This window comes from Aquarana catesbeiana, linkage group LG07 (genome assembly GCF_042186555.1).
Source record: "Aquarana catesbeiana isolate 2022-GZ linkage group LG07, ASM4218655v1, whole genome shotgun sequence".
Taxonomy (NCBI): domain Eukaryota; kingdom Metazoa; phylum Chordata; class Amphibia; order Anura; family Ranidae; genus Aquarana; species Aquarana catesbeiana.
The window spans coordinates 268811993-268956171 of NC_133330.1; the positions used below are offsets into that span (position 1 = coordinate 268811993).

At 41.7% G+C, this 144179-nt stretch overlaps 1 protein-coding gene across 1 annotated transcript; it reads right to left on the reverse strand.

The window, feature by feature from the left end:
* Positions 1-267: 267 nt before the first annotated feature.
* LOC141103575 (ADAMTS-like protein 2) lies at positions 268-84994 on the reverse strand. Its single transcript, XM_073593317.1, has 17 exons — positions 84652-84994; positions 73044-73168; positions 66165-66240; positions 56116-56218; positions 50568-50713; positions 47589-47706; positions 36292-36372; positions 34319-34494; positions 30127-30397; positions 24887-25130; positions 22685-22776; positions 22115-22241; positions 17725-17938; positions 16378-16533; positions 14986-15130; positions 1529-2157; positions 268-1045 (listed from the first exon to the last, which is right to left on the reverse strand). Exons 1-16 carry the CDS (start codon positions 84739-84741, stop codon positions 2039-2041), a joined length of 2283 nt encoding a protein of 760 aa, XP_073449418.1. The 5' UTR covers positions 84742-84994; the 3' UTR covers positions 268-1045; positions 1529-2038.
* Positions 84995-144179: the final 59185 nt, after the last annotated feature.

Below are 144179 nucleotides of genomic sequence, written 5' to 3' on the forward strand. Positions count from 1 at the left end.
ACGCTGCAGAGAAAGGGACTGGGGAATCTCTATCCTCTGTCTCTTTCTGTGTCTCAAGGGGGAGATATCAGAGGTCTTTTAAGGCCCCTGATATCTCACCAAAGCCCCCCAAAAGGGCTGATTAAAAAAAAACAAAAAAAAAACAATAAAGAATAAAAAAATATTATTGTAAAAAATAAAAATTGTAAAAAAAAAACAAAAAAACACACACACATACAACGTTCACCCCCCCCCCCCAAAAAAAATAGCAAAAAAAAAACTGTCACGTGACATTAAAAAAAAAGTATCGGTAATCGGTATCGGCGAGTACTTGAAAAAAAGTATCTGTACTTTTACTCGGTCCTAAAAAAGTGGTATCGGGACAACCCTAGTTTAAACTTATCGAAATATGTCTCAATGTTATGCTGGGTACACGTGGCTCAAAATTTCAGGTGATTCCTGCTGAACTGGCCAAAAAACCAAGCCATGGGTGGCCCTGTTGGCACTACTCAGCTCAACAAATTCAACCTGAAAATTTAGTGAGTCCGGTAGAAAACTTTCAGACCAACAGTAACTGCAGCCAATCAGAAGAAAGTAGTGTGAATCCAATAACCAGCAAGGGAGATTTTTACTTCCAAGCTGTTTAGTGTGGATGTAGGAATCTACTGACTTCTCTCATTCAGTATACAGGTCTGAACAAGAAAAATCTTAAGGCTAGCCTTAATGGTCATATGACTTATAGTAGGTCTGTGTATGCCAAGCACCTTGATTGTGGTGTGTTAACAAATATTAAAAAATATTTGCAACCGAGAACTCCACTTTTATTTTAATGCCACCTAGTAGGCAGTATTTGGGTCCTGCGTGCTGCTTAGTAAAGTAATTCGCTAAAGCATTTGCGTGTAAATTACAGTTCAAAACCCGAGTGCCTAACAAATTGCATGTCTCTTCTTTCTTCCACAAACTAGCTTTTTTCCTTTCTTCCATCATGCATTGAAGTATGGGGGAAAAGGAGCTGCCAGACACAGGTGCTGTTTTGAATTGTTTAGGTCTCCTTCACACAGGCGTACTTAAAGCGGAGCGGCACCGAAAAAAATTTTTTTAAAAGTCAGCAGCTACAAATACTGCAGCTGCTGACTTTTAAAACATGGACACTTACCTGTCCAGGGCGCCCGCGATGTCGGCACCCGAGGTCGAAGCGTCTCTCCGTCCTCGGGTGCTGCCGCCTCCATCTTCGGTAAGGGAATCAGGAAGTGAAGCCGTGCGGCTTCACTTCCCGGTTCCCTACTGCGCATGCGCGAGTCGCGCAGCGCAATACGAATGGTCCCTGCTGCCTCTGGGACCCGTGTGTTTCCCAGCAGGCAGCGGGGGGGGTAACAGGATGTGGCGTAAATACCCGCAGATTCTGCGGCTATCTACGCCGGAAGTGGGTACAGATACCTGTAATATACAGGTATCTGTACCCCCCTCCCCCCTGAAAGGTGCCAACTGTGTCACCGGAGGGGGGGAGGAATCTAATGAGTGGAAGTTCCACTTTTGGGTGGAACTCCACTTTAAGCTTACATCTATGCGAAGGACTGTTTTTCCCCACATGGAATGCATGGATGTTTTATGCATCTGTATGCAGGCAGTGCCATTCATGTCTATGGAAATGGGCATCCTGTGTGGGTAAAAACGGCCCTTTGCTTGCATGTACACTTTAGTGCCCCCATATGAATGAAGCCTTACAAATACAGTTAGAGTTATGGACACCAAGTAAACAGGATAATTCTTTTTTCTGTATGAAGGGTTGTTTTGCATTGGGTTTATGTTGTGTGGTCAGTTTGGATGCAAACAAATGTCTTCTACAGGGCAGTTTCCAAAAATGAAGACTTACAACGAACAGCGAATTGATCACTAGGCACCAAAGGATTAAATCACAACGAAGAGGTAACAATTTGGTTTGCCAGACGCACATGTTCTACTACCAAAAAATTGAAGGCAGGGTTATTCGTGGAAGGAGCGTCAGGCACAATCTGAAATGTACACAATTCACAAATACAAGGGAGAGGGTATGTGGAAGTCAAGAAGCTTTTCCTCCACAGGCCCGACAGCAGGCCTTCCGGTAATACCAGTGTGAGCACAGCTTCACCTTCAGCACCAGCGAGCAGTTTGCAGTAGCCTTGTCTTCACAAGCCTCATCTAGATCAAAAGAAGAAAAGGATGCATATTATAAGGCCTTATTCTTGTACTGTTTTTCCTTAACTACTTAAGGATTTATCCCCTTAATGACCAGGCCATTTTTTGAGATACGGCACTGCGTCATTTTAACTGACAATTATGCAGTCGTACGACGCTGTACCCAAACAAAATTGATGTCCTTTTTTTCCCACAAATAGAGATTTCTTTTGGTGGTATTTGATTACCTCTGCGGTTTTTATTTTTTGTGCTATAAACAAAAAAAGCGACAATTTTGAAAAAAAAAAAAAACATTTTTTTTACTTTTTGCTATAATAAATATTCCCAAATTTAAAAAAAAAAAAAAAAAACACATTTTTTCATCAATTTAAGCCAATATATTCTTCTACATATTTTTGGTAAAAAAAAAAAAAAAAAAATCGCAATAAGCGTATATTGATTGGCTTGCGCAAAAGTTAGAGAAAAAGAAAAAAGTTTTGCCTATAATTCTACTTTAAAGCAGTATTATGTGCAGTATTGTATTTCGGTTATCATCCCTCAAATGCTTACTATAGCTCACTTCTATCAGAAAACCTCCCTGCTCAGCAATTCCTGGGATAAAATCTGTGAGGAAAGTACATTTTTTTCAATCAGTCAGACTTGACAAGTACTGGGAGAAAGAAATCATAAAACACAGCAACTGAACATCAGAAAGTAAAGCTGGCTATATGCTAGTAGAATTTCCTTTATAATTTTCTGTTTTAAGAACATTCATTCGGGCTCCCCCAGAGAACTATGTTCCCCCCTTCCTTACCAAATGGGAAAAGAATTCACAAGTCTTCTAAATCCAAGAGGTTGCAGGACAACGCATATTCTCTAATGTCAGTCCCAATTTCTGGAGATGTGGCTCGATCCTCCACATTTTCTGGTCACGTCTGCGACACCAACCTTTCTGGCAGGATGTACTGAACAGAACCCAGCAACATACCTCCTACACCCCAGCTCCTTGTCTAAACGAAAATACCAGCATTCTCTGGTGAGACATGCTATTAATGCGGCTAGAGCATGTATCCCAGTGCTTTGGAAGTCCCCTTTGCCTCCTACTATGCAACAGTGGATAAAAACAATGAATGACATAATACTATACATATAGAGGACCTCACTTCATCCCTGAGGAGACAGGAAGCTTGCTTCCATAAGACATGGTTCTACAGGACCCAGTTCAGCTTCACTAAGAGATACCATGAACTGCTTAAAACCAACTCATTGTGACCAGATCAGTGATGGGTCTAAGAAGGACTGTCTGTCCCTCCTATCCCACCACCCCCTTACCATACAAAAAACCCCAACCCTTCCTGTTTTCTCTCTGCACATCTCCCTGTTATCTTCTTTTTTTTTTCCCTCACTGCATTTTTTTCTTTCTCCCAATAACATCTATGAAATATACATTATATTATCAAAGTATTGGGACACCTGCCTTTACACGCACATGAACTTTAATGGCATCCTAGTCTTAGTCCATAGGGTTCAATATTAAGTTGGCCCAACCTTTGCAGCTATAACAGCTTCAACTCTTCTGGGAAGGCTGTCCAAAGGTTTAGGAGTGTGTCTATGGGAATGTTTGACCATTCTTCCAGAAGCGCATTTGTGAGGTCAGGCACTTATGTGGATGAGAAGACCTGGCTCACAGTCTCCGCTCTAATTCATCCCAAAGGTGTTCTGTCGGGTTGAAGTGCAGGCCAGCCAAGTTCCTCCACCCCAAACTCACTCACCCATGTCTTTATGGACCTTGCTTTGTGCACTGGTCCAAACCATTTGGTGGAGGGGAGATAATGGTGTGGGGTTGTTTTTCAGGGGTTGGGCTTGGCTTCTTAGTTCTAGTGAAGGGAACTCTTAAGGCATTGGCATACCAAGACATTTTGGACAATTTCATGCTCCCAACTCTGTGGGAACAGTTTGGGGATGGCCCCTTCATGTTCCAACATGACTGTGCACCGGTGCACAAAGCAAGGTTTTGCTTTTGGCAAAAGTCTTTTTTAAACCTCACCTACTATGTAACTATATATACCATAGTTTGTATATAGTTGGTATATATAGTTACATAGTAGGTGAGGTTTAAAAAAGACACAAGTCCATAACGTCCAACCTATATAAACTGGTTTAAAAAAAAAATGTATACTAGTAATGGCGGCGATCAGCGACTTATAGTAGGACTGCGATATTGCGCTGGACTATCTGACACTACCTGACACTTTGACACTTTGTGGGAACCAATGAAACTAATACAGTGCTCAATGATAAAAAATATGCACTGTCACTGTACTAATGACACTGACTGGGAAGGGGTTAAACATATAGGGCAATCAAAGGGTTAAATGTGTGCATGACCAGTGTTTTTGTGCTTCCTATGTGGTGTTTTTTACTAAGGGATGTGCTGGATTTTTTTCCATGCTCCACAGGGAGTAAAAATCCAGCACATGAAAGGACAGAGCTCTGCGTTGTTTACATAGGCAGAGCTCTGCCCTGGCATTCTCCTCGCTGTTCAGTGGGTGCCAATGGACATCCAGTGGCCGGCACCCGCTGACCGGCATCTGTTGTGATGCACCAGCGGCACGCTCGCACGCCCCCTACCTGGAAGTGCCGGCACAGAAGAGCCTCCTTGCCGTCGTATAATGGCGTTATGCGGTCAGCAATTTGTTAAAAGCAAACAACATTTTTAAGTACTTTGGAATTCGTCCAGTCATTGAATGTACAAAGAATTTTTGTAGGAATGTGAATGTTCATTCGAAAATTAACTAGCGTATAGCCAGCTTTTCAGATGCAGATCCAGATCAGGTCCTTCTGTGATCGCTGAGGTGTGCGAGCGGAGCACTCTGTGATCGCAGTATCCTCCAGACACTGCTGATCACAGATTGAGGTAAAGAGCCAATCAGCGACTCATTACCACATGATCAGCTGTGTCCAATCACAGCTGATCAGGATGCAAACAGAAGCCGGTTATTGGCACTCCTTTCCTCACGCTGACAGGGTGAGGAGAGGAGAGACGATAACTGGCTTGTGTAACAGGGCCATGTACACTGATAATCAGGGCATAGCTTAGCAGTATCCTGATTATCAGTTCAGTCCCAACAGTGCCCAGCAGTGCTGCCAATCAGTGCCCAGCAGTGCTGTCAATCAGTGCTCATCAGTGCCTCCTCATCAGTGTCACCTATCAGTGCCGCCTACCAGTGCCCATCAGTGCCACTCATCAGTGCCCAACAGTCCTGCCTATCAGTGCCTCCTCATCAGGGCCCACCAGTGCAGCCTATCAGTGCCACCTAAGCAGTGCAGCCTCATTAGTGTCACCTCATCCAGTCCCAACAGTGCAGCCTATCAGTGCCCATCAGTGCCATCTCATTAGTGCAGCCTGTCAGTGCCCATCAATGTCCATCAGTGCCCATCAGTGCAGCGTATCAGTGCCCATCAATGCCCATCAGTGCCACCTTATCAGTGCCCATCAGTGAAGGAAAAAAATTTTATAAGAAACTATGAAAAAGGCTTTTATTTTTTAAGATTTTCTGTCTTTTTTCATACATTTAGTTAAAAATAAAAAACTCAGTGTTGATTAAATAAAGCTCTATTTGTGTGAAAAATATTATAACAATTTTGTTTTGTTCAGTGTTGCATGACTGAACAATTGTCATTCAAAGTGTGACAACACTGAAAGCTGAAAATTGGCCTATGCAGGAAAAGGGTAAACGTGCCCAGTAGGCAAGTGGTTAAAGTGGACCTTCAGTCATTTTTTCAACTTTCCATCTATTAAATCTTCTGGCCTTGTTGTTTTAACTTTGGATAGTAAAACATCTTTTATTTCTGCCAGTAAATACCTTATACAGCCCACTTCCCGTTTCTTGTCTGGTAAAAAAAAAAAAAAAAAAAAAAACCTAGGCTTATGACATCATGCACAGCTCTCTCTCTCTCATGAGAGTTTGCCAGGAAGGGAGGGGGGGTGAGTCATAAGAGGACCAATGAGAGCTGCAGGGCTGGAGGTGTGCCTCTGTGTGTCTGTGTAAATCCAGGAAGTAAACAGGCAGCAGCTTCAGCTGCCCACAGTGAAAATGGTTGCAGCCAGACTCAGGAGGGAGATTTCTGCAGCATATTTGGCAAGTACAGAATCACAGTATGTATAAAATAATATGCAAAGTGGTTGGAGGGAAGCTTCAGAATGGCAAATATGTTTTTATTACAAATTATTTGAGCAGACTGCAGTTCCTCTTTAAGTACAATTTGGCACATAACATCTAGAACTCGGAAAAGCAATCAAAAGACTTTAAAAATGTGGGAAATTGTAATTAATTAGGTTATTGTCTTCTTTGGTAGGTTAAAATGAGGAGGCGAATTCTGGCAACCATTCAACTGTCTAGTTACAGGCTGAGTACAAAGAGGATGAGACAGCACAGATCAGTTGGGAAAGTATATGTCAGGGATGGATTAGGCGTATCATAGTGTACTCTCTTCTGATTTCAGACCTGTCCCTAATGGATCTGCATCCATACTGCAATCCTTGCGTGGGAGTAGAGCTACTCCAAGAGTAATTACACAAGGCTGGTGTTTTACTGTTTCTAAACATCCATTTACCTTTTACTGATTGCCTGCTTTCATAAAAGAAAACACAATCTAATGGATGATTCAACTTGTAGTATACAAAGATAATGTATGCACAATTGTTTCAGTATATTTCATATTGCAATTAAATTGTAGGAAAATGCCTCAACATCGCCATCTGCTGTGCAGGGCAGTGGAACTTCACTCTCTCAATCAAAATGGGCTATTTTTAATCCTTATGTTGCTAGCATTAGTAAATAGATAGGAAAGAGGATCATATTTATTTGTTTAAGACCGGTTGCATCGGTTGGAGTAAAAAATGTATGTGTTTTTTACTGATCTGAAAGGAAAAGCATTATTGTTTATGAGACATTGCACAAAGCTGAGTAAAGATCAGTCATACAGCATTGAGTACAGAGCAGTAAAACATAAATAGAAAATTTTACATTTAAGTGCAGTAATTAACTTGTGTGTTTAATGTAAAAGTAAAAGTAAGCATATTATAATACTGACAATGAAGAATTTTACTAGTCTATACTCTTCAGTGTTGGGACAAGGTAATTCGGCGTCCATGGCAAAGATGCCAAATAGCGACCCCCCCCCATAATGTGCAAGCTAAGGGGTTCCTACGCCCAGCAGTTACTTACTTGTCAAAATCATTGCCTCTGCCACTACTCCTGTCAGCCTTGCCACAGAAGAAAAGCGCCCCCATCCCTACAGTAAACCATTGTGCCCAGGGTGCCGTCCCTCCCACCCATCCCTTGTCCCGGCCCTGGTACGCTTGCACACCTTTACTCGTCTATACTCAACATTACTCAGGTCTTTACACAAAGTTTTTGGCCCCTTGCACGCGGGTGTCACAAGTTCCTGAGTAAGCATCAGTAAATGTCATTTTGATGCCCGTGTGCCAAGAGCCTTAAACTTTTCTTACATTTTATCAGTTACCTGCTGGTTTCCATGCCTAGGCAAATGATGTCCTACATCCCTGGAGGCTTCAGGAGGGGAGGAGGTTTTTTTTTTAGCTAAGCGCTCCCTCCTGCCTGCATGCCTGTGGTAGGGGCTGATGGATTCCAGGAAGTAAACGCTACATGAATCATCAACAAAATAAGACATGGATGGATGGGGGAGTTTGTTTTGAATAATAAAAATGACTAAATAGTGTTTGTAGATTGTGGTGTTCAGATGCAGTGTAGTTCCACTTTAGGACTAAACGAACACTGAATCAAAGGTATACAATAATCTTAAGGTGGACCTGCACTCACAGTTTTACCATTGCCTACTTTTAACATTCCTCCATGATCACCAACCCCCCCCCCCGCCTTCCCGGTCACACATTTGGTAACTGATTTTTTTTTGGGGGGGGGGGGGGAGTAAAATTTTCAGCATGTACTTGCTCCCACTATCTCATTCAAGATGTTGCACTCAATCCCCTCTGCCTGCAGTTTGCTGTGACCACATCACACATCCCAGCAGGCTACAGGTTCTCACAGCAGTCCATTGTCTTGTACAGGGGGTCCCCTAGTTACAAACATCCGACTTACAAACAACTCCTACTTACAAACGAAGGGAGACAACAGGAAGTGAGAGGAAATCTATGCCTAGGAAGGGAAATTCACTCCTGCAAGGGTTATTATGGGAAAAAGGTGCCTCCACTGAAGTTTTATTACTAATCCTTGTTTCCACAATAAGCCAAAATTTTCATAATCCAATTGTCACAGGGACAGAAAGTGAGGTGAAATCTTCTGAACAGGGACACAGACAGCAAAACAAACATTACAGGGGTGATAACCCTTCCCTATGCTATCCAAAAAGCTTAAAAATATTTTTTTTGGCTGGAGCTCCACTTAAAAAATGTACCTGTTCCAACTTACAAACAAATTCAACTTAAGAAGAAACCTACAGACCCGATCTTGTTTGTAACCCGGGGACCACCTGTACATGCGCAGTAGGGGACTGGCAGTGAGTCATCAGGAATCCAAGATGGCGGCCTGAATGCCTAACAAGCGGTGAAGACTTTAGGTGCTGGGAAGACAGCGCTGGACCTCATGAACTGGTAAGTATGTGTTTTTAAAAGTCAGAAACTCCTACATGGAAAACAAATGTATCAGAATTTTTCATTTAATGTATTCCATAAAGTAGAATAGATTAAGGGAGGGTTATAACCCCTATCATTTAAAAAAGAAAAAAATTGCCATCTGTGTCCCATTGTGGAGATTTACCTTCACTTTCTGTCTCATAACTAAAACAGGAAGCAAGAGAAAATCTCTGCAAATAACAGGAATTCTTTGGGCCTCCCATGCCATCAGAGCTAGTGTCCCTATTGGAAGATTTCCCCTTTATTACTTTTCTGGGGACAATCCAAAATATGGGATTTTCTTTTTACGTTTACTTTCACTGATAATAGTAAACAGAACAAATAGGCTGAACTCGAAGCTCTCTCTTCACTCTGTCTGAAAAAAATAAAAAAATAAAATTGCCTTTAGTGATACTTTAAATATCTAAAAGATATAGTAGGCTTAAAGAGGTAGTAAACTCTGTACTACCACTTGTACCTACAGGTAAGCCTATATTAAGGATTACCTGTAGGTACTGTGAATATTTCCTGCACAGGAGATATTCAGAGTGCATGCAGCTGCATACAGTCCCAGGCCTTTGAGCCCATGCCATAAACGGCAGCTCCAGCACGCATGCATGGGTATGCCATCATCGTGCCCCTGGCCACTCATATACCTGGAGGATGCGAACCCGGAAGTAAGACCGGGGGAAGACGTCAGCTCTCTCAGCGGTGATAGTGCGGTGCTGGAGGGGTTCGATTTTAAGGTAAGTCTCTCATAATGTGCTAGTAGGCAATGCCTACTAGCACATTATATGGCATCGCCTTGCAGGGAAATGTTTTCGTTTTTTTTTTCAACAACTGCGGTTTACTACCGCTTTAAAAAAAATCTTTAGTTTCAGCCTCACTATTGCAATTTTTAAATCTCACTGGATTTGAAAAAAGCTGCTTTTAAAACTGGGGATCTTAATCCTGGTGGATTAGCTTTGTAAATTGAATCTATTACTGTCTTTAAAATATTACATTAGACAGTCTAATCCAGTGACCAAAAAAAAAAAAAAACTAGCGACTTACAGCATCAACAAATTATTTCCCTCTATTATATGAAATGTAAGAATACATATGAGCCAAGGGGCAGTTTTTGTATTAGGGCTAATGTTAAGCCAAGGACTTTACTAATTTATAAAAAATATTAACTAAAATTGAGCTCCATTAAGACTGTTTTTTATTTTACTACTAGAAAAACAGATCTAAAATAGGTCCCTTTTTGCTAGCTGGCGAGACAAAATACCCTTTCCTTGTGTACATTTTTCTGGTTATAATATAAAATATGTGGCTGCATGCCTAATGTTTCTTATGCAGTTCACTGATTTTTTTTTTACTTTAAATAAATGAACAATGTTTGTTCTTTTTTTTTGAATAAAGGTAAGCGGTAAGTGTGTGGGTTTGGGTTATAGGTAAGGTTAGTGTTAGGCTCCTGCGCTTTCATGAGAAACATAAAGAATCTTTGGACCTGTTCATACAGCTATGATTCATTACAGATCTGTATGCATGGGACTACTATAATGGGAGAGAAGATGTACACAGAAACCATCGTCAGCTGTGACAAAAAGGCAGAAATATCATTGAGACGAGCAGCCAGTACCAACATGGGCTATCAGCATCAGGAGAAAAATAAATATAATTTATGAAAATGTTTTTAAATGAGTGCAGCAATAGGGAGCAACCAACCAGAAGTGCATTTTTTTTCTTTATGTCTGAATTAAGGGAAGCTTGAGCTATTAGGCTCCTTTCACACTGGGGCGGTGGGGGCGTCGGCGGTACAACAGCGCTATTTTTAGCGCTGCTGTACCGTCGTTCTTGTAGCTGTATTTGGCCGCTAGCGGTGCGGTTTTAACCCCCGCTGGCGGCCGAAAAAGGGTTAAAATCACTCGTACAGCGCGGCTATAGCCGCGGTATTGCCGCGGTATAGCCACACTGTTCCATTGATTTCAATGGGCAGGAGCGGTTTAGGAGCAGTGAATACACCGCTCCTTCACCGCCCCAAAGAAGCGGTTTGCAGGACTTTTTTCACCGTCCTGCCAGCGCACCGCTTCAGTGTGAAAGCCCTCGGGCTTTCACACTGAACAAACAGCGGAGGCTGTTTAGGGGCGGTTTGCAGGCGGTATTTTTAGCGCAATACCGCCTGCAAACCGCCTCAGCGTGAAAGGGGCCTTAGGGTAATTTTATGGACCAGATTACATTTTAGGGTTTAACTGTTAGGGTCAGTTATGCAGGTTGTTTTTTCTACAAACATGATTCATCTCACTAATTAGTGTATGTACTAAACCTAAATCATTACAATAGACAGTTCTGTTCAGAAGTCATGGAAAAGGCCATATTTATAAACCAAAAAGACAAAAAAGTATACATTTTGGTAACCAGACAACTGTACTAAATTCTCTCTTTCTGTACTCTAATCATAACTGCTCTGTAGCGCCCTCTTATGGCATAGGGGAAAACACTCAAGTATAAGTTATAAGAACTGAGTGCAGAAACTGCAGTGTTAAAGGATAGGTTCACTTTAAAAATGAATAAGTGCACATGTTTTTGCAGGTAAAAATGTGCATTTATTTATTTTTTCTTAGGAGCCTGCAGAGCATTGCACTCGCCAATCAGCAGATTGTGGATGTAATGCCAGGCTTCTGCAGAATCTCAGTAAAGCTATCTGCTTGTACCTCCTGTATGGACAGACAGTTATTGGAGAGTAGGAAGGATCAATGAACTACAAGAAGGCTCATCAGCTCCCTTGCAGTTAATCGAGAACTAAAAGCTGCCTGCTGCAATGGAAGACTGGACTTGGAGTCCATTCATTCACAGATCTGTGAACGAATGATGCCGCTGTGTGGGCAGAGCCCCGCATGGCTGTGCTGTTTTCAAATTGTGACAGCAGGTGCGGCGAGAGGATCTCTCAGGGGAGCGGGGGAAGGTTGCTGAACATGTTACATGTTACATCCTAAATACAGATGTAACATGTTCAGGAAAGTGAATTTATCCTTTAACTACTTTACCTAATGCCAATTAAAGGAACTATTAGGAAAGGAATATGCATAAATATGGGTGTAATTTTGGAGCCTCTCTCCAGGATAGAAGAGGCAATAAAGCTGTTTATACACGTAAAGTAAATATTTCTCTTGTTCAGCTCATGGACTGAGAAATCACTCGATTCACCCATCTACAATAAACAACGTAGAGGGATGAGTCTGCTGTTCCGGCTACTGTAGTCTGACAGCAGGCACCCGTGGCTGTCAGAATACCTTAATAGTGACTGCATCTGACTGGATGTAGGTGTTGTTCATCCGAGAATTTGCCACCTGCCCAAATTTTGGTCTATTCAGCGGGAATTAGCTGAAATTGATACATTTATGGCCAGTTTAAAAAAGACTGGACACACCAGGTGCTTTGTACTTCAAAATATTGTTCTTATACAAACCATGTACGCCTTTATCAGTGCAAAGCTATAAATATAGAGGTCCCAAAAACTCTGGAATCCAACACCACCCTCTTGGGCCCTTCCTATTGTGTTGTTCCTTTCTGGGCTCCATTACCATGCAGTGAGCATGTAATTACCAGTTTGCAAGTGGAGAGGTGCTTTGTGGCAGCACTACATGGGAACTTAATGCTTTCGAGGTGCAAGGTGAAATGATACTTCCTTGGCACTAGGTCATGTGCTATCAAATCACAGGATAAAGTGCAGGGGACATTCTTGAGAGCATCATGCTAGCCATCAGCAACTTTTATTCTTTCCTCTGCCATAGAGGATCCTCTAACACCAGTTGTCTGTCCATCTAATTCTGTATTTTTGTTTACTGTGTGGCAGGAAAGAGTCTACTGTGGTATAAGGACAAACCTGGTTTTCCAATGAGGCAGGAGCCCAGTCATAGTTCTGACTTCTCTAACCCTTGATTCCAACACGACTTACCATTACAATGATCCTGTTTACCCGAAACATGCCCCTATGTGGCTTACCTCTGACCCCACTTGACATGTACAGTATAGTTCAACATATAGCAGATCTATAGTATTATTTGATAAAGCAGCTCAAACATGTCAGGCTTTGGCAGTGGTTAAGCTAGTTGTGTTATAACAAGGGATGGGTGAACAGTTCGGCCGAGCATAAGTTCGGGCCGAACAACTTTGGTTGTTCGGATGTTCTGCGAACACCGAACAATATGCGGTGTTCGGGGCAAATTCAAAAGCTGTCAGAACACCATTAAAGTCTATGGGAAATTACAATGAAAAATCAAAAGTGTTCATTTTAAAGGCTTATATGCAAGTTATTGTCATAAAAAGTGTTTGGGGACCCGGGTCCTGCCCCAGGGGACATGTATCAATGAAAATGTTTTTCTTTAAAAACGGCCGTTTTTTCGGCAGCAGTGATTTTTTTTAATGCTTAAAGTGAAACAATAAAAATTAAATATTCCTTTAAATATCGTGCCTGGGGGGGGGGGGGGTGTCTATAGTATGCCTGTAAAGTGGTGCATTTTTACCGTGTTTAGAACAGTACCACAGCAAAATGACATTTCTAAAGGAAAAATTGTCATTTAAAACTGAACGCGGCTGTAATGAATTGTCAGGTCTCGGCAATATTGATAAAAATCATTGAAAAAAAGAGCATGGGACCCCCCCCCCTCAGTCCATTACGAGGCCCTTTGGGTCTGGTATGAATATTAAGGGGAACCCCAAACCAAAATTTTTTTAAAAATTGCGTGGGGGTCCCCCCTAAAATCCATACCAGGCCCTTTGGGTCTGATATGGAAATTAAGGGCAACCCTGTGCCAAAATTTTTAAAAAAATGGGGTAGGGGTCCCCCTCAAAATCCATACCAGACCCTTATTCGAGCACGCAACCTGGCAGGCTGCAGGAAAAGTGGGGGGACGAGAGAGTGCCCCCCCAAACCATACCAGGCAACATGCCCTCAACATGGGGAGGGTGCTTTGGGGTAGCCCCCCAAGGCACCTTGTCCCCATGTTGATGGGGAGAAGGGCCTCATCCCCACAACCCTTGCCCGGTGGTTGTGGGGTTATGCAGGCGGGGGGCTTATCGGAATCTGGAAGCCCCCTTTAACAAGGGGACCCCCAGATCACAGCCTCCCCCCCCGTGTGAAATGGTAATGGGGTCTGAATGTACCCCTACCATTTCACAAAAAAAGTGTCAAAATGGTAAAAAAGACAATAGCCGGTTTTTGACAATCCCTTTATTAATAATGTCTCCTTCTTCCCCCGCTTCTTCCTCCGGTCTTCTCCATCTTCCTCCGGCTTCTTCTTCCCCGCTTCGTCCTCCGGACGATGCACCTCAATGGGAGGCTCCGCAGTGTGACGCTTCTGTGCTTGTGACAGTTCTTATATAACTGAGGGTGGGGCTACCCGGTAACCCCGCCCCCTGACGCCACAGGGACTTCCCTATGGCTTTCCTGTGGCGTCAGAGGGGGGCAGGGTCACCCGTTTGGATAAGGGTCTGGTATGGATTTTGAGGGGGACCCCTACGCCATTTTTTAAAAAAATTTGCGCAGGGTTCCCCTTAATTTCCATATCAGAACCGAAGGGCCTGGTATGGATTTTAGGGGGACCCCCACGCAATTTTTTTTTAAATTTTGGTTTGGGGTTCCCCTTAATGTTCATACCAGACCCAAAGGGCTGGGGGGGTTCTATGCTCTTTGTTTCAATGATTTTTATCTAAATTGCCGAGACCTGACAATTCATTACAGCTGCGATCAGTTTTAAATGACAATTTTTCCTTTAGAAATGTCATTTTGCTGTGGTACTGTTCTAAACAGGGGAAAAATGAGCCACTTTATAGGCATATTATAGACACCCCCCAGGCATGATATTTAAAGGAATATTTAATTTTTATTGTTTCTTATAACTTGCATATAAGCCTTTAAAATGAGCACTTTTGATTATTCATGTTCATGTCCCATAGACTTTAACGGTGTTCGTGTGTTCTGCCAAATTTTTTGCCTGTTCGTTATGTTCTGGTGCGAACCGAACCGGGGGGTGTTCGGCCCATCCCTAGTTATAACAATAGAAATAATGACAAAACAATTTATGACACATGGTCATGTCAAGTTAATATCAGATATAGGAAGGGGCTACATAGATTGGCTTTTACTCTAATCTGATTCTCTAATTCCCATTCATTTTCTGAAGAGGCAGAATTAAACAATAACATCTTACCTGGAGCTTCAGTTGGGCAAGACTGAAGTTGACAAGTCTGGCTACTTTCTGGTTTTGTAGACAGATCACATCCTTGGCTCATCTCTTCTCCCTGATAGCACTTCACTTCTCTCAGCTGAAGTCCAGAGCCACAGGTCTTACTGCACTGTGTAAAAAAGATTCAGATCTCATTGGACTCAGCTGAAAATAACTGTTACCTTTTAAAAATAAATATACTGATCCTGGTGTTTTAGCTTTTGAAATTGAACTCTGTTGGATTCTTGTTTTTTTTTTTAATTACAGAGAATGCAGAAAGAGGACTTTTTGGTGGTTGGTGAAGAACTAAAAACTCCTCGGCCCCGGCCCCTCCGTCTCCTGATTGGCTCTTTGGCTTAAATGGCTTCCGCTGCTGACAAAAGCCAATCAGGAGTGCAAGGCTCTCGTGGACATCGATGGATCAAGAGGGGGCTCGGGTAAGTATTGGGGGGGCTGCTGCACACAGGTTTTTTACCCTCATGCATACAATGCATGAAGGTAAAAAAACCTTGTGCCTTTACAACCACTTTAACTGCTGAAAAAAGCTGCCTGTTTACAATTCTCAGTAGCTCAAGTTCAAATTACATACATAACTGAATGATTCATAGGAGTGTTTTATCTTCCTTCCATCTCTGCTCTGTAGGGCTCAGTACAGAGTTTTAATTGCAGAGAAACAATCTAAAAGCAAACAAATCTGCTATGCCTTTTTTGTTAAAGCTCCGTGAATCCAGTGTATGCGCTGTGTATTAAATCTTTATTTGAAGACTATAGATTGTATAGAAATAATGAAAAATATAGTTTCCGTTTATTGTATGCCCACCTGCTGCAACATAGCAGTGCTTCCAGTCCACTGCCAATATAGGAATTGTGCTGTTAAGAGAAGGAAAGAGGACTTAAGCTGGCCATACATTATACATTTTCTTATTCAATTTCCTTTTAGATTTACACTCAACTACGTAGTGGAAGGTCCTACCTGATTTCATACAAACTAAAAGTGTATAGGTTTGACCTCATAGTATATGGTTTTGGTAAATCTAAAAGAAAATTGTATAATGTATGGTGAATCACTGGGGGAGGGAGAGGCTGTTATAGTCACATGTAAAAACAGACTGAACTTTGTTTTTAGAGGCCTGAATATATTTATGTATACAAAAATGAGTAAACCAGCAAAACAAGCAGTTTTGATCAACCTACACCTACAAGAGAGACTAAACCTCCAAGATTTCAAATTCTAACATCACCTATAATATCTTGTTTTAACAAGTTAATAAACATAATTTAAATATGTTTAACATTAGGAAAATGTATAATGTCATCTTGAATGTACATGCTGTAATTTTTCAATTTTTAGCCATTGTTGTCCCTAATAAAACTCACTGGTTCCCATTCAGATGCTGTCCAGTGATGGTCACATGGAGGTCCCAGGCAGGGCTTCTCAGATGAAGGTTTTAGGCTCTCATCACATTGGCTGACTTCTGTTGAGCATTTGACCTCCCTCTTCACCACTCCCTCCAATCCACAGGAAGCTGAGCACTGCACAAAGGACATGAAAAATGAACTGCAGTTCTATAGCTAAAGCCAGTTATCATCTGTTGACATAAAGGTTATGAAAAAAATAGCAATGGTATTCTTGTAATAGAATACACGAGTACGTATATGAAGTAGTTTCTCTCCAGTAACCGAGAACATTTTCTGGTAACCAAATCCAAGGAAAGCTATCCGGTACCCAACACGTTTCAGGTTCAAAGTCCTTTCATCAGGGCTATTTGTATAGGAGATTTTAAATTCGAAATATGGTGAATGGCACCGCAATCAAACACAAGAGTATTCAGGCAAAACTGAATTTAACATTGTCAGTAGATGGCGTGTGTAGAGGTGTAAGTCAACCTATAGATTTGAATTGCGACGGCCCGTAAGGAAGGAACGTGCCAGTGGTTCCTCAAGCCAAGGGATGTGCAACTGAGAACTGTAACTTTTTAGCTTCTATAAAAGATCACACATTAGGGTTCAGAATAGGACATTGATCAAAGTCCTGCGTAAATATACGCGTGTTGAAATGCTGTGTATCGTTCCTTAAGCTGTGTGAATAGTATCCATAAGGCACGCCATCTGATCTGGCAACGTCTATTCCTTCCACTGACACCAATGATGGACCACTATGTCTCCCACTTGCACCAACATTGGGGCACTATTCCTTCCTCTGATATCAAAGATTGGGCACTGTTTACTCCCACTGATGCCAACACATTTTCCACTCCCACTGGCCACAGTTGTTTAGAAAGTTTGGAGACTCCCGGTTTAAGGCATTGCCTTCACTGGCCAATCACAGTTTGGGGTTTAGAGACAAGGCCAAGTTGGATTATTTAACTGCAGTAGACAAAAGTCAGGTCTCCAGGCTGGCTGTGCTGTCTAGGTCTATGTAGTTTTTAGGAATGAGCTTGCTGTGTTCTAATTGAGAAGGGGTTCTCCTTTGTGGTCAGCCAAACAAAGAAAACTCAGACAGTTGTATCAATGCACAATAAATCAGAAGCAATAATTTACTTCTAGAAGTTAATGGATAAATAAAGCAAGTAAGCATTACCTTTTCAGATATGACATAGGCCCCCTCTGCCCCTGCTTGCATAGCAGCTGCATGCAAATGTAGTGTTCACATTCACTAACAACTATCACAAACAAAATGTAAGATTTTTTAGAATGTACAGTATGTAGTAATTTTAAGCATACCTCTGCCCACTCTGAAGTTTCCCACTGTGGTCCACATGGTTTGTTCTTGCAGACCTTCTTCTGAGGTGGTCTTGGAAGCTGGGCACCTTCACACTGTTCATCATACACAGAACTGTCTAACCCTGGTGCCAACATCTTCCAGCACCGAACAGAGCGCACTTGAATTCCTTGCCCACAGCTCCTTGAACACTCGCTCCATCCACTGGACTCCCATCTCCAAAGAAAATTCAGAAACAACAGTAAGCATCAAATCATCCAGCTAACTCAAGTAAAAACTAAAATTAGGTAAAAGGGGTTGATTAACCTGAGTAAATTAGACCTTTACATGTTGCAGTGTACCCATGAAGATGTCCTGTGATATTGTGATGCACTGTCTCTCTGATCCACTCATGCAGAGATATAGCCCCGTATAGGTAAAGTGGATACCACTATCCATTCTCCAGTGGACATTGCAATATTACTTTATACCATGGCCCACATTTTAGGTGCTATTTATTTAATGTGGGGCCTGCAAGGAGTTCTCTTTCCTTAATGATGTAGAAAAAACTTTGCTGCTTGATAACAAGTATAAGGCCCACAGTCTGTAAAATTTCTGCCTTTAAAGTCAGCATTAGAGAATCTTTTCAAAGTCAGAAAAAAGCGGAACTTTAGTCCTGCTAGATCACTTTGGGCTGGCCCTTTTTGTAGGTATAGCTATATAAAAATTTAAAAATAAGTGCCTATACTGTTTAAAAACCAGTAATAAACCATCTTACCCTGACCTGCACATGCATAGTTGCACTCTATTTTTAGGCACTGTGCTGAATTTGTAGAGGCCGATCTGCTGACAGCCTAAAGATTTACTGCTGTTCAGGGGCTTGGAGCTTCAGCAAAATGGCAGCTTCCAGCGGGAAGAAACAGGAACAATTCTGAAGGCAATTTACAGCACACTCTAATTTTGGTAGCATAATTATTAATGTGGAATGTATGTTCCTTGCTAAAAAACATTACTTTTTATCAAGTTGCTATGGGTAATGTTACACTTTAAGAAAAGTAATTTGAAAAGACAGGTTGTCACAGGCAAAAATGTGTGCTATATCCGCGCTGAAGAGGATGTGATTCCTTAAAAGGGCCTAGGTGCAGAGTATAAGTATACACTGCCAGACCTTCACTTGAGCTCCCTTACTGGTGTGTGTACCAGGTTGTGGCCCCATATTTCTGCAGATGGCAGTAGATCAGAATAAAAATGAAAACTACCCAGCAGGTAGCATGTGTTCCCTAACTTGCAGAACTCCAATAGGTATACTTGGAAAGGGATGCTAGAGGTAAGTGTAATGTATTATGTATACGTATTTCAGTGGTGTCTTTTCTGAGATGCAGCATTCTCTGATGAACAGTAATACCATAGGCTGCCCTGCTACCCGAAGCCCAATGCAAAAATGCTAATCTCCTGAATGGCTCTAAAACTAATCCTGCAAAAAAAATCACATTATTGTCTTCACTGGTACAAACATCCCATTCTTTCTTAGGCCTCGTACACAAGGTTTGATTGTTGGACGACCGAGCGTCTGATTTTTGTCAAAAGCGCTTGTGCAGGATTTTGTCTAGCTTAGTAACTATACGCCAATTGTCGTTTGACAAACAGGAAAGTAGTGACGTACTATGAGAGTATAAAGAGGAAGTTAATTTCTCAAGCGCCGCCCTTTGGGCCCCTTATGCTAATTTCGCGTTAGTAGAAGTTAGCAGAATTTTGGTGAGCGTTGATTCGCGATTTCCAGATCGTACAAAACAAATGCCTTTTTAAAATATGTTTGGCATAACTGCATCAGTATCACCAGCAAAGCAGCTTCATTATTATCCCATTAAAGAAGAAGAGAATGTGCGCTGCATTTCGACATTTCATCAGCTGCCGCGTCACGAATGTTAATTCTAGATTACGAACGGTAACTCTTCCGGCTCGTTCCTTGATTCCAAGCATGCGTGTTTACACTTTTGACTTTTGTGTGAAGATTTCTGTACTGACCATCTGAAAATCAGATGTTAAGTTCACATCCAACGAAAATTTTATAGCCTGCACTTCCAGCTTTTGTCTGATGAAAAAGTCAAATCGGCTGTCGAAAAACACCGTTCTAACGATCCGAAAATCCGCAGACAGCTTATCTTAAGACTTTTCCCTTCTGATTTTCGTACTGTGTGTACGAGGCCATAGTCCACTGCAGTCATCTATACACAGTTGAAGTAGGTAGCATGCTTTAAAATAAAATGGCAAGAGGCTAAAACACTGCCTAAAAGCAATGGTGGCCCACTGTTATTCCCAGGGGGCTGCATGCAATATTCAATATATGCAGAGCAACAGAGGATTGCCCAAGACTACAGAGACATAATACTGGAGATGGCCAGAGACTAGTAAAATGCTAAATGTGTAGTTGAGGGCTGGAAATATGCCGAATGAGACTGTCAGAGACTGGGGTATGTTACAGGCAACTGCTAGAGATCACTGCCATCACAGCTCCTTTACAAATCAATGCTCCCACTACTGGCTGCTGGGGCCCAAGGGCCACACCACAAGTATCAAAGGGAGACAGGTTGGGCAACAGGGCAGAGAATCACAGAAAGAAACATAGAAAATATGTCCTTAATGGATTCCATAAAGCTTAGTAAACAAGTAAACTTAACAGACTCTGAAATGTTAACATTTTAAAAAACACACTTTAAAAAAACAACATGTGCAGTGCTAAAAAACCTATAAATGCAAAAATTATTAAACAAACAATCCGTGATACCATGATTAGTGTGTGCAGATTGTCATGCCCATAGTGATTATACGGACTAAAATATCAGTGCAAACAATAAAGTGACTACATATATAGCAATACATAAGCAGAAATCATATAATATGAATGTGGAAATAGAAAAAGATCTAAAGATAATCCTAAACCAATCACTGAAAATATTGGCTGTAATTTATATAATTGAAAAAAAATATGAAACCTTGTGAATAAAAAACAATCCAATCATATGAAGTGCCACAAGGTGCTAGTCCCAAATCCCACAGTAGAAATCAGTGCAAATACAGAGGTCTGCAGACCCAAAAGGACAGTTCATGAGATGGACAGTAGAGTGTCTTCACATCAGAAGTAGGAAGGATCCAGATTCCCAGGATAGAGGGATAGGGGTCACACCACCCAGGTGCGGTAAAAAGGAAGGCTTACCAGAAGGGTTTGGCCACAATGAAGCAGTCAGTGTACAGATAATCTGTAAGTGAACTACCTTTTAATAAATACTGGTTTATAAGCGGACCTTCACTATGGTTGGCCTTTTTTTCTATGTCCACTATCTATGTAATGGTGCACTTTTTGGATCCAACTTGCTGAGCTATTACCCTGTATCAGCTGGGTGACCGAGATTGGAGATGTATGTTAAACTAAGGTCCTTAGTGACCGGTTCATTGTGGTCAAACACTTCTGGTAAGCCTCCCTTTTTACCGTACCTGGGTGCGCTGACCCCTATCCCTCTATTCTGGGAATCTGGATCCTTCCCACTTCTGCTGTGAAGACACTCTACTGTCCATCTAATAAACTGTCCTTATGGGTTTGCAGACCTTTGTATTTGCACTGATTTGTACTTTGGAATTTGGGACTGGTATGTACTAGCACTTTATGTCACTTCATATGAATTGTTTTTTATTCATAAGGGGGGTTATTTACGAAAAGTCAAATCCACTTTGCACTACAAGTGCACTGCAAGTGCACTTGGAAGTGCACTGAAAGTGCACTTGGAAGTGCAGTCGCTGTAGATCTGAGGGGTAGATCTGAAATGAGGGGAAGCTCTGCTGATTTTATCATCCAATCATGTGCAAGTTAAAATGCTGGTTTTTTATTTTCCTTGCATGTCCCCCTCAGATCTACAGCGACTGCACTTCTAAGTGCACTTTTAGTGCAAAGTGGATTTCCTTTAGTAAATAACCCCCAAGGCTTCATATTTTATGAAATTATATGAATTACAGCCAACATTTTCAGTGATTGGTTTAGGATTATCTTTAGATCTTTTTCTATTTCCACATTCATATTATATGATTTCTGCTCATGTATTGCTAAATATGTACAGTCACTTTATTGTTTGCACTGATATTTTAGTCCGTATGATTACTATGGGCATGTCAATCTGCACACACTAATCGTGGTATCATGGATTGTTTGTTTAATTATTTTGCAATTATAGGTTTTTAGCACCGCATTTATTGCTGTCTTTTTTATATTGTGATACTCTGCTGGAGTATTGTGCTAGCAGCTTAGTCTACATACTGTGGTGACCTTGGCGCATAAGTTTTCCCTTTTTTAAAAGCACACTTACTAGATGCTTGCACTGGCTTTGCCAGCAAAATGGTATTTTCTCCTCATGTATTTCTCACCTGGGCATGCACTCTCTTCCAGAGCAGAATTCCTGAGTGGGCTCTGGTCTTGTCATTGGATCACAATGTGATTCATCTACTTCTCTACCATCATAGCGGATGCACAAAGCATAGGCAGAGCTGATTCCTGTAGACAGGACATTGACATTAAGTCAAGACAATATTCTGACAGCACATGATTATTAAAAATTTCTGAGTTTAAATTTTTGAAATGTTTAAAGGTAAACTATAATGGTTTTGAATCAGTTTGGGTTTTAAGTTAGCTAAAAAAAAAAGCACAGCAAAAGGCATGATGTAAAATTTTGCACACAGCTATCTCTATATAAAGTATCAGCTTTAGCTACTGTACTATGCAAACAGCAGGCATTTTCAACAAACCAGGAAAGCAGATGCAGGGAAAGGTCAAGAGCATCACCTGCTGGCTGACTTTAAATACAAAATAGTCACATTTAATACTTTATATTTACCTGACTACAAAAAAAAGTATGTTTTACTTCTATTAATGGTAAATAATAAATAAAATATGTATAATACAATTATCCAATCCCATTCAGAGTGTTTCTGCATTACCTGAGCTGCAGGTTGAGCTGCAAGGTGAATAGGCGGAGATCTTCCAGCGATACATGTCAGCCCTGCTGATGTCCTGACCTGATATTAAATCGCTGCATATAAAGAAGACAGAGCAAATCAGGAACACTAAATAAGATATGTTAATCTGCTGCTTGCGCATGGTATGTAGGAACACGATTTAGGGGTCTAAGCCTGGCACCCAACCTCTGCACCTAACACCTTACTTCCACCACCCTTTGAATGCTGCAAAAACTCACCCAGAGTAACAAGAGCAAGATTTACAAGTGTAAGTATTACTCAATTAACTTTTTCTTTGTTGGAGGCTGGTAAGAGGACCCGTAGAACAGGAGTCATTCACAAATGAACTTAAACTGGTAACCATGAAAAGTTTGTGCAGTGTGAAGAAATGAATTCACATCAATACAAACAATAGCTGCCAGTCATAGAGTGTGCTGGGCCCTGTTGTGGAATTTATTGGGTTGCACCACACTGCACCCAGCAGGTTTGGAATACACAGCAAGCTATGTGTGTGCCTATGAGCCCTCCACTACACCACGGTAAAAGACTGACATAGATGGATCAAAGTTCAGCCGGTTCAGCGAAGGCCAGCCGAATTCTGATCTGTGTGTGGCCATCCCCAATAGACCTCTGTTAAATGGACAAGCTGGAAAACTTTTGTTTATCAGCATCTGCAGATCCATGTGTGCTGACAGAAGAGAGTCCCGGTGTCAGAATACAATGTCCTGGCAGGGGGATTCTTCCATTTATTTCACTTGTGTGAATGAAGAAATCTGTTCATTTTTTTCATGCAGCTCACTGGCTGCATGAATAAAAAAAAACAGACCATCTATGACCAGCCTAATGCATGTAGCTCATAAAGGTTCACGGCAGAGATAGCTTCTGTTAAAGCCCAATTACAGCCAAATCATTCACACACCATCACCACTAATGGTTTTTGAGTACCATCTTTGGAATTTGGCGGATTTTAATACATCGGTCCAATGGAGCCATGAGGTGATCCCAGATTTAATTTATACCACGGAAAGGTTTGCCCTTAAAGGGACAGGCGCAATGTGACCTTTGTTGGTCAAGATATAAGGCGAGCTGCTAGTGGTGATGGTGTGTGAATCACAAGGTGGTATTTACAGACAAAAATTATAACTCTTGGATTTGGAGCCTTGGCCTGTCATGGCACATGGAACTCTTTATTTTGGGATTTTCTTTATTTATGTAATTTTGGTGTATACTACTGTAGACTCAAAGAAGACTGATCACTCTCTGTCTCCTAGTGATAACAGAGGAAGTGCCAAATTTCTTCAACAGGTATAGAGTTGACAATAAATACATGACAGAGGTTCTAAAGCCGGCCATACACGGTTCAAATATTGGCCAGTTCAGCGGAAAACAGATAAGAGTTAAACCATGTATGGGCAAGCTAAATGTACTCAAGTTGATGGACCAACTTGGGTACAACCAGCCTGCTGAATTTTACATGTGATTATTGCTAGCGGCAATGGAAGACAGGGGAATCCCTTCTGTAGAAGGGATTCCCCTGTCAACACTGTCTTTGTTGATGGGAGCACCAAGCAAATTTAATTTTTCCGTGGTTGCAGTAAAGAAATTCCCTCCATCTATGGCCGGCCTTATACCTTCCTATTGTACTTAAAGAAAATGACTTATTAGCATGTGTATCGCTGTTGGGGAGATTTTTCTCTCTTCCTGCTCAGTGACATTTTTAGTGGGGGAAGTCTGTTCAATATCTACAGAAACGGCAAACAAAAATTAAAGAGGTTCTAATCTCTCACCAAGCTATCCAGACTTTAAAAAAAAAGAAAACTGAGCTGCTGGGTTGAAAGTTGAGTTTATAGGTCATGGTTTCTGCGTTATTTATTTCCAGCATAAACTATGACATGCTAAGGAAGAAGAGTGAGCACACACAGTAAACGGAAAAATTACATTTCTACAGCTGTGTCTGGCAGTTTCGATAAAGGAAAGCAAAGTAATTTTTTACAGAAAGCGTTCTAGCTTTTTCGATTATATATGGTTCTTTTACTTGCAAATAGTGCATACTAAAAATCTACAAAACAACATAATCCTGTATTAAAACAATAGAAAATTAGACCTATAACACAAGCAACAGTAATGAGGGAAAAGAGGAAGAGCGCCAGCTTGCATTCAATTACACTGTGCACAGCTGCATACCTGCTGAAACCGGGTGCTTGTAATGGCTGTGTCCTGGGAATGGATCCAAGATGTTCATAAACAGCTGGCAGCATTAGACTGTCCCTGAATTGTTCTGATTCCTGTGTGGACTCTGCCAGGGTTAGACCCCCAGGACTGCCACCGAAGAGAGATTGGCAGAGCGCAGAGTGACTCTGTTGATCACACAACCTCCATAATTCACTCTGCAGTAATCCCTGAGGAGTGTCTGTGCTGGGCTGGAGGCCTGTAACAGGGAAAGCTAGTGATATTGACATTCACACAACATCTGACACACTAGATCGAATACATCTGGAGCTAGAGTGATTCATTTACCCAAAGACTTCTAAGAACTTGTCAGAAAAACCTTTAATAAAACATATGTACCTCGATGTGCATTATAACTCTTGCAGGGTCTGTGTGAACTTTCAGATACATATGTTGAGCAGCAGATGGACACGAGACTCTCAGCTGGTTCGGGAAACTATATCATGTCTATGTTGAGGGGTAATGTCTTCTGGCCAGCAGCTCTCAAGGACTTGGACAAAACCCGTCCCAATCAATTTTGCTCACTCCAAAATTGAGTCCAGGGCTGATCACATGTTCTAATACATTCCGCTATCGACGAACAGCTATGGCTCCTGTCAGCCTGTCATTTACAGGCTTTGTATATGCTTCCCGGCTGAAGCTGATTGCCTACGCCTGTGATCCTGCTGTTTGGCAATGTTGGCTTCTTGTAGTGGAAGTCGGTCATGCTGCTGGATGGCTCCCTTTCGTAGATTTGTGTTGAGGGCCCCTGAAATCTCTGCAGTCATATGCTGACCTTCCCTTTTTTCCCTCAGCTTATGGATCGCTGATGTTTTGGAGATGTGCGAGCAACAAAGGTACAGGAAATTTGGTCAAAATTGATGGCAAGATGAATGCAGTATATTATGAAAAAATACTGGCGGGACATTTGCATTCATCAGCCAGGAAGCTGTGCATGGGACGTACTTGGACATTCCAACATGACAATGATTGAAAACACAAGGCCAAGTCGACCTGTCATTGGCTACAGCAGAATAAAGTGAAGGTTCTGGAGTGGCCATCTCAGTCTCCTGACCTCAATATCATTAAACCACTCTGGGGAGACCTCAAACATGCAGTTCATGCAAGACAGCCCAAGAATTTACAGGAACTGGAGGCTTTTTGCCAAGAGGAATGGGCAGCTTTACCATCTGAGAAGATAAAAGGCCTCATCCACAAATACCACAAAAGACTTCAAGCTGTCATTGATGTTAAAGGGGGCAATACACGGTATTAAGAACTGGGGTATTTAAACTTTTGATCAGTGTCATTTGGGTAGTTTCTGTTGTGATTATGATTTAAAAAGAGTAAACACAGTTGATTGATAATAAATGGCTTCAGCCAAACACTAACCATGAGTGAAAGAAAAGTTTTTGTGTTATCATTTATATTCTCTGAAAAATGGCCAAGAAATTATGAATTCTGCCAGGGTATGTAAACTTATGAGCACAACTGTAGTTTTAGTCATAGTCTTTTAACTAAAATGCCATTTTAGTTTTAGTCGCATTGTAGTCATCTGAATGGTTTTAGTTTTAATTATATTTTAGTCGACTAAAATCTCCAGTACATTTTAGTTTACTAAAATCTCCTGTACCTTTTTATTAGACTAGACTCTAATGGGTTTTTTTAAATTGTAATGCATTATTTAAGCATTTATAATAACATGTTATTTTTTTATGGTTTTAATGTTTTTGTATATGCACTACGGACACACATTTTGATTTTTTTATATATAACGTCTTTATATATAACGTCTTTATAATATAAAACCAAGTTTTGTTACAAGAATATTGTTTTTTGACAAACAAAAGTGCCTCAGCTGATAAAGGAGGCATGGTTTTGCCTCTAAAACGGTTCCCGATTGGCTACTACACCCAGGCTTTAGTCAGCTCCATCTGACAGCTTTTCTAGGTTTTGCCACTGGCTTCTACTGCCTGTCCATGATCCCACCAGCTCCAGTTGGGACTATTACCACTACTGACGGCTTCATATTAAGCTAATTCTATTTCTGTTTCACACTGAAGCTTGTGAGTGCATTACCATTGTTTTTATACATTTTATATGAATAAAATCTTGCTGCACTATTTCCGGCCTGGCGCCTCTCTCACTTTACTGTAAAAGAAAAAAATCCCTCTCTTACATTTTAGTTCTGTTTTCATTTGTTGATGTTATAGTTTTCATCAATCAACGAAAATTCGAATTGATTTTCGTCTAGTTTTCATCATTGAAAACATGTCTCTGGCGAAAATTATGATGAAAATATTTTCATCAACAAAGTTAACACTGGCATTGTTTATCTACTACTCCACTTTGTCCATCAGATTGCCTCAGAGGAAGAGCAAGTCTTGAAACATATTGGGCATGTGGACATGGTACGGTCTTCGTTAGTAGTATTGGCACTATACTTATGTTTTGGATTTATTTGTTGTTTTTGGTGGCATATCTGTGGATATATAATATGATATACACTACCCAAACATGCGGTACAACAACTCATGCCCTGTGTAAATGTACAGTATCTCTTTGGAGTAAAAAAGTATTGTTTAAAAAAATGTATGGTGCCCTAAAAAGTCCCTGCCACCCACTATTTTATCTTTGTATACATAAAACTGTTTGGGATGGACACAGCAATATTCTAAAATCACCCCATTACAATTTTTGACAAATACAAAAATCTTTTTGACCAGTTTGCAATTTTACATCTTCTTTACTCTCGCCCAGTTGTCATCACTACTGGAATTGATGGAGTGTCAGAGGCACTTGGTGAAATAGAATTTGAATTCCGCCACAGGACATAGACTATATTCGTACGGTATCTTTAGAAGTCCAGCTGTCAATGCTAATACATACTGCCAGCGTGAAATGTGAGTGCACCATACTATTCCTAGAAACCATCAGATGGCACTTCCTGGACAGCTACAAAATAATACACTCCCGCTACTTTGTTGTTAAGCGTAAAAGCTGCAATAGTAGTAAATCCCAGCCTAATAGTGGCCAGTTTTCATTGCTAATACCATCTATTTTTATTATCATCTCTTCATATTCACTATACTGTTGTAACAGACTTTACTACAAAACATGATGCATCAGGACAAAGTCAAATCAATCAGGTTACTGATAAAATACTCCAACATGAAAGAAACCTGCATTGAGAGAGCTGACATCTTTTTCTGAAACATTAGATCCCTGGCTGTCATGTTGGTCTAGTGGAAAACATCTAAATTTCCATGTCATAGTGCCGTATGCAATGCTGGTAAGCCAAGGTCAGCACTGAGATGGCTACAGGATACAAATAGCTCATGATGAAAGTCCAGCTGTTGCTCTGAAATTGTAAGAAGCCAGTTGAAGTAGTATAGGTATGTTACAAGGACACAGCTGGGAGACTTCTACTAAAGCTGTTCCGGGTATTTCCAACTAGAATGTCCTGGGACAGGCACAGACAATGGAGGAACAAAAAACTGCTCATGAGTAAACGTAAGATAAGCATATTTTGATTTACCTGTATGTGTACATCCCCTGATCCTAAGAGCTAAAAGATAAAACCATCAAATAGAATTAACGTTTTGATGCTGCCACCCCCTCCATCAAATCCTCTGGCCTTTGTTGTTGGAGCCCATCACATTTCAATTTATTTGGGCCAAGCTGATCCAAACCAACTATTTAATTCACTGTATATAGCATTAGCTACATAAAGTATACAGTGCTATGTTCTGACAGTGAGATATAGGGGTTTATTTACTAAAGGCAAATCCACTTTGCACTTTAAGTGCACTGCAAGTGCACTTGGAAGTGCAGTCACTGTAGATTTGAGGGGATCTGTTGTGTTTGTGCATGATTGGATGATAGAAAACAGCAGAGATTCCCCTCATTTCAGATCTTCCCCTCAGATCTACAGCGACTGCACTTCGAAGTGCACTTGTAGTGCAAAGTGGATTTGCCTTTAGTAAATTAACCCCATAGACTTTGGCGCTGCTCAGCCATTTAGAGGAAGCTTTGTATTTTCTGAATAAATACAAGGCTTCCTCTGACTGGCTGAGGTGGAGGGGCGGGAAGATGATGTCACCCTCTCCACCTCAGCCAAAAAAGAAGCCTTGTAGGCATTCAGAAAATACAAAGCTTCCTCTAAATGGCTGAAAAGCACTCAGCCCATCTCAGTTTTGTGCCGGGAATGGGACGGGAAGTCTCCGCTCCACTGCAGGAACACAGCCCTGCATGTAGCTGATGCTGTTTGCAGTTTATATAGCGCTCACTGCTAATGCATCTGTTAGTGAGGGAATGATATGTTTGGATCAGCTTGGTTAAAACTATTTAAAGTAGAACTATAGGCAAAACTTTTGTTTTCAATTTCGGATAGAGTAAGGGTGGGTTATAACCCCTGTCAAATAAATTTTTGCCATCTGTGCCCCATTGCGGAGAATTCCCTTCACTTCCTGTCCCATAGCCAAACCGGAAGTGAGAGGAAATCTCTGCAAATTAAGGGAATTTCTTGGGGACCCCCAGGTCACCAGAATTAGTGTCCCCATCGGAAGATTTCCTCTCTATTACTTTTCAAGGACAACCCAAAATTAGAGTTTTTTTTACTTTCACTTTCAATGATAGTGGTAAAAAGGATAAGTAAAGAGGTTGACTCTTCTTAAAGCGGAAGTAAACCCATCCATAAAACAGTTTAATTTCCGGCACGTGCCGGAAATGTAACACGCCCATTGGTTGTGCTCTCAACCAAACGGTCAAACCATCCAATGGCTGGTGTCATAACTGATCACATGTGCAGCATCATGGCAGTTGTAGATTAAACAGAGACAAAGATGGCAGCTTCCTTGGCTGAAAATGATAGGGGGGTTTACCTACACTTTAATGGGGACACAGACGGCAATAAAAACTGACAGATGTTCTAATCCCTCTCCACTCTATCCAAAACTAAAAAAAAAGTTTTGCCTTTAGCTTTAAAGTTCAATCAAATCTGGGGTTAGGCTTTAAATAATTTAGCAATAGAAATTACTTTATTAGCTTTAGAAAACCTACCAATGCCAGAAGAGGTGATAAAGAACAGATATGCATGTGTAGCAAGGGATGGGCCAAATCATGGATCAAAACAATACAAAAAGGTCCACAGAATAACATACTATATATATATAACCAAGAAGATTTGAAACCATGACCACAGGTAATAAGGTTACCTTCTGTTTGGTCGTCTTCTACTATGCTTTGTTCTTTACTTGCCCGAGGTATGAATGAGCCCTCTGACTCTTGAGCGTTTCCCCAGTTCCATGTGTCAGGTGCATCCGGTAAACTTCTATCAGACCCTCTCTGGGTCGCACTTTGTACGTTGCTTGGAGGAAGAGGAGCCTGTTGTACTGGTTCAGAATGTAGAGGAAGAGGTACTTCTGACACATGAGGTACTGTGTATTCATACGTTATATGGGGAATCTTTCCATTAAAGTTGTAGTACTAAATACAGAAGAACACATTAAATAAGATACATATATGTTATAATGTAATATTTAATAAATTGCAAAATAATAAGAAAGCTCTGCAATAAATACATGGAACATCACCCATGTTGAGCACAGATTTTTTAACTAAATAGCCCAACTCCAACACAAATTAGTGTTTTCGTTTTGAATAGAGAGAGAAAGGGCCAGAACCTTTCCAGGTTTTAATTGCTGCCATCATGGCAGGTAACATTATATTTAAAGTATGTAAATATGAACAAGCAGTAAATTGATTTTCCAAGTTCACAACACAGGCGTTAAATATTTGCTTTTTTATCTGTGACGGGCAGATCTTGACACTTGCCAGCCCTCCAATGAAAACAACCAGCAGATGTTTTCATGTTTTTAGAAACAACTGATACCCAACTTTACGTTCCATTCACACTTCGCAATTTGGAATCACAGGCGGAATCTCCGAGATCCTGCTTGCAATTCCAAATCACGCGGCAATCGGTGCAAAACACGCAATGGGCATTTGGGTGGCATTCATTCTAAATGGCATCCCAAACATTGTGCAATTTTTCCCCGATAGTCGCGTGGCAGAAATTGTGCTGCAATTGCCGCAAAACGCAACTTTAACCAGTTGCCGACCACCCTATAGCACATTTACTGCTACAGGGTGGCCACACTGTGTAGAATTATGTATTTATACTTTATACATCTATATTATAAATAATATAATAAATATAATATTAATATAATTATATATTATATTTATTCTGAGTATCGGGCACAAGTAGGCGCTGCCAGAGGCAGAATGGCAATCTGTCTGAAAGGAAACCATGTCCTCCACTAGTAGGCACACAGTTAACTCTTTGATCGCCCCTGATGTTAACCCCTTTCCTGCCAGTGTCATTAGTACAGTGACAGTGCATATGTTTAGCACTGATCACTGTATTAGTGTCACTGGTCCCCAAAAATGTGTCAAAAGTGTCAGTTAGTGTCCAATTTGTCCGCGGCAATATCGCAGTCCTGCTATAAGTCGCTGATCGCTGCCATTAGTAGTAAAAAAAAAAAAAACAATTCCATAAATATATCCCATAGTTTGAAGATGCTATAACTTTTGTGCAAAGCAATCAATACTGTATACGCTTATTGAGATTTTTTTTACCAAAAACGTAGCAGAATACATATTGGCCTAAATTTATGAAGAAAACGCAGAGGTGATCAATTACCACCAAATGTCCATCAAGTTCAACCTTAAAGAGACCCCATCACCAACTTATAAAATTGTAGTTAAAAATCACAGAAAAATAAAGTATTTGAAATTCCTAAAAAATTAAATAACCACCAAAAGAAAGCTCTATTTGTGGGAAAAAAATGTCAAAATTTTTATTTGGGTAGTATTGCACAACCACGCAATTGTCAGTTAAAGTGTCTTTTTTTCAACCTCACCTACTATGTAACTATTTAGATAAGCACCTGAATGACCGCAACATACAGGGATATACAATGTAATACTGACATATAATCACACACACAGGTTGGACTTGATGGACTTGTGTCTTTTTTCAACCTCACCTACTATGTAACTATGTATGTAACTAAGAACCGTATCGCAAATAATGGCCTGGTCAGGAAGGGGGGGGGGGGGTAATTCTTCCGGAGCTGAAGTATTTAAAAATCACGTGACACGTGTCCTCCAAATAGGAGCAGGAGCTTCTTTTGTGTAACAGACACGCATAGGGCAGCTCATTGAAGTGAATGGGCTGCCCTATGCGTGACACCTGTAATTGCATGAAAATTGCCCACACAAAATTAGGAGCGGGAATTGGCGAGTGGGAGCAAGTTCCCACTACGCAAAGTGTGAATGGGGCCTTAGAGTCTATGTTGTGATCTTCGAGTATAGTAGGCTCATGTATATGGGTGTACTGCAGTATGTAACATAAAATACAGCCGTATTTCAATTCCAGGGAGTCACAAGTGTTGCATACAATCATCTGTACAGGGGAAATAGAGGATACAGCTGTGCACCTCTGTACGCGGATATGCGAAGTGTAAATGAGCATACCTGTATGGACACACACCCCTGGACATGGTCTGCGTCCAGGGGTGTATGCCATTATGCATAACCATGTTTACAGAGCTTACACCCACTTATAGTCATATTCTGCAGTTCATTTGTTCAGGCAGCCATACTTAACACCTGTGGCTCCCAGGTGCCGAAATACAGCTGTATTGTACATTATATGTTCTAATATGCCTGTGTGCATGAGCCCTAAAACTCTTTTACTGCTGTTAAGAACAGTAAAGTAGTGTATTGTCTATATGTTGGGCATAGGTGCACGTTGAATATGAATTTATTGAATCTGAATATATATAAAGAAAACGTGTTGAGCTGTCTAGTATAGGTGTGAAACTGACATACAATATATTAACATGTATGAAAACAATATTTAAAACACCAAAGTCCATATAATGATGTAGTACAAAGTCCTTAAATTCAGTGCAACACCCAGTGTTTAAACAGGTTTATGGCAAAAATATCTTCTTACCAGATCCAAAGACCTATCAAATTCTATATTCACATCTGTGAGCTTTGTTACCCCTCACTTTAGGTGCAGATAATCCATAGAGGATCACTGGTGAAAACAAGCCAGGGATAGAGCCACAAGGAAATGCCTTACAGAAAACGTCTATTCAGACAAAACGCGTACGTTGGCAGGGCAGGAATAGCGGTGACGTCATCACACTCGTAAGAGCATTAGGAGTTTTATTCCCTATGCCTGTGATTACAGATCAGTTGTAAGTCGTTTTTTTAATAAATTGCCCGTTTTTAACTTGGACGCTGCGCAATGAGTTTTCCCTTTTTTTGTATGATCAACGGTTGGATCGGCCTCTGTGGATACCTTGTGGCTCTATCCCTGCCTTGTTTTCACCGATGATCCTCTATGGACGATCTGCAACTATTGTAAGGGGTAACAAAGCTCAAAGATGCGAACATAGACCTTGATAGGTCTTTGGATCTGGTAAGAAGATATTTTTGCCACAAACCAGTTTAATAAACACCGGGTGTTGCACTGAATTTAAGGACTTTGCACTACATCACTATATGGACTTTGGTGTTTTAAATAATGTTTTTATACATGTTAATATATTGTATGTCAAATTCACATCTATACTAGACAGCGCAACATGTTTTCTTTATATTTATCTGGATTTTGTTGTGTACAATGTTGTGAGTGCTGCTGTCTTATCATTATCATAGCTCCTAACTGTCCCTGATTTCGAGGGGCTGTCCCTGATTTGGAGCAATGTCCCTCTGTCCCTCATTCCTCCCCATTTGTCCCTCAGTTTGGTCTGATCTATATAGATGTATATAAAATGCACTATTTATCTATCAAAAAATGTTTCCCAGTACTAAACCTTTCATCTGATTTCTAAATTTCTGCATTTGTAAATTCCAAAAGCCAATATAAAGGAATAGTAGTGGTAAAAAAGCACTTGTGGGTTTAATCAATCTTGTTTTTTTGTACAATTTTCCTTTAAGGGGGTGTGGCAAGGGGTGTGTCCTATGCCTGCATACTTTTGCAGATAGGTGTCCCTCATTCCCATCTCAAAAAGTTGGGAGGTATACATTATTTGAATGTATTCACACACACTGGGGGTTATTTACTAAAGCTGGAGAGTGCAAAATCTGGAGCAACTCTGAATAGAAACTAATCGGCTTCCAGGTTTAATTGCGAAAGCTCAATTGAACAAGTTGAGGTTAGAAGCTGATTGGCTACCATGAACAGCTGCACCAGAATCTGAGTGCTCCAGTTTTAGTAAATCTACCCCACTGAGCGCAATATACATTTTTTTCTATACCGAATCTGAATAGCAAGAGACAAGTTTCTTAAAGGTAAAGAGAAGGGCTGGGGTCTCACACACACACCATGACGCTGAGGGACTGGTTGGTTGGCCCTGGAGTAGTCAGATATTCCAGTCCCTCACTCTGTACATTTGATGGCCGCCTATATTTGACCAGCGTTCCAGCAACACGGAAATTTTGAGGGTTGTCCATCATCATATTCCCATTGATGTAAAAATTTCCTGCAGAGTCTGCCAGAGCTGAGAGGAAAAAAACAAAATAGGATAAAAGTAACAAGAAAGCATATAATACAGTATAACGACAGACTGAACATTCAGCGGTGTTACACCCAAAACCAAAAATGTAATATATTGCAGCTTACCAATTATTAGATGTGGTGGCTGCATTTGTTTTCTTTATTTATGCTTTTTTTCCCTCTGTTTTCACCTAATAATCTAACCAGTAACACTCCACTTGTATTAGGGTGCCCCCACTCTGAATGAGCACAGGGGGCACCTTTGGTTGGCAGCATTGTTAATCTGGGGTAAGGGGGGTGTTAGAAGGTCTAGCAGATTTCGATAAACTAACAAATTGAAGCCAAACTCCAGCTCACACTGCAGTTACAGCAAAGGTTTTTTTTCTTTTGAGTTAAAAGTTTTACATGAATAAATAACTGGTACAGCTGCAGGACAACTTGGTCTGTTGACAAAACAACAGACTTACTGGCTGGATTTCCAGATGAAAGTTAGGGAAAGAAAGTCTAAAAAAGAAGACTAATGCAGTCATCACATCTAAGAATAATAAGATGCAAAACCGTATATTAATTTATTGCTTTTAGGTTTACTATTGCTTTAAATTAGCTAAAAACATTTCAGGTGCATCCAAACAAAATATGTAAAACCTTATAGTTTGATTTTTGGTAGAAAAGCCTGTTCTATGCCAGCATGCCGCGGAATGGGATCCTTCCTCTCTGTGGGTAAACAGAGTTCTGACACCTACCCTGCTGAGTCAGAGCTAGCATGAGGAAGTGTAAGCTTTGATAATTGCAGAGAAATTAGTCTGACTCAACAGGAGGCATGTCGGACCTCTGCAAAGAGACCACTGCTTCCCCACGGGAAGCAAGGGTCACACTTTGCAGCTGCTGGCAGGGGACAGGCCCTGTTCTTGAGAAAACTGTTTAAAGGTGTTGTAAAGGCAGAAGGTTTTTTATCCTAATGCTTTCTATGCATTAAGCCCCCCTCAGCCCCCCTAATACTTACCTGGGGTCCCTTCAGATCCAGTGATGTTGCAGGAATGTCTTGGCTGCCCGGGACTCCTCTCCTCATTGGCTGAGACAGCAGCTTGGCACCATTGGCCGCCACTGCTGTCAATCAAAGTCAGTCAGCCAATGAGGAGTGAAAGGGGGTGGACCAGGCCACAGCTCCGTGCCTGAATGGACACAGGGAGCCGTGACTCGGCTCGGGTGCCCCTATAGCAAGCTGCTTGCTGTGGGGGTACTCAACAGGAGGGAGGGGCCGAGAGAGCCGAAGAGGAACCCAAGAAGAGGAGGATCAGGCCTAATCTGTGCAAATTCACTTCACAGAACAGGTAAGTATGCCATGTTTGTTATGTTTAACAAAACAATAAATAAACTTTACAATCACTTTAATGAAGTATTTATTTATTTTAGAGAGCGTTCCTATCACTTTCTGTTATGTTTACAGGGAAGGAACTGAAGGAGACTCTCCCCAGTGGGTGGCTTGCTATGGGGGCACTCAGCGGGGGGGGGGGAGCCAACAGTGCCACCAGAGAACCCGAGAAGAGGAGGATCAGGGCTGCTCTGTACGAAACCATTACACAGATCAAGTAAATATAAGATGTTTGTTATTTTATTTTTTTTCCTTTAGAATCACTTTAGCCATTCCCTACTCATTCCAGTTTGAAAAATATGCAACTTTAGATACAAGTTTACATTCATGGAATGCTTAGAGAACTATGCAAACAAACAGATACAGACCTGTAAAAAACAGATTACAATTACCTAAATTAATCCATAAATACCAACCATACTTTCTCACCTAGTATGTTTTCTGTGTTTCTTTTTTCTGTGATCAAGATGTCAAAAGCACTAGCTGGGATTGTTGTGATTAGAGCATAACCTGAAAAAGTAAATGTAATAGATAGATGTGACATAAGGCCGTATAAAATTGCATACAACAATTCAACATGGGGTTGTAAAGTTAAAAAAATCCATGTTTATATAGTATTTGATATATATAATACTGCATAAAATGTCTGTATTTAGAGCTAAGTTGGGTATACATGGGTGTAAGATGCAAAAAGCAAGCAAAGGGCAGCGCCAAGCTTCAAAATGTACAAATTGTTTTAACCTTTTTTTTTCACATTGTTTCCCTCTTTTGTCCACCTCTGGACATTTCTGGATAAATTCAGCAAATAGAGTAGTATCAATAATCTGCTGTATGTAAAGCTTTTGGTATTAGGTTGTCAGTCTTACTTTCTGCCCTTGTTTTTCACATGGTATTTCTATATCTATATAATATGTGATTATTTATTGCATTTTCCAGGATTGGAAGATTTTTTGTGATGTTTAAATTCAGCAAACAAATTACTGTATATGATGAAGGAGTTCTGGGATGTTGAGAGAAATCATTAGTTTTTTTAAAGTTTACAAGACATAAAAGACAGCTCCACGTTCTCTTGTTTGGTGGTCTGCGCAGTATAATAATAGCTCCGCGTTTACTAAACTATATTGCATGCTGCTAACAAAATCACATCATATTCCAGCATTATTTTTTACTAAAATAATCACAAGAGACGTCATCATGCAGGTATGTCCAGCTCCATGAAGGCTAAACACAGCCTTATGCCGTGTACACACTTTCGACGGACTGAACCCCGAAGGACTTTTTGACGGACTTTCAACGGAGTTCCGACACAACGGACTTGCCTACACACGATCACACCAAAGTCCGACTGATTCGAACGTGATGACGTACGACCGGACTAGAATAGGGAAGTTCATAGCCAGTAGCCAATAGCTGCCCTTGCGTCGTTGTTCGGCCATCGGACTAGCATACAGACAAACCAATTTTTCGACCGGACTCGAGTCCGTCGGAAAGATTTGAAAACATGTTCTATTTCTAAAGTCCGTCTGATTTTTCGACAGCAAAGGTCCGATGAAGCCCACACACGATCGAATTGTCCGGCGGATTTGTTCCGTCGGACCTTTGCTGTCGAAAAGTCCGGTCTTGTGTACACGGCATTAGATTGCATGAGACTACAGCCTTCGCAAGTGAAACCACCAGTACCAGAAGTCTATAAGCAAGGCAGTGTCAAGAAAGTCAGCTGTGAAACCTTCAGCAAAGTGGAGCTTATATGACTTAAACTGGGAAAAATACAGCCAAAGAATTTCAGGGTTACATAATCCTGCTTCTTCAGGACTTTAAGTAGAACTAAAATCATTTTTTTTTTTCTATTTTTGATAGCATAAGAGAGGGTTATAACCCCTATCAGGTTTATTTTTGCCATCTGTGTCCCATTGGAGAGATTTCCCTTCACTTCCTGTCCCATAGCCAAAAAAGGAAGTAACAGAAAATCCCTCTGAGCGAATCCCTGGTTACCAGGACTAGCATCCTCATTAGAAAATATTCCTACTATTTCTGCTTTGGGGACAAAATTTAGGATTTTCTTTAACTTTCAGTTTCATTGATAATGGTAAACAGAGAGGAAGAATCTCCCTAACAGGGATACAGACAGCAATAAAAACCTGACAGGTGTTCTAATCCCTCTTCACTCTATCCAAAACAAAAAAAAATGGCCTTTAGTTTTACTTTAAGCAGATGTTGTAAGGCCCACAACTGTGTGTATCAGAGTTTCTATGAAATTGGTCACTGTAAGACTGGTTTGAGTAGCAGCAGTGCAGTATTTGGCAGGTATCAGAATTCTGCTACTCAAACCATCTCAATGACCAACTGCAAAGAAACTCTGATAGACACTGTTACAGTTTACATAGAAGTTGATACATGGAAACTTGAACCCTGAAGAAGGGTAATTTTGTAACTTCTGAAATGCAATGGCTGTATTTTTCCACCCATTTAATCAATAAAAGATAGGCTCATAACCACCAAGTATGGCTTATTGTTTAGGGCATGTGACGGAACCGCTTGGGTGCTTCCTTCGGCCAAACAGTGTCTTCTGCCCTCTAAACCATTATAGCAGATGGGGAGCTAATACCCACCTTTTACCTCAAGCATCATACACAGACAAAATGTTGGAATAGAACCAAAGGAATGACTGTTTATTGAACAGAAATACAGGTTTTTATACACTTCAAAAGTAGGTCAGCTAATAAAACCAAATATTTACCTAAAACATCACACAATGGTTTACATAATGAGGTAGAGCTGAAACAAGGCTAATCCCATCATAGGAACCTCCAAGAGTTAGTCATGTTAGCCAACAGACAGAAACAATATGTGAGTTCACACCTAGACAATGCTTTGATTAATCGGGAATCCCAGAATTCAAGAAGACCCAAGGCTGTCTAAATCTCATTAACCAACTTTCTTTTTACATACATCAACTTATTAAAGTGGGAGTCCGGCAATCAATCTTTTTTTTTTTTTTTTTTAGGTCATTGAGACACTTTGCTAACCCCAAAATAATACTCACAGTTTGGGTGTAATATTTCCACCTCTTTCTGTTTTTGTACTGAAGAATAACTTAAAAAATGTGATGCTGGCTGTTTCCATCTTGCTTGTGGGCATGTGAAGCCCACAAGCGTTGATTTCCTGGATGCGGTGAATGCTGTTCATTCACAGCTTGTTCACACGCATGATCATTGTTTCCGCACTGAATCTTGGGAAGCCTGACACTAAGCTCCCAGGAGACAGTGCGGCGCCGGGGATAGGCAATAAACACGCCTACTCCCATGGGAGGAGAGACAGGAAGTGCCACAATAAAGTACAATATAAAGGTAATTACAGCGATAAAAAAAAAAAATTTGTGCGGCATTTGAACATCTATGCAATTAACTGAAGGGGGTAAGATTAAGTTAAAAAATTGAGTGGAACCCCGCTTTAAGTTTCAAGTTGGCAGAGACCATCATGGCTTCCTTGACTGTTAAAGTGGTTGTAAACCCCTTTACAAACACGTTTTACTACAGGTAAACCTATAACAAGGCTTACCTGTAGCTTCCCCGGATATCTCCTAAACCTGCACGGTTTAGGAGATATCCCCTGTATCAGCATGTGCCGACGTCATCGAGAAATGCGCTTTGAAGCAACGGCACGTACATGCTGTTGCTTCAGTTAGTGTGCCGTTACCGCATGCGCGGGAGTGACGTCATCGCGGCTCCGGCTGAGCACAGCACCGGAGCCCACGATACCCAGAAGTAACGCCCAGACGGAGCGAAGTCGCCGTCCGGAGCGGTGTATGAGGACCGATGCGGGGGCTTCGATCTAAGGTAAGTCACTCATAATAAGCTAGTATGCTATGCATACTAGCTCATAATGCCTTTGTCTTGCAGTTTTTGTTTTTTTTTTTTGTTAGTGGGTTTACAACCACTTTAAATGTAATAATGTCCTCTGGAATTATATAACAGGACATCTTCCTAAATGCTTGCAGCTCCCTTAAATGTCAGGGCCCATAGTCAGTAGGCAAGAGGCTATCCTGCAGTCCCCTCCAAAAGCCCCTGTCCTGGTTGAGTCTGTCACAGGGCACTTCTCACCATCCGTAAACTGGTGACTCTTTGTTAATGGACCATCACCTAGGATTTGACAGCCTAGGATCAAAACACGACCTTACGGGGTGACAATATGACTCCAAAATTTAGGGTTCAATCCACAGACTCAGTCTACACCAGTGTTTTTCAACCTTTTTTTCTCGCTCACTCAGCTAATGTGACCCCAGCGCTGATGGAGAGGGGCAGGAGAAGGTCAAAAAAGGAAGCAGTGGAGGCACCCATTGCCCTCCTTATCAACCAATGACACCATTGGTTGTTAGGATGCCAGCAGCTAGAAGGTTGTAATGATGCACAATGAAAACCTGTGACTTTGCGTAACCAAAAGGCAGGCTTGATCCACCCGTTGGCTTGTATACAATTTTTGGGCAATTTCTAGGCATTTTGCCAAGGCACCCCTGAAAAAACCTGAAGACACCCCAGGGTGCCTAGGCACCTGGTTGAAAAAGACTGACCACCCCACAATCGAAACAGTAAATCCCAGTATTCTCTACACTGTAGCAAGCAATGTCAGAATTTGTGAATTTATTCTTGGTTCCAACCTTACAAAAATCTTTGGGTAAAATAAAAATGAAAAATGACGGTTTTAGTTTTCACTAGTCATAGCCACCAGCAGAGAAAACAGGTTGCAGAAGACATTTCACATCTGCACACAACTGGAAGTCATAAAGCTGGAAATTTTAAGGCTTCCCTGCCATGAGTGCAGTCACACTGCATGCTCTGAACATTGATGTGCATGTCGAATGATCTTCTGAGACTCTGATCTTTCATGAAGGAACAAAGAGATTCATAATATGGTGTCTGCAATGTTTTTATGATCCTTGACCACACTTGGGATTTCATGCACCATTTAGACAATTATCAAAACAGGTTATTCAATGGAGCAAAGTGACTAAGCAAAATGAAGTAAGGAGTTTGAGAATTGAGCGTTATCACAGGAAATGTTGAACTTGCAGGTTCACCAGGTGAAATTAAAATGTAGCAACCATTAAGCTGCAATATATTATATTTATTATATTTTTGTTCTTGGAGTTCAATACACTTTAACAACATAAAATCAATTTTTCATTTTTACAGGCAGTTAATACTGTAATTTGACTAACAGCTGACAATGATTATAGACTTGCCACATATTTAAACTTTTAAAAATGGCCTCATCCATCTTAACACAAGAGTAATATGGGAAATATAAGCATTAGGCTCCATGCACACTTAGGCTCAAAAAAGCTTTTTCTGGACGCCAGATTGCTGGCAGAAAACACTGGTTGAAAAACGTGCTTTTAACAGCGTTTTGTACTAGCGTTCATGAGCGTTTATGAGCGTTTTTTAGCATTAGCGTTAATGGGCATTTTTAATAAAAATACACAGAGGATACTCCAAAAATCCCACAATGCATTCCAAACTCCCACAATGCATTGAAAAAATAGAACGCTGAAAGCTAACTAATGTGCGTTTATGAGCGTTTATGAGCGTTTGGCATTTTTTAGCGGTGAAAAACTTTGAACGCGAATTTCTGGCGTTCAGAAAAAGGCCCATAAACTCCACTGCTCATTAAAGCTAAAAAAACGTCCATGTGTGCATGGACACATAGGCTAACATAGAGTGAAGTTTATGGGCTTTAAAAAAAAAAAACGCCCACACGCCAATAAACTGCCGTTTATAAGCTCCAGTGTGCATGGAGCCTTATGTTAGCATTTTAGCAAAAATAACATCCATAGGTGTGCGCAGACTATTGCATTAGGGTGCGCACCCCAAAACTCAAACACGCATGCCTTTTCCTGCAGCCTCAGCAGCTCTGGACAGTGAATGAATGGGAAGAGCTCTCTGCTGAGCAGCTTCATGTTCATTCACAAATTGAAGCATAGTAAACAAAGTTTGCTACGCTTCAGTTATAAATGAACGCAGTGAGTGAGTGTGTTCATTTAGAAAAGGAAGGGGCTGGGGAATTACATATAAACTAGCCCCTTCCCCTGCTTTCCATCCTGAAACATCCCCGCAGCAGCCGGGGGGGAGAGGAGAGGAGGGAAGCCAGCAGCACTGCGGGTGGGGGCGCAACACGGAGGGGAAGCCAGGGCAGTAGGGGAATTATAGTAATTAGGGTGTGCCCAAGCACACCCCCTGCGCACGCCTGTGATATCATCCTATGTAGAAGACACTAGTAGCACTAAAATAGGCTGACTGATCTCCTTTAGATCAACATAGTTAGGTAATGCAACAATCAGCAGAACAGCTAACTTTTCAACAGTCTACACTATTTTATTATGTTGTTTATCAAGTAACTGGTCTGTTATCTCACTATCTGGTAAGACAAGAGGCTTTCACAATTGCTGTGCAGCTAATCTTGCAGGTGCAGCATTGTCCAAGTCTTTGCTAAAGTTAGGTAGATGAACCAATAGAAATAAAGATGGATGGACCAGCAGAGGCAAAAAAGCAGCTGATATTGATTAGATTAGAAGAATGTTGTTCTAATCCATGAAAATACAGATAGTTGATAATTCTTTATAGGCTGTCAATGAAAATGCAGATAGTTGGCAACTCTTTATAGGCTGTCAATGAAAATACAGATAGTTGGCAACCCAGCACCCCTGACTTGAATATTGCTAAAAAATCAGCGGGGAGGATCTTAAAGACGTGGTGCATGAAAAACAACCTTTAAATATCTAAACTAGAAATGTCCACTAAGGAAGAATGTGGAAAAAGTTCAGCCACCCTATGATCATAAAAGTCTGGGGATCAGGGAGAGGTCAAAAGATAAAATATTCTCTCTATTTATACATGATGAATAATAAAGAAAAGAATTTTGCTAAGTGAAGGCATTGATACTAGCTACAGTGACAGGGTCATTATAAATAGGCAGACTGGGGATATGTCAGTATGCTGGGATATGTAAAGAATTCCCAAGTATAGAACTGATAATTTTATGTATTTGATATTTCTGTCATGGAAGGAAAAGATCTTTGTTGTGTTGTACTTTATTCACTTGCCTTTGAGAGAGAGAGATCTATAAAGGAAAACCGCCATGAGAAAAATGTGGGTTTGTCATTTCTGATCTTCTTGTAAAAATGTGAGTTGCCTGGACCTCATACTGATACATTGGCTTCAATACTGTCTGAGTCATTGACCCGGAATGAGTATACCTCAAGGGATGTCGAAACTAATCTCAGAAAGTGCGAAAGCAGAAGATCAGCAAGACAGACGGTTATCATTTCCGAAGATAAAGAGGAAGAAAAGGCCACTGTGATCCAGTGCATTAAAACAGATACATCCATTTATTATAAAAGCGTAAATTGCACTCACAAATGCTTGAGAAGTATATCATCCATCTATCATCCATCAGAACCTGCAGCAACAAGGTGACAAGAGGCATCCCTTCATGGCCCACAGTGGGGCTGCAACAGCAAGCCAAGAATTGTGTCCAGGATTGCTATGTGCTGAATGGCAGTGGACCCACCGAGAGGTGAAGGATGAATGGGGTGCCCATGTAGCTCCAAGCAACACTTCTACGTTATGGAATCACTATGACAACTTTTTGGGGGGAATTCCTACCTTTTTCAAGCTTAAAGTGTTACTAAACCCACAACAGTAAAATCTGCCTGTATATGCAGAATAGTATGCTTGTTATACTCACTATGGAACTTAAGTGATTAATCCTTTGTACTTGTAAAAAGGCTCTTTGATCCTGTATGCACAGATCCTCCCCCTCCTGCAGGGTCTCTCCGGGCAAGGCCAGATAAGACAGAGTCAGAGTGGTCCCTCTGCACATGCTCAGTTTGGTCTCTATTGCTGAAGAGAATATATCCTTGTTGAGCTGAGCTTTTCAGGTCACATGATATTGACATCATACATGTGGGCGTGTATACAGATCCTAAATGACAGCCCAGTCCTTCCCTCCTCCACCAAGCCCAGTAACTTAAAAAGAACACTGTGGGTGGGATGTCACATCTTGATTGATGGATGATCCACCTTCCATAACAACATGAGGACACAGGTTGTAGTGGAAATCTCCTCCTACATGAACACTCAGCACTTGGGCAGACCCTGCAGTTTATCACATGACCATGGTATACAGATCAGCCAAAAAGGTATATAGTGGCAGTATTTTAATGTAAAAAGAAGATTTATAAGCTGTGGGAACTGGGGGGGGGGGCTGGGCAGATGAACTATTTTCATATTACTGGGTTTAGCAACACTTTAACCATGGGCTAGCCTTAAAGGGCAAGTTCACCTTTACAGAATAATCTGTAGGGTGAACTTACACAGGACCCCCTCCTCACCACTACCCCCCCCCCAGTCCCGTTGACCTGGATCGCAGAGATCTTCCCTTCTGAGCCCCGGTGTAACCGCGTGAGGGGTCCGGGGCTTTGAAATCTACGCATCTGAATCTCCAAAAGGTACCACGTCAGGAGGGCTGTTTTGGAGCATTCTAATTGGTCAGCGCCGTCACGCCGTCCTGTCAGCGGGGAAGAAGACACGTGAATGCTGAGGGGATTTCTAAGCCCCGGACCCCTGAAGCGGCTATACCGAGGCTCAGAACGGGAGATTGCCATGCAACAGGTCAGCGTGACTGGGGGGGAGGGGGGAGAAGGGGGTCCTGTGTAAGTTCACCGTACAGATTTTTCTGTAAAGGTGAACTTACGCTAATTAGTAGTGACTATGATTCACAGGAGCATGGCAGCATATATTGCAATAGCTGTACAAACTGTCTAAAAACCATCAATATAACTATAAATATGCAGCCCTAGTGCTACTATAGTGCATTCATTTATCTACTTAACAGAGTTAATATTAGTGTCCAGAAACTCTACCATAAAACAAATTAAATGAATACTCCGGCCAAAACTCAAAACTGAAAGCATAAATTACAATATTATGCAGTCCACTCCCTTGTGAAAGTGTCTCTGATATCAATATAAATCCAATTGTTCAGCAAAATCTTCCATGCACAGCTTCGCCAAAATGTTCAGATAAAATTCCAGCTTGCATACAATGCCCTTGCCGAGCATCAGGGTGCTTTTAGGACCCAGTGTTAAGCCTAGTACACACAATGAGATTATCAGACAAATGACCGTCCATTTTTTTTTTGCATGCTAGTCTCATATCGAAAATGAAGAGTTTAGTAAAGTGACGAGAATTCTTGTACGACAGAATTAAAATTTGGAAGTGATGTAATGTGTTGTGGTGTATTTGTAATGTGTTTTCGAACAACAACTGTACTTATTAAAATGAAAACTGTATAAGAAAAATGTTCATGTTTGTCCTATGGGATAACATGATGATGAACTGTCATGATTGGCTCTTGAAAGCTGTGTGCTAACAATCAGATTATCGTACGATCGCTTTGAAAGCGGAATTTTTCTTAGGATTTTCTGATGGTGTGAATGGGCCATTAGTGAGGTGAAAAACCATCCTTTTTTTATGCAATTGAAGAGTTACCTTCAAACTAAAGATAACTTCATAAACAATAATAATATCATAGTGTTTTCTGTAAAAATGTATTGCAATTTAGTTCTCAATACTAGTGGGGCACCTAAGTGAAAATTTTGGTGCCGAAACCGAAACCAAAAATTCAGGATGCACTTGGCCGAAACTGAAATTGAAGATTTTTAATATATATTTTTTTTTTTTTATAACTGATTGTATCATATTTGACTTTTTAATTAATAACATGAATTTAAATGAATATGAATTTATTGTCAGCCTTTATCGGCACCACTTGAAGTGGTGTTAAAAATCCTGCTTGTTGCAATGTTAGTGCATATTTGGCAAACCATACCAAAAACACAATTCCCCACTTAACTGCATTTAAAACGCAGCAAGAACGCATCAAAAATGAACACGTGTTGCGTTTTTGATGCATTTTTTGAGTCACATGACCTATGAAAAACACACCATAAGCAAGGTCAAATCGCAGCAAAATTGTGGTAAAATCGCAGCAAAATCAAAGGCATTTTCGGCAGCTATTATTGGCACTTATTTGAAAACCCTATTTTCCGCCAATAGTTTTTGGCAGCCTAAATTTCGGTGCATCATTACTCAATACCAAGCCACACTCCACCTAAAACTATGCATCCAACATTCAAAGTGCTGTACCATGTGAACCATCACCAAAAAAACTCTGTGTCATCACACCCTCCTGGGCGTACTCTCACCCTATTGGCCTGGGACATGAGATCTTGAGGTTAAAAACACACTTATTACACACAACTCCAATGATCACCCTTCTGGGAAATTCATCCATTTTGATTACCAGTATGGGCATATCATAAGGCAAATAACAAAAACCATCATGTGAACATTTATTTAATATGATTAAAACCACTCACAATGACAACTAGGCAGACATGTACATTACATGTTCTCTCGCCACTCCCCCTTTTTTTATTTTTTGTTTTGTCCTTCAACTTTATATGAATATACTGTATATTCAGGGAAGCAAACTTAGATTATTCCTTTTGATAATTAAAATTGGATCATAGATTATTCCTATTATGAACTAAACTATACCGATCCCACAACCCAAATTGTTGCCTGGAGCTACGTGGGTGCCGCAGTCACCCTCTACCACTTGATGGGTCCTCCACCATTCAGTGCACATTGATCAACAACATTTCAATTTACAATTCCTGGTTTACTGGTGCAGCCCTGTTGTGGGACATGGAGGGTTGCCTGATTTCATCTTGTTGCTGCAGGCTCTGATGGGTGATATACTTCTGAAGTATCTGTGAGCATGATTTATGATTTTATAATAAATTAATGTATTTGTCTAAATGCACTAGATCGCTACATAGCCAATGGATTTCCCAAATACGTATATGCCTAAGGTCCTGCATAATCCTGAACTGTGGCGGCTGGTGCTCAAAATTTTTGGGGGGGCACAAACAAACAGAAAAATACTGAACCCCCCATCCCATCAATTGCAGCCTCACTGTGTCCATCAAATGCAGCCATTGTGCCAATCAAATGCAGCCACTGTGCCCATCAAATGCAGCCATTGTTCCCATCAAATGCAGCCACTGTGCCCATCATATGCAGCCACGTGTGCCCATCATATGCAGCCACATGTGCCCATCATATGCAGCCACTGTGCCCATCATATGCAGCCACTTGTGCCCATCATACGCAGCCACTTGTGCCATCATTTGCAGCCATGGTGCCCATCAAACGCAGCCAGTGTGCCCATCAAACGCAGCCACTTGTGCCCATCATATGCAGCCACTGGTGCCCATCAAATGCAGCCACTTGTGCCCATCATATGCAGGCACTTGTGCCCATCATATGCAGCCACTTTTGCCCATCATTTGAAGTTATTGTGCCCAACAAACGCAGCCACTGTGCCCATCAAATGCAGCCACTTGTGCCCACCATATGCAGCCACTTGTGCCCATCCTATGCAGCCGCTTGTGTCCATAAAATGCAGTCACTTGTGCCCATCAAATTCAGCCACTTGTGCCCAGTACTGTATATGCAGCCACTTGTGCCCATCATATGCAGCCACTGTGCCCACGACCCCCCCCCCCACTCGCTGGGCTCACGGCTCTGGCAGTACATCATGCCTACATCCAATATCACACATCTTTGGCTATGTAATACATTGTCTATTGTTAGGTAACTTACCCAAAACACATTTTCTGAAGCTTCCTGAGACCCTGTAACATGTACTTCCATCCCCTCCACAAACGCCACATCTATCCAATGATCTGGCTGAATATAGCTTCCCATCACATCCTACTGGCTGTAGATAAAAAAGTACATGGAAACTGGGACATTAACTGAGTTAGTAAAGGTATTAACTCAAAAACAATACATTTAAATCAATCACAGCTAGCAAAGTAGAAATCTACCCAAAGTGTTTAAATTAGTTGGATAAAGAAGAGAAGTATAATAAGCTATGTAGAGTTTTTATTGCTGTCTCTGTCCCTGAAAGAGGTTCTAGCCTCTCCACTCTAAAACAATTGCTGGACTGGGACATTATAAAAAAACATACAGAGATAAACTAAAAATACACAAAGCAATTTGTACAGAGTACAAAATCAAGCTTTCTATAGTAAGCAAGCACCTCTTAATGTCCTTTGAACCCTTATACATTTATTAATAGCAAACTGCTCCGCGCTTTGGGATCACTCAGGACAAGTCGACTCTATTAAGAAGAAAGCCTGCCTTGGAAAGTCACAGAAATCAATAAGTCAATATTGTATGTAGCCACAGAGACACTTTCAAATAGTTGATGGTCAAAGCCAAAAAAACCTGTGCAGCAAGACATTACAGCTTATTCTGTTTCCATACTGAGCTTACAGAAGCGTATTTATAGCAATGCTTTGATCAGTCCTTGAGACATTTTCTAGAGCAAAACAGATTCCCAAGAAAAATGAAAACATTGGACAATACCTTGAACTGGAATGCATGTAAAGCAGGCCATAGACTGAATGATTTTCCTTCTTGCAACCACGGGTTGCAGGAAAGAAAATCGCTCTATTCCCCTATCATTACAGTCAGCATTGATGGTGGAATCCTTCCCACTGAACCATTGTGTTCTCCCAGCGGGGGGAGCCCTCCCCACCAGGAGAACACAGTGATATCTGCTAACGGCTATAATAGCTGCTAGCAATTATTGCATGTAAAAACCAACAGGCTGGTTATACCCAAGTTGATTGACTGACCAACTTGGGTACATTCAGCCTGCCCATAGACAGTTCGAGTATTGGCCGGTTCAGCAGGGACCGGCCAAGATTTGAACCATCTATGGTCAGCTTCAAGGGGTTGTAAACCCTCACGGTTTTTCATCTCAATGCATTCTATGCATTGAGGTGAAAAACCTCTTGTAGTGCAACAGCCCCCCAGTGCCCCCCCTTTTACTTACCTGAGCCCGATCGTTCCTGCAACGGGGACGAGCACACCCGCTCCAGCCAGTCTCTTGGGACCTGATTGGATAGATTGATAGCAGCGCCCTGCTGCCTGTGTCAATGGACTTAGCAGCAGGACACAGTAGCGCACCAGCACAGATGCCCCGAGGGAGAGCGCTTCTCCGATGGGGCACTCGAGAAGAGGAGGTGCCAGGAGCACCGCTGAGGGAGCCCAGAAGAAGAGGATCGGGGCCACTCTGTGCAAAACCAACTGCACAGAGCAAGTAATTATGACATGCTTGTTTAAAAAAAAACAAAAAACGAACGTTTACATAAATATTGAGCACATTTGGTCAGCCGTGTGCAGGCAGATATCTTGGACATAGAGGAACCTATGTGATAGTTCAGCCAGATAATGTTGTAGTGGATCCAGGAACAAGGGGAAGGAGGCTTTTTCCAGCAGATCTTGCATCTTTCATTGAAATTTATTTAATTTCTGTTCAATGATGGCCAACATAGGAGATGTTTCTTAAAACAGGGACAATGGACATTTAGGAAGACACCAATCTAATGTGACTATAACATCCATGTTTCTGAAAGTCTGGAAATTATCTTTGTAGTAAAACCTTTACATTATGCGGACAGGTCTTTATGGTCTTGCATTGAAGACTTATGCCTTATGCACACTGCAGCGCAAAAATGCCTGTCTTACAGGCGTTAGACATTTTTTTTTTCTGCCTCTCCATGTTAGCCTATGTGTCGATGCACACATGGGCATTCACAGGAGTTTAGAGGAGAGAAAAAATTATCCTTTGTGCATTTAAGAGAGGAGTGTTTTGGCTGAAAAATTCCAAAAGGAGCCTAAACGCACTTAAGCACTAGGCATGTTTAGCGCTTGAGTCTTTACTCATTTCAATGGCCAGAGTAAATTAATATTCTGGCCAATTAAATGAATGGATGAATGCCCATATGCTTGACATGCCTACACAGGCTTGCAAAAATGTGGCTTAGTCCCGTTTTTGAAGGTGCTTTTCTCCTGCCAGGAGAAAGGTGTTTAGAAGAGTCCCAGCGTGAACAGGGCCTTAAATGTGACATGCTTTTATTGCCTGTGAAATCTGGTTATTTGGCTTGACATCTTCAAATCAACCATAACCTTAAAGGTATCTGCTCCTTTCCTTAAGTGTTTAAAGGTAGATTGAGGACCCTCAAGTGTGTGTCTATATTTTTTGTTGACTTCACAAAAGCACTACAAATCTCAAACCAGTGTTCAACAGGGAGCTGCAAACCTTCTGCAGCTCCCTGTTGGACACTGCTGAAGCCCATCACGATGAAGAGCAAACAATAAACTGGTAGGCAGGAAAGGGCGGACTAGCTTGGATGTTCTATGAGAGGTACATGAAGGCATACGATAGTGCTTGCACAGCGATTAAAGCAGCTAGTTTACAGAATGTTAGAGAAGAAAAAGGTTACTTTGAAAGAGTGGAAAATATTGCCCAACTCTTGGTCCTGCCATGGCCGGCAGGGTTCAGGTTTGACTTGAACTTCTTTTCATTTTAGAAGAAGATTCTTAACAACATCTGGCCAGTTTAAAAAAAAAAAAATCTAAAGCACACTTGCCTTTAGGAAATCACACCCCAGAATGTTTACAGGTGTAAGGCAAACAAAGTTCCTGTATTTTAAAAAGAAAGTATTAAAAAATTAGGAATTTCCTAATAATACGACATATATATGATAGCCACAGCCTCAGCGGTACCTCACATTTGCCGTTGATACAAACTCCCTGAAACGTCCTGTCTCTGCAGCTTGTCCCATCGTGGGCTGGTACTAAGAGCTGACGTTCTCTGGTGGTGCTGGTGCACTGCAGATCACAGGGCTTGCTAGAAATACTTGTGTAATCATCTGATAGAGGAGAGGAGAAAAAAAAGAACAGAGAACTAATTTAGGCAGACAGCAGTTTCAAATATCTCTTTGAGATTCTGAACCCCAGTCGAGCATGCAGCACCACTCCAAGCTCCATTAATTCAGTCACTCTGTGATTCAATCCCTGTCAGGTGCAGATCCCACAGGGTTTGTCATGGCCAATTCTCAGAAACATACAAGAGAGACCTCTACGATTAGGTTCGGGAGGGGATGGAGCTGAAGCCTTTGCACATTTGCAGTAGAGCGGCTTTTGGTGTGTGCTTCCATCTCTCCCTTGTAATGTCTCTGGGATTCTGGCTCCAAAATCTCTGCATTTGAGTTATTATGCTTGAACACCTACAATTCTATCACAAGGGGGGGCACTCACCTTTTGGATTTTTTTTATTTAACTAAAATCATGGAGAATACAATGGGTAGAATTGGAACACCTAAAGATGAGCTGGAATACCATAAACCTCAATCCATAAAAATACAGAAAGGAAAGACAGACGAAAAGATGATTAAAGAGTCAAGGGTAAATTTAAAGCGGTTGTAAAGGCATAACATTTTTTACTTTAATACATTCCATGAATTAAGGTAAAAAATGTGCACGTACTTGATCCAGCGCTCTGCCCATCTGTAGCATCTCTCTCCTCTGTCCCTGCATTCACAGGACAGAACAGAGAGGCAGCAGCTGGAGCCATTGGCTCCTGCTGCTGTCAATCAAATTCTGTGAGTAGAGAGCAGGGCCAGGCCACACTTTGTGTGTCTATGGAAGCACACATCCTGGCTCAAGAGTAAGCCCACACATGTCCCCTTATAGGAAGCAGCTTCCTATTATGGCGTATAGGGAAGAGGAGGAGCCAAGAGCACCAGTGGGGGACCCCACAAGAGAAGATTCTGGGATGCTCTGTGCAATACATTGCACAGAGCCGCTAGGTATAACATGTTTGGTATGTAAAAAAAATAGTTTAGCCTTTACAACCACTTTAATTGTTGGTACATAGGTCTTATAAATCCAAAGCGTTTTGGGGGCCAAACTACTCCCCCTTCATCAGAGCTATATACATATAAAACATAATCATAATGCTGAAAAATTTTGTCCGAGTATACAGTGCATTTTTAGAACATGTACATAAGAATTTTGGGGACCCAAGCCACTCCTGCTTTATCAGGGCTTTTAGAACAAATCTAAAACAGTTTTTATACCACAAATTGTAAAAACAAACTTAATGGCAACAAAATTTGTCACGTGAAATTGGATTTAGTGATAAAATTAGAAAATGTATATGCATAAACAGAAAAGAAAAAGTTTAACCCTGCACTTACTTGACAACTCAGCAGCTCACACCACAAATAGGATATTTGTCTAAAGTAACAAGTGCACAAACAAGTGTAGCGCTTATAGTGTTAAATGCTTATAATGTTACATATGCATAGCAAAAAATATGGAAAAAAGAAAAAAGAGTCTTTATCAATTCCTAGTGCACAAAATAAGGTCTCTGGTAATCTTCAGATGTCGCTAAAGTGCGAGAAGTTATTCATAATCCAATGGTTACATGCAACATCCTAATCACCACGTGGGTAACTCATGCGGAAAAGTAAATGTGACGGACCCTTCACATGGAAAAAATGAAGGCTTACTAGAAGGGTTGGACTCATAAGAACATATGCTCAATGAGTCAACAGAGCTTGTATTACTGACTGGTAATGAAAGGGGACCTCTCAACTGGATAACAGCGGAACTCCAAAGGTATCCGGAACTTTAGGGGAACCCTCTTTACAATGGATGGTAGCCCGTCCAGTGGACCGTCTCAGGGAAATAGCCCATATGAAATAGAAAGGGGCCACATAGCATAATTCCGTTTGTAAAACAAATTTATTAAAAAGGTAAAACACTTACATTTCTGTAGTAAAAAAGCACTTAGTATAAGATTATGGCAGGCAGTGGAGTCTCCCGACGCGTTTCGTCTTACAAGACTTCATCTGGGGTGCTCAACCACTGCTGCCATGTCCATTAATATAGATACTGTGGCCCCCTTGATGAGAATCCAGCTCGTATCAATAATTATCCTGCACTTCCGGGTTCAGCCAAAATGGCGGACGCACGTGCGTTCCAAGCCTCATTGTTATGTATCAATGTGCGTTCCAACACCCTACTTATATTTAGTAAACTTTGTGTAAATGCTTAATATATCAAATCCTGTGTGTTATTCCCATGCAGCACCCCTTAGAAAGAAAGAAGTCTGACAGTAAAAAGGGGGAGAATCGGCAGTGTGTGGTCTCAGTGGTTTCCGGATTTACCATAATATAATGTATAAAGCTGATGTTGCGAGTAGGGACCACGTGACCCGACAGACGTCACCACGTCTGAGACGAGCACGTGCTTCTTCCTACCCCGTGGAACGTTAAACGCAGGCACCATCTCAAGCGTGCGTCCCAAGCCTCCATATGACGGTCGGCTGTGCGCGATGACGTCAACATCAATCTGACGTGATGACGCAGCATAGGAATAGTCCAATTGTGATATTTAAACCACGGACGTAAATAAACAGATAAATATAACCACAAATGATGAGATGACCTGTGGTGTATGGATGGCGATTCTCTCCTCATATCACCAATGCCAAATAATTGGAATTAAGTAGTGCAATTACAAAATAGTAAAATGAAAAAAGGGGAAAAATAATTAATCAAAAAAAGGTTATATTATGGTAACAGTGGACATCACATGAAATATATGTATCCTCAGTAGAAATATGTGAGTCTTAGTGTCCTAAGTGACTAACCAGTGATATAAAGTGAATGAATGAACTATATCTGAAAGTGAAAACTCAAATCGGGGGATATGAGACTTCCCCGAAATGGGTGAATATCTGCAAAAATATCAATATAAAAATTAAGTGAACGTGAATGTATAAAGAATTAGTTTTGAGATTAATTGAAATGTCTTTATACAGGTCCGATATGGATTCTCATTGGGTCACCAGAAAACAGGAGATATACATATAATAATATGTCATATATTCCTAAAAATTAGTACAAATTCGTGGTCTAAGAATCATTGATAAATGCATTAATATCTAGTTCCGTATTCATCCCCCGTGGAGAGAGGGACTGTAGCTCATGTATCCAGAATGTTTCCAGACGGGAAACGCCTCTGGTCAAAGCATCCCCTCTCCAAAGTGGAGTGTATTCTAGTGATTGATAAATACACTCCACTTTATAGCACTGGTTAGTCACTTAGGACACTGAGACTCACATATTTCTACTGAGGATACAGATATTTCATGTTATGTCCACTGTTACCATAATATAACCTTTTTTTGATTAATTATTTTTCCCCTTTTTTCATTTTACTATTTTGTAATTGCACTACTTAATTCCAATTATTTGGCATTGGTGATATGAGGAGAGAATCGCCATCCATACACCACAGGTCATCTCATCATTTATGGTTATATTTATCTGTTTATTTACATTCGTGGTTTAAATATCACAATTGGACTATTCCTATGCCGCGTCGTCACGTGAGATTGACGTTGATGTCATCGCGCACAGCCGACCGTCATATGGAGGCTTGGGACGCACGCTTGAGACAGTGCCTGCGTTTAGTGTTCCACGGGGTAGGAAGAAGCACGTGCTCGTCTCAGACGTGGTGACGTCTGTCGGGTCACGTGGTCCCTACTCGCAACGTCAGCTTTATACATTATATTATGGTGAATCCGGAAACCGCTGAGACCACACACTGCCGATTCTCCCCCTTTTTACTTTCAGACTTCTTTCTTTCTAAGGGGTGCTGCATGGGAATAACACACAGGATTTGATATATTAAGCATTTACACAAAATTTACTAAATATAAGTAGGGTGTTGGAACGCACATTGATACATAACAATGAGGCTTGGAACGCACGCGGGTCCGCCATTTTGGCTGAACCCGGAAGTGCAGGATAATTATTGATACGAGCTGGATTCTCATCAAGGGGGCCACAGTATCTATATTAATGGACATGGCAGCAGTGGTTGAGCACCCCAGATGAAGTCTTGTAAGACGAAACGCGTCAGTAGACTTCACTGCCTGCCATGATCTTATACTAAGCGCTTTTTTACTACAGAAATGTAAGTGTTTTACCTTTTTAATAAATTTGTTTTACAAACGGAATTATGCTATGTGGCCCCTTTCTATTTCATATGGGCTATTTCCCTGAGACGGTCCACTGGATGGGCTACCATCCATTGTAAAGAGGGTTCCCCTAAAGTTCTGGATACCTTTGGAGTTCCGCTGTTATCCAGTTAAGAGGTCCCCTTTCATTACCAGTCAGTAATACAAGCTCTGTTGACTCATTGAGCATACGTTCTTATGAGTCCAACCCTTCTGGTAAGCCTTCATTTTTTCCGTGTGGAGGGTCCGTCACATTTACTTTTCCGCATGAGTTACCCACGTGGTGATTAGGATGTTGCATGTAACCACTGGATTATGAATAACTTCTCGCACTTAAGCGACATCTGAAGATTATCAGAGACTTTATTTTGTGCACTAGGAATTGATAAAGACTCTTTTTCCTTTTTTCCATATTTTTTGCTATGCATATGTAACATTATAAGCATTTAACACTATAAGCACTACACTTGTTTGTGCAAATGTATATGCATAGAATGACTAAAATAATGTATAAAATAAAATTGCAAATGAGTGTGGAGGTAAAAAATATATATATATATAAAAAATACTGTATATAATTGCATCAAAGATGAAATGTACATACAAATAATGCCTGAAATTTTTTTTATTTTTAAACGGTATGCTTGGACGCGGTTTTCCTTCAATATGATTGTGTTTTATTTTTGTTCCTATAGCCCTGATGAAGGGGTATAGGTTTGGCCCCAAAATGCTTTGGCTGTAAATATGACCTATAAACTAGCAGCTAAAATTACTTTAGGCCCTTTCAATCGTCTTTAGGTCCTGTCTGCATTTCTATGGTTTGAGCTACTGTTGGGTCCTAATTAGGGGAAGCCTAGCTGTGTAAAAGCTGCCTCTCCAGAGATATTATACTTGTTTGAAGTTTTTCTGCACCTGACTGCAAGTTCAAGTTTGAAAACTCTCAGCTCTTCTTTAAATATAGATTTCTGGAATATCAAAAACTTCAGGTTGAGTCAGCAACTTGCTGCCAAGGGTCTAGCAAAGCTAAGAAACACGCAGGGGATACTGCTCTCCAGAGACAGACTATAAATTAAATATCACTATTCAGCTTGACAGATCCTATAAGCAATCACATTAAATCATTTACATAGCTATAAAAACATTTATATTGCTGGACCTGACTAATTCTATTACAAATGGGTTCATACCTAACTAATTTGAGCATTTTATATATTTTGTGAATACATCACAATAACTGACCTGGATATAGAGGTACCCAGCGATGATACATTTTCCCAAAGGCCTTAGCATTAAAAGCTGAACATTGATACTGTTTAAAGCTTGCAGAGCCAGCAGGACAAAGCTGAAGCAAGAAAGAATAGATAATTGATTAATCATATGATCAAACCTTCTCATACAGATACCAACTGATGCTGTTAATAATACTAAATTACTTTCTATCATATTTTTAACTAATAATGTACAGCTGGTTTTCTCAACCAGGGTTCCGTGAAACCCTAGGGTTTCTTCAAAGGTTGCTAGGGCATCCTTGGGCAATAGGCAATTTCTGCCTCTTACACGAGTAACCACTCACACCAATAATCTTTTCGCTATCTGTAAAGGGGGAATTCTTCACACTGACCATCATACTAATGTACTGTGAGCTGTAGATATAATAATTTTTAGCAGGGATTCCCTGAAGCCAAAAGGTTATTTCAAGGGTTCCTCCATTTTAAAAAGGTTGAGAAAGGCTGATGTACAGAATATTTCATAATGTATACAACAATTACATACCCTTATCCAGTTGCTTAAATCATGTTGTAATATAATATAAATTATGTTACCAAAAGTATTGGGACACCTGTCTTTACACACACATGAACTTTAACCTCCCTGGCGGTATGATTATTTCGGATTTTAGGTGCTGAGAGCAGTACAATTATTTTGCATGGAAATTTGGCGTTTTATATTGTAGGCCTGTAATTCTTAACAATAACACACTTAAATCTGTCCAAACATGAGTCTAGTAGATATCCCGGGTATGATGAAGTTTGAGACACAAAAACATAATTTATAATATAATAAATAAATATAAATAATTAAAAAAAATAATAATATAATAATAATAAAATACATTTCCCCACGATTCACTATCGCTCAATTCTGCAAGTGTTCTAATTTATTATCGCTGTTTTCTAGCTGATCTAAAGCCACTTTTGACATAAAGGAACACTTTTTGGTTGCTATGGACAATCTCCAGTTTCCAGGCAGAAAGAACAGTATATATCATATAAAACTGCAAGCAGGGCATGGGCCAAAGCACTGGGGACAAAAGGGATGTGAAATAATTTCATACAGTACTGTAATCTGTAAGATTACAGTACTGTATGTGTTATGATTTTTACATTTTTTTGAATTTGCCGCCAGGCTCCGCCCCCATGAGTCGCGCCGCTCGCAGGGAACGGAGCCTGGCACAGAGAGGCTTCGGAGGAGACAAAGCCCGCAGACACTGCGGGGGACATCGCAGGATCCTGGGGACAAAGTAAGTATTGCCGCACCAGGATCCTGCAATGTAATCCTGAGTGTGGCTCGGGGTTACCGCTAATGGGACTGAAATTTAACCCAGAGCCACACTCGGGATTACCGTCAGGGAGGTTAATGGCATCTTAGTCTTAGTCCGCAGCTATAACAGCTTCAACTCTTCTGAGAAGGCTGTCCACAAGGTTTAGGAGTGTGTCTATGGGAATGTTTGACCATTCTTCCAGAAATGCATTTGTGAGATCAGGCACTAATGTGGACAAGAAGGGTTGGTTCGCAGTCTCCACTCTAATTCATCCCAAAGGTGTTCTATCGGGTTGAGGTCAGGACAGTCAAGTTCCTCCACCCCAAACTCACTCATCCATGTCTTTATGGACCTTGCTTTTGTGTCCCATTGGTGAGATTTCTTTTCACTTCCTGTCCCATAGCCAAAACAGGAAGTGAGGAAAGATTTGTTCTGGTGACAATTCAAAATGTGAGATTTTCTTTTATTTTCACTTTTGGATGAATCTCCCTAACGGGGGCACAAAGAACAATAGAAAATCTGGCAGGTGTTTCTAATTGTTTTCCACTCTACACAAAATGAAAAAAAGTTTTGTCTTTAGTTATACTTTAAATAACTACCTTGTTTTTTTTTTTAGCACAACTAGAAATGTATCACTTGTGTCGCAAACAGGAATGCCACACACCAAGATGCAAAATAGTCTTCCATTATTAAAATAGCCAGCAAGTTAAAGTTGTATTCTGACCTGTTTCACACTAGGCACAGAGCTTTCTCAAAGAATGACAAAGAATGACTACCCATACACATGAATTATTTCTACGTAATCGTTAAACCCCTTCATTATTTAAACACATTTAATTCCATCGTGCAATTTTAAAAAAATGTAAAACATTATTACAATATAAATAAATATCACAACATTTACATTGGAATGTATATTGTGCTAGATTACAAAAAAAGTATATAGAAATAAAATGTAATGACCATGAGAAGCGATTGTGGAGTGTTGATTCTGATCTCTCCTGGTATAGCATGTAAAATATTTTAAATCAGAAATGTAAGACTCCGAACCTTTAAAGTTCCTCCACTTTACCAATACCAGCAACTAAGGGTCCATTCGCACAGGGGGCTTTACTGCAGGCCCCATGCAGGTCAGTGTTTTCCCAGAACAGGGTAGCACAGGTGATGTGTACATCTTCCTGTGCCAGAGTCCTATTCATTTATATTAGGATACGCAGCAGCACGGATACAGCCGCTGTGTCCTGATATGACATATGGGTGAATGTGGGTTCGGGTCCCCAAAAGCATATAGGGTCATTAGAATGAATGGGACGCCGGCACGGGGATGCACACAACACCTGTGCATTCGTGTTCCAGGAAAACACAGACCTGCACGGGGCCCCTGTGTCAATGGACCCTAACATTTCACATCTTACCAGCAGGGCCACCTGCAGGTGAAATCTGGCCTTGCAGCTTTTCCATACTGATAACATTATAATCATAGTAGTTGTGTACATTCAGCTGGACTTGTACTGTAATGTTGAAAACTTTTTGTAGCTTCTCCAACATCCTCAACAAATCAAGCTAATTGTCACTAACTACCACTAGATATAAGATGACCTAGATAAATATGAACCCTCACAGATATAGTGGCAAAATTATACTTTTAGCCTGTTAAATTGTGTCATTTATAGCAGTATGAGAGGTAAACTGGAAAGAAAGGTAACCTTTTCAATATATGGAGGAGACCGAAGTGACTAGTCGAGGGTTAAAACTGAAGGAACTCTTCTCAGTCAGAACTATTGCAAACAAGTTTTAGCCAAGGAAAAGGGCCAAAAGGGGTAGATTGCCCCCTTTAAAATCCTTTCATATCCTGTACCAAACCTTCTGGGTGCCTATGACCGTGAATGAGTTAGTCATGGTTATTTATTGTCCACACTGACATACGAGTTAGGATTATATGTGGGTAATTACATGTTTAACATGAGAGTAATTACAGGGCAATGTGTGGATAATTATAGGATTGTACATTGGTTTTGTAGAGTTATGTACGGAGCATAAAGTGTCATATTAAATAAGCTTGTTTATTGTACAATCTTTTAAAAGAAAACAGATGCTAATTACTCTAGGTACCTGTTAAAGTAATAAACAATGTTTGAATATTTGTGTGTATTTAGGTATGTTATATATCCATGTCATAATGATGTCATACGTATTTTTATTTACCTGCTAATACTTCAGAATATTGTGGAAACATAGAAATAATTGTGTTTAGGTTGAAGTGGAATGCAGACGGAGCTATGTATAGCTTTTGTGTGGGTTGAAGAGGTCATAAAACAAAAATATCATACATGATTTTTATACTGGTAACACATTTCAAATATATCTAAAGGGGGGTTCTTGTTAAAGAAAACCGCCCTGTCAAAAGCTGTACCAGGAAAATGTTTCAGCCAGGTTTTCAACCAATTTCTCTGTTACAGGTAAAACGGAACTAAAGTGCGCAGAAATTACCTTTCCTTCGAGGTCCCTCGGCATCTTCTACTCGTCTTCTTCCTCATACTGGGCTGTGGCCATCTACATTGGCAAAGTCCTTTCTGTGCTTGCTCAAGATTTCAGTTACCCCGGGCCACAGAATCTGTGCCAGAGGCATGTGCAGCTCAATGTACATTCCAAAAAAAAGACTGTGAGCAGGCAGGTAGGTTTATTTTTCTGCAGGAGACTGCCTGCAAAAAATACCTACTCACAGATTTTTAATTAGAGTCTTTAGTTACACTTTAACCCACATTACCTCCCCCATCTCCACTTTCTGTTATGCTGGGTTAAATTCAAAATACACACTTACCTGCCCAGCAGATCCAGCGTTGTCCTGCAGCAATCCACCTTTCAGCTGTCTGTGCCTGTGTCCCATTCCACCTTGGTCCTTTTCAGTTGGCTGCTTCTTCTGGGCTCAAGCAACGTGGCCGGTGATGATGCAGCAGCTGCACTTCCCAGGAGTTCTGTGAATGGACTCTCGCAGCCTCCTGGGATATGTGACAGGGGTTTCCCAGGGGGCTGTGAGAGTAGAACATGTCATTTTGGCCTAAGCCAAAATGGCGACAAAATTCCAGAAGAAAAAAAAAAAACTATTAATAATGCGGAGTGGGAGCAGAGGCTCAAAACTAAACTTTATTTGCAGTGGGAAGCTCCGTTTTAAAGAATATAATGGTGTCATCTCCCCATCCCATAGCAAATTATGATTGAATGGTGGCACTATCTGCCAATTCACCGTAGTACCATGCATGAAATGTCGTCAAGCCTGTAATGTGCGTGACGGACGCAATAAACATCTACCTACCCCAGCCTACTAATAAGAGTGTAAAAGAGAAGCAGAAGAAACCCAAACACCCAAAATCTCATATAAGGTTTGGCATGTTTGGCATGTTACAGTCATTTCAAAAGTGATTTTCAATATTTGTATATCTCAACTTTCATAAAAATATCATCTGGTGATCCTGCCATGGAGGTCTTTGTTTTGGCACCTCCTGTTATAGATTGATAACACTGTCCCTGTCACCTAATTTTTCCCCTGTGTTGTCACCCTTTCATAAAGGTTTCCCCTGGACACATAACACAGACATAGTCCACTCTTGCCACTAAAAAGACACCCGCCTTGAAAAATGCCATACATGTAAAGAAGGTGCAGAGGATCATCAGCACTGGCAAATCAAGAATTTAAAAAAAGTGAAAATAATTTTATGTAGCAAAAAAAAAAAAAAAGTGTATGATCCAAGGTGCTTTAGAAGATTAAATATAATTCAGTTATGTCTTAAGCCTCGTGCACATGATCGGATTGTTGGCCAACAAAACCGTGGAATTTTGTCCGAAGGGCGTTGGCTCAAACTTGTCTTGCATACACAAGGTCACACAAATGTTGGCCAACAATTACGAACGTAGTGACGTACTAGAAGTACTACATGGTTTTTCAGCTCTTTAGCGCCACCCTTTGGGCTCCTTCTGCTAATTTCGTGTTTGTAGAAGTTTGGTGAGTGTTGATTGGCGCTTTTCTTTTCTCGTTTTTCATTTAGCGCTTTTCAGTTCGCACTTTTCATTTCGAGCTTTTCAGTTCATTTCTGAATGGCCGTTCCTCAACCAGCCATGTTGCCGAATTGGAGGAGATAATGTGTTATTTATTATTGGCCTTGGAGTTATTGCTTTGGCATTATTTTTTTGGTTCAATAATGATTTGATTTGGTATATTTTCTATATTTTTGGATGCATAGAATGCACTTTTTAGTTAAGTTCTATTGGCAGATAGCATGTCTAATTTTTAATGCACAATAAAAAAAATTGTGTAGAATAATACCTGGCTATGTGTTTTACTTCAAATGACAGTTTGGGAGTAGGCAGTTACATTTAAAAAAATACAATGTAAAATTGACAAGGGACACCAACATAGTTGTATCTTTGATCTTAAAAACTACAGGATAATGGTGTTGTGGTAACTTGCCCAAATAAAAAAAAAAAAAAAAAAGCATAATAATATTATTCTTGATATCACTAGAAAAAAAAAGCCTTTGAAAATTTGTTTGCAATAACTCCATCAGTATCACCAGCAAAGCAGCTTCATTATTATCCCATTAAAGAAGAAGAGCGCTGCAATTCTAGATTTCATGATTTGTCACGTCACGAATGTTAATTCTCCATTACGAACACTAGTTTACAAGACCGACCGCTTCTGTCTTGTCCTTGCTTCCGAGCATGTGTGTTTGTACTTTGGACTTTTGTCCGACGGACTTGTGTACACACGCTCGGAAAATCTGACAACACACATTTGTCAGCAGAAAATTTGAAAACCTGCTAGCCAACATTTGTTGGCGGAAAGTCAGACAACAATTGTCCGATGGAGCATACACACGGTCGGATTTACTGACAACAGCCTGTCATCGAACATTTCCCGTCGGAAAGTCCGATCGTGTGTATGAGGCTTAACAGTTTACATCTCTTACAGTAGAAAACGCTTTTTGCATGTAAAGATTAAGCTTTTCTTGTACTCACTAAGGGCTCATTCACAGCTGTGGGCATGGGCTATGCATCATATCACAATGCACCTGTATGGTGTAAACAATTATTTTCTGTGTGTCCCTGCGTTGAGCTTTTGTTGATTAATGTAAGTCAATGAACATGGTGTGAACAAGCCCTATGCTTTTATGTCCTCTGCTGTTACCTTACAGGCTCATGCACATGACCACCTGTCACCATATACTGTAAAATTTGTGTGTATTTTCCCACCCAGGTCCACAGCCTGCCATGAAAGCAATATCTGTACATGGGTATACATCATTACTTGCATAAACATGTGCATGCATCCAGGGTCATATGTCCATATGCATGCACATGTTTGTTTATGCAAGTACCGGTGTAAATCCAGATATTGCTTTCTATGGGCAGCTGTACGCAGCATCTGTTGCACCTGGGTGGGAAAATAGGCCTGAATTTTATGACTAGCCCCAAGTGGCTATGTGCATGAGCCCTAAACAGAACAGTTGAAGTTTTTTTTTGGTTTTTATATTGGCCAAATATATATTTATTTAGATTGATTATATCCCTCCTAATTCTCTGTTGCACCCTGTGCAAAATATGGTTGCTGGGATGAAGATTAGGGCTTGTACAGACTATAGCACTGCAGTGCAGTTTACTGCACTTGCCCTCCACGTGTAAAATGAGAACATTCTCTACAGGCAAATTATATAGTTCAGATGAGATAATTTCAGATCATCATTTTAGCATCTAAAATATATTTAAAGCCCACTTTTTTTCATTTTGAATAGTGCGCAGAAGGGTTTTTTTTTTCATTAGGGAGATTTCCGTTCACTTCCTGTCCTTATAACCCCATTTACACAGGGGCAACACGACTTGCAGGTCGCCTGCAAACGACTGCCCGGGCGACTTGCAAGACGACTTCTGTATAGAAGACTTCTGTATAGAAGTCTATGCAAGTCGCCCCAAGTCGCCCCCGAAGTCGTACAGGAACCTTTTTCTAAGTCGGAGCGACTTGCGTCGCTCCCCTTAGAACGGTTCCATAGCACAGAACGGGAGGCGACTTGTCAGGCGACTAGGTCGCCTGACAAGTCGTCCCTGTGTGAATGGGCAATTAGGCAAAACAGGAAGTGAGAGGAAATCTCTCCAAAGTGAGAGAAATATCCTCTTACTGCCGGTTCACACAGGGGCAACACGACTTGCAGGCCAACTCACAGAGGCGACCTGCACATGACTTCAGCGGCGACTTGCAAAACGACTTCTGTATGGAAGTCAGTGTGAGTCGCCTGAAGTCGCCCCAAAAATAGTACAGGAACCTTTTTCTAAGTCGGAGAGACTTGCGTCGCTCCTATTAGAATGGTTCCGTAGTACAGAACGGGACGCGACTGTTCTGGTGAACAATTAAAAAAGTAGGATTTTCCCTAAATTCCAGTGCGGTGACAATGGTCAATAGGACAAATAGAAAGAGCGACTCTCCCTAAACCAGATAGCATTAGTAGGGCTGCTCAAACCAGCTGCAGAAAACTGCTGTGGTTTTACACTAGTCTCAATAGTCCTCATACACTTTATCTATATTTAAGCAACCCCTGATAAAGGGGTGATGCCCGGCCTCAGAAATGCGTTGTCTTTTGCACTCAATTTGTTTGGAATAAGCATCATTTTAGGCCTCATGTACATTGCTGCTGGTAAACAAATGTTAGGAGCAGTTGGGGTTTTATTCAGCTGCCCCTGAACTCTCCTCTATGTTATCTTAGCAGTACATGTACACAGGTCATTTATAGTCATTTCTAGGCAGTTGAGTTTAGAAGCATTTTTTGGAAAGCAAAAATATGCGTTCAGGACAGATGTTCAGAGGCATTTGAAACGCCAAATGCCTGTAACAGCTTGTAAACGCGTATAAATGTGGTAACTCGTGTTTAGCCTCGTTTTGTTTACAGGTATTTTTAATGGAGATACATTTTTGCCTATTTGAAAAAAAATTAACGCTTCTAAGCACAAACGCGGCTAAACGCGCCATGCAAATGCGGCAAAACGGACGTTTTTATACACGGGTTACTATCTCTCAAGTTAAATCGTTCAGGAGAGGTTTTAAAAGGTCCCGTGTACATTAAGCCTAGGACTAAAACATTTTGGTTTCGGGACTTCAATTTCAGATTAAAATATTACCTCCACAAACCAAGGTAATTGTGGTAACTCTTCATTGTTTGGAAACATCCTACCTAATATTTGGATGCCCCACGGTGTGATTATCAGTATACTATTGTAAAAAAAATATACATAAAAATAAATCTAACAACCAATTTTATCTCAAGGTTCCAGCTTGTCAATTCACCCTTTAAGAAGATAATAGACATGACAGGGGTTCTAATCCTTTTAGAACGGCTTTAGAAACGGTTCAAAGTTGAAGAAAAGTCTAATTATTCTTAAAAACTTTCCCTCCCCTCTCCTCCTACTTATCCTGCTTACCCTGTATAAAAAAGAATTGTATACTTACCTATGTTTAGTCCGCTTCAGTCTGGTCATGTGATCCTGCAGCTCTGGATGCCCTATACCAGTGATCGGCTGCCACAGGGGAGAAGAGGGAGCTTCGACAACAGCTGAGCCATGGAAGCCTATGAGTGCCATCACACTCCTGGAATTCAGAATCGTTGTTGAGTGTTCCAATGCACAGAGCTACAGGATCACATGACCAGACTGGAGCAAATTAAAAATAGGTACTGTACTTATTAGCGAAAAAACACACACTTTTTCACCCTGAAAATCGGGTGCAAATAGTATGTGCATGTTATACGCCGATACTGCAATTTGGGCTGCCTAGGAGGGAACGGGGAGGGGGGGTGGGACTAGCACCATCAGTTTACATACAGCGTGAATCTCCTGTTTACTCAGCGGTCTCTGTAATAGGAAGTCTCGTCTCCTGGGCCGGCATTGGACCAGTGTTCTGTCTATCATAGAAGCCGGGTCAGGAGGCGGGACTTTGTATTAAAGAGGCCGCCGAGTAAACAGGAGATTCTTGCTGTATGTAATCTGATGGTGCTCATCCAGCCCCCCTCCCTGTCCCCTCCAAGGCAGCAGTAATCTGAGGTGAGGCTGCAGATGGGCATTGATCAGGCTGCATTCATGGCAATGGTGAGGCTGCAGATGGGCATTGATCAGGCTGCAGATGGGCAATGGTGAGGCTGCAGATGGGCAATGGTGAGGCTGCAGATGGGCAATGGTGAGGCTGCAGATGGGCAATGGTGAGGCTGCATTGATGAGCACTGACCCTTATTTTGCTTCAAAGTTCTTTATTTCAAATTTAAGTTTTTTTCCTGAAACTTCCCTCCTAAAATGAAGGTGCGTGTTATACGCCTGTGCGTGTTATATGCCGATATATACGGTAAGTATACCAATCTTTTTAATACAGGTTAGGCTGGATAGGTAGGAGAAGGGGGGATAGAATAGAATAGAATAGTTAGTTAATATTGTTAGGCTTTTCTTCCACTTTAAGGCAATGGGTTAGGATAGCGCACTTCTAAGCTCCAACATGTGGCAGTGTGGCTGCACATTACAAAGTGAGTGGTGACTCCAAGGACCCATTATAAAGACACATAAAGTGGACTTTGAAAACCGTTGGTCTTAGTGTCCTGTGGTTTTCACCACACAGGTCTGAACATGAGCTTAGAATGAATTCACAAGTATGTTGTCATCTCTCTATTAGCATTCTTTGTAACTGCAATATAACCTTGCATGTGTAAATCATCATAGTTACCTGCTTCTGACACAGCTGGTATTGCTTAGACTGTCCTCCGCATACAGTGTTATCAATTCCCAACACTGTTTGGAGCCTGTGAGAGAGAGGACACTAAAATCAGGCAAGATGGTGACCACTTTGTTTTCTAGTGAACACAGATTTCTAACAATGAACTTTTTTTATTGGCTGCCTTTTGGTTTGTTATATATACCTTTGAAAGTGTTTTGTTAGATTTATTCAATAAGTGCAAAAGAATACCCATTGACCACATCAGAAACTCAGAACTGTCCTTTGCCCTGTGCACACTTCCTGTGTTGTGTCAGGTGGAGTAATTCGCCTTTCTAGTTCTTATCCTGGGACTACAGAATGATTAGTCTTTGTGCTGTATCAATGGAACGGTGAGAGGATTTGAGTAGTTTCTCAAAAGAATACTCAGTCCACAAAAATACTGTATGCTGTCAGACAACAACAGGAAGTGCATTTCTGGCTTATCAACAGGTATTTATCTGTGCTTACAGGGTCTTAGAACATGGGGAAATGACATGCCTAGTACATATGTACTGCATACGTTTTTTATACTTTACACTGACATAAATTTTATTATTGCAGCTTACCAGTCCTTAGATGAAGTGTTTGCATTCATTTTTACAGGCTTTTTTGCCATAGTTGTCACCCAGGCTGGATCTTAAACTGGGGGTAAACTCCTATGTATGATTTTTATCTATGGGTACAGTAAATATCTCCTAAACATGCACTGTTTAGGAGATATTTTTAAGATGCAGCTGGTAAAGTCACCTGCGCTTCCTCTCTGAAGGAACAGCAGACCTGTGCCATTCCTTCAGAGCCATGTTGTAAACAGTGACGACAGTGACGTCATCGTCGGCTCTGCCAGATAGCTGAAGCCCGCGAACACGGAAAGAAGACTGGGTGAATAGGTTTATTTTAACAGTGAGAGACAGAATAACAACAAAATAATCCAGAAAAATGCATTTTAAAAAAGTTATAAATTGATTTGCATTTTAATGAGTGAAATAAGTATTTGACCCCTTCACAAAACATGACTTAGGTGGCAAAACCCTTGTTGTCAATCAGACATTTCTTGTAGTTGGCCCCCAGGTTTGCACATATTGCAGGAGGAATTTTGTCCCACTCCCCTTTGCAGATCCTTTCCAAGTCTTTAAAGTGTTACTAAACCCACAACAGTAAAATCAGTATGTATATGCGGTAAAGCATGCTTGTTATACTCACTGTGAAACATAAGGGGTTAATCCTCTGCATTGTGTAAAAAAGCTGTTTGATCCTCTCTGATCCCACCCCCCCTTCTCCCACAGTCCCCAATCCATCTCCTAATAGAACAGAGCATTGGGGCACTCTGCACATGCTCAGTTTGGTGTGTATTGCTAGAAAGTTTTCTTTTTTTTATTATTGGGAGGATGCATGTGATCAGCACAGGGCCAATCAGCATTGTCCAGACAGAGGGTCAGGAGACCTGCAGCCTCATAGGACAATCAGAGGAGAATGAAAACTCCTCCTACAAGCTTTAACCAGACACTTATAGAAGTCACAAGACTGCTATATACTGCTGATGAGAAAAGGTATTTAGAAGTTTATATTTACTACAATAAATGCATTCCCATGTTCTGTGTACTGCAGGAGACCAGATACAGTGAATGCAGGCCCCTGAGTTTAGTAACACTTTATGGTTTCGAGGCTAACGTTTGGTAACTTGAACATTCAGCTCCCTCCACATATTTTCTATGGGATTAAGGTCTGGAGACTAGGCCACTCCAGGACCTTAATGTGCTTCTTCTTGAGCCACTCCTTTGTTGCCTTGCCGTGTGTTTTGGGTCATTGTCATGCTGGAATACCCATCCACGACCCATTTTCAATGCCCTGGTTAAGGGAAGGAGGTTCTCACCCAAGATTTGAGGGTACATGGGCCCATCCATCGTCCCTTTGATGTGGTGAAGTTGTCCTGTCCCCCTAGCAGAAAAGCACCCCCAAAGCATAATGTTTCCACCTTCATGTTTGATGGTGGGGAGGGTGTTCATGGGGTCACAGGTAGCATTCCTCCTCCTCCAAACACGACGAGTTGAGTTGATGCCAAAGAGCTTGATTTTGGTCTCATCTGACCACAACACTTTCATCCAGTTCTCCTCTGAATCATTCAGATGTTCATTAGCAAACTTCAGACCTTGCGGGCACTGCAGGATTTCAGTCCTTAATGGCATAGTGTGTTACCAATTGTTTTCTTGGTGACTATGGTCCCAGCTGCCTTGAGATCATTGGCAAGATTCTCCCGGGTAGTTCTGGGCTGATTCCTCACCGTTCTCATGATCATTGAAACTCCACGAGGTCAGATCTTGCATGGAGCCCCAGACCGAGAGAGATTGACAGTTATTTTGTTTTTTCCATTTGCGAATAATCGCACCAACTGTTGTCACCCTCTCACCAAGATGCTTGGCAATGGACTTTTTTCCCTCACTTTTTATGAATAGGGACATATAACAAATAAAAAATAGGCATTTTCTCAATTTGGCTTCAAAAGTAGAAATAAACTTTACATTATTTCCGCCTACGTGGCGCATATATGTGGTCTCTCAGTGGGTGAGCTTTAATGACAAGAGGCCGCATATATGTGGCCCTGTGTACACACTTTTCTGTGCTGAGAGCGCACACTCTGCTTACTCCTAGCACATACACCGAAGGGGACCAGAAAGCTTCCGATGCACACCTGCGAACGGGAACTTTCCAATCATGTGACCAATGTGAGCCAATCACATGACATGAATGCCTGCCCCCACCTCCCTGCTTTTAGAAGCTCTTAAAGGCCCCAGAGGTGGTTGCGGGAGGGGGTTAAACATGTCTTACTCTCTTATCCCCCTTATGGGAGGGGGGGATTTGGTAGTTTTCTGAAGGAAGATAAAATCGTTTGTGCTTTTTTTTCAGCTCACAGGGAGACAAGGATGTTGCATTTCTGACAAGATCAACAGGTATGTTCTGTACTTGCTATTTTTGTTAGCCCGAAAACTGAAAACAAATGCAGCCACCACGTCTAAAGAACAGCTGCAATATATTATCTTTGAAGAATATATTTACTTATGTAAATCTATCTTTTATTACCCCATTCCTCTGGTACCACCACACCCACAAGCAGTCAATTTAGGGCAGGGTAACACCATTACTGTCATGTTGAGCAGTAGTGCTAAATGCACGCACAAAGCTAATACAACTGAAAAAAATTTTGCTTACCACATTTATGAAGCAGTGAATGTAACATTCGCCAAACGTTCACTGCAAGTGAATCAATTACTGTAGTTTAAAATGCATGCACTAGGAAAATACACCTGCAATCAGTGTTTGGTGAAGATCACATTCACTGCTTATGAATCTACCCCTATGCATTGCCTTTAACAAGAAATTTGTGATAGAATATTAAACTTCAAAAAGATAAAATACTGAATATGATACAGTCTACTGTATGTAAATGCAGGGAATATTAAAAGGGTTAGTCCACCTTTTTAACCCATTAATGCCGGTCTTATGCATATATTCAATGTTAGAGAGATGGGCCTTCTTCATAGGCGACGCATATATGTGCGCCTGCATTTGTGCTGGAAGCACGCTACCAAAAAACAGAGACCGAGCCATCACTGACAGCTTCAGATCTCAAACCAACCATCAGGAGGATAAAAGACCAGTTCCGTCACATGATAGCTGTGACAGCTCTTGATTGGCTAACACACTGATCACTTTGTAAAACCCACCTCTGAACTGTCTACTCTCCCCACTCTCTACTCTACGGATACAAACAACAAATAATAAACACATATACAGTATCGCCGCCAATGTCAGGAGCAGGAGGTTTTTGAGGATTTTTTTTTAGTGGTTGGTTATGCTAATGTCAAAAAACAGTTAAAATATGTGATTAGTCCGCGCTTAGGAATGGCAGGGTTTGCAGCCTCCCCTAGTGAGTCCCTGGTGGGACTATTCGGGTATTGGATATAATAGATGGGGAAATGGCGCTACCCTATATGTGTCTTATAATGATTACCTATGTCATAAAATGAACGAGGATATTACTATCCCAATGTTTCTACCACACTGTACTTAATTCCATAAAAGTGCATTAGGTTTGTAAAAATAATAATACTGAGTGATAATGGTGTCCAGTGTCTAAACTGTGACAATATGTCCCTTTGGCAGACGCCCTTAATGTGTGGTAATGTGTAACATCCAGAGACAAAATCCCTTTAAAAAGAATATCACTAGCGGTGCAAACTCAAACAGGTCTCAATGTGTACATACATTATATACAGTACAAGAATTAGTGTTTCAAGGTGGAATGTTTGTGGAGTGCCACCACTTACTACACCTATATATTCGAAACCTGTACCCTGCATGGGCTAATTGTGATTAGAGCATAGAAAAGATTATATGTATCTCAAACCGTATGTGCTGTGACCTGTTAAAAATAGAATATACATATATCAAAACTGCATTTTCAACTATATAATTGTGACAAGAAAGCTATAAAAAAACTATGAACAGAGTCCAATGAATCAAAAATAAATAAAAAATAATAAGTAAATTATAAAGCGTCCCGACTGTGTGCAGTCCAAACATTGGGGGGGAGCACCTGGAGTCACCAATTTTTCTTGTCTCTGAAGAGCACAGAAGTCACCGTTGACATATTCACCCACTTTTTTAAAAAAGTTTGGACTGCACACAGTCGGGACGCTTTATAATTTACTTATTATTTTTTATTTATTTTTGATTCATTGGACTCTGTTCATAGTTTTTTTATAGCTTTCTTGTCACAATTATATAGTTGAAAATGCAGTTTTGATATATGTATATTCTATTTTTAACAGGTCACAGCACATACGGTTTGAGATACATATAATCTTTTCTATGCTCTAATCACAATTAGCCCATGCAGGGTACAGGTTTCGAATATATAGGTGTAGTAAGTGGTGGCACTCCACAAACATTCCACCTTGAAACACTAATTCTTGTACTGTATATAATGTATGTACACATTGAGACCTGTTTGAGTTTGCACCGCTAGTGATATTCTTTTTAAAGGGATTTTGTCTCTGGATGTTACACATTACCACACATTAAGGGCGTCTGCCAAAGGGACATATTGTCACAGTTTAGACACTGGACACCATTATCACTCAGTATTATTATTTTTACAAACCTAATGCACTTTTATGGAATTAAGTACAGTGTGGTAGAAACATTGGGATAGTAATATCCTCGTTCATTTTATGACATAGGTAATCATTATAAGACACATATAGGGTTGCGCCATTTCCCCATCTATTATATCCAAAAAACAGTTAAAGTTTAAATATTTTTTACTATTTTGGGCCAGGTTTCCTTTGATAAAAAAATAAAAAATTAGGAGATATCCACTAACATTTACCAGCATAAGAAGGCTCATTTTATCCTAAAAAAAAAAACTTACCTGGATAAGTAGTTGTGATAATATGTACAGTTCTACTAACACATGCCAAAGTTACAAAACTGTGTTCAAGCATTAATATTTGTTTTACCCTCAGGTATTAAGGGGTTAAAATACTATGCATTCACTATACACAACAGCATCACCGTATACTAATCATATTTTAAAGCTATGACTCTCTGTCTCTCTTTTGCTAACATACCTGTAGGCATTTTTTTACAATGACAGAAGCTGAGCCAAAAGGAGAAAGAGCATACTGTGCATGTGCGGCCCTCAGAAAAAAGACTGTGCTTTCTCCTGTAGTGCTAGGTGCAGGGATCTCAAAACTATGGCCCTCCAGCTGTTGCGGAACTACACGTCCCATGAGGCACTGTAAAACACTGACATTCACAGACATAACTAGGAATGATGGGATTTGTGGTTCCTGAGCAACTGGAGGGCCATAGTTTGGCCATAATGATTGGCCACAGCCTGTATGGTACCTGCAGGATTTAAAATCCAAGGTAAAAAGGGATACTCCCTTGGAATAGGAGTGATATAATTATCAGCCTGTGAATTCCTTGACTTCTTATCACATCAGGGTGTGAATTTAGGGCTTATGTCCCCCCTTTATGGCACACTGATACCTCATTGGACCTCTTGGCGGCCCCTGAGGGTCAGGGTGACATTGTATAAAGGTCCTACAAAAGCTTTAGAAGAAGCCATGATTATGGCGAAACATGTAGAGGCAACCAAGTTTTGTATTGTAACCGCATGATTTTTCATATTCTGGTTTTAAACTTTATTCATTTTTTAACTGTTTGTTTAAATAAAATTATGAAATTTGTATTGTGTTTCTTGGTATTTTTCTGAATATATTTAGGGGAGGTGGTGCTTGTAGAGAACTCTCCGGTCTCTGGTACCAAATTTATTTTATCGCTGGATCTAGATGGACCTCAGGTAAGTATTAGGGGAGCTAAGGGGGGCTGCTGCACACAGAAGGCTTTTTATCTTAATGCATAGAATGCATTAAGATAAAAAACCTTCTGCCTTTACAACCACTTTAAGTTTTAAAATCCAATTAGCTTAGCATGAATCTATTGTGTATAGTAACTACACAGCATTTTTTTTTTTAAAAAGTGAATTAACCCATTTACCCATAGGGCAGGGATAGGTAACCTCGGCACTCCAGCTGATTTTTTTGTCGTTACATCACATTTGGAGTGCCAAGGTTGCCAACCCTGCCCTATGGGATCAGGTGGATCAGTTTAAACAGAATATCTCACAGCTGTACTGGAATTAAATGGTACCCGGACAGCAGACATAACCATAACCAAAACTGTGCTATGCTGACTCAAGTACACCAGCTCAGTGTAGAATTGGAGGTCTGTAAATGCAAAAATATAGGGCACAAATAGTCACAGTGCAGACCCTAAACCACTTACCTCTGGCGTAGGCAATGTCTTTCGCGAGACATCACTCCCCCTCCACAGGTTCGAGAACAAGTAGACCAGGAGCTCCATTCACCCCACCACTCAGTCACATCTTCATCCCACACCTCACTGCTGTCCTGACAAGACCAGAGAGCGTCAGCAAACAGCACAACACCTCGGCAGTAAAACAAAGGCAAATAAAAAATAAAGCGACTTGAAGTAACTCAACCTTACAATATTATGTTAGAAAAATAGCCTGCATGTAAGTGTGAAAAAAACACATACAAATAGGAATTAATATAATAAATTCTATTAATACATGTATTAACCACAAACAGGTACCAGAATACAGACTTTTTCATGATGGGGGGGTCTTTAAAATGACACCCTGTTAATACAAAAAAAAAATCACAAACAGGGCTACCTGAAAAATAGGAGATCTAACACCTTTCTTGCTGGTAATCTGCTCTGTTCAAGAGAAATCCTCTGCTCAAGTCTACTGGGAAACCAACACTTCAGTTAATGTCGAACTCCTGCTCAGTCATTACTCCCTCTCACCTCAGCGCTACTACAAGACACAGTTGTGACATGAAGGTCATCAAGAAGAACCATTGGGCCCTGGGGGGCATCATGGAAGATCAACACTCCCAGAAATGTTAGTTTCCCAGTGCTTGGGGCCCACGTGATCGACACTACTGAAAGTGTTTGCTTTCCAGTGCACTTCACTGAAGGCTTTCTCTTGAATGGAGCAGCTTTTGGCAGTGGGAAAGGTAGGCACTCTCTTCTTTTTTCAGGTAGCCTTGAGTTGGAATGTTTTTCTTTGCCCACCCAGGGCAAGGTGAGAGAATGACATGAAAGCTCATGCCCATCATTTAGTGAAATTTCCCATTGATGCGTACCATGGGTCTCTGCCAACCCTTTTCACTTGCTTCCGATCAACCTAACCTTCTACACAAATCCTCTCCTAACTGCTCTTTCCACCACATTACTGACCTACTAATGTCCATCACATTGATAACGTCAGCATAGGAGGTACCTGTTCTCAGGAATTCTGTTCCTATTAGTCTTGCTCCTACCTACATCATATGTAAACAGCCTCTCAAAATGATCTCTTGTGATCTGCATTTCCATCTATACCTTTAAGCTAGTCATTCACTATCCCGTAATTCCATGCCAACAGCCTCTACCATCTCCCCAACCTATGGTGCCCCCTACCTCTAAGGCCTTGCTCACAAAAATGCGTTGCCTTATATTTTCAAACAGTAAAATGCATGGGAAATTGAAAATCTATTGTTCTCAATAAGACCTGCTCACACCAGTACCTTATGCTGCTATGTATACTGCATTTTGGGTGCACTGACATTTATTTTATTTATTATAGGTACTTACAGTATATAGCGCTGTCAATTTATGCAGCACTTTACCTATATATATTGTACATTCACAGCAGTCCCTGCCCTCAAGGTGCTTACAATCTAAGGTGCATTTTGCTTCAAAGTAATTCTGTCACTATTTAACTAAAAAATCAAAAATCAAAAAGGTGCTTCCTGCAAAAGAAAGAACAAATACTTACCATCTAGCCGCTCATGCTGCCAATCCTTGGTCAAAAATCTTCTGCATCTGATACACTTAAAGGTGTTTTGAGGTTCCAGCCATCTGCAACTACCTCATAACTGTATCCTGTAGTGACCTAGGGGTCAACAGATAAACGCATAGAACGCATAGGGGGATCAGGCACCTGACTCTCCGCTGCCATCGCTAGTTTTCCAGCATGTCCCTTCAACAAAAGCTGGATGTTAGACCGGCTTCTGGACAGGCTGCTGTACATACTGACCAAATGCAGGATGGTTTCTCTTCAACCGGATGATATGAGGCCCGTGTGTACCCAGCCTTAGCTCTTTAACCAGTTGCCGACCAGCCACAGCAGTTACACTGCGGCAAATTGGCTTGGCTGCAGGAATCGAAATACTGGTACAGGTTCATGCACTGGCTTTTGCGCGCGCCCCTGCCGCCGGAGGCTCAATGTCCACCGGCCACCAGCGATCGTGGGAAAGAGAGGCAGAACGAGGATATGCCTTTGTAAAAAAGGCGGACTGCTGTTCTGACAGGGGAGAAGAGAGAGATCAGCTGTTCCTAGTGGTCAGGAACAGCGATCTCTCTCTACTCCCAGTGAGCACCTCCCCAGGGAACGCATAACCCTTTGATCAACACTAGTGTTAACCCCTTCCCTGCTAGTGCCATTTATACAGTGATCAGTGCATTTTTATACCACTGATCACTGTATTGGTGTCACTGGTATCCAAAAAGTGTCACTCGGGGTCAGATTTGTCCACCGCAATGTTGCAATCCTATTAAAAATTGCAGATCGCCGCCATTACTAGTAAAAACAATACAAAAAATAAAATGTCCCTAAATCTTTCCCCTATTTTGTAGACGCTATAACTTTTGCGCAAACCAATCAATATACTCTTATTGCGATTTTTTTTACCAAAAATATGTAACAGAATACATACTGGCCTAAACTGATAAATACATTTTTTTGGATATGTATTATAGCAGAAAGTAAAAAATATTGTTTTTTTTTATTTTTCAAAATTGTTGCTCTTTTTTTTGAAATTTTTCAAATACCACCAAAAGAAAGCTCTATTTGTGGGAAAAAAGGACATCAACAGATGAAAACCTTAAAACCCAACTGAACTTTCAGTTTAAATCAATTATATACAGTACATTCTAGGTATACAGTGTCGCAAAGTTCATTTTCTTTCTACAGCAACTAGCCTGAGTTAAAAAGTCAGTCCCCTGCCAGCAGCTGCAGAGTAGGACCCTGTGGTCTGCGGGTAGCGGTGGTCTCTCTACACTACAGAGACCCAGTACATTCCCTACTGACTCAGATCAATAGCTCTGCAATCAGTAAAGCTCATGTTCCCTGCAGATTGGACAACACTAGCTCTGATTTAGCAGTGGGATGTGCTGGGCTTCTGCAGAGAGGCCACCACTTCTGCAAAGAGAACAATTGTCCCACTTTGCAGCTGCTACCAGGGGACTGTTTTGCTCTCAGACTGTAGCTGCTTTATAAAGAAAATAAATTGTAAATCTATGAGCGCTTTTTGTTTTAAGGCACCTAAAATGTATATAGTATTTTTAATTTGAAAGTTAAATTGGGCTTTCGTGATTTAGTATAGAAAAAACACATAAAAAAGTTCTTACCTGCCCAGAAAATATTTAATACTTATTTGTTCCACACAACCTATATTCGCTCTCCTGAAGAGCTAAGTTTGCTAAAGAATCTTCGGCATGTGACTCCTCCAGGAGGGCTGGATGCGTGGCCCTCTTGGGCACACTATGGTTTTATCTGCCGGTCCCTAGGTCGCTAAAGTTCATAATTATGAGGTGGGGCAGATGGACAGAACCACAGCAAGAAGCGGTGGACCGGGCATCCAAAGCATCTGTAAGTGTGTCAGATACTGAAGATTCTTCAGCAAGCTCATGTCTTCAAGAGAGTAAAAATTGGCAGCATGGGCCACAAGATGTAGTAAATGCCAGAGCATAGGCTTTTGTATTCAGGGTGTGAGTGAAAATGTAGCGCTAGTCAAGGCTGTGTGGAACAGCTATGTGAACCAAAAAATTATTAAAGAATAAAAAACATGTGAATATGCATATATAGAAACAGAAAAACAGACACGTAAGTCTAATTAAGTGATAAAACACAAGTGAATCAAAAATATTAGGTGTAAATCACAAATGGGAAGTGATGGTTATAATAACAAGAAGTCCGTTAGATGGTGGACATCTTCATGTGAGCAATCAGGGGCAGGAGATGTGAATGTTGGTAACAGGTGTCCCAAAGGATAATGGTTATGAAAGCAATTGCCCCTATGGAAGTCCGATTAGGACAAAACGCGTAGGGCTTTGCTTCTTTGCTCTCCACATTGCTCCGTTTTTTACTGTGATCACAATTTTATGCCGTTGTATGCTGTTTTTATGAAAATAAAAACCTGAATTGCTTTTGATCTGCACCTTCTGGAGCCCTCTTCTTTTTACATATTTTTCATCATGAATTCGTTCACCCCACTCATCCGGCCACCATTGGCCCAAGGGTTGATCCATCTCTGGTGATCGTATCAGATGGATATCGCCTTCTGAAGATACCAGAGCCCGCTCCAGTTTCCAGTTTCCTTGCTGACCATCCCAGGATACCTTGAGCTGTTTCTATCCATGCCTATTTGATCTGGTGTCGCTGACATCCAGATCCATTCGTTCCGGTAAGAGTACCCATTTATTTCCTTCTTGTGATATCTGCTGCCAACATTATATTTGATGTCTCTGACTGCTCACATGAAGATGTCCACTATCTGACGGACTCCTTGCTTTCATAACCATTATCCTTTGGGACACCTGTTGCCAACATTCACATCTCCTGCCCCTGATTGCTCACATGAAGATGTCCACCACTTCCCATTTGTGATTTACACCTAATCTTTTTGATTCACTTGCGTTTTATCACTTAATTAGACTTACATGTCTGTTGTTCTGTTTCTATATATGCATATTCACATGTTTTTTATTCTTTATTAATTTTTTGGTTCACATAGCTGTTCCACACAGCCTTGACTAGCGCTACATTTTCACTCACCTCGTGCTTATAAATTTTAGTCACATTTGTATGTAGCTGCTTTAGCTTTTTCAATTCTTTCAAAATAGCGCAATTTTATCTTTCCTTCACACTGAAACTTTTGTATTCAGGGTGTGGCTACTCTCTAAAAAAAAAAATGAAATGTAAGACTTTGAACAAATTTTGTTTTAATGCACCTGGAATGTATTTAGCTGATTTAATCTGATACATCTTGGCGGCCGGGAGCGTTACATACATTCAGCCCCTGGGAGTGCGTGTAAATCTGACAAGCTGACTGTCAGATGGAAGCTGCACACACACGCCCCTGTAAGTAAGTACTGCCCCCCGTACCCGCAATGTTTCCTGGGCTCCGAAAAACATTGGCGGATCAAGGACTGGCATTGCATGTGCTGCCAGGTAGAGGGGAGGGAGATCATTGATAATGACCCAGAAGTGACGTGTAAGACGATCATTAAAAAGAACCTGTCTTCAAAGTCAGTAAAGAGGGACCCTCATCTTCATACACACACCTCAGTGTACCCGCCATGTTTCCTGGGCTCCACGCACCCATCGATAGATCCAGGACTGGCATGGTGGGCACCGCTGGTTAGAGGGTAGGGAGATCGCTGATATCACTTTTCTGGTAATGACCCAAAAGTGACGTGTTAAAGAATCAGCTCTCCATTCACTTAATTGAACCCCTGGTGCCTCATTAACCACTTGACCTCCGGAACTTTAACTGACAAAAAGTTACTTTAACTGACAATTGCGCGGTTGTGCAACGCTGTACCCAAATAAAATCGGTGTCCTTTTTTCCCCACAAATGGAGCTTTCTTTTGGTGTATTTGATCACCTTTGAGGTTTTTATTTTTTGTGCTATAAATTTTGAAAAAAAAATAATATTTTTTGCTTTCTGCTATACAACAACCTAGCCAGTGCTTGTGTGCTGTGTGGGAGGTGCTTTACTAAGGGAAGGCATAGATCCTTGCTTTGCAGAAACACAGGATCAATGCCTTACCTACTGACAGAACGGCAATCTGCCTTGTTTACATAGTCAGATCGCCATTCTGCCTGTGTACTATACAATCAGCTATTATTACTATAATTTCAGGTAGTGTTAAACTTTGTATGTTCCTATACAATCAGTGGGTGCCAGCGGAAATCTAGTCTTCGGTACCTGCCGCTGGGCTCCCACTGTGTGTGATCACAGCGGGAGTGGGTTGCCAGTGGCACGTGCACCATAGACCCGGAAGTGTCAGATCACATACTAGGTAAGTGATCTGGCGCAGAGCGGCCGCCCTGCTGCAGTATATGTACAGTGGGTGGTCCGCAAGTGGTTAAAGAGAACCTGCCAGTGAAAAAGTCATTATATAGGGGACCCCCCATACACACACATCAGAGTGGGAACAATAATTCCAGGACTAATATTTACAGTTAACTGTAAACTGATGACCTTTAGGGGCTTTTATAACATTACCTATGGAAAATATAAGGTACCAAAGTTTGCCGCCGTTTCACGGGCATAGGCAATTTGAAGCCTTGACATGTTGGGTATCTCTTTACTTGGTGCAACCTCATCTTTTACATTTCACAAAAAAATTGGGTGATGTATTTGTGTGCCCTGTAATTACCTGTAGTAGTACCATTTTATTCTCTGGGGTATCTGCTTTCAGTTAAAAATATAATGTTTGGGGGGTTAAACTAATCTTCAGGCATAATTATTTTTAAATGCATGCAAAAAAATGGCTCTGGCAGCAAAAGGGTTTAAACTGAAAGTTCAAATGGTTTTTACCATAACAGAAATTGCATCTACACGTGTTTTTATGCATTTCTGATATCAACCTAGTCTACCACTGTTAGCTAATTTTGGCAAGGGCATCTTTTCATCCTGTATCAGGTTTTGTACAGCATGTATGCAGTTTGTATTTGTACCCTATTATTATATGATGCACAGTTACATATAATGTTAAGCTCAAATAATACCAGTGCGACCCACGGTCTGTGGGTAGGGCAATCCATTCATTTGAATGTACTGGCCTACCTGCAGAAAAGCAAGTAAAGAAGTCCCAGTCCCTTTTTTTTAAAATTGTGCCCTATGGAATCAGATAGCGCTGTGATATCATGCAAACGTGGGCATTTTGTCAATGCATGAGGGTGCCATTAAGAATTACAAGTGTGAACCTAGCCATAATGCTTTATTTATAAAGAAGAATGATCATGATGAAAAGGGAAATGATGGATACTTTTGGTTATTGGACTTTTTATACTATCATGGTTATTTCCCCAAGGTATCTAGTACCATGAATCCAGCAGCTCTCCTGCTATAACACGCATAATTATTTTTAAAGAAAATATAAACTATTAACGATCGTAAGAAAATGAAGAGAGAAAAGCACTATTTGAAGTGTCAGCTTATCCAGTCTTTATTTCTGCAGCTCTTATAGAGAAGGGAATCACTATATCCACAAGACATGCAAAGAATTTAAAATACAGTTACAGAGGGACTACAACAGGGAAAATTCAAAGTCGCAGCAACTAAAGAGCTTTAAGTATAAGATTGATCCTACAAAGGTAGGGAGAGATTCTGCTTGAGTGCAGGTCATTTGTCTTCCCCCTTCTTTCTTCTACACTACCCCCAGGCCTGGTGGTGTTAGAAGCTGTAAACCTCTCTTCTAGCTAAAGCGTTTGATCTCCTACTTAAAAGGGACGCCAGCAGTTAAGATGTTCCACCCCTTCACTGCTGGAGGGGCAAGAGCAGAAGGAAAGGATTAGGAAGATGGTGTGAAGTGATAAATGGGGGGATGAGGGAAATGAAGAAAGATGCTTTGTAAATGTTGACAGATGAAACAGACCATCCGCAAGCATAGTCTTCAGTCTGGGATTTCTGAACTTTGAACGAATCCCTTTATCTCAGGCAGGCATTGAAGAGCCTGGGCAGGAAGGGTTAACCTGGGTTGAATCCTATGGCAAAGTGGTCTTTAGCTGCATGGGGGCTTTAGAAGAAAAAAAAAAAAAAAACATGTGACTTCTATACTAAGGGTAACTTGAGGTCTTACAATTCAGAAACCACTGAATGTGCAAATTCCTCCCGATTCGGCACATCAAGTAAGAATCTGAAAATTCTGAGAGCACATTATGTGACCCGGTAATACAGAACCTGGGATATGAGAATGTTCTTCCCCCAGGCCAGTCACTCTTTTCATATAATGATCTGGCTATGCGTGTTTTCCAAGGACTCATATTAGCACATACAGTACAAGCAAGATTAATGTTGTCATCTGAGGATAAGGTCCCATTAACGCTGTACTGCAACATGAGACCGAGAGGCATTACTCATCACTTCCCTGGAAGGTTTTAAAATGAACAGAGGAGCAAAATTAATTTGGTGGGGTGGTAGAGGGTATCTGCTGCAATTGGCATCCAAGGGGAGTCTCCAATTTTTTTCATAATCAAACCTGTACTAGAAACTGATTGGTTGCTTTGGAAAACACCTCCACTATCTTGCTTTGGGAAAGACTTGTACTGCAAGGGCTGACTTACATCTATGGGGGAGATTTACTAAAACTGGTGCACACAGAATCTCCCGTACCTCCTGTATTGAACTGTATTGTCATTGTACTTTCCCCCCTCTACATGGTAAAGCACTGCGCAAACTGTTGGCGCTATATAAATTATGTATAATAATAATAATAATAATCTGCTACATCTGTTCATAGTAACCAATCAGCTTCCAGGTTTTATTGGCAAATAAATTTGGCAATTTGTTAAACAAGCTGAATTTAGAAGCTGATTGGTTACTATGCACAGCTGCACTAGATACTGACTCTGATTTATGAAAAGTGCAAAATCTGGTGCAGCTGTGCATGGTAGCCAATCAAATTTTAACTTCAGCTTGTCCAATTAAAGTGGTTGTAGAAGGTTTTTTTATCTTAATGAACTATATGCATTAAGATAAAAAACCTTCTGTGTGGAGCAGCCCTCCTCAGCCTCCCTAATACTTACCTGAGCCCCATCTTGATCCAGCGATGTGCACAAGTGCCTCAGGCGTCTTTCTCCTGATTGGCTGAGACACAGCAGTGGCGCCATTGGCTCCCGCTGCTGTCAATCAAAGTCAGTTAGCCAATGAGTAGAAAGAGGGGGTGGAGCAGAAACACGTCTCCATGTCTGAATGGACATACAGAGCTGTGGCTCGGGTGCCCCCATAGCAAGCTGCTTGCTGTGGGGGCACTCAACAGGAGGGAGGGGCCAGGAGCACCGACAACGGATCTGAGAAGAGGAGGATCTGGGCTGCTCTGTGCAAAACCACTACATAGAGCTGGTAAGTTTAACATGTTTGTTATTAAAAAAAAAAAAAGACTTTAGTATCACATTAAGCTTTGACTATAAAACCTGGTAGCTGAAGCTGGAAGCTGGTTTCTATGCACAGCTGCCCCAGATTTTACACTCTGCAGTTTTAGTAAATCAACCCCTGTGTGCACCAGTTTTAGTAAATCTCCCCTTTGCATTGAAGGAATGCTCGCGTTACCTGAGTTGATGCATTGCTGTGTTTTTGATTTTGAATAGCAACCCAACTCTCTAAAGCAACACGCACATATATTGCAAACTGTAAGGGCTTATTTACATCTATGCATTGCACGTATGTACACGTTAACATGCAACTTACCACGGTGCGCAACAACGCACAATACATGATTTGATTGATTACAGTGCCATTTATTTTAATCAGCATTCCAAGGCACTAAGGCAACACGCATGCGTTACCACTGTAAGGGCTGATCTATGTGTTGTGGGAATGCAAACGTTGACACGTGTGTTACTGCAACACATGGAAATGCATTACAATCATTTGCATAGGTGTGCACAGAACCTTAAATGAGAAGATAAACATGTATGCACAAGAATATATAAATCATCTTTGCTGACACAATATATACCGGGTATACCCTGGGGTGGATCACCTATTCTGCAGTATCCATCAGTCTGGATATATTTATCACTAGCACCATTGTAAATGTTTTCTAAATAATTCCTAATTTCCTAAATAAGGTAAAATATTTACTCAGATAGGTTTTATGATTTCTTTAGCTCTAAACTGTTAGGATACTTTCACAAGCAGTAATACTCCCAGGTACAGGTAGAACAGCTTGATATAAACAATCCAAAATGCATGACAGCGTCATTTCCACAACCCAGATATACATGTTTATATACCCGGCACTTCTTCCGTGTAACTATTTAGGCTGCAAAACAAAAAAAGATAATGACATGCAGCATGGCCCAGACAGGACAGCTATGCAGATACACATACGATATATAAAGAGAATGTACAGCTCTATACAAACAGACATATAATTATAGACACACACAAGCTATGCAGACACATGGCTATTTAAAGTAAACCTGTAGAGAGAAAACTATGGGGGCTGCCATTGCTGAATGCTAGCTGCCTGGCTGTGATGATCATCTGACTTCCTATTTTCTGAGTCACTGACCTCAAAAAATATATTGGATCTATCTGGAAATCAGAGCAAAGTCAAAATTATTATATGACTACTTGTAAGTCAGTGGGCTATGATGCTGATCCTCATTGCCTGCTTGCTGCAAAGTTGTGATGCTCATCCTCTGGCTTTGACACTTTTTGAGTCAGTGACCCGGAACAAGTACCAGGAAAGTCAGAGTGCAATCAGAAATGCTTATAGTTGCACTTGCAACTATTGTAGCTGATGCACTCAACCAGAGCCCTGCTTTCCGGACTCAATATATAGCGACAATACAACACTGGTGGGGTTGGCGGAATTGCAGCATACATTACATTTATTTAAATGTCCATCAGACAAAAAAGTTACAATTTGGCTACAGTTTCGGACAATAAGCCATTTTTTCTGCTCAAGAAAGACATCTGCCTTTCTTGCACTTTTTTTGTCTGATGGACATTTAAAAAAAAATGGATAGATAGATATATAGATAGATAGATAGATAGATAGATAGATAGATAGATAGATAGATAGATAGATAGATAGATAGATAGATAGATAGATAGATAGATAGATAGATATACAGATAGATAGATAGATAGATAGATAGATAGATAGATAGATAGATAGATAGATAGATAGATAGATAGATAGATAGATAGATAGATAGATAGATAGATAGATAGATAGAGAGATAGAGAGATAGAGAGAGAGAGAGAGAGAGAGAGAGAGAGAGAGAGAGAGAGAGAGAGAGAAAGATATACATACCGACTCTGATTTACTAAAATTGGAGAGTGCAAAATCTGGTGCAGCTGTGCATAGTAGCCAATCAGCTTCAAACTTCAGCTTGTTCAGTTAAGCATTGACAATAAAACCTGGAAGCTGATTGGTTTCTATACACAGCTGCACCAGATGTTGCACACTCCAGTTTTAGTAAATCCACCCCATAGTGCCATGTGATTTGTAGTGTACTGTATATTGTCTTGTGCCATATGATATGTCCTATATATACAGTACATATCGTACTGTGCTATATGCTGTGTAATTTACATTTTATATGTAAAATATATATACATATATATATATATATATATACATATACACAGCACAGTATATAGTCCACACCTTATGGTACAGTATATATATATATATATATATATATATATATATACTGTCCTGTATTATAACATGTGTGATCTTCAGAGTAGTGATGTATAGAGATGTGTATAGATGTGTATAGTGGGGGTCCCCCCTACATAGTAGAAGTGGTGTTGCGGTGTCAGTCCCTTTCCTTGCTGCATGTCAATAGCTGGGCGGTCAGGTGGTTAACCCGTGCAGTGCCGGTGGGATGCGTGTTCCCCTAGTGTGGGAGGCAGAGGCAGGGTGCGTGTTCCCTTAGCGCGGGAGGCAGAGGCAGAGTGCGTGTTCCCTTAGTGCGGGAGGCAGAGGCAGGGTGCGTGTTCCCTTAGTGCGGGAGGCAGAGGCAGGGTGCGTGTTACCTTAGTGCGGGAGGCAGAGGCAGGGTGCGTGTTACCTTAGTGCGGGAGGCAGAGGCAGGGTGCAGGCAGAGGCTGGCGATGAAGAGCAGGGTGAGCCCGGGGGGGCGGCAGAGAGACGCGCACATCCCTGTACTGCAGCTGCGGCAGGAAAAGCCTCGGGACCGGCTGGGGCAGCCCGCTCCCTCCCCGCATGGCCAAGTAATTACAGGCTGGGAGCTGTGTGAGGCTGGGGGAGCTCGGAGCCGGGACAGGGGGAGGGGGAGAGGGGGGCACAGGAGGGACAAGGAGAGATGATGGCTCAGGGGAGGGAGAGAGGTAGACAGGATGATGATGATAAGGGGGGAGGATCTGTAGTTTTGGGTGGATGAAGGGGGACATGGGGGGAGAAGACACACCATAGGAGATCCATCCTGCGCTTGTCTCATCTGGGTGGCTGCATGGAGTTTGTACATTCATCACCTGACTGCCTGGGGGGAGCCCTCCCACAGACCACAATAAAAAGGGAAAGTTTATTTAAAGGCAAAACTTTATTTTAAATCTGGATGGAGTGGCGAAGAGTTATACCCTCTGTCAAGTTTTCATTGCTATGCCTTCTCTGGGGCAATTCACCCTCTATGTGTCCTTTGACCAGAAAGTCGAGGAAATCCTAAACTTGAGGCCCCATTCACATCTGACGACATGCTTATGCGTGATTTTTTCACACTTTTTTTGCACGTTCATTGCACAACAGCATAGGACACCCCATCAGTTGAAAGGACTGCCCTACGTGCAACAGATTAAAAGAATAAAAGCTCCTGAACTTTATTTTGTGCATCTCCTAGCCATGTTTGGGGTGTCATTAGGAAATAATGACACTGTATGCACAAAGAAATGCTGGTTTCTGAGTGCATTCCCGGAATGCAGAGGTGTGAATGGAGCCTTAGGCCCCACGAGCAGACCGGTCGGGTCCACCTGTCAGTTTCTTTAGGCAGACCTGATCGGACCCTCCATTGTCATCTATGGAGCGCCAACATCCAATCCTCCAAAAACAGGCAGATGGGGATCAGTTCCCCATCCCTCTAGCACAGGGGTTTCCAATCTTTCTAAACAAAGGGCCAATTTACTGTCCTTCAAACTTTAGGGGGGCTGGATTGTGGCCAGTGGAGTAGAAAATGCCCGGTGTCCGTGGAAGTAATTAATGCCCCATCATTGAGAAGATTGGGACAAGGAAACCTGTCCCCATCAGGTCACCAAGAAGGGAAAGGGGGAGAGAAGGATGGACTATCACGCTACCGTGAACAGAATGCACAATTTGTTATAAAAGAGGTATCTTTTATTTATACAAAATATTAAAATGTAGGATATATATCCCAAAATAACATAAAAAGTTATACATTACACGTTCTAATGACATTTGAAAGTATATAACAACATTACATGAGTGTCATTACTACTGGATGTTCTCCAAGGAGGGTAACAGAAGTATAATGGATCCTCAGAAATCATGCATTACTCTTTCTCAACATGTTTCGTGGGATTTTACCGCTTCATCAGGAGAGTATTGTCTGTGGTGAGTTAACAAAAATATACATGGTAAACAAAAATCAACAGGTACATATACATGAAAGACATTTGGTTTACAAAGGGGAAACACGAGGGAAGAGATTTCAAAAACTGCCACTTACCGATGGATCTGTATCAACACAGCACCCAGGATTCCCTACAGCGAATGTGGGGGGCACATGAAGCATTGACGGCAGTTAAAACTGTTATGAAGAATTTATATAGATATAATCACTTATAAAATAGCTGTCTGATAATGGAATAATCAATTAGGGAGGGAAAAGAAAAAAGGAGGGAAAAAGACGGGGGGGGGGGGGAAGTGGAATAGAACTGGATGAAAAAATGGGGGGGGGGGGGGGGGAGAAACAAGGAAAAGGGAGGGAGAAAGGAAAGGGGGGAGGAAGGGGGAAAAAAAAGGAGTGGGGAGGGGAAAGAGGGGGGGGGAGGGGAAAACCAACGACTGACAGGTCAGAAAAAATAATTAAGGTAAAAAAAGAGAAAGAGGGAGAAAATGAAAAAGACAGAAACAAAAAGAAAAAGGAAGAAAAGGGGGGGGGGGGTTTGTATTCAATGGGCATTATAACAGGCAGTGAGGACACATCACCGTCTTACCGCCTGTCAAATGCCCTCAGGGGCAGGGCAGTCCTTTCACATTTGTAAACAGGCCCTATCTGTCTAGGAAAAAAAAAAGATAATATTCATTTGAATACAGCAATGAAATGAAGGGGTTTTACAGGCTGGTACCCAAGTGGTTAAAGAGGAGCTCAACCTATTTAAAAAATGTATTCCTGATGGAAAAATGTGATCCTCTTGGGTCTTCATTACTCTCTGTGTACTCATTTGTGAGATTGAGCTTTATTTCTTGTAATGTCACAGTAATGTAAGAAATATCTATTCCCTACTCAATCCAATCCTAACACTAGTTATGTTTTAAATAAAAAAATCTGTTTTAAAATGATGGTCTTTTAATATTTGGACATTTTATCTCTGCTGCAAAACCGCTGTAGATTTTTTCTTGTTTCTGTCAATATGCCATTACCAGTCATTATGATCACCCAGGCTACTTTTATGTAGTACAGCCAGTTATAAGTAAGGAAATCAGCTGTGCCAACAATCTACTATGTATATGGATTCATTGGCTGAGATGTGGGGAAGTCTACAGCACAGACACAACAGAGCCCAATAAACATTGCATGGATGGTCTAATTTTGGATGGTCCCTGTTACTTAACCAGACCCTTTTCCTATTAAATAGATGACTACTTTGCAGGAAAACACTTGTACCCTCCAGGAAATTGGGCTAATTTTCATCACGCTGCTTTTACATGTTTAGACTACATTTGCTGCAACTTCAAGAACTTTAACCTCTTCAGCCCTGGAAGGATTTGCCCCCTTCCTGGCCAAGCCCTTTTTTGCGATACGGCACTGCACCGCTTTAACTGACCATTGCGCGGTCGTGCGATGTTGTACCCAAACAAAATTGACGTCCTTTTTTCCCACAAATAGAGCTTTCTTTTGGTGGTGTTTGATTACCTCTGCGGTTTTTATTTTTTGCGCTATAAACAAAAAAACAGGGACAATTTTGAAAAAAAAGCAATTTTTTACTTTTTGCTATAATAAATATCCCAAAAAATAATATAAAAAAACACATTTCTTCCTCAGTTTAGGCCAATATGTATTTGTCTACATATTTTTGGAAAAAAATAAACGCAATAAGCGTATATTGATTGGTTTGCGCAAAAGTTATCATGTCTACAAAATAGGGGATAGATTTATGGCATATATTATTAATATTTTTTTTTTTTATTAGTAATGGCGGTGATCTGATCTTTTTATTGTGACTGCGACATTGCGGCAGACAGATCGGACACTTTTACACTATTTTGGGACCATTGACATTTATACAGCAATTAGTGCTATAAAACTGCACTGATTACTGTGTAAATGTCACTGGCAGGGAAGGGGTTAAACACTAGGGGGCGATCAAGAGGTTAAGTGTGTTCCCTCAGCGTGTTCTAACTGTAGGGGGGATGGGTTCACTATAACATGACAGAGATCACTGCTCCCGATCACTAGGAGCAGTAGATCCCTGTCATGTTGCTAGGCAGAACAGGAAATGCCTTGTTTACATAGGCATCTCCCCATTCTGCCTCTCCGTGCCACTATCGTGGGCCACCGGCAGACATCAAGTCGGTGGGCACACTCCCGAGGTGGGCACCCGCTAGCCGCCGATGACGAAGTAACGTACGGGTACGTGGTTTTGCACATTCGTGCCACTTGGTTAAGATTGTCATACTACTCTATTAAAATTGCTGGCATTGGATTCTGGGACTAAAACATTTGTGGGCATTTTTTCCTTCTTTTGGTTTTTGTAACTTGACTACATAAAAGTTTATTAGGGACACAATACAGTGCAGTGTATAAATACAGTGGCTTAGAGATTAGCACTTACATAGTTACATAGTTGGTGAGGTTGAAAAAAGACACAAGTCCATCAAGTCCAACCTGTGTGTGTGCTTTTATGTTAGTATTACATTGTATATTCCTGTATGTTGTGGTCATTTAGGTGCCTATCTAATAGTTTTTTTGAAATTATCGATGCTCCCCGCTGAAACCACTGCTTGTGGAAGAGAATTCCACATCCTTACTGCTCTAACAGTAAAGAACACTTTACACAGTTTAAGGTTAAACCACTTCTCTTCTAATTTTAGTGAATGGCCGCGTGTATTTTAAATTCCCTTGCACGGAAACGTTTTATCCTGTCAGAAACCATGAATCAGACCGAGACAGAAGTACAGTTAAATCACACTTGTTTAATAATAAAAGTAAATAGAACAAACGTAGTCAAAACATAGCCAAAGTTCGGTAACCGGAATGGATAGTCAGACAAGCCAGAAAGTCAGGAAACCAGGGATCAGCGTAGTGGAACAGCAAGCAGGATCTGGAGCCAGAAGGAATGTCAGCCAAGCAAGTCTTTAACAGGAACGCATGAGATAGTCCATGTGATGTTGACCAAGGCGAATGCAGAGATCATCTGGGCTGGGCAGCTTAAGTAGGCAGGACTGACGAACAGGAAATCATCAACAGGTGAGTCACTGTGGAGAGATAGGAGCTGGCAATTAGCCGAAAGCTGAGCGGCCAGCTCAGAGAAGGAAGGGCTGAGGCCAGCCCTGACAGTACCCCCTCCTCAATGACCTCTCCTCGGAGGAGGACCACCAAACTTGAGGGGAAAACGTCTATGGAAATCACAGAGGAGGACAGGGGCATGTAAGTCCGAGGATGAGACCCAAGAGAGTTCCACCGGACCATTTCCAATGCACCAGATACTGTATGCGCCCATGGAGTCAACAATGGACTGTTCTTCATACTCCTCATAGTTCTCAACCTGTACAGCTTGAGGATGTGGCACTGAGGTGGTAAAGCAGTTGCAGACCAAAGGTTTTAATAAGGAGACATGAAATACATTTGAGATACGCACATTAGAAGGATGGTCTAATGCGTAAGCCACTAGGTTAATCCTGCAAAGAATACTGAAAGGCCCAATAAACTGAGGTGCGAACTTCAGAGAGGGAACACGAAGTTGGAGGTTGCAAGATGACAGCCAGACCCTGTCCCCAACCTGATAGGAAGGCGCAGGCAGGCGTCTGCGGTCAGCATGGACTCTGTACCTATCATTAGCATGTTACAAAGCCTCCTGGACTTGTGCCCAAGTGGAACGAAGACCACGGAGATGCTCCTCTAATGCAGGAATACTCTGCAGAACAAATGAGTCAGGCAACATGGAAGGTTGGAAACCATAGTTCGCCATAAACGGGGACAATCGGGAAGCAGAATTCAAGGCACTATTGTGAGCAAAGTCCACCCATGGTAAGAGGTCTGACCAGTTGTTATGATGGTGTCAGAAACCATGAACCAGACCAAGACAGAAGTACAGTAAAATCACATTTGTTTATTAATAAAAATAAAAAGGTAAATAGAGTAAGCGTAGTCAAAGCATAGCTAGAGTCCAGTAACCGGATCGGGCAGTCAGTCAAGCCAGAGTTCAGTAATCAGATCGGGTAATCAGCCAGGCCAGAAGTCAAGGATCCAAGTAGAGGAACAGCAAGCAAGAAAAGGAGCCAGTCTTTAAACAGGAACGCAGGAGATGGTTTCTTGTGATGTGACCAAGGCAGGAATGAAGTGATCTGGAGATCTTTAAGTAGACGGGACTGACGAGCAGATCCATAACAGCTGGTTAACTGTGGAGAGAGATGAGAGCTGGCAATTAGCCGACAGCTGAGCGGCCAGCTCAGAGAAGGAAGGGCTGAGACAGCCCTGACAGATGGTCAAAAATATAGCAATGTAGGAATTGCTCCAAGGACTGATTGGTTCGTTCTGCGGCCCCATTAAAATGCGGGTGATACACAGAGAAGAAAGCAAGCTGAATTCCCAACTGTGCACAAAAGGCTCACCAGAACCGGGACACAAACTGACTACCCCTGTCCGAGGCAATCACCTTGGGGAGCCCATGTAAGCGAAAGATCTCCCTAGCAAAAATGGAAGCCAGTTCCTTAGAAGTGGGCAACTTCTTAAGTGGAATACAATGAGACATTTTCGAGAACCAGTCAACCACCATAAGGATAACTGTGTTGCCCTGGGAGTTGGGTAACTCTGCAATGAAATCCATAGACAGGTGGGTCCAGGGCCCCTCTCCATTGGGTATGAGTTGTAGGAGGCCCACTAGAAGGTGTCATGGAGTCCTACTCTGAGCACACACTGAACAGGCAGCTACGAAGACTAGGCCACTAGAATTGTTGGGAAATGCCCAAAAGAGCCTTGGGAGAATGGTAAGTCTGGAGCACGGCAGTACGGAGACTCTCTGGGATAAAGCAGCGGTCACAAGGTTTCTCAGGAGGAGCATGGGCCTGAGCATCAAGAATTTTGTCACCCAAAGGAGAAGTGAGATTGGTGCGAACCGTAGCCAGAATACAATCAGGAGGAATCACGGGAACCGGAACCGTCTCCATCTTGGAAGTGGAGGAAAATTGTTGTGACAAAGCGTCAGCTCTTACATTCTTAGTACCGGGTAAGAATGAGACAATGTAATTGAAACTTGACACGAAAAAAGCCCATTGCGCCCTTCTGGGAGAGAGGCGTTTAGCCTCAGACAAGATTCTTATGGTCAGTAAGAATGAGAACCAGCACAGTGGTACCTTCGAGGAGATGTCCTCATTCTTTCAGGGCTAAAATTATTGCTAACAGCTCTCTGTCACCAATCTCGTAATTGCACTCCGCAGGTGACAATTCCTTGGAAAAGTATCCACAAGCAGTGCTGGGACAAGGCCATTTGGTGCCCAGGGCGAAGATGGCAAACTGCGCCCCCCCCCCGTTTTTAAGAGGCAGCGGAAGCCAATCAGCAGGCAGTGCTAGCACAGGATGCGGCCTCCCAACCCCCCCTGCAGTGGAGTCCCACATAGGTGGGGATAAGGGCAGGGCAGAGGGAGGGGTCGAGGGCTGCCAATCACAGAGGGGCACTGGGACTGAGCTATCCTTACTATTTGTGACACTGATGATCAGGAGGAAGGGATTGGAATGGATGGGATGGGACAGGGGGTGCATATAAAGGCCAGTCTGTGGCTGAGGGATGCTGGGGGGGGTGTTGACTCTTTCTCGTGTTGGTGGTCGCTGGCTGCAGAAAAGAGGTTGTGGCATGGTGGTAGCTGTGCCTCTCCCTGCAGTTGGAGCCCCGGTCCGCCCTCCCCCCCTGCACTGATTGACAGCCCCAGAGAGGGGCATCCCGGTCCGGACATCTCTTCTTTCCTACCTCCCTTTCAATCAACTCCATACAGCGCTCGTGGGGCCTCCTCCGCGGGACCTTCCTCTTCCCATCTTCGCCACTGCATGCTAGATGCCTCCTCCAGGTGTGTGGGGACCGCTCCGTTGAGCACTCCACTGGTGGGGGGTGACGGCCGGGGGGAGCGCGATCTGTGTCTCCGGAGCAGCGGAAAACATTTTTCCCCTTCTCCTCCCCCTCTCCTACCCTGGACAACACAGCGCTGGCCCCGCCTCCTCCCTAAGACACAGCCACGCTCCGTCCTCTCTCTCCACTGCCTGGCCGTGGAGCACACAGGAAATGTTAAACGACTCCTGGCCAGAGCTTAACGCCGCAGCAGCATTGTCAGCAGAGGCAGCTCTTCACTTCACTGCGCCCCCCCACCCCCAATAAATTGTACCGACCAGGGCATTCACCCCTTCCGCCCCCCCTTGTACCGACTCTGGCCACAAGGATGCCTAGCGCTCTCAGAGGTAGGATGTTGAGACAGAAGAGTGCCAACTCTAGTCTCAGAAGCATCAACCTCAAGGATAAAAGGTAATGTAGGATCAGGATGTGCAAACACAGGAGCAGAAACAAAGGCAGCCTTGAGACTCTTAAAGGCCTTAATGGACTCCGGATACCAACTCTGTGGGTTACCGTCCTTTCTGGTCATATCAGTCAAGGGCTTGACCAGACCCGAGAAATTACGAATAAACTTCCGATAATTATTGGCAAAGCCAAGCAAACGCTGCAGAGGAGGTAAACCCACGGGGTTGGGGCCACTGTAGGACTGCTGAAAGTTTCACTGGGTCCATTGGAAAACCAGCAGTGGAAATTACATTACCCAGGAATTTAACCTGTTGACAATGGAATTAGCACTTCTCCAATTTACAATAGAGATTGTTCTCTCTTAGTTTCTAAAGCACACGACAGACATCTGTGTGGTAGCTCTCCAGGCACTTGGAAAATATTAGAATATCGTCGAGATAAACCACCACACGTAACTGCAACAAATCTTGGAGGACATCGTTAATAAATTCCTGGAAAACTGCCGGAGCATTACAAAGGCCAAAAGGCATTATGAGGTACTCATAATGGCCTGTTCTGGTATTAAATGCAGTTTTCCACTCGTCGCCCTCCTTATTCCTCACAAGATTGTATGCCCCTCACAAATCAAGCTTTGTGTTGCTCCCTTGAGGCGGTCAAAAAATCAACGGTATCTGATAGGCATTCTTAATCGTGAAACTCTTCTTCTTCACAAGGAAGAAACCAGCACCAGCAGGAGACGAGGATTTGCAGATGAAACCTCGAGAAAGTGCGTCTGCAACATACTCCTCCATGGCCTTATCTGCCAAGACCAACAATGGGTAAACCCCAGCCACGAGGGGGTATGGCACCAGGTTGAAGGTCAATTGAGCAATCATACGACCGGTGTGGCAAACTACCGGCTTGACCTTTGTCAAAGATATCGCTAAAATCATGGTACTCCTCCGGCAGGGAGGAGAGTGAAGAGGTGCACAGGACCTTGGCTACCTTCTGGAAGTATGTCCTACTGCATTGTGTCGAACAGGAGAGAACCTCAGCATGGAGCCAATCAAAAGAGGGGTTGTGCCTCTGTAACCAAGGATAACCAATAACCAGCAGAAACGTAGGTGAGGAAATAACTTGGAATTGGATTATCTCATGGTGAAGAGCCCCTACAGCCGTGGACAATGGAACAGTCTCATGAGTCACATGGGCAGGCTGTAGAGGTCTCCCGTCAAGAGCCTCAATGGCAAGTGGAGTGTCACGCAGCTGCAGTGGAATTGAGTGCTTCAATACAAAGGCAGCATCAATGAACAGGCCAGCAGCCCCAGAGTCAATTAGAGCCTGTATCTCGACGGACGACTCAGCCCAAGAAAGGGTAACCGAAACCAGGGGCTTATCCTTCTGGCTAACTGGGGATGAAACAACGCCACCTAAGGTTTGAACGTGACAGGACCTCAAAGTTTGGGCATTCTCTGGACGGGTAGGACAAGACTTCAAAAAGTGACCTGGCTGGCCACAATAAAGGCACAATCTCTCCCTCCTCCTAAGGGCTCTCTCATCTGCAGAAACACACGTGAAGCCCAAGTGCATGGATTCACCTTCACTGACCGACTTGGTACCAGGAGGCATAGGAGGTGGGAGAGGCAAGGGTGGGACTGCAAAGCGCTGAGACAAATGTACAGGAGGCTTCCGCAAGCGCTCCTTAAAAGAGAGTCTTTCTCTGAGTCTGGAGTCAATGAGGATGGCAAACAATGATCAACTTCTCCAGCTCACTGGGTATATCTCGGGCTGCTATCTCATCCTTGATGGTATCCGAGAGACCATGAGAAAAAGCAGCCACGAGGGCCTCATTGTTCCAAGCAACCTCTGCTGCCAGAGTACGGAATTCAATGGCGTAATCAGCAACAGTTCTCGTACTCTGTTTGATGGTCATGAAGCACTTGGCAGCAGAAGCGGAGCATGTAGGAACGTCAAATACCCTTTTAAAAGAAGCCACAAACTCTAGGTAAGTCAAGACAACAGGTTTTTGCGTCTCCCATAGAGGGTTTACCCAGGCCAAGGCTCTCTCAGAAAGCAAAGATATCACGAAACCTACTTTGCTTCTGTCCGTGGGAAATGCCTGGGGCAGCATCTCAAAGTATATCTCAACCTAATTGAGAAATCCTCTTTATTGGACTGGTTCACCCCCAAATCGCTGGGGAAGCAGAGCAGAACCAGACATACCTCTTATAAAGGTAACACTCGAGGCGGGTGCCTGCACAAAGACTGGAGCAGCAGCAGGGACAGCCTGCAACACAGGTGGTACCGGAGCAGCCACAGTGGGAGATTCAAGGTGAGCCGTGCGACTCAGGAGTGTTTGTAATGCCATGGCAAACTGATCCATGCGGTGATCCTACTCATCCAATCTGGACAAAATATTACCAACAAGTGAATTGACTGCATCTTCTGAATTCATGGCCTTCGCCTACTGTCAGAAACCATGAATCAGACCGAGACAAAAGTACAGTTAAATCACACTTGTTTAATAATAAAAGTAAATAGAACAAACGTAGTCAAAACATAGCCAAAGTTCGGTAACCGGAACGGATAGTCAGACAAGTAATTGCCAGACCATTGTTACTAATTTTTACAGATAGACTACTGACTGGCATGGTACCAGCTGATTGGAGAAAAGCCAATGTAGAACCAATATTTAAAAAGGGCCCAAAATACATCCCTGGGAATTACAGACCAGTTAGCCTAACATCAGTAGTATGTAAACTCTTGGAGGGGATGATAAAGGACTATATACAAGATTTTAGTAATGAGAATTATATCATTAGCAGTAATCAGCATAGATTCATGAAGAATCGTTCTTGCCAAACCAATCTACTAACCTTCTATGAGGAGGTGAGTGGCCAGCTAAATAAAGGAAGGCCCATAGACGTGGTATATCTGGATTTTGCAAAAACATTTGACACAGTTCCCCATAAACGTTTACTGTACAAAATAAGGTCCGTTGGCATGGACTATAGGGTGAGTACATGGATTGAAAACTGGCTACAAGGGCGAGTTCAGAGGGTGGTGATAAATGGGGAATACTCGGAATGGTCAGGGGTGGGTAGTAGGGTCCCCCAGGGTTCTGTGCTGGGACCAATCCTATTTAATTTGTTCATAAACGACCTGGAGGATGGGGTAAACAGTTCAATCTCTGTATTTGCGGACGATACTAAGCTAAGCAGGGCAATAACTTCTCCGCAGGATGTGGAAACCTTGCAAAAAGATCTGAACAAATTAATGGGGTGGGCAACTACATGGCGAATGAGGTTCAATTTAGAAAAATGTAAAATAATGCATTTGGATGGCAAAAATATGAAAGCAATCTATACACTGGGGGGAGAACCTCTGGGGGAATCTAGGATGGAAAAGGACCTGGGGGTCCTAGTAGATGATAGGCTCAGCAATGGCATGCAATGCCAAGCTGCTGCTAACAAAGCAAACAGAATATTGGCATGCATTAAAAAGGGGATCAACTCCAGAGATAAAACGATAATTCTCCTGCTCTACAAGACTCTGGTCCAGCCGCACCTAGAGTATGCTGTCCAGTTCTGGGCACCAGTCCACAGGAAGGATGTACTGGAAATGAAGCGAGTACAAAGAAGGGCAACAAAGCTAATAAAGGGTCTGGAGGATATTAGTTATGAGGAAAGGTTGCGAGCACTGAACTTATTCTCTCTGGAGAAGAGACCCTTGAGAGGGGATATGATTTCAATATACAAATACCGTACTGGTGACCCCACAATAGGAATAAAACTTTTTCGCAGAAGAGAGTTTAACAAGACTTGTGGCCACTCATTAAAATTAGAAGAAAAGAGGTTTTAAAAGAGGTTTAACCTTAAACTACGTAGAGGGTTCTTTACTATAAGAGCAGCAAGGATGTGGAATTCCCTTCCACAGGCAGTGGTCTCAGCGGGAGGCATTGATAGTTTCAAGAAACTGTTAGATAAGCACCTGAATGACCACAACATACAGGAATATTCAGTGTAATACTGACACATAATCACACACATAGGCTGGACTTTTTTCAACCTCACCTACTATGTAACTATATAACTATGACAAGCCAGAAAGTCAGGAAACCAGGGATCAGCATATTGGAACAGCAAGCAGGATCTGAAGCCAGAAGGAATGTCAGCCAAGCAAGTCTTTAACAGGAACGCAGGCTTAAGTAGGCAGGACTGATGAGCAGGAAATCATCAACAGGTGAGTAACTGTGGAGAGATAGGAGCTGGCAATTAGCCGACAGCTGAGCGGCCAGCTCAGAGAAGGAAGGGCTGAGCCCAGCCCTGACATATCCCTATTATGGGGTCACCAGTACGATATTTGTACATTGAAATCATATCCCCTCTCAAGCGTCTCTTCTCTTCATCCTGCGTAGAAGTTATTGCCCTGCTTATCTTAGTATCGTCTGCAAATACAGAGATTGAGTTGGTTATCCCATCCTCCAGATCGTTTATTAAATAGGATTGATCCCAAGACAGAACCCTGAGGGACCCCAGTTTCCACACCAGACCATTCCGAGTACTCCCCATTTATTATTACCCTCTGGACTCGCCCCGTAGCCATTTTTCAATCCATGTACTCACATGGATTAAAAAATTCCAACAGACCTTAATTTGTACAGTAAGACCCCTTTCACACTGGCGGGCTTTTCAAGCACTTTAGTGCTAAAAATAGCACCTAAAAAGTGCCTCTCAAGCCACCCCAGTCTGAAAGCCAGAGTGTTTTCACACTGGGGCAGTGCGCTTGCAGGACTGGAAAAAAGTCCTGCAAGCAGCATCTTTGGGGCAGTGCGGGAGCGGTGTATACACCACTCCTCCACCGCCCCTGCCCATTGAAATGAATGGGCATCACTGCCAAAGCACCTGCAAAGTGCTTCTGCAGCGCCGCAACACGGGCGCTATTAACCTTTTCTTCAGCTGCTAGTGGGGGTTAAAAGAGCCCTGCTATTGGGGGTTAAAAGAGCTCCGGTAGTGGGGGGAAAAGCGCTGCTATAACAGCGGTAAAGCACCGCTAAAACTAGCAGAGCTCTAACACCCGCACTACCAGTGTGAAAGGGGTCTAAACTTTTTTGGGGAACTGTATCGAATGCCACTTATACAGGCCTTCCTTTATCTAGATGGCAGCTCGCCTCCTCATAGAAGGTTAATAGGTTGGTTTGGCAAGAACGATTCTTCATGAATCCATGTTGATTATTGCTAACGATACCGTTCTCATTACTGAAATCTTATATATAGTCCCTTATCATCCCCTCCAAGAGCTAGCAAACTATTAATGTTAGGCTAACTGGTCTGGAGTTCACAGGGATATATCTTGGCCCTTTGTTAAATATTGGTGCTACATTGGCTTTTCTCTAATCAGCTGGTACCATTCCAGTCAGTAGAATGTTCATAAAAATTAGGAACAATGGTCTGGCAATCACTTGAATGAGTTCTCTAAGTACCCTCGGGTGCAAGCCATCTCTCCCGGTGATTTATTAATGTTAAGTTTTTCAAGTCTATTTCTAATTCTGTCCTCTGTTAGCCATGAGGGTGCTTCCTGTGACATGTCATGAGGATAAACATTGCAGTCACTTCTGCTTTGCAGCACTGGGGTCCTTGGTTGAAATTCTGGCCAAGAATTTGGAATTTGCTTGTTCTCCTTGTGCTTGTGTGGTTTTCCTTCCACGCTCCAGAGAGGGGTAGAGTAGAGAGAGTTGGCCCCATTGTGTGTATGTATGTGAGATAGGGACCAGAGAATATAAGCTCCTTGTGGGTAGGAAGTGTTGTGAATGCATAGTATGTAGGGCACTATGTATTTTACCATTGCTGTATAAGTACTTGTAAAAATTCATAACATTTTATTATTTAAAAAGTAAACATTAAAGCGGAACTTCACTCTCTCAGTCAACGTTGACTATTTTTAATCCTTAGGCCCCTTTCACATGGGGCAGATCCACTGGACGGACTCCGCTAGCTCAGCTGCGGATCACTCCATTGATCCCCACTGAGCAGGCAGATGACAGGTCCATCTTTGCTCACTGTGCAGGGAAGGACCTGTCAGAGCTCCGCTGTTTTTTATGGGAAGATCAGATGAAAATGGACAGCCTGATCCCATCTGCTGGACAGATGGCGAACGTATGTTTTGAGTGGATCTTGTCGGATCGGATGGCAGGCAGGTGTCAGCGGTCACATCTTCGCTGACATCCGCCTGCCCATAGAAGTCAATGGGTGGCCCACCCGGATCCGCCTGAAAAACAGACACGCGCATCCGAGCGGGCCAATCATGTGAAGGGGGCCTTATGCTGCTAGCATTAGTAAATTGATAGGAAGGTACAGTATATCATATTTACTTGTTTTATTTTTTTTTACATTTCTTCAGTTACTTCCTGGTTTTCATGCCTAGGCAAATTATGTCATGCATCCCAGGAGTCTTCAGGAAGGGAGGAGGGGTTTTCTCAGCATACCCTTCTGTCTGCATGCCTGAGCTAAGGGCAGATGGATTTCAGAAAGTAAATGCTACATAAATCATCTGCACCTACTCAGGACATCCACAGCTAGAAATGCTAAGGGGATTTTTTTTAAGTGAGACATTGATGGATGGAGAAGTTTGCGCTGAATATTAAAAATGAATTAAACAGTTTTTTTGGTTTGTGGTGCTCAGATGCAATGTAGTTCCACTTTACAGTTGAACTCTAGGCAAACACGGTAATAACAAATTTGGGACACATCTAAAGCTGTTTTGCCTGCTTTAGGAATTGTATTTACATGGATGGTAAGGTGGAACACCACCAGTCCATCCAGTTCAACCCGTGTGCATATTATATGTCAGTACCATATCCCTGTATATTGCGTTTACTTAGATGCTCATCTAAGTGTTTTTTATTAAATATCAACACTCCCCATTGACACCACTGACTGTGGAAGGGAGTTCCATATCCATTCTGACAGTAAAGAACTTCCTACGCAGTTTAAGGTTAAACTGCTTCTTGTCCAACTTCATTGAGTAGCCATGTACCCGCTTAAACGACCTAAGACTGAATAGTTTCCTCCCTATGCTAGAGGAAACTCTAGCCATCCACTTTTTAGATTTACACTGGCCCATTAGGCTCTACATCCAAGCTGATGACCTGACTGCTGCAATAAAGCTAGATTACCTCCCTACCCCCAACCTGTGATTGAACAGTAATTACCAGTTCACGCCTATGCTATCACTGCTCCCTCCCAATTTGTAATAAATGAATAATTGTATTAACTGGGTTTTTTATATTTGCTTTAAGTTCAGATTTCAAAACTCACATATTGTAGGTTTTAAGTCACATGCATAGGGATGTTTACACCTAGTTCACAAGGGAATACTGCAACTGACATGAATGGAACTTACTGCACAAGGATGCACGGAACACCTGGGTTTATGCCGTAGTACTCCCATGTGAACAAGGCCTTAGTATTAGTAGCTCCAAAAGTCTTCCAGCATAAAATTCCTGGCACTTTCACCGAATGTAAGACTCGTGTTTTAAGGATATATGCAGTACAAAAATCGCACAAAGACAAAAGAGGGCCCACCAGCCTTGTGTGTTAACCAAGACACCATTTATTTAGAAGATAAAAATAGGTAATACACTCACAAATGATCATCAACAAAAGGCTCATCTCAAATCTCAAGAAAGGAACAACTAGAACCACCGTGCATGCCTCCAGGTGAACTGGGAAGATGTCACAAGAGCCTGCAGACACTGATGCATTTAGAGGGGGCCCCCTCTTCCTCAGAGCTGATTCTCTGCTGCACAATGTGCGTTTTTTGTACCACAGAGTGCAGCAGACTTTCAGCTCTGAAGAAGTGGGGGCACTCTTGAAACTCATCAGCGGGCCCTTCTGACATCTTCCCAGTCCATCTGGTGGAATGTGCAATAGTTCTGGTTGTTACTTTCTTGAGGCTTGAAATGAACCTTTTTTTTAATGACCATTTGTGAGTATATTAAACAGTGGCGTCACTAGGGGGTGGCTTTTGGGGCTATAGCCCCGAATCTGGGGCCCCTAGCCCCGAGTCTCTGCAGGGGTCCCCAAGGGGAGGGGAGGCTCTCTGGGGACCCTGATGTAAGTGGGGGGCTCTCTGGGGACCCTGATTTAAGGGGGAGGCTCTCTGAGGACCCTGATTTAAGGGGGAGGCTCTCTGGGGAGCCTATCGTAAGGGGGGCTCTCTGGGGACCCTGATGGAAGGGGGAGGCCTTCTGGGGATATATACACACACACACACACGTATATTATATACATGTGTATGCACTCCCAAGCGTACGACTTTCTTCACTACGCTGCTAAGGGCTCTAGCCCCAGATCTTTTGTAGACCTAGCAATGCCCCTGATATTAAATATGTTTATCATAAATAGTGTCTTGGTTAACACACAAGGCTGGTGTGCCCTCTTTTGTCTTTCTGCATGTAGTGCTTATGGATGAGGGCAGCAAGGCCTAGTGGATGACTGAGGACCAAAGCCATGTTTCAACCGGGGTGCTTAGGCACCCTGGGGTGCCTTTAGGTTTCTTCAGGGTTGCCTTGGCAAAATGCCTAAAATTGCTCAAAAACCAGTGCGTGGGTCAGCCACCAGTGTCCTAACAATCAACGACATCATCAGTTGGTAAGGAGGATGTTGTATATAATATCCTTGTTTGCTACACCCCTGCCCCTCTCCATCAGCACTGAGGTCACATTAGCTTAGAGTTAGGGAGAGAAACTGAGGGATTAGAGAAACATTGGAATACTAGTCAGTATCAGTGTGAAAAGGTGTATTTGCTTTGGAAAAATAAATCAACTCTAACAATGGGTGTCTTACGTCTGTGGATGTTGCTGCATTATGTAAAACTATTAGTTCACTTTTTACATTTTAGAATGGGGTGCCTTGAAACTGTGCTGAATTTTAAAGGGTGCCTTGATTGAAAAAAGATTGAGAAACACTGAAGTAAGTAGAGAGTATTTTACCTCAGTATGGTGCAACACTTAGCGCAGAAAATTTGTTGTTATTTGTTGTTGCTTAATGCACAGGTAAACACTGATGTGCAAGAACATCAGCAATTACAGAAGTACAGTCGCATACAGTCATTCACTGTACGCCCCACCTAAGGAAGTTTTATGCTTTAAGCTACTAAATGCCATATACTTTCTGTATTCTATTTTCTTAAAAAAGGCATAAACACTCTATGAATATAACCTAGCACTGTGATTATTTATCTGTGTTCTTTATTCTGTAAATAAGGTGTAGTATACAGTATATGACAGAATACTTGTTCATACCTGGTTGCATATCTCTGTAAATTCAATGAAGCAACATTCACTGTGCAAGGGAATAGAACACACGTCAAAGCCAATGGACATTCAATCTGGTTCCCTTTATTGACATACATTGGCTCGGTTCACAAGCTTTACATGGATAGGTACCAACATTTCAGCCATGTGACTGTAATTTTTACATCTTGTTGAACTGAACCTTTTTTTTTCTTAAGGATTGTTATCCTGGTGAGTTAACTTTGGGAGTTGAGCCTTTTATTACTCTGAGTAATTTTCAAATATACGTTGATGCTTTAATATTTAAGTCTCCCCTTGATGTGCAGTCATTTAGTATATTAACCTTAATAATGCCTGTGTTATGCAAGACAATCTGTCACTTTGCTCATTTAGCCTCCAACACTGTCACTCAGTGGGGTGGAGAAGGTCAGTAACCCTGTGTAACCTCAAACAGGAGAATGGGGAAATTTGGTGAAGATAAGTATCAGTGGATGGTGGAGGAAAGGGAAGATCCTGTCACTTTACCTGAATAAAATCTTTTAAACATTGCTTACCTTGTTTCTTTAATCTCTTCTTTCATTCTTGTTTTTACATGTTTTAATTAAAATGCAATTTTAAAAAATCACATTAAAAATCAACATTACATATGTAATTGGCTATGAGAAATAAATAAATCCCGGACCCGGAGTAGAGAAACTAGGGAGTGTGACCTCATAAAACAGCTCCAACTACTTATGATTAAGTATGACAGCTCCAGCTACTTATGATTAAGTATAAATACAATTTAAAAAATCACATAAAAAAAATCAACATTACATATGTACTTGGCTAGGAGAAATAAACAAATGTGGACCTTGAGTAGAGAAGCAAGGGCAGTGTGACCTCATAAAACAGCTCCAACTACTTAAGGATAAGTAGGGGCTCGTTCACACCATAATGACCCTTATTATAATGCACTTTATAGTAATGCCTGGTAACACACTGTAGATAGTTAAGTGGAGCTAATTGCACACCAATGCACATCAACAGTGCACTGCATTGCTGTAGTAAGAATGTCTTATCTGAAGAATTGTTTATGCTAGATTGAGCCCTTGTAGTAGTTATTGTTCCATTGCTTATCGTAGGCTGAAACATACTGTACATCCTTACATTTATAAAAAAAAATAATTAAGCATAAAAAGGAAGAGAAGCTTGTAGAAATGTGAATGTCATATCAAAAAATATGTAAGGTAAACCCTAAAAACAGCAACAAAAAATGTGCTAACTGAAAATGCACTGCAAATATCCAGAGCTCCTAATGTTTTACCATATTGTTAAGCTTCATAAAATCTTAAAGGGCTCACGTTTGACTTAAAGCCCTATAATGCTATCAACTCTCCACTGAACACTCCAGGATGTACTGTGCCTGCATTCATAAAATGCAAGGAGCAGTGTGGGATCTGTAGTGCCCATCAGAGTGCTCTCTGCATAAAACTGCAGGTAAGACTTAATAATAGGAGAAGAGCTTGGTCATATGATCGAGCTCTCCTCCATCCAACACTTTTGTCCCATTCATTAAACCAAATTAAGCTTAACACAAAGAATATGGTTCTGAAATGGGGGAAAGATCAATTACTAAATATGCATTGGAACCTTCTATTGGCAAATACCTAGATGACATTACTATTTGCTCTTATTATAAAAACCTAGACAATCATTTTCACTTATGTTCTGATTTTTAATGTCAAAGGACAAGACCCATAAGCCGCACATTATTAGGCAGACCCATGTCTATGAAGTGAGGTGAATCGCAGCCTCGGCCCAGACTCCAGTCAGGCCATGCCCCCAACATGTTTTGCTCTACCCATTGGAGCTTAACCCCCAAGATTAGGCCCCAAGAAACGAAGCAAAACACATTGGGGGCGTGGCCTGCTGGAGTCCAGGCTGAGGCTGCCATTCATCTCATTTCATGCACATGGGTCTAAATCGTGATGTGCGGCTTATGGATCTTTTCCTTTGACATTGCTGCAGCTTGGAGCTAGGATGAGCTCCCTGTCCTTGCCTGTATTCACAGTGGTCTAGTTGGACTTTACCTGCGCAGCACCTAAATTTTGTCTTTTTGGGTTACTCTGATTTTTAATGTTTGGACTTGGAAATAAATTTTGAGGATCGTAAGACTAAAACCAAAACACAATTACATTTGTTAGTTGGAAATAAATATCTTAAAGTGCATCTATGGAAAGAGTAATGAAGGATTAGGACCACTGCCAGATTTTTATTGCGGCCTGTATCCCCACTAGGGAGATGCACACTCTCTACATCTCCTTGTGACCACTGTCACCTGTACTGATGTGAAGGAAAATTCAAATTCTGAATTGTTAAATGCAAAACCTGCTCACAAGCAAATTGGGATCTCTGTCTTTGATGAACTCATAGAGAGAGGTCCAATAAGACCTCTGGTGTCTTCATTAAGAGGATGTCACCACAATAAAAAAAGTTAAAAAATACCATGAATAAAAACATGTATGCTATCCAGACTTGCCCTCTCATACTTTTCCATCCCTATTACAAAACAATACATTTGTCATAATTCCTCTGCACTCCCCTCCTACAGATATTGCCCACTGTCATATTTTCCACACTCCTCTGCTGCATATACTGTCTGTCGTCATACCCTTCTCAATGCTGTTCTGCACATACTGCCCATCATCATAAAGAACAATAGGAAAGGGTTCTTGCCTACAACAACCATTCAGCAGTCATCTTTCATTCCTCTGACCATCCTAAACAGATGAAACATAAACGAATGTGGTCAGGAGTATGTTATACATTAAATCTTGTCGTACAGTAAATCTTACTAAGTGGTATTATTAAGAGTATGTAGCATAGATTGCATAGAGTGATGCGGTCAGGACAGTTAGTATAGATCACTCTGCGAGACTCGTAGAGTGGATGGGGATTAGCATAGCTTGTCTGTTACTATTGTGGTGCTCCTTACTTAAAGATGGTGAGATCTGTGGAGCGGATGGGGACTAGGATAGTTTGCACGCCACTACTGGCGACGCTCCCTTTTCAAAGATGGTGAATGCTAGTGCTATCTCTCAAGACTCAGACCAAAGCGTGGTTTTTGTACATATATTATAGTGAGTCAGCACGCCGCCTGTGCCCCAGGACAACGTGATATTGTGACAAAAAGCATTGGGGGAGTGATGTGCTGACGTCACCGCGCTGTCTGATACCCCGGAAGGATGGGTGTTTGATATAGCCAGCCGGATCTTTATGATATTTTGCCTGCACATTCTATGTTTGATATAAGTGCATTACATTTTATACAATAAATGTCAAGCTTGGTTTTACTGTATAGTAAGTGCCGGTATCTCTTTTTTCGGATTGCCAAGAATACGGTGTCTGAGTGAGGATCCTTGAATCCAGGGGAAGGATACGATCATCCATTTTGCCTATGTGCTGTGGTTTGATTTGCTATCTGTTCGCTATCTGTGGAGGAAAAGGCGCTGGCTGGGTATTAGCCACAAGCTATTCAGCTTGTACAAGCTGGTAAGCGCAACATTCATGTGGTGGTGGATAGTCACTTTGTTTTTCGGTGTGTTTGGATTCCCATTCAATGACTATTTGCACCTTTGTTTGCACAGGTGATGTGATGTCATTATTTGCTAACTGTTAAAAAAATTCTAGCCTATACCGGTTCTTGTGGACTATTAAGATCATCATATGATTTGACATTGCTGGCTCATATGACATGGGCATTAAGTGGTTTATCATTACTACTTATGGTATTTCCTATCACTGTTTTTTATGTTATTAGCACTATGGTTTGTTATTTTAGTTGAGAGAGCGCGCAGCTCTATTCTTATCACCATCCGGTCAGGAGTATGGAATTTACAGTAGAGTGTACAGAGTGGTGTAGTCAGAAGTATGTAATGAACAGCACAGCCTCAAAAGTGGGAAGGTCAGGAGTATGTAAAGCACAGTAAAGCCTAGAATGTGGGGAGGTAAGGGGTATATAACCAATACTATATTGTACAGAGTAGAGAAGTCAGGTGTATGTAATGTGCAGTACAACACAAAAAGGAGTATAGTTAGATGTACATAACATACAGTGCAGCATACAGAATATTGTGGTCAGGAGCATGTAAAATACAGTACTGCATAAAGAGTGGTGGGGTCAGGAATATGTAATGTACATACAGCATACAGAGTAGTGTGGTCAGGAATAAGTAACGTACAGTATAGTGTACAGTGTGGGGCTGTGAGGATATAAGGTAAAGTATAATACAGCATATACAGTGGCGTGGCAAGGAGTATGTAATGTACAGTCCAGTGTACAAAGTAGGGAGGTCAGGAGTATTAATGTACTGTGTATTATATTAAGCTGAATGATCTGGAGTATGTAACAGTATAGTACAACATACAAGTGTGATACCAGTTGTCAAAATAGAGTATTTTTTGTGATAATGGTCTTTTAATATTGGCTTCCATACGTACATTGGGGAAATTAATAATTTGATCCCCTGCATATTTTGTAAGTTTGACCACTTAAAAGAAATTAAGGGTCTATAATTTGTATCATAGGTGTATTTTATATGATAGAGACAGAATATCAACCATATATTAAAAAAAAAACCACATGATACAAATGTTATAAATTGAGTTGCAGTTCAGTGAGTAAAATAGGTATTTGATTCCATACCAAGCAACAATAATTCTGACTCCCACAGACCGGCTACAGTATGTGCTTATGTGGTACACAGATTAGTACTCTCAGTTTAAGAAAGTGCTCCTAACGACAACTCGTTATGTGTATAAAAGACACCTGTCCACAGAATCACTTTCTCCCATTCAAAACGCATCATAATGGGCTAGACCAAAGAGCTGTCAAAGGACGTCAGAGACAAGTTTGTAGACCTGCACAAGGCTGGAATTGACTACAAGACCATCAGCGAGAAGCTTGGTGAGAAAGAGACAACTGTTGGAGCGATTATTCGCAAATGGAAGAAATACTAAATAACCACCAATCTCCCTCGGTCTGGAGCTCCATGCACGATTTCTCCTCATGGGGTAGGGATAATCATGATAAAAGTGAGGGATCAGCCCAGAACAACATGGGAGGAGCTTGTAAATGATCTCAAGGCAGTCATCAAACAAACCATTGGATGCTACAATATGCCGCCATGGATTGAAATCCTGCAGCACCCACAAGTTCTCCCTCTTCAAGAAGGCACATGTGCAGGCCAGTCTGAAGTTTGCCAATGAACAGCTAAATGACTCAGAAAAGGGTTGGGAGAAAGTGCTGTGGTCAGATGAGACCAAAATTGAGTTCTTTGGCATTAAATCGACTCGCTGTGTTTGGAGGAAGAAAAATGCTCACAATGACCCTAAGAACACCATCCCTACAGTCAAGCACGGAAGTGGAAACATTATGCTTTGTGGCTGTTTCTCTGCTAAAGGTACAGGCCGACTTTTGCTGCAATGAGGGCCAATGGACGGGGCCATGTATTGTAAAATCTTGAATGAGAACCTTCTTCCCTCAGTCAGAACACAGAAGATGGGTCGTAGATGGGTCTTCAAGCATGACAATGACCCAAAACATACCGCCAAGGCAACAAAGGAGTGGCTTAAGAAGAAACACATTAAGGTCATCGAGTAGCTCAGCTAGTCTCCAGACCTTAATCTTATAGAGAATATATGGAGGGAGCTTAAACTTCGATTTGCCAAGCGACAGCCAAGAAACCTTAAGGATTAAGGATTAAGATCTGTAAAGAAGAGTGGACCAAAATCCCTCCTGAGATGTGTGCAAACCTGGTAACCAACTACAAGAAACGTCTTATCTCTGTGATTACCAACAATGGTTTCTCCATCAAATAATTGTTTTACTGTATTGCAACTCAAGTTATAACATTTGTGTCATATGTTTTTTTCTGGATTTTTGATATTTTGATATTCTGTCTTTATCATTTAAAATACGCCTATGATAAAAATTAGAGACTCTTCATTTCTTTGTAAGTGGGCAAACATCCAAAATATGCAGGGGATCAAATAATTATTTTTCCCACTGTATGTTGCAAGTAATGATTTAGCATTTTGTGAGCGGTAGTTTAGGAAAATAAAGTTTTTTTGAAGATCAACACTCACTATTTGTTATCACAACACTGGGTAATAATCAAAAATGCCCATGTGGTGTCCCTAAAAATTGCATACTCACCAGTATATAGTGCAGTCTCCGTGCCTAAATACAATAGCTGTAAAAAGAAGGATTACAGGGGAAAGGATCCCACTGAGAAAAGACACAGGCGGACCAAGCTGCTTAATAAGGGAATACATTTATTACAAAAATGTGTTTAATACAAAAAGATGCCAAGACCAGGTACCCATCACCAACACCAAGATCATGTTTAAATTAGACAACGTTGTCTGTGTAAAAGCAGCTGTATCACGCTTTCACTATGCATGCACCCACCTATAACCCAAGCAGTAATTAATTAAAGTGAGTAGTATTTGTTGGACTAGACTAGAAATCCCGGTGACATGCACCATAGGAGAAAAGGTCCATCCTGTTACTAAGTTTAATTAGGTAAATCTCCTTCAGGGGGATAGCTTTTTTGGTTAGAGGATTAATAGTTGAGTCAAATTGCTAGTCCCACAGGAACAGTATTGATTAAAGTTGTAGCTGGGTAAAGCTGCCAGTGTAGAGAGGTGGAAAGGATCCACAATTTGTGGCTAATCCAGAGGTACAAGTATACAATAATCCAGGACTGAATTAGATACTTTCACTGAAAGTTCCATCATGGGAGTAGTTCCGTGAGTAATTCCGTCAGTAGTTTAGGCCCTGTTGGGCATTTTGTATAAAACAAGTAAGTGCCGGACCTCTGGGAGGGGCTGGCTGACAGTGCCACGACCCCCGCGGCCACCCCTGGTGTGGGGGGGTGCATCAGTGATGCGCCGCCTGGAGGGGGGCAGTGCTGGTTGTTTGCTGCCCCCCCAGAAGAAAAGCCCACCAGCCACCACTGACAGTGAGTGTGGCCAAGACATGATAAAAGTGGGAGGGGTTTAAAGGGGTATAGTTAAATGAAATATGCTTTGATTGCTATGCCACAAGCAAGAGTCTGGCAGACATGGATAGAGAGCTAATACTCTGTCAGAGCCTACCTTAAAGAACTTCATTAAATAGTCAGGGACAGCTTAAAGCGGACCTTTAGTTATTCATTTTTTAAACTTTCCATCTATTAAATCTTCTGCCCTTGTTATTTTAACTTTGGATAGTAAAACATTTTTTTTTTCTGCCAGTAAACACCTTATACAGCTTACTTCCTGTTTCTTGTCTAGTCATTAGCCTAGGTTTATGACATCAAGCACAGCTCTTTCTCTCACTCTTGTGTGAGTTTGCCAGGAAGGGAGGGGTGAGTTATAAGAGGGCCAATGAGAGCTGCAGAGCTGGAGGTGTGCCTCTGTGTGTCTGTGTAAATCCAGGAAGTGAACAGGCAGCAGCTTCAGCTGCCCACAGTTAAAATGGCTGCAGCCAGACTTAGTGAAGGGAGATTTCTGCAGCATATTTGGCAAGTACAGAATCACAGTATATATAAAATAATATGCAAAGTGGTAGGAGGGAAGCTTCAGAATGGCAAAGATGTTTTTACAAATTATATGAGCAGACTGCAGTTCCCTTTTAACAACCAGCTGTTGATACAATTAACAATTGGTCAGATGTATGTTGTATAGTGTATATAGTGATGGATTCTATAAAGTACAAAGTGGCCAGATCATGAAAAAGACCCTCCGAGTGTAGGAGTTAGTAATAAGTAATACACAGAGTACAGGGGTCAGGAGTACAGTGTGCTGTGCTGAGTGTTGGGTTTAGGAGGACATAAAGGCACAAAGTAAAGGGATCAGGAATACAGTGGGGACAGAAAGTTTTCAGACCCCCTTTAATTTTTCACTCTTTGTTATATTGCAGCCATTTGCTAAAATCATTTCAGGTCATTTTTTTCTTTATTAATGTTCACACAGCACCCCATATAGACAGAAAAACACAGAATTGTTGACATTTTTGCAGATTTATTAAAAAAGAAAAACTGAAATATCACATGGTATTCAGACCCTTTGCTGTGACACTCATATATTTAACTCAGGTGCTGTCCATTTCTTCTGATCATCCTTGAGATGGTTCTACACCTTCATTTGAGTCCAGCTGTGTTTGATTATACTGATTGGACTTGATTAGGAAAGCCACACACCTGTGTATATAAGACCTTACAGCTCACAGTGCATGTCAGAGCAAATGAGAATCATGAGGTCAAATGAACTGCCTGAAGAGCTCAGAGACAGAATTGTGGCAAGGCACAGATCTGGCCAAGGTTACAAAACAATTTCTGCTGCACTTAAGGTTCCTAAGAGCACAGTGGCCTCCATAATCCTTAAATGGAAGATGTTTGGGACAACCAGAACCCTTCCTAGAGCTGGCCGTCCGGCCAAACTGAGCTATCGGGGGAGAAGAGCCTTGGTGAGAGAGGTAAAGAAGAACCCAAAGATCATTGTGGCTGAGCTCCAGAGATGTGGTCTGGAGATGGAAGAAAGTTGTAGAAAGTCAACCATCACTGCAGCCCTCCACCAGTCAGGGCTTTATGGCAGAGTGGCCCGACGGAAGCCTCTCCTCAGTGCAAGACACATGAAAGCCTGCATGGAGTTTGCTAAAAAAAACAAATTATCTTCCCACCCAAATCCCCATTCCTAGCACAAAATCTCTTCCCTCAGACACTAATTTTTGTTATCCCCCCAGGTCATTTTGACACCCACAGAACAATTCCCCCTCCCGTCTTAGGTCTCCCTGGCCATTCGGGTCTCAGGGCACACTTCTCGTCCATCTAGCACAGTGGTTCTCAAGCTGGGGGTCGGACCCCCTTGGGGTCTTATGATGATTTGCCAGGGGTCACCGAATCCTGGACTGTTCCTGAAGCCAGCCCCACTCTCTCAGCCTTTTTGCGGCTGCCCAGCAGGGCTTTCCCTGGAGTCTGTGGCCGCCCAGCTGGGCTGTTCCTGGAGCCCACAGTCGCCCACTCAGCCTCTTTGCAGCCGTCCATTCAGTTCACGGCATGGGTGAGGGGCAGAGATTAGAGGTCAGCTGACTGGTGAGGAATGTGAAGTAGGAGAGGCTGGAGGAAACCCTATCTGCTGATTTTGGCATAGGTGTCACTGCTACGAGACACCACAAAGTCGTAGACACAGTGAAGCCGGAAACACAGTCAGTAACACTACCTTTGATTATAGTTGCCATTAAAAGTCCCCACTACAGTTCTCAGATCAGCAGATGACCTTGATCAAGAGCACCTAGGTTTGCTGATCAGAACTCCCCCCATCATTGCCACTCACCCCCCCCCCCCCCCCACCAAGGAGTAAGAGAACGAATAAAAATAGAGAATACATGGAAGGGAGGGAAAAGAGGGGGAGGAACAAAGACAAAGGGAGAGAAAGAATAAGAGAAAGAACAAGAAAAATGGCTAGAGAGAGGGATGGGGGAAAAAAAACAAGAAAAAATCCTAAAATGTACCATAAGGGGTTTTAATACTGTACGAGTGGAAGGGACTCAGCAAGCGCTAAATGTCCGTAGGTTAGGGGCGCAAATTACTTGTCTTGCCTTGGGTGCTGACAACCCACGCTACGAAAATAATTTTACTGTTAGGGGTCCCCACAACTTGGGAAATTTTATCAAGGGGTCACGGCATTAGAAAGGTTGAGAACCACTGGGAGCGGGAACTGATGACAGGCACAACTACAGCCGGATCAGGTGCAGGAAGAAGAGCCAAGGCAAGGTCAGACAGTCCAGGTCAGCAACTAGCAGACAGATCAGACACAGGTGGCAGGCAGAAGTGTAGTCAGAAGTCAGGCCAGGGTCAGAAACAAATAGGTAGAAGAATAGGGCAGAAGCGTAGTCCAGGGGCCAGCCAGGGGTCAGTGCAGGCAGAGTTCAGGCAAAGTCATGAGCAGATTAGGTCGGCAATGGGTAAGCAATACAGGAACAGATACACAGATGCTTCAGGAGCATAATAGACTGAACGTCACTGGCGCATGGCACTACTGCAATTTAAATAGCCCGCCTGGTGCCAATGAGCACGTGTGCATACCTGTGTGCGCACTCACGCACCTGCTAAACGGCCACGAACAGGGCTTACAGGAACTATGCACCTGTGCACATGTATGTGTCTCCCCTGACACCTGGTGTCAGGGACTTGGAGCATCCCACAGTAGATATGGGGAACATGCCCTGGAGGCCCGATGCTAGTGACACCACTGTCACCAGATATGGATGCTTATATATTGAGCCAAGATAGCCCAGTGTAAGTATGTGAAAAATATAATTCCTGAATTTCAGCTTTAAGCAGACTTTTTGACTTTAGCACATTATCAGTACTTATTAAATTGCATAAGGGCCTATTTGCACCACTGAGCTGTGGTAACACACACTACATGTTGGTGCACTGCAGTGCCATTTATTGTACCATTTACTTCTTTCCAACTCACTGGTGTTGTAGCGCATTGCAAAGCACAGTAACGGTAAATGCACAGCAACAGACTGCTCTGGTGAGAATGGGCCTTCTTACTCATTGATTTAATTTGTTGTATGGAATTGTTTGTTAAAAATTAAGTTCAAAGAGCAATGACAAAGTGTCAACCGCAATACCGATATGAAATTTGAGTTCAGTCTACTCAGACCAGTGAAAGATGAATTCTTATTGGTTGCCATGCATTATTAAACTTTACTTTTTGCTTTCCTAAATAAATCCATATACACCGTGTAGGAAAACGTGCTAATCTTTAAACATTTATGCATTACGAGATGCACGGACAGATGTTTGTTGAAGTCCCTTGAATGTTCCAGGATATATGATCTACAAGTGTATGGTTTTTGGGTTAGGAATCCCAATGCTCCCTCCTCCCCCAGGTTTTCCAGTCTGTCTTTAAGCCCCCAGGTCTTCTGTTTCCCTCTTCTGCTTTTTCCCAGGCTCAGTATTAGCAAACGAGAATGAGGGGGCCGCTGATGTGACTTCCCTATGGGAAGCTTCCTGAGGAAAAGGACAAGTCTCTAAATGTGATTGCTAAGAGATGTCATAGGCATAGTCATCTGGGACCTACTGGGTTAAGCATTTTCAAAGCAAGTAGTATCCCCTATTGTCAACCTAAGAAGGGGATAGAGGCTTCCCTTCAGATGGCAGGCACTCCCCCCTTTAATCCTTTACAAGTACATAGGACTTGTCAGGAGAGGGAGCCCCCTGGTAGCAATTTTCCCATCCACCTCCCTTTTGACCGAGGAATTATTTAAAGTGGAATCAGGTGGCTGACACTAAGCTGGGAAGGGAGGTCTGTACAGCACATGTGTACAGCTGATCTGCCACTCTCACAAAGAGGTCTCACTCTCCCCTGCAGATAACTCTCTTCAGATGTTCAGCTGCTGGCATCTGTCCTGGGCCCACATCAACGTCGTTACAGATTTTCTACAGTTCTGTACAAAGTCAATACCATTTCCTACATGCAGAGGAATTGTGTTTTATCAGAGCACATGTGTTGCATCATTATTTAAAACATGAAGGTATTGCTTATTAAAACATAGATTTTGCTTATTTTCCAATTGCACTGCTATGACAGCCGTTACAAAGCCAGTCTGATCCCTTACCTCATAATAAAGAAGATAGCCAAAAATTATCTTTTTTTTTTTTTTTTTAATAATCAAATCCTTGCATTTAAAGCAAACCCATCATCAGAATGAAATAACATGTTGCCTTGCTCATGCAGGTATGTTCTTTATTGTATACTTACATTGGTACAACTTGAAATAATGTACAAATGCACATTTCATACCTGAGGGGGCTGCTGGGAAAGTGGACAATTACTGTAGTATTTGGAGCTACTACAGTGATAGCCACAATGCTTACCCTCTGCACCCTGACCACAGGGGGTTGCCTGCTTGACACTGTCACCATTCACTCCAAGCTAAGCTGAAATCCAGGCTAAGCAGAACAGATAGGATTCCAGTCTGGAGCAGCTGTGCAGATCAGCTGATGTCTTTTATTTTCAAAGCTTAAACAAGCTAGAGATAAAAGCTGATTGGTTGCCATGCAAAACTTCTCTAGGTTCTGTCTGCTCAGGTCTTGATAAATTTCACTCCTTATATCTTTTTCAATGTATACATGGCCTTCTCTGATTAGACAAGGTGGAGAGGAGGGACGGTGACATCATGATAATCACCTTGCATACACTAAAAAAAATAAGGTTTTATGAATGGCAGCAGTACCAAGCAAGCGACCCCCTGTGCTCAGTGTGCAAACAGGAACTGGAAGATCACAGCTATCAGCATAGTAGTTTCAACTACTACAGTGATTGTCAGCTTCCCCAGAGGCCCTTCAGAAATATGCATACTTAGAATGTGTGCAAAATTAGGTTTGCCGCACTGACAATCAATAGAAATATAATGTGATAATATAAAAAAATGACATAAATTGTGACGAAACACGTAGGGCGGAGTTCACGCTCATGACATCACCATGCACAATGAAACCACGAGGCGGTTGGATCGGATCCCAGGACCAGTATTTTTCAATACATGTTTGATTTTACGATTAACATTGTGAGTAATTGGTGCTTACATGTTTTTAATAAATATACTATTTAGTTTTACACTATGTGGATATCTTTGATTCATTTTCTATGCATGATATGATGGAGCAATTCCCACCATTACTTGTGATATCACTCTAACCAGAGAGGAGGAAAGGAGTGAATGGTTTCTATCCCAAGTGAAATGTATTCACATAGCCCCTTTGACTCTTTTGTTTAAGAGTCCACAATTTTTGGTAAGAAGCCACTTTTTATCATATGGTGGAGGTGCACTTGGGTAATTAACTTTTTGGTTTGTCATCTATGCCAATATTGGACACACTTGTTGGGCGTATAAAGGCATTGGAGCCTTCACATTTGGAACTTTCATGAGATGTTATAACTGACTGTTTTATCACATGGTACTCACCTTTTGACACATTTTGATCTTTTATATACATATTTTCATATTATATTTCTATTGATTGTCAGCACAAACCTAATTTTGCACATGTAAATTCCAATTCCTTCCAATTGTTTTTATTTTTTGCCAGCAGCTTGTTTCATTTACCAGCGCAATAATTTTTGATTTTTGATATTCTTACAATGTGCCAAGCTTTAAGCAATAAAGATCATACTTAGAGTTCAGCTTAAGGTTTCAGTCACCCCTACAAATAAGACCCCCCCCCCCCCCACTTCCCCAGCAATCACTACAGCATTAAAAGAAAAAAAAAGTATAGTTATGCTCCAGGAGACACATTTCCGAGCAGGAGGTTCTTTAAAATTTGCCTCCAAGTTCTTTCCCACCTCCTACCTGGCCTCTGACTCTAGAGGCAAGGCCGGAGTGGCTATTCTAATCAAAAAATCCTGCCCCATTAGGGACAAAAGTACACATGCTGACCCTCATGGGAGGTACATTATCCTGGATTGTGACTATATGTCCTCCTCCTTTACCTTAGTTAACTTATACGTACCCAATACTGGTCAGGTGGATTTTCTTAATAAGGTTTTTGACTTACCCCAATATCGCACCCAACCCTTCATGATCATAGGAGGGGATTTCAACTTGGTCATGTCTCCAACTAGAGATAGCCAAACTGTATTGAATGACACTCCCTTGCAGAAATCTGCCTCTCAAGCTAATGCCTTCCGTAAATGTGTCAGGTCCTACCAATTGTTTGACTCTTCGAGGATTAAACACCCCACGGCCAAGCAATTTACTTTCTTCTCCACGGCCCACAAAATGTACTCCCGCCTAGACCACTTTCTCATTTCAGCTCCACTTCTCCCCCACATTATTTATTCTAACATATCTGTCTGATCACGCCCCTATCACATTGGAGGTCATGTTGTCTCAAATTCCCTCTAGGTCGTGCCACTGGCATCTAAATGACCAACTTCTTCATTCTGAACCCTCTCGCATTAAACTGGCGGCAGGCCTTGAGGAATTCTTTTTACTTAATGTGGGCTCTATTTCTGATTGTTCCACAGTGTGGGAGGCGCACAAGGCAGTCTTCCGTGGTGCATGCATCGCTAAGGGCACTCGACTGAAAAAAGATAGAAATAAACTTTTGGAGTCACTGACGTCTGACTTGATGGTAGTGGAACGTAAGCTATTGTGCAAACCCACAGTGTCGAAACTTTGCAAGGTTACATCCCTCAGAGAACAGATTAAATCTTTAAATCTTGGTAAGGCAGCTAAATCTATACTCTGGGTCAAACAAAAGTTCTATGAGTTTGCAAATAAGCCTCATAGGATGCTAGTAAATAAACTACGTCCGCGTCCTTTCAACTCTTTCCCTGATTTCCTTTTTAAGGCTGATGGATCCAGAACTCACTGCCCTCTTGAAATGTTCAAGATCTTTGGTAACTTCTACAGCAAGTTATATAATTGCCTAACACCCAAAAATCATTTTAAATTCACCAAAGAAAAATTTGATGCTTTTTTCGAGGATCTTAGACTCCCGAAATTATCTTCCTCAGATCTTGTTGATCTGAATGCTCCCATAACTGCTGAGGAACTTTATAACACGATCAAGGACCTCCTGCTACATAAATCCCCTGGCCCAGATGGTCTTCCCTACTTCTACTATAAAACTTTCCTTGACATTTTATCCCCCCATTTATTGACTCTCTATAGCACCCTCCTCAAAGGTCAACCCCCGCATTCCTTGTTTTCTCATTCCTACTTATCCGTTATCCCTAAACCGGGAAAGGACCCCTCCCACCCTGACAACTATAGACCTATAGCCCTTTTAAATTCAGATTATACAATTTTTACCAAGATATTAGCTTCTAGGCTTTCTAAATATATCCCAAAATTAATCAACAGGGACCAGGTAGGCTTTGTCCCGACCAGACACATGGGAGATAATACCCGCCACACCATAAACTTGATTGAACCTTTGAATAGAACCTCACGTCAAGATCTGGTTTTAAGTCTAGATGCACAAAAAGCCTTTGACAGGCTGAGCTGGCCTTATATGTTCTCTACTTTACTTAGGTTTGGTTTTGAAGGTCCTTTCCTGAGAGCGTTACAGGCATTATATTCCCAAGTCTCGGTCCAAGTCCAGATGTCTTTCTTTTTGTCGCCTTGCTTCCCTATGAGTAATGGCACTCGGCAGGGGTGTCAACTGTCCCTATTACTTTTTATTTTATGCCTTGAGCCCCTAGCCGAGTCCATCTGCCTACATCTGGATATTCGTGGGGTGGTGATGTGACAGAGGGAATACAAATTATCATTATTCGCAGATGATATTCTGCTATCACTCAACCGCTGATGTCCCTACCCTCATTACATGGTCTCTCCTCCTTTGGAGCCATATCTTGTTATAAAGTTAACACTACCAAAACTGAGACCCTTCCTTTACATATTCCCCCTCCTCTGCTATCTCAACTAATGCAATCTTATCCTTATAAATGGTGTTCTTCTTCCATCAACTATCTGGGGATCCATCTTACTCCTACTTATTCCACCCTCTACTCTGCCAATTTCCACCCCCCTAATCCCTACAAAACTGGACTAAATACCCTCTTTCCCTTAGGTAGAATAAATGTATTGAAGATGTCCATATTACCCAGGTTATTGTATTATTTTGTAACACTACCCGTGGCCACCCCCCTTCCTCAACTTAAAGCTATCCAAAGGAGTTTCCTAAGATTTATTTGGAAGAGTAGAGCCCATCACATTGCGAGCTCGTGGTCTTTGCCCTTAGATCTAGAGGGGGACTGGGTGCTCCAGGTATTATAAAGTATTATTATACAACCCATCTTAGGGTTATTTCCTCTTGGTCCAGTCTGCTGGCCCCCAGCCACTGGTCCGATATCGAGAAAGGGGTGTTGTATCCGGTCCACCCATGCTCCCTGATTTGGTCTCCCACGCCACATAGAGACCCAATCTATAGACGTCAATGTACAGCCCCTATGAACTTCACCCTATCTATATGGAATAAATGTTGACTGAACTATTCTCTCTCATCAACCTGCTCTCCCCTCATGAATGTATTATTTAATACGAACATCCCAGACAGTTTATCCTTGGGACGTATTTTCCCATGGGTAAACGCCTCTTTGTTTCAACTTCATAATCTTGTCAACTTGGTATCCCATTGACTGTACACATTTGACATCATTTGTGAGAAGTTTGACATTCCCTCTCAGTTGTTCTATTTCTACCTTCAAATCAGGCACTTTTTCCACTCCCTATCTCCGTCTCTGACCCTAGACAAACCCACCCATTTTGAATACTTATGTGCTCAGGGTCCCAATCAATTACACTTAGTATCTTCCATCCACCGCATCCTCCATGAGGTAACTCCCCTTACTGAGGTCACTCATTTGTACATGAGAAAATGGGCTCAACTGTTATGTAGGCCCATTGGCCCTTGGATCTGGTCCAATGGATCTGGATCTTAGGATCAGGTCCACTACTTTTAAATCGTCCAAATGTGTCTTACAGAGAGAGACGTCCTTTAAAGTCCTAATGTTTTGGTATAAAACACCCGAAGTCATCCACAAATATGATCCCTCGACCTCGGACAAATGTTGGCGATGTGGTTTGGAAGTGGGTTCTCTGTTTCATATATTTTGGCAATGCTCTTTGATCCAACCCCTTTGGCAAGAAGTAATGTTGTTGATTCAGAAAGTGGTAGATGTGTCCCTCCCACTTGATCCTCTGCACTACTTATTAGGCCTCCCTTTTAAAGGTATTACAAAACATGATAATCGATTGATTTCATATATCCTCTTAGCTGCTAAGAGACTGATCCCCTTATGTTGGCTATCCAACATTACCCCCGCAAGGTATAGATTTCTGCAACTTATAGCTGACATTTGTAGGATGGAATACCTGACGGCCTCTGTTCACGACACCGTCCCTCAATTTCATAAAATCTGGGATTTATGGGACCAATCAGAGTTTGGGTCTCCCCTGCTGGCCACTGTTACATGAAGATCCCAGCCCCTTCGTTGCTTTCGATAATCTGTTTTAATGTGTTCCTTTTTCCACAAATTTTTGTAATTGGTATCTCTTAGTCTCATTTGGTTTCACCAGTATTACCTTAGCTGATAATGTTATTCATGTTTGACCTCCAATTTACCTTCTATTTGCATATGAGTTGTTCTTACCTCTATAAATGTCTAGCAATCCACTTCTGTGTCTTGTATAAGTGGATTTTTCTTATCCAACGGCTTGTTTCATATTACAATTTTGATACTGTCTATATTGAAACTTTGTGTTACTCCTTGAAAAAAATTTAAATAAAAATACAATTAGAAAAAAAAAAGAAGGAAACTAAAAGCCCCAAATACTCACCTAAATCCATTGCCACATGACAAGTCTTATATCTTCTGGACTGTCGTGTGGGGTTGTCCTTCAAGTAAAAGGCAGCAAAGAGGCTGGTCTGAGGTGGACTGGACTTCAACACTGGATCACTGGTCTACATTTCTGGAAGAGGCACAAATGAGAGACACATGATAGCAGCAAAGGTACATGAAAAAAAATGTTTTTTTTTAATTGATGAATAGATGGGAGGCGCTGGTGAGTTTGCAGAGATGAGCTGTAAAGGATACAAAAACCCAAGCACTAAAATCTCATATAGGTTTAAATATGTTCAAAAGTCATAATTAAATCTGTAGTGATCATTAAATACCTGGTGATTCTGCCATGAAGGTCCTTTGTTCAGGCACTTTCTGTTATACTATAAAAACGTTCTGTCCCTGTCTTCTAACTGTTCTCCTGCGTTGTCACACGGGCTTCTGATGAAGAGTACAGTGACCAAAGTGTTCACCTACAGCGCCACATATCCAACCAATGCTAGGGCTTATATCCATGGCACACAAGGAGTGTTGGAAGAATGGCCCATGGTGGTTGGCATAAAGCTCAAAAAGCTGCCATAAAGAGGTACAAAGGTGTATTTCAATGTTGGTCTCAAGTGCCACCCCTTGTATAGTTGTGGGGTACATACAGTGCCTTTAAAAAGTATATTTTTACAGTGCCTTTAAAATTTTCCATTTTGTCACGTTACAACAAAAAACATAAATGTATTGTATTGGGATTTTATGTGATAGATCAACACAAAGTGGCACATAATTGGGAAGTGGAAGGAAACATCATAAATGGTTTTCAACATTTTTTACAAATAAATATGTGAAAAGTGTGGCGTGCATTTGTATTCAGCCCCCTGAGTCAATACTTTGTAGAACTACCTTTCGCTGCAATTACAGCTGCAAGTCTTTTTGGGGATGTCTCTACCAGCTTTGCACATCTAGAGTGAAATTTTTCCCCATTCTTCTTTGCAAAATAGCTCAAGCTCTGTCAGATTGGATGGAGAGCATCTGTGAACAGCAATTTTCAAGTCTTGCCACAGATTCTCAATTGGATTTAGGTCTGGACTTTGCGCCATTCTAACACAAGAATATGCTTTGATGGAAACTATTGTATGTATTGTTATGTTGTAGCTCTGGCTGTATGTTTAGGGTCATTGTCTTGCTGGAAGGTGAACCTCCGCCCCAGACTCAGGTCTTTTGCAGACTCTAACAGGTGTTCTTCTAGGATTGCCCTGCATTTGGCTCCATCCATCTTCCCACAACATGATGATGCCACCACCTTGTTTCACTGTAGGGATGGTGTGTTCAGGGTGATGTGCAGTGTTAGTTTTCCCTCACATATAGCGTTTTGCTTTTAGGCCAAAAAGTTACATTTCAGTCTCATCTGACTAGAGCACCTTCTTCTCCACATGTTTGCTGTGTCCCCCACATGGCTTCTCTCAAACTGCAAAGGGGATTTTTTATAGTTTTTTTTAACAATGGCTTTCTTCTTTTCACTCTTCCATAAAGGCCAGATTTGTGGAGTGTACAACTAATAGTTGTCCTGTGGACAGATTTTCCCACCTGAGCTGTGGATCTCTGCATCTCCTTCAGAGTTACCATGGGGCTCTTGAGGGCTTCTCTGATTAACGGTCTCCCTGCCCAGCCTGTCAGTTTAGGTGGATGGCCATGTCTTGGTAGGTTTGCAGATGTGCCATATTCTTTCCATTTTTAGATGATGGATTGTACAATGCTCTATGAGATGTTCAAAGCTTGGGATATTTATTTTTAACCTAACCTTGCTTTAAACTTCTCCACACCTGTATCCCTGACCTGTCTGGTGTGTTCCTTGGCCTTCATGATGATGTTTGTTCAAAAATGTTCTCTAACAAACCCCTGAGGGCTTCACGGAACAGCTGTATTTATACTAAGATTAAATTACACACATGTAGACTCTATTTACTAATTAGGTAACTTCTGAAGGCAATTGGTTGCACTAGATTTTAGTTAGGGGTATCAGAGTAAAGGGCGCTGAATACAAATGCACGCCACACTTTTCAGATATTTATTTGTAAAAAAAATTGGTAAAACCATTTATCATTTTCCTTCCACTTCACAATTATGTGCCACTTTGTGTTGGTCTATCACATAAAATCCCAATAAAATACATTTACGTTTTTGGTTGTAACACGACAAAATGTGGAACATTTCAAGGGGTATGAATACTTTTTCAAGGCACTGTATTATAGTGGTATTTAATCTGTGAAGATTTTTTAAATATTATGAAACGCACCGGATATCCCCAATTTCTAAAAATCATCAACCGTCCAATTATGGTGGTGGCATGTAACAGCAAGTAGCTGGGGAATACCACTTTTTTTACTTTGCATCTGATATCATGTTGCATATAATTGATGTCACTCAAAGCATTGTGGTCACAAAATATACTATTGATATATTGATTCATGTGATATACAAAATAGCCTCTTAGGCTAAAGGCAATAATAAAGAATTCATTCATTTTTAAGTGGAAATTGGTGCATATTGGTTGCCTGTAAAATACTATAAAAAGAGGACTTTTCAATGTGGATCCAGTGGTGGAAAGGAATTACTGTGGGGGATAACCACACAGACTGCTGTGGGCTGTTTAAGGGATTGCTGTGGCCAGATCAGGTAGTCTCAAAATAGGCCTATGTTGGCAAAAGTGATGACGGGTTTTAAAAGGGGATGTGATGATAATGTTTGTCCCGGATATGAACTGTTAAAGCTGGTCTGCTGGTCTTCTCCTAATGACGGCCCTTTCTGAATGGCTGAAACGCACCGGGGCTTTAACGCATCACTGCAACATCACTTCCGCCCACGAGACACCGGAAGTCTAGCTGAGCTGTAGTTTGCAGCACATATTACATACTGTCTGGAGTGAACTATAAAAAAAACCATGCTGTACACTCCGGATGCCAGGTTTTAGGCATCATAAAATGTGAGTGTTCTTTACCTTTGTTTCTTATCTATTTTTAATAAATCCTATGGTCCTACCTATGGAATTTGTGTTTTTTCCTGCATAATCCCTTCTGAGGCCCCATCCAGCGAGGTGTTTTGCCATAGAGGATCCTATATAGGGCTGGATCCCCCACAAATACAAGAGATCCCAATAGCAATAGGAGACCTAGAGATTAACCCTTAGAGAGTCGCCATCTAGAACATCACCCCGAAGTGGATTCCCCACAGGCGCAAGTGACCATACTAGAAATAGTTGGTCCACATCCGGGGTGAGTGCACATCCATGTGGGGCACTTAATCTGAGCACTAGTGGAGCACCTGTCTATTTTGAAGATTATAAGAACGAGCACTTTAATCACTTTATGGAACTTGTATACTTATATGAATGGCTTTATTTTGATTTTTAGACTGAAGTAGTATATGGATATTCTAGCATGATATATGATCATGTTTACTATTGAGTTTTGCAGATCAGCTTATGTTAGCATCGCAGCTGGTGTGAACTTTATAGCACTTTCACTTACACATTTTGTAGTTTATTTAATCACAAGATCTGTGGCGCTAAAGTAGAATCTTTTTATAAATTGTAAGTTAGCCAAACTACTGCAGACATCTAAATGTATCCGCTTTGTGTGTCAAATGTGCTTCTAGATCATTGGGAGCCATGCTGCTCCTATGCTCACCAGTGCTGGGACAAGGTCATCCAGCACACAGGGCAAAGATGCCAAACTACGCCCCCCCCACCCCCATTCATAATGTGCAAGTTTAGGGGATTCTACACACAGCAGTCACTCCCTTGTCAAAATCATTGCCGCTATCACTATTTCTGTCAGCCTTGAAACATAAGTAAGGCGCCCCCATCCCTAAATTACCATTGCGCCCAGGGCAGCCGTCCCTCCTGACCCTAATGCTCACCACTATCACCACATCTCTGACTTGGAAACCAAAGAGAGAGGGTCTACCACTGGTGTTCCTAAGGGAAATTCTGTTTTGTTTTAGATTCAAGCATGCTTAGCAATGTGAGGAGAAGGAGTGGCCATGGATAAGTTCTAACATGGACTTTCCACAGATAGGACTGTCAGCTGTATTATGCTATTGCTCAAGTGCCAATAGTGCTTAGGATCTTAGGCACAGAATCAAATCAAATTCAATACTAAAGGAACGTTTCACTGGTATTAAAGATTAATGTCATTTAAATAATTGGTATTCAAGTGATTTTGCAATTGTTAAAAAAATTACCTATTTCAATCTACAACCAGCCACAATTTTTACCAAAGATTTTTCATCAAGTTACAGTAACAGTCAGGCGCACAAATGTACTCCTTCATATCTTTATTGAACACTATGTTATATTCACAGTCCAGGATAAAAAATCTTTGTGAACTCTTGCATTCAGTAATACGTAGACCATCCTGTAGCATTAATAATCTCCACCAAATGTTTTCTATAACTGCCAAGCCTAACAGGAGGAATTTTAGACCATTTCTCCAAACCTGTTTTAGTTCACTGATATTTCTGGGAATCCTTCTGTGAACAGCTGTCTCAGGTCAACCACAGCCCTCAATTTGGTTGAGGTCTGGACTCTAATTTGGCCAATCTGGAATACAAACATTTACAGTTTAAGCTATTCTGTTGTTGATTTACTCCTGTGTTTCGGGACATTGTCTTATTGCATCACCCAATTTTTACAATTCTACAGGTGACAGAACCTCACTCTGACCAATCTCTTTTAACATTCATTGACATTGTAAAAATGTGCTTTCTATTTTTTAAACAGAACTGTTTTATTTGCACTAGTATTAATGAAGATCATACCATGTTTTACAAGTCATTCATGTGCAAACCCAAATAATTCCAAAGGGTTCAGAAATGGTTTCTTGCAACCATAAAAATCCATCCAAGACCTAAATACTGCAAGTATCATGTTAAATTGTTAGTTCCCCTTTACCAAAAAACTGCCCATGAGGGTAAGGGGTGCCTGTAGATCAGGGGTGCCCAACCTTTTGACCTTCCTGGGCCACACTGAAAGAAGAAGTCTTGTGCCACACACACAATACACTAACAATAAGGATAGTTGATGAGTAGAAAAAGTCCAGCAAATTACGAGTTATCGATCACTGATATAGATAATGTACCTATCTGAGTAGTAAAACTTCATCTTTTTGTAATATTTTTTATTATAGAACTAAAAGAGGGCAACATAAAGCTTCTGCGTTTGCGATAAACTAACGCATCAATATCTGGTTGGATGGATGTAGTAGAAATTGTCAATGAATTCTCAAGGTGCTCATCAGATATTTTGGTTCTAGTTTTGCCCTATGCATGCTTCATTCTTGGAAACAGTTGCTCACGAATATAAGTGCTATCGAAAACTGAAGAGATGAATAAGGTGTGATTGTGAAGAGTGGGAGATTTTTCTTTGGGAAGATAAAACTTATAAAAGTCCAGTAAGGAGACACTGTTGATTTCTTAGCCACCTGTGTTTGCTAAAAAAATTTAATTGGTAAATAAGTTTATGATTTTGTGTTGGGCCACATTTATTGTTGTCTTGGGCTGCAGATTGGACATTCCTACCGTTGATAAAAAAAACTGTGCAGTTTTGACCACAATTAACTAATGTCCTTACTATAGGTGTAAGCCATTTACATACCTTTTGAAGCCTGGTGAAAAAACTCCAAGAAATGGCATCGTTCTACCCTGCCTTGTTTCTAGGATGTTGCTAAGACACTCCCAGCCAATTCAAAACCCTTTGCATGCACTCTCCCTTCTCTTTCACAGTAGCACTCAGTTTAGCAATGCTGTGATAAAGGAGATAGTGGACAACACATGTGCAGGAATTTGAGCATTCAATCCTGGATGGCTGGGTGTGCAACGTCCTAGCAACAAGGAAGGACACAATGATGCCATCTCTGGGAGTTTTTCAGCCAGACTGCCCAGTTTGTTTTTATCTATAGGTGCCCCTTCCATACATAAGCAGTTTTTCGCTGAAGGTGAACCATTACTTTAAATTTCATTTACAAGTAAAGCAGGCGCAGTGCAACAGTACTTCTATAGAGTATACCTTGATAGTCCAGGGGGGTCAGAAACTATATATAATGATTATATATATATATAGAGAGACTGGTCTGTCAGGGCTGCCACCGATGGGAACAGAAGCAAGGTCCAAACAGGCTGAGAAAGGAGTGCTGCTATGCCGACCATCCATAGCCTGTATACTCGGAAACGCGTCGCACATTGGTGACGTCACGGCTTCGCGCCACGCTTTGCTGTGCGTGCCAAGCCTCCTTCTGGTTCCCCCTCCACGGCCGTGCTACCAGAGGAGACTGACAACATCACGGCACTTTTTTGTGACAGGACTCGGCGTCCTCCTTCCCCCTCCACTGGGACCCACACATGCCTGGATGCTTCTACATACCATCAGTTCTGTGTGCCAAGGAGAAGAACCGTTGTGCCCCACCACCTCACATCACCTTATGTGGATTCGCCAGACGTTTGTGGACATGCTGAAGCTTGCAGTCCCTCTCCTCTCCTCTCATCCAGAGACATGCCTGAATGCAGATATGCTATCTTCCATGTGAGTGGATAATATTTTTTATAATAAATGTTTATTGATACATACTCAGAGGCGCCCCATTTTCCTTGTTTTGACTTTAAATTTCATGCCTACTCTCATCTGTCTGCATGTGGTAGCTTATGGAATATGTGTGGTGCAGTTATAAATTTCCATGTATCTCATTAAGGCCATATGTTTCTCTGGACACGTTTTCTCCTGGCATGAGAATAGTTGATTTAAAAACACTGTAAAAGCCATGTTTTTTTTTTTCTGCCTGAATGCTCCTCTCCTATTTTTTTTGTCTTCTACCTTATAACGTTTATCAGTCCATTGCGTAGACACTGCAAATCTAATCAACTGCATTTTACCCTCAAGAATAATTTTTATTTTCTTTAATACAGATTGATGTGAATGTAGATTATGAGGATACATTGGTGCTGAGACCAGCACAATATTATATAATTAGATTTGCAACAAAACGGTGCCATGAGCTCTTTTTTTTTCAAAGCTCATGACTAAAGCCTAGTATACACAATCAGAAAGTCAGAGGAAAAATACCTCTTTCGAAGTAATCATACAATAATTTGACCGTTAGCACACAGCTTTCGAGAGCTGATCCGAAAGTATCCGAAGGGACATTTTTCTGGTACAATACCAGATCATACAATTTTCATTTAATCAGTACAGTATTCCTCTGAAAAAAATCGGAAGAGCAAGACCAGGCATGCTTGGAAACAAAAGAATACACAGAATTCTCTTCATTTTTGATATGAGACTAGCATGCAAAAAAATAAAAAAACGGACAATCATTCGTCCGATATTCTCATTGTATGTACAGGGCGCTTTAGAGTATCCTGAGAAGTAAGCTAATAAATACATCACACTAAAAACAGTAGTCAAAAAAGGGAAAGCTCAACTAAGCATTATAAAATTACCACAAATCCTCATGGAGTTTCAATAAAGCTAGAGTCATTTATGTCAATACAGAAAAACTCTTAAGTAGCTGTGGTGTCCCCAAGCCTCTGTCTGGTCACTCCTCAGCATGTTGTCATGCTTATGAAGATAATTTTCCCGGTATTTATGAATAAGTCATTTTTAAACGATAATATTTTTAAGATACAGGATCAATCAATATGAACACAGACTAAAAACAGGAGATTTATTCACCAGACATGTATTCATACAAAATAGTTATATATATATTGGTTGACAGAAACAAATGTTACATAAAATTTTGAATACTAATTGAAACACCCGCTAATGGGAGTGGTGTACTTTTCAAATAACACAAAAATGATAAAAATGTATCTGTAGAATCAATAACCAAGTAAATATGACGATTAGACAGAACGTCTGTATTTCACGAATTCAGCCGTTACTATAGTGCAGGTTGGTAAGTGATCAATAATGTGAAATAAAATTAGACGTTTGTTATGTCAATAGCATGGAAACTATACAAATAATAACAATTGAAGGTTAGAGAAAAATCTACACAGTGGTTATCGACTCGAGAAAAATAGTTATCCAACTGTATATAATAATCGATAAATCAATATTTAAGATAACACAAATGAATATAAGGTAAAAATCAATATGACATAATTAGCCTTTCCAAAATGGCTACTGGTTTGAAATGATGGTTACAAGAGTTTTAAAATGGCTGCTGTGGTTTTCAAGATGGTTTCTTGCTTAACCACTTGCTTACTGGGCACTTAAACCCCCTTCATGCCCAGACCAATTTTCAGCTTTCAGCGCTGTCACTCTTTGAATGACAATTGCGCGGTCATGCAACACTGTACCCAGATGACATTTTTATCATTTTTTTCACACAAATAGAGCTTTCTTTTGGTGGTATTTGATCACCACAGCGTTATTTTTTGTTAAAAAAAATTAAAAAGTTTGCAAACAGGTAATTTTTCTTCTTCATTGATGTACGCTGATGAGGCTGCACTGATGGGCATTAATAGGTGGCACTGATGGGCACCGATAGGCTGCTCTGATGGGCACTGATAAGGCGGCACTGATAGGTGGCACTAAAGGGCATTGAAAGGTGGCACTGATAGGTGCACTGATAGGTGCCACTGATAGCTGGCACTGATGGGCACCGATAAGGTGGCACTAATGGGCACTGATGGGCACTGATAGGTGGCACTGAGAGATGGCACTGAGAGATGCCACTGATGGGTGCCAGTGATGGGCACTGGTAGGTTAGACTGATAGGTAGCACTGCTAGCTGGCACTAATGAGGCACTGATTGCCACCACTGGTGGGCATTGATAGGTGGCACTGGTGGGCATTGATAGGTGCCACTGATTGGTGGCACTGATATGCACTGGTGGGCACTGGCAGGTGGCACTGGTGGGCACTGGCAGGTGGCACTGTCAGTCGGCACTGGTGGGCACAGGTGAGGTGGCTGCGCCTCTTCCTCTTCGGGACCGATTTCCTTTTCACAGAAGCCAACGATCGGCTTTTTTTTATCCTCACGCTGTCAGCGTGAGGAGAAAAAAAAAACGGTTACCGATCTTCTGTTTACATCACGTGATCAGCTGTCATTGGCTAACAGCTGATCACATGGTAAGGGGCTAGGATCGACCCCTTACTCTGATCTGTGATCACCCGAGTCTCATTGACTCGGTGATCACAGAGCACGCGTGCCTCACAAGGGGCATGCAGGGAACATGCAAAGGGGAGGACGTCTACTGACAGCCTCCTGGCAATGTAGGTCCGCGCTGTAGCCGTCATTCCGCTATAGCACGGATGGGAAAGGGTTAAAGAGGAATTATTTCTTGCAACCTCATTATTTCAAAGTATAATCTGACAAGCAATCTTCATGAAGGTGGGTGATGTTATGAATTGATGGATCCCTCTGTGTCTGTCTGATTCTATATACCATTTTGGACAATAGGCTCATAAAAATTATAATAAGCCTAGCCCAGAAAGTGTAACTTCTTTTTCATTGGTTGAAAGATCTATTGATTACCGTTTTGTAGATTTAGGTAATACCACTTTCAACCACTAAGTCGTGTCCAAGGGCAGCAAAACTTGCTCTGAAATATCTTTTAAGTAATATGTGCAATCTTCATAATGTGTACCTGCTTGTATAGTGGTGCTGATATATATATATATATATATATATATATATATATATATATATATATATATATATCTATATACACACATATATAATATATTTAGGAATTCTGGTAACCAGTACAATGTAAGACAAAAAATGAGGGCAAAAGTGTGGGACTTTGAATGAAACACGTAGCAGCAACTGAGTATTGGGTGGACATGTAAAAAAGTATTGGTACAAAACACTGATATACACACATAATATATATAAAGAAAAGTAGGGAAATGAATCCCACATAGTAACCATGATAATAATATGGATATCAATTGCATGACATAATAAATCACTAGAATCCCCCAAATTTGATATGTATACAACATAATTTCAAGATAATGCCTGCATGGCCCATGGCCTTACTATTCCCAGTAAAGTTGATATGGATAAACATGATAATAAAAAATTAAATTGACCACATGATTGGTACAATACATGGCATACATTGGCTCTACGCGTTTTGTGGTGTGTGAACCACTCGTCAGGAGCAGGCACGTGGTAATTCTACAATAAAAAATAGAATAAAAAGTGGGTCTAATTATTCTGTCATATACCATTATGGGAGAGGGGGAACCCCCCTACCACATGTTACTTACAGAAAACCTTGTACTGGTGGTATAACAATAAGAATCGCGGGTCACCCGGAGGCATCATGGTCGGAAGCTGTGGTGGGGACATGTCCAGCGAAAGCGCCCAACAATGCCCAGCATCCCAGGTGACTGTGGGTCTAGGCATGTCTATGGTGCAACGTGGGATGGTGTGTGAACCAACCAAATGGGTTGCTGTGGGACAGAATGAAAGTGCAAAGGTGAAACCAACACCAGCGATCAGCCAGTGCAAGAGGAGGGGGATGAAGTGAAGGTAAATCCAACCAAACAACCAAAAACCAACTAAGTGTCCAGGTTCGGACTGTGAGGAGAAAGGGGGAGGGTGACTGTTAGGAACGAGAGTGCGTCCTCCCTCCCTCCACTGTTTATGCTCGAGGGGGGTGGATCCACCACACTACACATCAACGTCATGCCTCCCACTCCGGCCATGCGGCGTCTCTTGTGACGCCGCTATGTCGGGCGCCCGGGATGGGTTTCCACACTCCGATGGCGCCCGCTGCCAGGCGCATTTTCGCCCAGGTAACGGCGCTTCCGTTCCTCCCCCACTGTGCACGCGTGCGTGGCGTTGGTGGGTTGTGTGGTGTTGGCGCCTACATATACGGCCTCCCTGGGTGGGCTAGGCTTCCATGATCTCACATCCTGGACTTCCTGCATCACCACGGACTCCGTCCCTCCTTTCTTCCTATTACCAGGTACTCTGGTTCCTAACAGTCGCCCTCCCACTTTCTCCTCACAGTCTTCTCCTGGATACTTAGTTAGTTTTTGGTTGTTTTGGTTTTACCTTCACTTCATCCCCCTCCTCTTGCACCAGTTGATCACTGATGTTGGTTTCACATTTCCACTTTCATTCTGTCCCACTAGATAGGGTCCATTTTTAACCACCTTCACAATTCCTTTACAGCAACCCATTTGGTTGGTTCACACACCATCCCACATTGCACCATGGACATGCCAGTCACCTGGGATGCTGGGCATTGTTGGGCGCTTTCGCTGGACATGTCCCCACCACAGCTTCCGACCATGATGCCTCCAGGTGACCCGCGAATCCTAGCATTACACCACCAGTACAAGGTTTTCTGTAAGTATTATGTGGTAGGGGGGTTCCCCCTCACCTGTAATGGTATATGACAGAATATTTAGACCCATTTTTTATTCCATTTTTTATTGTAGAACTACCACCTGCCTGCTACTGACGAGTGGTTCACACACCAAGAAACGCGTAGAACCAATATATGCCGTGTATTGTACCAATCATATGGTCAATTTATTTTTTTATAATCATGTTTATCCATATCAACTTTACTGGTAATAGTAAGGCCATGGGGCATGCAGGCATTATCTTGAAATTATGTTGTATACATATCAAGTTTGGTGGATTCTAGTGATTTATTATGTCATGCAATTGATATCCATATTATTATCATGGTTACTATGTGGGATTCATTTCCCTACTTTTCTCTATATATATTATGTGTGTATATTAGTGTTTTGTACCAATAAATACTTTTTTACATGTCCACCCATTACTCAGTTGCTGCTACGTGTTTCATTCAAAGTCCAACCCTCTTGCCCTCATTTTTTGTACCATATTGATAGGGATGGAAGCACGTGGCCTTACCAGGCCACTGCTTCATTTAAAGTCCCATATTCCCCTTCCCCTTTTCCTTCCAATATCAGTACAATGTGAGGGTACAATTTTTCTCATCAATATCACATAAAGTTATTGAATATGGATAAACATGTTACTCTTGTAGAGTATCTGATATTGATGAGAACCTCATCATGGTAAAAACACATGCTATATGGATATATATTTAAGGAGACGTGGTCACGATATATATACTGTATGTCATCCACAACAATGATTGGTATACTTTTAAAATATTTCTGAGTAAGGAAAAAAATCAGATAGTTCTATGAGTTACTTAACATGGACTTTGGATAATCTGACTGATTATTTAGCCAGTTCAACTGGATAAACCACTCTTGGAGTCTTCACAATAGTCTCTGTCCACAGACAGGGATTTCATCTGGAGAACAAGCAGTCAAGTGTTTGTATGGTCCACTCATAGTGGTATCAGGTCTTTTTATCTAACAAACAAGAAAATGTAAATATCTTTGGTTCTTCAGTTTCTAGCTTTGCAAACAGTTCATTTATAGTGTTTAAGGATAGGTGATTCAATAAAAGTTTGGAAACAGCTGTAGTCATTGTGACCCTTTCTTCACCATTCTCTCGTGGGGCTCATGACATATAAAAATTAGAAAGATATTATTATTTCTTCTCAAAAGGTCTAACGATGTCTTCTATTAGATAGTTTGGACTACAAAAAACGTCCACTCCTATTAAGAAGCTATGAAGTGCTCCCTGTGCACAAATAAAGTGAAAGTGCGCTCTCAAATGCATCAAAAAAAGATGATAGCACTGGCATTGGAGAGCACAGAGCTCCTATTAATGGAACATGGCAAACTCAAATAAGTTTGTTATAATATTTAAGTTTGTGGGACATACTTGCACAGCATGGCAAGTGCTGCTACCGCACTCTCAGCCCTCAGTTCAAACTGCAGTCATGAGCCCAGTAACTTTTTTTCTGCCAGCGATGTTAAATAAAGTAAAATAGATTAGAACAGCTAAATAGCCGCTGGATCACTTTTACATGTGGTAGAAGGGAGTCCCCATACCGCATTCCACTGGGGAGACCGGGACTTAAGCTAGCATTTCTGCCAGCTTACCATAGAGATGACTGAGGACCGAAACTTCCCTGATCATCGCTATGGTCTAAGAAACTGGAGGATTTTGTCACTTCCGGTTTCACTGAAACTGTTACTGGCTTGTGAAAGCATCTGATCAAACCGATCAAACCGAATAAATTTAGTGCTTGTAGTCGTTCCTCATAATTGAGGTCCTCCAGTCCCCATATTAATTTAGTTGCCCTTCTCTGGACTCTCTCTAGTTCCAGCGCATCCTTTCTAAGGATTGGCGACCAGAACTGGACAGAATACTCCAGATAAGGCCCAACCAGAGCTTTATAAAGGGGCAGGACTATCATTTTATCTCTGGAGTAAATTCCCTTTTTGATGCATGCTAATATTCTGCTGTCAGGTTGTCAGGTTTAGTGATTTTAGCGGCTTCTCATATCTTGTTTTTTTCACTAAGAATGGGATTCCTCTTTATTGTTAAGGAAAAGTACTAATAGGAATTTACATAAAAGATATTTTTCTTTCACATTTTTTCTCCCATTCTTCTTAACAAAGCTATTTATTTCAAAGAGTCTCTTCCCTTAGGTTGTCTCTTGTTGAAGATATCTCTTCCTGAACTTCTGTCTCCAGATGGCCATTGCTCCAACGCCAGATGTTTCTGTGTGACTGAGAAGCATCATCATCTCCCCATGTTCAGCTCTTGTAACACAGCTGATAAATCCATCATTAGATTGTGAGCTGGGATCTTGCTGTTGATAGCTTCTCCATGTGTGGTCTAGGAAACTGTCTGCAAAGCTGTAGGAAAGTGTGATCTGCAGTACTTTCTACACATCACATCAATGGTGTACATAGACTACAGGAAATTAAACAGTGTTTTACACTGAGATACAAGGTTGCAGCCAACTGGCAAATTTGTTAATGGCGGGTATATTCACAGTCACAACCAACAATGTAATTGCAGTGGGGAGTAACACCAAAGAGGGACCATTGTAGACAGATTACAATTTTAAATATTTATGGAAATATTGCAATTGGAGAACTCTGTAAGCAAAATAAATGTGTAACGGAGGAACACTAATTCAGATTCAATGAGCACTGCTGCGGAACTCTTCAGCTAAATGGTGTATTACATTCTGTTCATACTTACTCAGCCACTATGAGATTCATTTTTTGTATTCTGTGGTGGTAACCCTGCACATGCTCATCCCCCCCATCCATGCGCCCGGCCCCTAATCTACATGCAGGGCGCCGGACGCATGGATTCCAACGGGGATTTTCTTTTTTGAAGCACATGATTAGAGCCTGAGGCTCTAATTAGCTTCAAAAAAGGATGGGCTCAGGGCGCAGAGCCCTGCGCCCTGAGCCCACCCAGTTGTGTGACAATAGCAAATTAATATTTGATATTGTCTTTCTGATTCTCCTCTCAGAAAATAAGGAAGCTGGTCCTCAGGCCCCACTTCCTGTTCAGCCAGGAGGAAAAGCCCCGGCTCTTCCCTCGTCAAGCTCATCTTTTCATCTCGGCTCGGCTCCCATCTGTCTCCTTACCTCCTTACGGTAAGGCCTCCGATCGCAGCCTCCCATCCATCTCCTGCAGTGGGGGGGGAGAACGCGGACTCCCGTCTGTCTCCCTGTGGGGGGGGGGGTGCGAGTGAGGGGGGGTTTGTTTGCCGCCCCCTCCCCAAAATATTGAGCACCAGCTGCCACTGGCCCACTCCCCCCCCTCCTTCTCCATGCCCACTAACTAACCAAACACAATGGGGATGGGATATTACATGTGGATTAATGGAGACTTCTCTTATTAATGGAGACCCTCTTATTCTAAGACACAGGCTGGAGCGGCATGACACAGCCTGTGACTGGCAGAAATCTGCCCACATCATGTTATTGCCACAAAATAATAAAGATTTCATTTCAAATATATATTTGTATACCAATTTAAAACAGTTTATTGATATTAAATAATTATTATTTTTACTCTGTATTCCAAAGACTGTTTTTTTATTTTGAACATGTGACCAGCAGTAGAGGACTAGAAGCTCCTCCTGCTTATGTTTCCCTGCAGACAGGTTGGGAAAAAACTGGGTCATGTGACATCTGTATATACATAGATGTTTTTTTTTAATTAAAATAAATACAGTGTCATCATCCGTGTACAGAAATAGAAGGGTCAATGTCAATTAAACAGATAGTGTTTAGTATCACCTAAATCCTGATAGATCATTTTAATCAATTTAATTGTTATGCGACTCATATAAAGGGCCAAGAATCAATAATTTGTTTAACTGAGGTGCTAAAATAAACCGCCTGTCTGGAAAGTCTATTAACTGTACCTTATGAGCCTTTGAAAGAATTATTGGCATGGATTCAACTAGCTATTTAGCTACTCAATTCTACAAAATATAATGATGCTGATACAATTTCTAAGAATTTTGGACAAAGTAGGCTTTAATATTAAAATTATTGCTAATTATGACATTCAACTCTCTAGAGAACCAATTTTATTACATATGGATACTGATATAATCGAGCTTGAAAGAAATGTATTAGTTTTTCTCATCACAGGTATTGGAGTCAACCATAGTATCCTAGTTTAAAAGAATTGATCGAAGAATCTATTTTTCTTGAAACATGAAAAAAAAACTGAAAATTTATATCAAATATTTACCATAATTTTACTTTCCTAATAGGCTCCATGGCAGCATACATGTGGGTTAGCTCCGCCTCCATAACTACCCAATAGGACCTCTCTCCCATAAATCTTTGCTCTAGGCTGCTATCCATGTTCCGTAACTAGCCTACTCCAGACATTTGGGAGGGACTCCTGCTGCCATGGAGCCTATCAGGAAAGGAAAATTACGGTAAGTATTTGATATAAATTTTCCGTTTTCCTGACAGGCTTCATGGCAGCATACGTGTGGGAAATAACTCGCCAAACAAACCCGGGTGGGCAAAATGTTTGAGCAAAGAAACAAAAACTTAAAACAAAAACAGTAGTGAGAGACAAATGTCTTTATAGAAGACCAAGAGGCCGCTGTACAAATGATTTCAGGTGCAACATGCCGAGAAGCTGCCCAAGAGGTCAAGATACTCCAGGTCAAATGAGCCGCCACTGCCTCCGGAGGAGCCAAGCCCTTTGCCTTGTATGCCCTCTGAATGGTCTGCACAATCCAGGAAGAAATTGATCTGACTGAAGCTCGCATTCCCTTGTTTTTACCATGGAGAAGGACGAAGAGAAATTCTGTTTGTCTGAAAGCAGTAGTAACCTCCAGGTATTGTTTTAGAGTGTGGCCTACATCAAGAGGATGAACATCTTGATTGTCTGTTGTTTTAAAAGTAGGAAGCACAATCTCTTGGTTTTCATGGAAGACTGAGGTCACTTTAGGGTTTGACCCTAACATGGGAATCAACACTGCTTTGTCTGGGAAAAAAGTCAGAAAAGGCACCTCTGAACCTAAATTTCTAATTTCTGAAACTCTTTTGGCCGAAGTCACAGCTTCCAGGAAAGTAGTCTTGAGCATGAGGTCTCTTGTGGAAAGAGGTTTGTCAGGGTCTGATCCGAGACTGGAGAGAAAATCCAAGACAAGAGGGAGGTCCCATTTGGGGAACCTAGGTCTTCTTTGAGGTCTAAGCCTAATGGCTCCTTTAAAGAACTTACGGACTAAAGCATGATTTGCCCATGAAACTCCTGTGAAGGCTGAGATGGCTGACACTTGAACTCTTAGTGAGCTGACTGCTAAAGACAGGTCAAGTCCTGATTGAAGAAAACTCAGTATGTCTTGTACTGCTGGAGAGTTACAAGGATTCGATCTGGAAGACATATGATCAGTGAATCTAGACCACATACGCTCATATACCCTATTAGTACTTTTCCTTCTGGCACTGAGAAGGGTTGGAATAGCTTCTGCAGGACAACCTAGAGCTTCGAGCCTTCCCCTCTCAAGAACCACACCCTGAGGTGTAGGCAGGATGGACACGGGTGTAACGTTGTGCCTTGAGACAGTAGATCCGGCCTGAGAGGTAGGGGAACTGGGTCTTGATAGCTGAGGAGTGATAACAGAGGGAACCACGGCCTGTTAGGCCAGAAAGGAATCACTGCAATAATCTCCACCTTCTCTGTTCTGAGCCTCCGGAGAAATTGAAGAATCACCGGTACCGGAGGGATGGCATAGGCCTTCTGAAACCTCCACTGATCTGAGAGAGCATTTGTCCTATATGCATGAGGGTCTCTGAACCTTGAATAATATTTGGGCATTTTGTGATTGCATGGGGAAGCAAACAGATCGACCTCTGGAGACACTCCCAGGGTCAGAAGCCACTTGAACACCTCCCTGTGGAGAGACCACTCGTTGTCCATTTGAACACGAGAAAGGAAGTCCGCCTGTACATCCTGAATCCCTGGAATGTAAACCGCAGAGATGTTGGACAAGTTCTTCTGTGCCCAGCTCATTATTGGCTCTACTTCCTGTATCAGGGACCAGCTGCGAGTTCCACCTTGCTTCTTTATGTAAGCCACCGCAGTTGTATTGTCCAATCTTAACATTACTGATGAATTCATTATTAGATGGTGAAATGACAGGAGTGCCTGAAAGGCGGCCCTCAGCTCCAGTATGTTGGAGACAATCCCTCGGGAAGGGGAATTCCATCTGCCCTGAGCCACTTCTGAAAGGCAGTGAGCGCCCCATCCCCGATTGCTGGCATCCAATGTTATTGTGACCCATGAGATGGGAATGATTGAATGGTGATTGTGCAGATTTTTCCCTTGAAGCCACCAAAGGAGAGACGTTCTCATGGTTGGAGTAAGGTGTATGCGCTGGATTTGGCTGGAAGAATCCCATTGTTGAAGGAACCCTTTTTGGAAGGGCCGTGTATGCCATTGGGCCAACTTCACCGTAGGAATGGTGGCTGTCATTGTGCCAATTACTTTCAGGCATTGGAGAGCGGAGAGGTGAGATGATGCAAGGGCTGCGTGTATTCTGTCTCAAATCACTCCAATCTTCTCCTCTGGAAGGGAGATGGTGCCTTCCATTGTGTTGAAGTGAGCCCCTAGAAACACAAGGGATTGTGTTGGCTCTAGATGGCTCTTCTCTAAATTCAGGAGCCACCCAAATTCTTGCAGGGTGGAAATGCCTAAGGTCTTGTGCTCTAAGAGTTGGTCTTTGTTTTGAGCTAGGAGAAGTAGGTTGTCTAGATAGTGGGGGAGATGAACTCCTTTGACACGAAGAAGAGCTACAACAGATAATAGGACCTTGGAAAAGACCCGAGGTGACGTCGTTAGACCGAAAGGTAGACACGTGAATTGCAGATGCTGATCGCCTATCGCAAAGTGGAGGAATTCTTGGAAGTCTGTTGCCACGTCACGTGAAAGTAAGCATCTTTTAGATCGATTGAAATCAACTGGTCTCCCAGATGTACTTACTGTTGAATTGTAAGTAAGGATTCCATTTTGAACTTTTCCTTCCGGATAAAGGAATTGAGATGGGTTAAGTCTATGACTGGTCTCCATGTACCGTTTTTTTTTTGTATCATGAACAGAGAAGAATACATGCCTTTGCCTCGTTTGTTTTCTGGAACAGGGATGGCTGCGCCTTGATCCAATAAACAATTCACGTAGGTTAACAGGACCTGCTTTTTCTCTTCTGAACCTGGAAGAGTTGTAGGAACAAATTTGAGTCTTGGGGCGTTGTTGAAGACCCACTTGTGACCGGAGACCGTCTTGACGGTCCAATAATCCCGGACTGAGGCTGCCCAGACATGCCTGAAGTGGCAAAGACGAGCCCCCACCTGGCATGCCTGAGTGGGCCCAATCTCAAAAGGACTTGGAGTCCTGGTTGCCAGAGGAACAACCTTTTGTGGGTTTTTTGAAAGAGGACTGCCTGGATTTCCAGGACCTTGAAAACTCCAGATCAGGTCTGTAGCTGCGCGCTTCCCTAGCGCGATCAGAATTTTGTCTTCTAGGAAAAGAGCGTTTCTGATTTTGTAGGCGTCGGTCTTGAGGGATGAAACCAGACTTACCACCTGTGGCCCGGGTTATGGTACTATCAAGTTTGTTGCCAAATAGTGAAGTTCCTTCAAAAGGAATTCGGCACCAAGCTTGTTTGGAAGCCAGATCCGCCAACCATGGATGGAGCCAAAAGGCATGACGTGCTGAAACAGCCAACATAACCCGGGACATTAGGCGGATGACATCAATAGAGGCCTCCCCAAGAAAGGCGGACGCCAGCCTGATCTCCTGGATAGGAGAATCTTTAACCGTTTCAACAGAGATACCTCTTAGGAACTCATCCACATTGTCAGACCAAGATTCTATAGCTTTGGATACTGCAGCTATTGCAAGTACTGGCTTGTATGCCATTCCCGATGTCAGGTAAATCCTTTTTTATATCTGAATCAATCCGTCTTTCCAAGGGATCTTTGAAAGATACATGGTCTTCTAAGGGAAGAGTTACATATCTTACTAGTCTCATAAGTGCTGCATCCACCAAAGGAGCTGACTCAAGGTGTTTTACTTCCTCTTCCTTAAAAGGATATAGTTTCAAGACTTTTGATTGCATGGAACTCTTTTTGTCCATCTTGCTCCATTCATCAGATATGATGTCGCCCAGCTCAGAGAGACAAGGAAAATATTGTCGCTCCTTATTGAGCTGCTTGAAAAATGTTCTCTGTTTTGGGGGGGAAGTAACAGGGTCTTCCCACTTCAGAGCCTCTCTTACTGCTTTCACCAAAGAAGGGACTAAAGCATATTCAAACCCCATGCCAGGATCTTCCAGATCCGATTCGCTGTCTGAAACAGGAGCAGAATGGCAACTTGGCTGGGAAGACTCCCATGTCTCGTGTAATAAACCTTCTCCCACTGGAGGGCATAATGGGTCTGATGGGGAATCACGGAGCTGTGAAGCCTCTTTCCTGCAGAGATTCTTTCACAACCCGCCTCAACATAGATGGGTCTGCACCATCCCTCTTATCTGCGGCTTTAGAGAAGCAGTGATCACAGAGAGATTTGTCTACTGGAACAAGCATCCTGCACCCCCAGCATGATTTTCCTGCTTGGAGCATGTTTGGGGAGTTAAAAAAAAACAGACCTTCCCTTTAAAAGCAATGAAAAATGCGGCAAAAATGAGCCTACAATGCATTTCTGGTGCAGTTTTTGAGTCACATGTCCTTTAAAAACCACACCACAAATGCAGCGTTTTTGCCATGTTTTTGCAGCGGATTAGTGTGAAAGTGCCCTTACCTATTTTTAATCCCTATGCTGCTGGCATTTGGAAATATATACTAAATTTTCTTGTTTTAACTTTTTTTTTACATTATTTCTTCAGTTGCTTCCTTGTTTCTGACCTAGGCCAAAATGATCATACATCCCAGGAGTTTTTATGGGCTTTTTTTTTATCTCATCTGGAGGAGGAGCATTCTCACCTAAACACGCCCTTTGGCCAGTATGCTGGAGCTAAGGGAAAATGGATTCCAGGAAGCAAATGCTACATGAATTATCTGCCCTTACTCATCATGGCCATGGCTAGTAATGTTAGGGGGGTGTTTTTCAAAGTGGTTTCTTACCAAAATAAAGGATGGAGACATAGAAGGATGGGCGAGCTTGCTTTAAATATAAAAATTAAATGAAATAGCGATTTCAGTTTGTGGTGCTCAGATACAGTTTATTTCAGATTTAACACCACTTGCCAACCGCCTAATGTACATGTACTGCGGCAGGTCAGCTCTATCTGTACATCATTTCGTGCAATAGCCACTGTGTGGCGCGCTCACGCACTGATTGGATAGAGGTTGAGCCAATCATCGGGTCAGGAGGACCCAATGTCCGCCGGTCATCCGCGATCTCTCCCACGAGAGGCAGAACAGCAATCTACCTATGTAAACAAGGCAGATCGCCGTTCTGACAGGGGAGAAGATAGAGATCTTGTGTTCCTGCTTAGTAGGAACACGGATCTCTGTCTTCACCCAGTCAGAGCAACTCCCACACAGTTAGCAAGCGCCCCCTAGGGACACATTTAACCCTTTGATCACCCCTTACCTGCCAGTGTCATTAGTACAGTAACAGTGCATACTTTTTGTCAAAAGTGTCAGTTAGGTGTCCGATTTGTCCGCCACAATGTCACAGTCCCGCTAAAAAACACTGATCGCCACCATTACTTGTAAAAAAAAAAAAAAAAATGCCATAAAAATACCCCTTAGTTTGTAGATGTGATAACATTTGTGCAAACCAATCAATATACGCTTATTGGGATTTCTTTACCAAAAATATTTAGCAGAATACATATTGGCCTAAATTGATTTTATATAGCGCAAAAAAAAAAAAACGCAGATTGGATTAAATACCATCAAAAGAAACTATATTTGTGGGAAAAAAGGACATCAATTTTATTTGGGTACAGCATCGCACAACCACGCAATTGTCAGTTAAAGTAGCGCAGTGCCGTATCGCAAAAAATGGCCTAGTCATTAAGGGGGTAAAACCTTCCGGGGCTGAAGTAGTTAAGTAATTTGTTACTTGTCTTATAAATTTCAGCTGTCACAAAGCCACACTATTATGTGCAAGTGTTCCAAAACATCTGTGCAAGTGTGCAGCAATGTTCTCTGCCCCTTATGCAAAGTAGTCTGACATAACTAAGAGGAAGGTGTGGAAAGTCTATGACCTCTGGTCTATGACCCATCCATGCGTCCGGCCCCTTAATCTACATGCAAAGCGCCAGATGCATGGATTCCAATGGGGGGGTTAAGGATGTGATTAGAGCCAGAGGCTCTAATAGGCTTCAAAAAAGGGTGGGCTTGGGGTGCAGAGAACTGCTCTCCGAGCCCATCCAGTTGTGTGAGAATAGCAAATGAATATTCCCTATTCTCACACTGATCCTCCTCCTGGCCAATCAGGAAGCGGGTCGTGAGACCCGTTTCTCAACTGGCGGAAAGGAGAAGCCATCCTATTGGCCTTTGAGGAGGAGGAGAGAGGAGATATATGGCTGAGGAGGCGCATAAGAAGCCCGCACACGGAGGAGCCTGGGGGATGAAGCCGCCGGGACAGGGCAGAGCCTCGGGGATGAAGCCGCCGTCGCCGCATCCACCTGTCAGCACAGAGTGAGTGAGCTGGCGATGGGGGGGGGGCGGTGTGGGTTTGGAGCACGGTGCGGCCTGGAGCGACAAGGGGGTTCCGTGGTCAAATCCGTCTGACATCCCCCCCGACCGATGGAGCACCTGCCACCACTGGGTAGAGACATTCTTGAAAAGCCCCAAGATGCATAGTTTTGCAAGTGTACATGCATGAACTTATTTTCATTTGCAATTTCCTCAAAAAAGAAAAAAAAAACCTTTATGTCAGGACCAGGTTCTGAACCCACAACTTCTCTTGTGTTCAGCAGTGTCTCTTCATGCTGAGCCACCTGAGATGACCCACATCTTTTCTGCAGCAGAACAACAAACCCCAAACATACAGCCAATGTCATTAAGAACTACAGTCTCGGCCAAAAATTATTGGCAGCCCTGCATTTCTGTCAGACAATTCACCACGTCGCCCAGAAAATTGTTGCAATTGCAAATGTTTAGGCATTCTCGTGTTTTTTTCTTATGTTTGTATTGGTATGACACAAAAAAGTGGAGAAACAAAAAGCCAAATCTGACACATTCCACGCAAAACTCCAAAAATGGGCTGGACAAAATTATTGGTGCCTTTTCAAAATTGTAAGAAATAATTGCATTCCAAGTTTGTGTGGCTCCTGTAACTTGTAATTAAACTCACCTGTATCAATAAAAAGGTGCTGACATTATAGAAATCACACCGGCAACCAGTTAAAATGGTGAAAATTTGACTCAACCTTTCTGTTGTGTGTCTCTGTGTGCCACACGGAGCATGAAGAGAAAAAGCAGCAAAGAATTGTCTGAGGATTTGAGAACAAAAACTGTGGAAAAGCATGGACAATCTCAAGGTTACAAGTCCATCTCCAGAGATCTTAATGTTCCTGTGCCCACAGGAACACAGAACAAGGAGTGCTGGAAGTGATGGTTTGGCCCCCACAAAGTCCTAAACTCAACATCATTGAGTCCGTCTGGGATTACACGAAGAGACAGAAGGATTTGAGACATCCACAGAAGATCTGTGGTTAGTTCTTCAAGATGTTTGGAACAACCTACCTGCCGAGTTCCTTCAAAAACTGTGTGCAAGTGTACCTAGAAGAATTTATGCTTCTTTAAAGGCAAAGGGTGGTCACACCGAATATTGATTTGATATGGATTTCTCTTCTATTCATTTATTTTCCATTTTGTTAATTGATAAATATAAACTACTAGCACTTCTATTTCTGAAAGCATTATTAATTTACAGCATTTCACACTTGCCTAAAACATTTGCACAGTATTGTACATGTATTACTTTGTTAGTAAAGACAATGTTATCCTTGAATGAGCAGGTCCCTAGCAAAATGTCAAAATTAAGTTGATCCATAGGGGTTGTACAGGTGTGAGAGCTGAAATAATGAATTACCCAGTTGCCCTCTTTAGCAATATAAATCCCAGACCCACTAATTCTTTCACTCACCAATTCCTAAAAAGGGTACTAAGAACATGAAGATTATTGTTCTCTATAAAAAGAGTCATGGAAAGTATTGTTTTGTTTTTCCATTTATTTTATCAACATATCATTTAGCTAAATAGTACTCTGGAAACCTTGATTAAAGTATACTATAGCCGATTTTATGACGCTCCTACAAATAATAAACACTCATAAGTTAAAGCGGAGTTCCACCCAAAAGTGGAAGCTCCACTTTAAGGACTCCTGACATGCCACATTTGGCATGTCATTTTTTTGGGGTGGGGAGCGGGTACCTAGTTTTGACAGGTACCAAACTCCCACTTGCGCTGGGGCAGCCTTGGCTACTCCTCCTCTCCCCCTCCCTCCGTGCAATCTTCTGGGACATTGCCCGGCCGTTTAAGACGTGCAGCGCAACTCGCACATGCGCAGTGCGCACCCGGCTGTGAAGCCGCAAAGCTGTCACAGCCAGGTGCCCACACTAGTGATACCGGCGACGGGCAGAATCAGAGGAGAAAACCGAGGCTTCAGGCAGCTACATCGCTGGATCGTGGGACAGGTGAGTGTGTGTTTATTAAAAGTCAGCAGCTACACTTTTTGTAGCTGCTGACTTTTAATAAACACAGAAAAGGTTGGAACTTCGCTTTAACAAACTACAGTGTAAAATGTGTTAAAAAATATACTGACTGCTCCCTCTTGTGGTGATATTTAATTATACACCACTTTAGGTAAAGCCATTTATGGATGGCCTTAATTTTTCACCACTTCAGCTCCGGAAGGATTTACCCCCTTTCTGACCAAGCGCTTTCTTGCCATATGGTACTGCGTCGCTTTAACTGACAATTGCGCGGTTGTGTGACGCTGTACCCAAACAAAATTTATGCCCTTTTTTCCCCACAAATAGAGCTTTCTTTTGGTGGTATTTGATCACCACTGCGGTTCTTATTTTTTGCGCTTTAAACAAAAAAAGAGCGACAATTTTGGAAAAAAAGCAATATTTTTTTACTTTTTGCTATAATAAATATCCCCCAAAAATATATAAAATAACAAATTTCTTCCTCAGTTTAGGCCGATATGTATTCTTCTAGGGCTGCAACTAACGATTATTTTCATAATCGATTAGTTGGCCAATTATTGTTTCGATTAATCGGTTAATAACCTTTAAAAAAAAGTGTGGTGTACAATTTAGTTAATATGCAAAGTTTAAAAAAAAGGCAATTTATTCTTAAATATCTCTATGCAGTAGTAAATGTAAATAACCAAACTATATGGTTAGGGAGCAAAATCTCTAATCCACTCTGAGAATAACAGATACAGAAAAGATATACTGTATATAATATTAGAGGAGATATACTGTATATATACTATTAGAGGAGAGATAGTATATACAGTATATATCCTCTAACAGTATATTAAAGGGTGAATCTGGTAAATATCAGACTCAGAGATCAAATTTTTTTTTATTTAAAAAAACAAACAAACAATATCTTCCTTCAAAAAAAAAAGT

Coding starts and splice junctions, on each gene's coding strand:
- LOC141103575 (XM_073593317.1), bottom strand. CDS start 84,741: ATGTGCGCGTCTCTCTGCCGCCCCCCCGGGCTCACCCTGCTCTTCATC. Junction 22,777..24,886: donor CAAGCACCCGGTTTCAGCAG/GTATGCAGCTGT, acceptor CTTTATATGCAG/CGATTTAATATCAGGTCAGG. Junction 17,939..22,114: donor GGAAGAGAGTGCATGCCCAG/GTGAGAAATACA, acceptor TTTTCTTTGGAG/ATGGGAGTCCAGTGGATGGA.